The sequence below is a fragment of the Fringilla coelebs genome (genome assembly GCF_963513975.1).
Source record: "Fringilla coelebs genome assembly, chromosome: 7".
Lineage (NCBI taxonomy): Eukaryota > Metazoa > Chordata > Aves > Passeriformes > Fringillidae > Fringilla > Fringilla coelebs.
In genome coordinates, this window is record NC_140035.1 from 32822499 (window position 1) to 32943649 (window position 121151).

At 43.4% G+C, this 121151-nt stretch overlaps 1 protein-coding gene across 1 annotated transcript; it reads right to left on the reverse strand.

Annotated features, from left to right (window-relative positions):
• Positions 1-45251: 45251 nt before the first annotated feature.
• On the reverse strand, positions 45252-111430 carry ADARB1 (adenosine deaminase RNA specific B1). Its single transcript, XM_084209776.1, has 11 exons — positions 111319-111430; positions 92636-92672; positions 84191-84265; positions 77534-78465; positions 69974-70088; positions 68000-68168; positions 67343-67491; positions 66564-66732; positions 58206-58387; positions 52839-53017; positions 45252-51115 (listed from the first exon to the last, which is right to left on the reverse strand). Exons 3-11 carry the CDS (start codon positions 84216-84218, stop codon positions 50939-50941), a joined length of 2100 nt encoding a protein of 699 aa, XP_084065902.1. The 5' UTR covers positions 84219-84265; positions 92636-92672; positions 111319-111430; the 3' UTR covers positions 45252-50938.
• Between the last annotated feature and the right edge of the window lie 9721 nt (positions 111431-121151).

Genomic DNA, 121151 nt, shown 5'->3' on the forward strand with positions numbered 1-121151 from the left:
TTGTGGCATTGATGTGTTTGGCCATTTTCCCTTTGTGCTGGCCTTGCCTTTTCCATGTGTTAAATGACATGCAAAAAGCTGTTCAAGAGTTTCTTCAACTGTTCTGGCAAATGGAAAAGTTACATGTCAGGCTGATGTTCCCCTCCTAAGCTGAGCTGAGTCTGGTGCTTATAGAGGAAAAAGCATAAAAACAGCCTGGAAGTATTTCTTTTCTTTTTTGAAATTTTTCTTTGGGTCAAATTGAAGAAGTGGTCCTGAGAGAATTCAGTACATCTCCAGAATACTTTTTTCCAAATATCCCTCCAAAGAGCAAGTCACCACATACCTATAGGTGTCTGCACTTTCTACAGCAAGGACTGTGCTGAATGAACACAAACTTCTTATTTCTACAAAGCTGAAATTTGGTAGCATCAGCATTTTGAATTCCGTTCGTGAAAGGAAAATGATAATGACAAATTCTTTTTATGGAAGTATATAAAGAACGACTGGGAAGAAAAAAAAAACCCTGAAGCTACCTTTCTCTTTGGAAAGAGGCATTTCTAAATGCCATACATCTTTTCAGCAATTGAAAATATAATGATAGTAGAAAGCTTCCTTTACGAATTACCACAGTATTTTTTCCTTCTACTGGAACAATTTTATCAGCTAAAGCTGCAGAAAAACTTTATATTTAAACTAGTTGACAGATGTTTACCATCTTCCCAAAACAACCATACCTCCTAGCCTACCATAATGATCATATTTGGCCAAACACAGTGGAGAGACACATACATGTCAGGAGGACAAGGTGGTGGCATTTGGTGGCATTTCAGACACAGTTCCTGTGACAGGTGGGGTTTGTCTCTTTAGGTGAATTTTCACCAAGCACACACTTTCTAATACTGTCTGGAGCCTCTAATTTCTGTGAGAAATCTTAAGGCATGTACACTTCCTCTCAAAAAAATAAACTTAATAAAATTGCATATTATTGCTACAGTAGGCAGCTTCTGACAGCCCAAGGGAAACCTTATTGACCAGAATAGATTTATTCATAAAATCCAGGATAGCCTCACACAGCTGATGCTTATTCTACTACAGACCTAAGTCTTACATGGGACACCATGAACAGTTTGAGTTTGGAGGTAGAAGAGAGCTATAAATGAACATCAAAACTTATCTAAGATCAGGTTCTCTCATGTAAAATGGAGGCAACTTCCTGTGGACTTTCAAATCTGTTGCACAACATTATCACTTCTTAAGTAGTCTTAGAGTTCTTTGTTTCCACTTCACTTCAAAATATATCCCTGCTGGAGCATCTCCTCAGGTAAACATTACCCTGATTTCAACATGCCAGCCAAAAAATGCCTTTGAACTAATCTTTTCTATTGGCAGCTGAACAATTTCTGTTATGTTGGAAGGACAAACATTTTACCATGGCAGGTATTTTTAAAGCTGAGACCTGACCTTGGTATCCACAAACGTAATACATATTTGCAAACTAAATTTTGAAAGCAAAATTCACCATCTGCAGCTCCACGTGCTCAATTCACACTTTGATATTTAGAAACAAACTAAGATTTGTAAAGACAAGCACAAAAACGTGGGCAAAACACTTGCTCACATGAAGAAAGCAATTATTCTTCTGAATATCTACTCCTTACCTAACATGTCAGTCCAAGGATTTAATGCCCAAACAACGTGCCATCTTAGATATAATTCCTCACATTAACTCCTGTGTTAATGCCAAAGTACCTAATTTTGTGATAGATTTAAGGTCTTAATATATTCATCCCTCTTTGGGAGCTCACTAGGTTCTGACATTTGTTATTTTTGGCAAAACACAATGGTTTATAGATGTTTGTTATGTGCAGTGAGTTAAAATGCAAATCTCCCTATACAATGAAGGCATTTTGTACTCGGGGCTGAAAATTTACCCAAAGTACAAAAATAATTGAATAAATGGTTGCACTCCTAACTATTCACTGACTTCTGCTCTTCTAATTTATTTTCCTCATCCACACTATTGCTAGAGGAGTCGTTTAGTGAAAGCTCATTTCATTGTAAAGCCCAAAACTATTAAGAAAGGAAGCAATTCCTTCCACCACTTTGAAAGACAACAGCTTGACATGCTGTGTATACTACCTGAATTTAAAGCTATTTAGCTTTTCTTCCAAAGGAAGGTTGTGACAAAGCTGTCTCAACATAAGCCATCTTTTAATCACAAGTTATAATAATCATGAGATGGGAGATTCCTGGCCTGTTTCACCTGACTGTATTTAATAGAAAATGCATCGCTCAGCCATGTCGGAAAAATGAGACTCCAGCTCCTCTCTCCCTGCAATATCAAATTATCTGGTAATGCAGATAAAAACCCAGCACATCACAGCTTGCAGCTCCAGCTTTGGGTTGCAGAATAATGGTATGAAATAATAGCTGGCACATTTAAGTTTAGGATAGTTCCAGAAATAGCTAGTGCTGCATACTGTAAAGAAATATTAATAGAACAGGCCAGTTACAGATCAGAGACCCTGTGATTTTAGCACTGTGATTTGGCATTATATACTTGCATATCAATGAAATATGTCATCTAAGACATAGTTCTATTTTCTCACATGGAAAGAGCCTTTTTCAGTTAATTTAAACTCCAGTTCCACTCTGAATGGGGTCACAGTAAAAACTGCTTACCTTTCCACAGATTTATTTCTATGCCCATGTATAGCTGATATTTCACAGTGCTAAATCTCTCCTTTTTCCCTCTTCACCCATTTTTACTCTTTCAACAAGGACAGAACCAGTGGAGCAAGGAGCATTTGTGCAGGTTACTTGTCACCAGAGCCATCAAACCTGTTTACTATGATCAGAATAATTACATCGTTATCCGTGTTGGTTCATTAATGATGAATGATGCAAAAGGAGAAAAGAACTGAGCTGGACTCTCATCCCTCCATTTGAATTTCCATCAAGGAAGCAAACAGTTCCATGGCCAGTAAAACTCCCAAAACCCTGTTCCTGTGGATTTATGTCCTGTGCTTCAACTACCAGTTGCCCAAAAGTGCAAATTCTCATTCCTCAGCAATAAGAGACTATTTCTGTGGGGATAATCTGTTGTCTACATCATTTCCCACTAATTAATGATTAGACTGATGCAATAACTGACTTTTTAAAAGCAATTATGCTCAAGCTACAAGCATATGAAGCTTTTCTAATGAAATGTAAGAGATCATAACCAATTCTTTACCACAGAAAGGTGGAAAATATCTCTAAGACTAAATTGTTACAGAGATTAAAAAAAATCAGGTAGTTCAGGCCCTCATAGAAAGCTGAACATATATATAATTTCAGCAAAAAAATATTATATCAATCATTCAGACAAATAAATAGCATTTTTTTTATAATTTGAAATACAAAACAGCAAGGCAGACATCAAGATTTGGTGATGATGGTCTCCAATTTAATTTTGGAACATTTTAGATATTTTGGTGTGTAAGATCAGCACAAGAAGAAACATTCTCCAACAGCTACTCTGAAAAAAAAAAGTGTCAGTGGACTTATTCCTAAAAGGTGCTTTTGAGAGGGAGACTTACTCTTTCCTCCCTTGTGATAGGAGCTTTTGTTATTTTATTTCCAATCTGTTGCCGCCATTGGCAGAATGGAACCAATTTTCCACTGAAGTCATCTTTGATCCTCCTGTTGCCTTCCTTAAAAATGACTAGGTGAGATTTGTACTTGTATGTAGTAGCATTTCTCTCATTTATATTATTTTATAACAGCCTTAACTTAAAAATTCAAATAATACTAATATGTCAGGCTACGTATATACATATTTTTGCGTATAAAATTGACATGACTGACAATGACATTCATCCTCACACAAATATATTGACCCCAGACAAATAGGCAGAGTTTCCCTCCATAACCAGAACACTGAAATGCAATAAACCCATTTATAATCATCCTCCAAGCACATGAAAAGTTTCCCATAAATGTTGTCATTTGACCTTTTCAGAAAAGGTCACCAAAAGGCCATCGATCTCTCATTGGATTTCGATTACACACACTTTGAACCAAGGATCTTTACATTTACTGCTCTCATTTATCACAGAATGCTGATTACAGGAAACATCCAAATTCTGACATTTCAAAGGTCAGTTTGCAATTTTTAAAGATTCCCCTCCATTATTCATTTTATTGCCTGCTCTGCTCCACAAGTAATCCATTAGAAATACAAGTTTACTTCTTGATCTAAACAATTTGTATCAAAAGCTCAGATTTGAGTGGAATTAAAAACCACTAAAATGAAAGAGATATTATTATGCTGAGTATTCATCAGAGGAAAACATTTTGCTCAAGATAAACATCTTTACATTTATATCACTGTAGAGGTGGTTGGTTGGTTTTTTGGAAAGGAAGGGGTTGCTCTTGGTTTTCCTAATCATACTTTAGATAAAAGGTGAGGCACCAAACTGGAAAACAAGTGGTGTGTATAATTTTGGTTTCTGACACACCACACTGCCAGTTACAATGTCAGCAGCATCACAACTCTCCAAATCCCCCAAGTTCTTCAAGGTCATGCCTAGGCAACATGGCAGGCATCTCTAATCAGCTCCTACATGCTGATTCAACATTCCAGTGAAACACTTTCTCTTCCTGAATGCTCACAAAATAAATGTCTCCTCAAATACATTTTAGTCCAGGATTACTTGTCATTATATGTAAATAAATAATTTAGCAAAAAAACCTTAGTTTGGTGTTCTGTTGCAATAATAAAGGGAAATAAATGCTCATAGTTCTGAGCACTAACATGATGCTCAGCTTATTATCGAAGGGGAGCACTATCTGTGATTTTTTTTTTCCTCATGAGGTACTTGCACCTCTTACCAATTCTGCAGTCTTGGTAGAAAGATGATTCTAACTGAGCTTGACAACACCACAGATCAACACCTTTGAATAGGCACAGCTGCAGTGATAACCTGTAAAAGGATATTAGAACATGAGTGGCTTTTTCTGTTCTTATATTGACTCTTGGATATGTGCAAATACCATTAATTACATTTGCAAGATCACCCCCAGGTCTCCCTTCCCCTTCTCCCTGCTGTCCCACCCTCCCCAGGGTTTTGCCACAAAATCACGTAATAATTAATGAATATTTAATTAATTTTTGATATTTAGGAGGAGGACTGGTAAGCCCTGCAGTGCCATGCCCCTTGGTCTGTAACTGATTCCTGTGCAGCTGCTGGCCTTGCATAGGTTGAGTTGACCTGTGGTGTTACATCTTGATTTTGAGCACTCTACCCTGAGGTATATTTTGATATGAGATATGGGATACTGAGGCTTTGCAGAGAAATGATATGCTTATTCCAGAGGAGCTGAATAAATACCAAAACAAACAAAAATGTGACAACCAAAGTAAATCTTATACCTCTGCCATTGCCACAGGCCGGCAATAAGATCTGGCCTTTCCCTTGGGGATGTTTGGTCTGTACACTTGGAAATGCTCAATGTGGATGTTCTCAGGAGTGGTGTGATGCCTCTGTGGGGGAACAGATTTGCATCAGCATTTTGGACTGGCTGCCAGCTGAGGCCCAGCATCACTTAAACATCTGTTCTAAAGCCATAGGAGATGGCAAGCACCAGGAAGTGCCATGACCAAAATGTGTATAAACCATTCCTGCTGAACATACAGACTCACAGATTCAGCATCAGCCCCTTGATGTGCCCATATAACTCATCTCCTACAGAGCATGGAGGAAATCTCCCTGCATTAGTGAATTCCTACATGTTAAAAATCAAAACCAGATAAAAGGGAAAATGCACCCCTGCTTTTTATTCCCACAGCTCAGACTTTTTTGACTTGCATTTTCTGGAGAGCTACAGAATGTCAGATGGCTGCTCTTGTTTAAACCAAGAGCTGAATCCCTCAGGTCCTTCAGATTTGAAAAATGAAAGAAAACACTTCCAAATTACTTCCTTCTTCACCACTTCCATGCCCTGCTCTGATTATGGGTTTTCCTGTTTCTAATTCAAATGAAAGAAGAAAAAGTTCTAAGCCACAGCTGGCAGGATATCATACTCCATTTCATTAGTCTTTTTAATAGATATTAATAACATTCTCTCCTGTTTTAATGGGGTATCACACTTCCTTATGTACCATGAGAAGCACTTTTGATAGACTAAATTCCAACTGGTGCCATATGATCTTTTAGGAAGAGCTTTTAGCAGGTTTTCTATTTCTCTGCTGTGTATAAAAAAAAAAAAGGAAAGAAAAAAAAATAAAAGAAGCTACATTTTCCACTTGCAGATAAAATTTTATCCACACAGATTATCCAGAGTGTACTTTACAGATAATATTTTCTCAATCCTCATTTGGAAATATTTGGGATGCTTTTTTAGTGTTTGCAATGTTGCTTATATTGCTCTTAATCTCAACCACATAAAAAAAAGTCAGGCAAACACTAATGACTTCTACCTTCATTACAGTACACATTTGAGTAATGGATTTATTCAGAGCATTACAGCTCTTCATTATGCACTAGATTGAGCAGTTTTAATTTACTAGCAGCGCTTTGATATTCTATGAAAAGTTAACTTTAGAATTGAATGCCTTAACTTATTTACCATGTTAAATGGAACTGAGCAAAAAGAACATCTCACATTCTAAGGAAGATCACAAACAAAAACTATTTGAAAGGATTGTTCAAAACTCACTGCAGCAGCACAGCACATTTCTTTTTATGTTCCTGAGGTCAGCCCAGTTGATAAAATGCATTAATTTGTGCTGTAGATGCATCAACCACCTTGCATTGCATTCTGCATGAAAACTACTGTTGGCTGCGAGATTTTTTCTTTTATGTACTGAACTGAGGGGTTTTCATCAGCACATTTGATAGGTCCTGGCTTTGATCTCTAAATCAGGAGGAGCTCTTTGGCACACCTTCCTTCAGAAGATGTATTACAAACCAAAGCAGAACAGACACTTGAGTGTCAGCTCTGAAGGAGACAGACCAAGCAGTGCTAGAAAAGGATGAAGTGCTCCAAAATTGCTGTGCTTTCCCAGCCAGCTGATCTCCTTGCTGTGTTTCAGAGAGTTTCATTTCACCATTATTACAATTAATTGAGTTAGGGCAGTTTTAATGCCATGAGGAGCTTCCAAGGTACACAGCTGTAAGGTGGGGCAAAGATCCCAGTTTCCAAGTAGACACAGCAAAGGTCTGACCTGAAATATTCTTGTCATCTTATCATAAAACTTCTATACCTTCTCTGTGATTTCTCATGGGCAGCTCCTTGCAGCACTGACTCCTCCTCCTCCTTCACACAGCTAACAAACTCCAGCTCCCCTCTCAACCAGCTAACCCACTCTTTTATAGCACTCATCCTTCCTGGACACAGCTGTGGCCTGTCCCTAATCTTTGGTGATTAATACAGCTGCCACTCCTCAGGGGTGACATTGCCTTCTGCACCACCTCTAGCCTCTCACATTCTATCCCCCCACAGTGCACAAAGGACTGCTGGCTGTGTCAAGCCCAAATGTGAGTTCAACTGGATGGTGCAATGTCCAGAACTGGATCTAATTTTTGAAAGTCAAAATTATCTCTGTTTCTTCTACTACAGAATCAGGCAGGGAAACTTGCTACAGTGAACACTGATTATGAGAAAATACTTAAATTCTTATTCAGTGGGGTGTACCCCCGTTAATCCAGTCAGAACACAATTTCTGGTGACTTGTGAAAACTGTATTTTATGCAAGAAACTAAGGACCACTGAGATCATATCCTCAAAAAATAAGGAATGAGCTCGACCCTCAGGAACATAATTGAATTTTACTATTTTAAAAATCTTTACTGGTATAATAAAATGCCTGTGTTTTAGCATATATATAAATGTAGACATTTTAGCAAGGTTCTTTACAGTCCATGATGGACCAAGTCTCTCAGGAAACCTTCAGTCTGATAAAAGAACAGAATTTGGATTAGTTTTATCACAAAGAGGAATTCACCATGAACTACTAGGTGCTGTCAAAACTGCTGGCAGTTTATAACCAAATCCCATATAGTGTAATTTCAGGGTTGTTTTGTTTTGACCAAAGGTCCTTATAACCATTCCAATGATTACATTCCTTTCGCAGTGGCATTTATTTAAAATAGCACAACAAAATGTGCCCTGTTTGAGAAGAAAAAAGATTCTCACTCCTCTTTACCACAAGTCCTCATAAGAACTTTCTGATAAGGAATTATATATTTCAAATGCATTCTTTCCAGCCAGAAGTCAGGATAGAAAATCTAAATGCATTTAGGCACTGCTTCAGGACATAGAAAGTATTGAGGGGTTTTTGTTGGTTTTGGTGTGGTTTTTTTCTTTGTTTGGGGTTTTCTGGGTTGGGTTTTTTGTTTGTTTGTTTTTTGGTTTGGTTTGTGTTTTTTGTCAATTTGAGGATATAAACTTTTTGGATTGGTTCAATATTTCTTGTGTAACTAAACATTTTTGAGGCAGGTACAGCCCCCAGCCAACCTCCCCCACTGCTCTATGCACTGTAAAGAGCCCAGATGTGGAACAGGACTTGCCCACTCTCACTTTAACCAAGATATTCACCCTATTTGTACCAGTGTTCTCTCAGAGTCAGCATTAAATAAATTACTTGAGAGATGATTGTGGAGGAGAGACTTTCACAATGCCAAAAGTGGACAGATTAAAAGACAGAGCATGTCTTTCAAACTCAACTGCTCTGTGACTTAATCTTTACCCATTTTACACTCTCCTTATGCATTGTCTTTTACAGCTCCTTAGCAGATAGAAAAAACTTTGATGGAAATAAATATATATATATATATTCAAGTTGAGACCAAAGGTGGGTGAGATTTGAGAGATGAGAAGATTTGGTTCCAGCAGGGAAATTCCAAAACTGTCTTTAATGGATCTATTTGAGAATTAAAGTACCTAAGACATTGGAGATACCATGGACTTCATTTGAACTTCAGTGTGGGCTTTGAATCTGTGCTGAAACTCTTTTGATAACAGAACCTATCTTCCCTCTTACATCTTTTTAAATGAAAAAACTTTTAAGTTTTGCTTTATTTAGTGATCCCTAGGAAACTAGTCCTTCAATAAAATTTTAAGTTCTTAGGCACCTAGGTGTCCAAGGGTTGATTCAGTGACTATTGCTCACTGGGTGACCTGATTTCAGCATCTAACCAGGAGAATCACAATTGTTTTGTCACTGAGGCAGGGTTTATTTCTGAAAGGCCAGCAAGTGTTTCACACCCAGCATGCCCAATATTTCAGAAGACAGCAAAAAGAAAAATCAGATTGTGCAAGATGTTTAAGCTTTTTGTCTTTGTTAAGTGAGAGAACAAGTGAAAGGGACTCCAGCACAGAAAATTACATGATCATGCAACACCACCAGACTCACAGGTCACAGCAGGACCTGTGCTTCATATCTGCCCCTTGATACTGGTGTCAGTTTTTAACAAGAGCTGTGAGAGATGGCTTAGCTGCAGGTTAGTCTCATGAATTCTTATGTAGCCTGCTATTGTAAAGGAATAGCAGCAGGCCTGAAATCAGCAGGGTGAGTTAAATTACCTGCTTTTTGTTTGTATTTTTTTCTGCCTGGGGAGTATGGTATTTCTCGTGGTTCAGCCTGGTTACTGCCTTCACTGAATGCTAAATTCTAAATCCAGACACCCCACAAACAAGGCTCACTCTGCACTTCCTCCACAATGCCATCTCCCCTGCACAGTGCCTCTAGATCCTTTGGCTCTCAATTCTATTAAAGCTGGTAACAAACATCCCTGTCTTAGAGCCCCTCACAGCAGGAGGAAAGTGCCTGAGCTCAGCAGAGCAGTTTTCAGGAACTGGGTTGTGTCCTCCAGCCAGCAGTGCTGAGCACAGCAGCATCTCCTGCTCGTGCAGCTCTTGACCATCCCGAGGGTGCTCAGGGGCTGCAGCACCACTGTGCTCCATTTTCACTGAAGGAATTGACACAAGGACAGATTCATGTCGTGCCACCTGCTGTTCTCACAGCCTTTGTCTGAAAAACCAAGGCTTAAGGACTACTGTACTTGTACTGTATCTCATTTGCCAGGAAATTGGTAGAAAGGCACAAACTTTTCAGCTTTTCCCATGTTTTGCTGTTTGATTCTCATCAGTTTTAAAGGGTTGGGGTTCTTTTAAGGCTACAAGGAGAGGAGGAAAAGTAATCAGAAGGAAATAAAGATATCACAGCACCTTGCACAAGAAGGTATTACAGCCGTCAGGAGCACTAAGATTCCTCTGGTACACAGTGGGGGAGAATATAGAAATTCAAAACTGTATTGAATGGATCTGTTTCAAAATTTAACTACCTAAGATATTGGGGTTACCCATGGACTTCATTTGAACTTCAGTGTGGGGTCTGAATCTGAGCTGGAACTATTTTTGATAACAGAACCCATCTTCTTAAATGAAAAACGTTGTAAGTATTGCTTTATAAAAACTATTATATACATATAAAAACCATTGTTATCAAGGAATCTCACTCTAAAACCATAGTTGACATTCAGTGCTTAGCCTTTACATGCTGCCAAACCAAGACAGGAATGTAGTCCATTAGCTTTCTCAATCAGTAGTATAATAAGGACCAAGGTATAATTAGCTGACATTCAAAATCAATAGCTGGACTATGTTTGAGCAATTTATGCTCTACTAATTCAAGAAAAAAATAACTAAAATTTACTCAGATTTATGCTCTGAATGAACAAAACTGCTGAAGAGCAGTGGAGTGTGAGTTGTTCGTGGACCAAGACCAGACAGGCAAATTTTAACCAAAATAAATGAGAGGCATTCATTCATGCAGAAGCAGGATTTAGAATGGAAACAAGGACAAGGCCTTAGAGCATGGGCACTGTAACTAGTGGAGCTCAATATGGCACTGATGGGATCAAATTCTACCAGGGCACACCTCAGCATTAACCAAAATTAAAACCTCCACAGGATGGTCAGAGTAGCCACTGGCCTCACTTATGCACTTGCATTTTAATTCCATTGCAGGAATTGTTGCTGACTGGCACGAAGTGTTTGCTCCTGTGGATTGCCAGGGTGAAAGAGAAAGAAGCTGGCAACGATTCTGTTTCCCCATTTTATCCAAAAGACCCTTCAGGGTCTCTCAGACCCAAAGCTGCCATTTTACAGGGGCAGATGTAAAAACCCTACACCAGCTTACCTGGAATCCACACAACTGGCTGCACCTGCCTTCACCTTCCCTTACTCATTCCTCTTGCTTGCTTGTAGATATTTTTGTTTCTTTCTTCACTGGCTCTCAGAATAGTCAAGACTGCATGCCAGCCTCAAATATTTACTTTCAAAATAACCTTGAGGAGGAAAAAAAAAAAAACCCACAGACATTTTGTGGACAAAGAGACTTTTAAAACTTTTCACAATAGTTTGCATTGAGCTTACTGAATCCACTCTCTCTCATGTGATTGACTCATTATTTCCCATCAGTTCCATCAGTGAAAATGATTTCCAATATTTTTCAGGAAAAAAAACACAATGTCAGTAGGGCACAGTCAAACACAATGGCTGTGAGTAGCTCAATAGACTGAATTACTCTTGCACAATTCTCTTTGCCCTGCAAAGAGACATTTTGCAGCATCAATTAGGTTCAGCAAGCATTTCGTTTAAAGTCAAGAGCTGGAAGAATAATGAATTTCTTTGAAGTCTGATAACAGCCTAGGCAATAGCACAAGTAGAAAGAGAAACAATCTGGAAAACTCATTTACATAAGAAATTGTACCAGCTGACCTTTTATTAGATCTGATCTTGTGAAAGATATCACTATATGAATTTATCATTCTCACAAGCAATTTCTCATTTAATAAGGGCTATTTGCTGCAAATTATGGCACTGGGCTCAGTAACTCCCTAGTAAGGGTCAGTGAGAACAGAAATGATGAATGTAATGGACAAGTGCAGAGTGCTCAGGTCCAGTGAATTTCACACCTCATCTATATTTAGTCCTAATTTGCAAAAGGAAATGTCTGCTTGCTACCAGAAAATATCAGAATACCAACAGACCTGCCAAAATCTCTGTGTACCTTCAGTAGTTTTTTGGTTTTTCATTTTGCACAAAGCTACCCAAACAGTAGAAAATTGAAGATGTATATACATGTATAGTCGCATATTTCTGGTTCCCAGGGGTGCCACAGGACCCTCAAACAATTATTTTTATTAGGGTCATTGATGTACAGCTTTCCAAGAAAATTTAAGTAGGGAAGATGCCAGAGATGGTAACAAATATCAATGTAGAAAGTTTACATTGACACCCTTCAGCATTTGGAAGCGATAGCACCGGGATACAGGCAAAAGCAAAGGTGGGTAAACTGAGCAGCAAATTTAGGGGCAATCTGAAGAAAGAAGTCATGGGAGTGACAAAGAATAATTTGACTCAGTGGTACAAAACGATGTCATCCAGACCAGCAGCCAATTATTTGTCACAACCATCTTGGTTTTGAGACTAAACAAATGAGAAATAAAGTAGTGAAATGATAAGAGTAGTCAGAAATGCTACATCCCCTAAACCTGAGGTTCTGGGAAAACATCACAGAAAAAACTGTTTTGATAGAAAACTGAACACTCATCTGAAAGCTCAAAACTGCCAGAATGGTTTGTTTTCTTGAACAGCTACCACAAATGATTTTTAGGATTCCTAGGAAAGCTTGGGAAAGTTTGGGTTAATATTCAGATCTGCCTTCCAATAGAAGAGTTGATAAACTGGCAGCCTGGATACACATATGTATCAGTGTATTTGTACATTTATGTGCATCTTACACCAGGGAGATGAATCCTACAGTCACAGGGACCAGCACTGCCATTCCAGCCAGTGGAACCAGACATCAGACCACTCTTTGAGCACAGTTTCCACTCATAAAACTGCTCCTATTGCAGATGCCAGCACCAACAGTGTGTTCAGAGCTGTTAATAAATACACTGAATTAGAAAATGTCTCTATATGAACAATGCATCTGAGCTAGACAGATTAGAGGATTAAGTTTCCCATTGCAGCAGTTCATATTATGGTGACACAGAAATGTCAAGGATAACAGAAGTTACTACTGAAGCATTTGAAAAATCTAATATAAAAACCATGAGTTTAAAGCAAGAGGAAAAAAAAATATAATAGATTCACAAATCAAATTAAGCAAAACAGTGAAGAAGTAAATAAATTATGAGTAGAAATTATTCAACTCTATTGATAAAACTCATTAAAAGGTCAGGTCTGAAATAATTCTGCATGATACACCAAAACCAGGGGATTCCTTTCCTAACCTGCTGAAAGGGGCATATGGGATAAATTTAATCAATTTACCTCTTAGCAACTCAAAGCTTTCTGGGAGTCTGCTTGCATCTGGTATTCAAGCTGCAGAATGTCTCTGTGTGAAAAATCTAGTTATTCCTCTTGCTTCCAAAGGATTAGAGGTGGCATGGGGGGTGTCCATCAGAGAGATCTTCATGTAAAACAAACTAAATTGTCCAAACACAGAAACATTCTGTTTTTCAAACCTTATCTCAACTCCTAAAATTACTTTCTTGGGGTTTTTTCATTGTCTTTACTGTAAAACTAGTGTTTGCTCTGTCTTGCAATTATTTTTTTAGTAATAACTAACTATAAAATAAATTGCACATTAAATTACCCACATTGGAAGCAAGGAAGTCTCCTGTTTTCCCAGTATCACCCATGTAATGGGAAAGAAATTCCTGCATGGATTATTCTTCTTGTTGGTTATTGCACCTGTGGGGCTGGAGAAATACTTGTGACCTTCAGGACACTAAAGATACTTGATGTCAAACCCAGGGAAAAAGTAAATTCACTGCTGGTGTGGAAAAGGGGATGAAAAATTGTAGTTAATGGAGTCAGTTCCTTCTGAATTGGTCCCTTTGCACTTGCCAACGTTTTTCTGTCAGGTAAAAGAATGAACTTTAGTCTACAATAAATCATGAGATGCCTCTTACCTTCTTGAGGATCAAGTGTAGCTGTTTGTAGGGGCAAGTTGGAAAGAAGTGTTAATTTTAAATGCATCTTTAAATGCAGCCCCTCATGTGCACCACCAGCATGGGCTCAGTGTTCAACTTTCCTACCAAATTCAGAACCCAGCTCCAAAACTGAGGTTTTGCCACCAATGTTTCACATTTCTTTGGGGAATTACATCCCATAAGAAAATAAAATAAAAATGTAGCCTTCATAAGCTCCTGCAATAAAGGCAAATGATAAAAATACTTCCTTACCATCCTTTTCACACACATAAACAAACAGCTATTTCCAGCTCTCCCCTGACACAGGCAGTGCCTGAAACCCACCAGCTGTAATTCTGCCAGCTCTCTGAACTGTGCCCTCCTCTGGCTTGGTGAGTCAGCACCTGCTGTTGAAGGTAAAGAATTACACAAGAGGTTGTTTTCTTCAAAGTCTGAAAAGAAGATGGAGTGAGTGGGTGGCTGTGAATTTTGGGTTCACTTATGTTTTTTTAAAAAATTTTGCTTATGATTGATTTGGTTTGGTTTGGTTTGCTTGCTTTGCAGGGAGGTGTTGTTGGGTTTTTCCCCACATAATACAAAAATTAATGTTTTTCCCTTGAACTGATGTCTCTGGGCTCCCTGGTACTTTTGTTTATTTATCTTTAATTAAAGAGTATGTGCAGTATCAGATAAGAAATGGGAGAAGGGAATGGGAAAAGTGATATTTTTTCCAAAAAAGTCCAATAAGAAGGCATTTAGAATGCAGATGTTTCTGAGCTACCCTGTTGAGCACCATTAAATTCACCTTTATGCTGCAAATCCACCATACCAAACAAGCAGAGATGTGCCAGCAAACTGAACCACAAAGGAGTTGCTCATACCAAGCCTCTGAAACCTGGCCTAATGGCAGTTATTTATATTTTAAATTTTTGGAAGGCATAAACCAAACTTACTTGATGCTATATATGCAAATGTGCTTTCAAATACTGGTGCCTTTTAGATTACAAAGCACTTATTTTCCTGTGGTGTTTTCCACATAATCTAGCCTCAAATAAAGACATCAGTAATTTTGACTTGATTACACTATAATTATTTAAATATCTGTAATTTCATACACTGGACTAATTATTATATCTGTTGTTATCATTAGAAGAGATTGTTACAGATGATGTATTTCATATATTCCCCCTAATTGGAAAATGCAGTTCTTGAACAATAACAGTTGTGACAACAACAGCAATTCTGTTTAAAGGCTACCCTGGCAGTACAGCTGGAATTATTGCAAACAAACTACAGTGAGGCACCACAATTAACAGCAGAGCTGAGGGACAAGCTGCTGACAGCTGACTTGGTCCTTCTGCCAAATTTCTTTTTCTTCACAATGATCCAATAGACAACATTGGGATTTTGCCAGGGAGTTCCCAATGTTTATTATTTTAAAAAGTCTAAAATATCCAGGTTGTATCCCAAGTAAATTCCGTGTAGTCGTATTGTCCTGGAGACTCTCCAGATCCAGGCCCCCCAGAAATCGTGGACAGAGGGGCAGGATCACTTCCCTCGACCTGCTGGCAATGCAATCACCTTCTCTGTTAAAAGGTGTGCTTTCTCCACATGACTTTTTCCTGTTGGCAGATTCTTGCTGGATATGAGAAGTGAAGATGATGCCTCAGGTTTTAGTTTTCATATTTTTCAGATTCTGGGCTGCTTTAATGTGTAGGTCTGAGCTTCATATTAGGGGATGGTGAGCTCTCTGCACAGAGTAGGGAGACAAAACAATTCCTTCTCTAGCTGGGGACCAAGGACAAATGATCCAAATCTCAGGTCCAAGAACATAAACAACAGCAGAATGAAGAGAGAAAAACAAGAAGGATGGGACTTCATGGGCTAAAGCTATAATTGGACAATTAACTCCAATATGCAAATGGACCAGAACTATAAAAGTGAGAGACCCCATGACCAGGTGTCCATTTTGTGACCATTTTGGTTCATCTTGGGTGCAGCCCTGGCTGGGCTCTTGTGCTGCCCAAGGTGGATCCATTGAGGCCTCCTAATAAATCCCTGCTTTATTCTTTAACTCTGTCTGGCCTCTGTTCTAGGTCAGCCTTCACAAGACATCAAAGAGGGATAGAGCAATTTTCCAGAAAAAGAACAATTCACTCACCTGTGGACAGATGATGGCAGCAGTTGTTTGTTCACAGATCTCCCTAAGGGAGAACCAAGAGGGAAAATGTCAGACAAAAAAGCACCCATGGAAAATATGAGAGAATTGTGACAAAGGTTTAAAAATGGAGACTGAGACAATACAAGCTATTGCAGAAAATGAGTGAAGAAAATAAGAGAAGGGGAATGTTAACTGTGAGAAGAACAACCACTAAGGAGAGGAAACCCAAACAATAGGCAGACATAAAAGTGAAGATGCATGAATTTCAGATTTGCCAAACACCAACACAGCTCTGAGAAAGAAGTTCAGGTGCTATGTACCAGAATAAAAGAGGATGGAAATACCAGATGAAATGATGAACACTGTGAATATAAAGTGGCATTAAAAGTGAAAGCTCTTCAGGGGAGAGATTGCCTTTTTATTGTGTGCTTTAGCAGAAGTCAGGAGGATTTTTGGCATAACTCTTTTCTCCAAGTGCTACTTCAGTACAAATAATTAATAACAATAACAGTCAAAATAATTCATAAGACTAATGACTTTACAAATGATCTTTTGCAGTTCTCAAGGGTAAGCGCTCCCTTCCCTTAACTCACTCCCCAAAATTCACCAGTGAATGTAGCTGCTTCCCTTGACAGCTCATCTTATCTCTCTTTTCCTTATTTCAGCTTGAATTATGGACCAATTAATATACTTTCTACCTTATAAGTGGAGCCACAGTCAGCTCTGTGCTGAAGCTGACTGCATGCTGCATCGAATTTGTAATGAACACCCTTCTGGCTGGCACTCAGCACTGCTTTTTCAAAGCAAAGCATTTTGGATAGGTAAATAACAAATGCTGGGTTTGTCAAATCTCTGGAACCTTGTCATTCCACCACGGATATTGCAGTGTCTGATTACCACACTCCAGCGTTAATATCTCTTTTTAAGTGTATGCTCTCAAGAAAATGAGTTTCCCTAGGAGCACATTTGACCATTAACTTATACTTACAAGTATGGACCAGCTCCAGTCTACTCTTCCTCCACACTGGTGTTCTTTCCCAACACACATACTGGGCAGGAACAAAACCTTTTAGATTCCTGCTACCTTGGTTTCTCAGTGAAAACATTCTTAAGGTGCAATTTCTCAATAGAAAAAAAAAACCAAAAAACAAAACCACCAAACACCAGAGCATATCACCACCTTCCCTTGCAGCCCCTTTGAAGTGAAGTGGACCAGCAAGGATTTCTCTTTCTTTGCAGTATTGATGCCCCTGTGTGAATGAGTGTCTTCCCAAAAGCCACTTGTCAGAGAGCACTGTTGTATTTCACTTCTATAGATGAAATTATTGCAATTGAAACAGAATCCATGCAGATTAAAAGGCAGGCAGGCTGATCTTCTCCAAGATCCTTCTTCATAGTTCTCTGCATCCTCCACTCCTGTTATCTATTGACTAAGATGTAAGATTCAAGGGGGAAAAGGAAATTTGTATTTCCAGAAAATAAGGGTATTTCTTTGCTGCTGCATTTTCTAACATGGCAGCCTCTCAATACTTGAAAAACAGGTGGACCTGTTTTTCAAGAGAAGAGAACCAGGGAAGAGAAACTAATTCATGTCAGCTTGGTACTGGTCTACTGCTATTTCACCTTTCTGCTCACTGTGACACCAGCACAGAGATATTGAGAGGCTTTAGAGGTTTTTGGTAAAGCTAGAAAAGTGTCTGATACTTCACCAACTCTATTTATCAGCACAAGCAGAAACAATAGATGGGACATCCATCTGTAGACAGAGCTTCCTTAACAGAAGTGACTTGAAGAGATTTAAGGAACGTCACTGTGCTGAAATTCTGTTGCCACCTTTGCAGTTCTGGGGCCACTGCCACCACATTTGGAACTTAGTGTACACGCTTTTAAGTCACAGATTCATTATTTCAAAGGAAAACCTCACCACTATCTCTAATGAATGCATTTTTGTGCTAGCAGCAGCTTCGCTGCAATACTATTAACTTTCACTTGTGTGCAAACTGATCCTGTCTCAGCATATTTGAATGAGCAAGGCTACCCTGTAACTGCAGTTTTGTTATAAATCTAATAAATAATAATGCAAGGTGAAATTACATTTGCTCTTTATGCTGTCATATCACATCCATTCCACATGGAATTATTTGTCTGCTCTCAAACGAGAGCAGCACTCATTAAGCTGCTCTCCAGCTTTTCCCTTCTGTACTTCTAAGTAGTATTCCCTAATACTGTTGGGAGAGCTAAAAATGGGGTTGGGGGGGAAGCATGTTGCCTAGGAGGCAAAATATCTTCAATGTTCATTAAAAAAAATAAGTGAAAACAACAAATCTGCGTCAACTTCCCTAAAATAACAGCAGGGTGCCAAGGCAGGCAGCAGTGCTCAGAGACAGCTGGGCCTTGTTGGAAAGGGAGGGGAGAAAGACAAAAAACCAAAATCAGCATTCCTGTGCACCGAGAGGACTAATTCTGCACACTGTAAACATCCCTAAACAGGTCCTTCAGTGCATGACACTGTTTTAGACTGACCTATGATACAAAAACATTTCCTACACCAGGAGAAACACGACCTGGTAGCGTCTTCTAGCAGGTAACTACAGCAAAGCCAGGCTGACAAGTCAGGAGGGACCTTTCAGCAGCAGGGAGGAATGCTTCTATTTCGGGAATATTCTCAGCACTGGATCTGCTTCCTCACTTCCAAAACCACCGTCTGATGCAAGCCTCCAGTGCGTGATTGATTTGACACCAGGTCAAAGCCGTCCATGGCAGCCTCCCAGGTGCACTGGAGGCACTGAGCAGCCCCTGTCTACTTTTCATAGAGACCCAACAATTAACAATTGATCTGATAATGACACATTAACTCCTGTAACAAATAAAAGCAACCCCAGAAGCTGAAAAGGGAGGGACGAAAAAAACCAAAAACATAGAGCAGTGGCAACACAAGAAAAACAATCAAAAGGAGAGGGTTTCTTCAGAAAATGGCAGGTTGGTTATCCAGGGGTTATTAGAGGGATAAAGAGAAGGAGAGGCAGGACTCACAAGTGCCTGACTTGGAGGTGGTGGGAAGTTGGGTCTGGAAGCCATGACGCGCTGTGTGGAATTTCAGGGGGCAGCCGGCCTCTCCGGGCCTCAGGTCCCTGAACACCAACACCGGCCCTTTAACCTGGCAAACAAAACTCAGCATTCCAGGTTCCTGGGGTCAGTTTGCAGGAGGCACTGGGCACTGTAAAACCAGCCCAAGCTGGCAGTGGTGGCAGGCTGGGTGTGGGAGGCATCCTGAACAATGCGGAATTCCAGCAGGCAGCCGGCCATTTTGGGCCTCAGGCCCCTGAACAGCTGTCCAGGCCTTTCCCTTGAGAAACAAAACTCACCAGTTCAGGGTCCTGGTGTCAGTTTGCAGGAGGCACTGAGCACTGTAAAACCAGCCCAAGCTGGCAGTGGTGGCAGGCTGGGTGTGGGAGGTATCCTGAACAATACGGAATTCCAGCAGGCAGCCGGCCATTTTGGGCCTCAGGCTCTTTGAACCCCAACCCGAGGCATAACCCAAGCCCCAGGTGAGAGAATAAAAGGTCCAATGTGATAAAAGCTGGTGCCAAAGAGAAAAGTGGACAAGGAACCACGTTGTGGCAGTTTTGTGTTCCCCTTGGGATGCCTTTTGCAGCTGCAGCGTGCCTGGAGCTCTGGGCTTGGAGGTTTTCAGAACCCGAGCAGACGACTGGGCACTCAGGGCCACAGGCGACTGAACAACAACACCAGCGACTGCCATGTAAAACAAAACTCAGCATTCCAGGTTCCTGGGGTCAGTTTGCAGGAGGCACTGAGCACTCTCAAACCAGCCCGAGCTGGCAGTGGTGGCAGGTTGGGTGTGGGAGGCATCCTGAACAATGTGGAATTCCAGCAGGCAGCCATTTTGGGCCTCAGGCTCCTGAACAACTGTCCAGGCCTTTTTCCCAGGAAAAAAAACTCACCAATTCTAGGGTCCTGGTGTCAGTTTGCAGGAGGCACTGGGCACTGTAAAACCAGCCCAAGCTGGCAGTGGTGGCAGGCTGGGTCTGGGAGGCACCCGGAACAATGCGGAATTCCAGCAGGCAGCCATTTTGGGCCTCAGGCTCCTGAACAACTGTCCAGGCCTTTTCCCCGGGAAACAAAACTCACCAGTTCAGGTTCCTGGTGTCAGTTTGCAGGAGGTACTGGGCAGTGTCCCCTCATCAATTCTGGGGTGCACTGATGAAAGTGGTGTGACTTCCCTGGCAGTGTTCAAAAACACGTGGCTGTGGTACTTGCTGACGTGGTTTGTAGTGGCGGCCTTGCAGTGCTGGGTTCACTGTTGGCTTCAGTGACCTCAGAGGTCTTTTCCAGCATTATTTTTTCTGTGTCATCCTCTTCTGTGACCCTTAAGCATATATCACTAGAAGGGACTTAATGCCCCAGAGATGTTCATAAAGGCTTCACTGATCCCCTAGGTTTCTATTGCAATTGCGTTAACATTTTTCTTTCTGAATTTGGCTGTGGTTTTAATAAACTATTCCTCAGGCAGGATGTTTTTGGTACTTTCCTCTTCAGGCTGGAACAACCAGAGGCCTGAACTTGGAAAGAAGTGGTTGACTGTCTTCCAAACCAACAAACGCTGGGAACAATTGAGATCAACACCTCAGTTAACAGGAGACGCAAATACAGAGTGGTTATTTTTACATATAGGACCACTGCAGATAACTTCAAAATGCATCCCAGATGTCCAGTTTCCTCAGCCCGCAGCAGAACTCTGCAGGCAGGCATTCACATCTTTTTTTCATATCCTGAAATACTGGAAATTATCTATTCAGGCCAAACAGTGATCTGCAGTGCAGATAAGGGAGGTGAAAGGCACGTTTTGGAAGAAAAGGTTCTAGCTGGTTAGCTAAATTACCTGACTTAAATACTTGCCTCCAAAGATTCTATGCTTAATCCTGTTGATATTTGCATGGTGATAGCTGGGTTTTAAGATTTAATCTGTCTGAAATAAAGTGAATAAATTGGGTGATAAATCTTTAAAAATCAAGCTGCTACTTCTATCTCACTGATTTTATCCTTCCTTTGGGACTCAATGCTATTTGATTAAATACTTGCCCTTTCCTCTCTATTCCATATTATACTAAATTCATTATGATGATTGCTATAACCTGTGTAGCCCTAACTGTAAAAAAGCCTCCTCAATAAACATTCTCTGCTTTGTTTGTGCCAGGTTGGAGTGGCTTCAGGGCATGCAGGAGAGGAGACCACTGCCTATCCCATCCCTGTTCCAGTTCTGGGGGAGTCAAGGAGCCACCTGTGGTGAAGGCCATGCAAATGGCGGCAAGGAAAAGGCCCTGAGCCAAGAGAGCAACAACCACCTTGTGAAAAACCTGCAGAGATCATTAACAACTCACTGCTCTAAAATTTATGGTGAATGCCAGTGTCCTGCTGCCTGGGAAAGAAGGAAAAGGGAGGAGGACTTCTAGAATACAGTAGATATTTCAGTTGGAATGAATCAGGTGTATAAAAAAATACAGTTTCAGAAAGAGAACTCTTAGAAGATTTACCCTAAAAAATTAGTTCAGATTTATTTAAATAAAAGAGACAGAAGGGGTACTACTGAGTCCTGCAGTCATGCTGCCTAGCCAAAGCATTCAAAATTCAAATCAGACCATTAAAAGCAAAAGGATAAAGAATAATGCACAACGATGACTTTTGTTCACTGCTTCAGCTTTGCTCAACAGATTTTAAATATACTTAAAACCCTGGTATTCCATTATCTCCTAAGTTACTTCTTTCTTATAGTGAATATGCTTTCCTAACCATAACTGGGATGTGGTAGAAAGTTGAGCTTGAATGACAGTGACAGGCTTATAACTACAAACATAAGATGCTGTGTACACAACCAGTGCATGCATTTTACCAGGAAATAGTGGGCTGCATACACCTCTCCTTTTCTCAACAGATACATCAGCTGTGCTGCTCCTAAACAGGGAAATCAAATAAGTAAATAATCTGTTTAATTTAGTAATGCCTGAGGCTTTAATATGTGAGATTAAAAGACTTGATTTCTTACTATTAGGAGAGTATCAAATAAGTAGGACAACTCTGCAAGCCTCTGACTTGATTTTACTCTTCCTAACTTTAATCAATCTCTTCAGTCACTGATCCATGATTGCTGCACTGAGGGTGAAACAGCAAGTGCCTTTTGCCTTGCTCCAAGTGTGGGAAAAGATCCTGTGCACTAGAGGAGTCCATAAACATCCAGTGGGCTTGAAAAGCAGGAATGCTTGCTGCAATCTTGCTGGAGGAGTTGAAAAGCAGGGCTGTGCAAACTAATTGGTCTGTGCTGACTGCCCCGAGCACAGTGTGCTCCAATTCCAAGGAAGAGCATAGAGTAAAGCAATTAATTCCCTGGATCATCATTCCCGAAAGAGGAATCTGCAGCAACTGCATCCCAGAGTTGTGCTGGCCCAGGGACTGCCAACCAAGGGGCAAAATGGCAAGGAAAGACAGGACTTGGCTCCCAAGGATTAAGCAAGGAAGGAGGGCAGGCTCATCCAGACACCAGGCAGCCCAGTTTGGCACTGAATGCCAAGTGAGCCATCACCTTTATATTCCTTATTAACCTGTACAGGGCAAGAAGAAAATGGGAGTTTTTAAATATTTTCATAGCTTTGTAAAAATTCCAGCTTCATGGATTAATGCCTCTTGGCCTTCCCCAACTGTGGAACAGCTTAGCCTGAAAATCCACCAGAAATCCAACTTATCCATCCTAAAAGTCATTCAACTGTACACTGGTAGCACTCTGTCCCTCACCAAAGATGATTGGTTAAAACAAAGCCTTGTGCCAAAGCAACTACAAAGTTCCCAGTTTAGACCAGTTCTGTGCCTGAAGGTTTAAAATGCAAGCATAACAACCTGAAGAAATAGGTCTTTCAGGTCCTGCACATGTAAATTAGTCAAAAGTACAAAAAAAAAAAAAAAAAACACTCAGGGAGGACTAATTTTTCTTTGCCTTCACATATTTTATTAATCAGCACCAGTTTAGCAGAGAAGCACTTCCAGAAAGCACATCAGTCAGCAAATCTGACACTGCCTCTCAGTGAAAGGCCAGCTGATGTTATGCTGCAAATTAACCCCTTGTATGACAAGCAAGAGGTTGCCTCACCTGGAAGTGGTCAGGGAATTAAAGGCTGAAGAAGAGCACTCCAAAACCCAAACCCATCACACGTTGTGTAGCAGCCCATGGGATGGGGCACCGGGTCTGTGCCACAATGACACTTTCTCCAGGTGAGACACATCCCACTGTGGGACTTGTCACTCAACCAGGATTGCATCAGTGCTGGCTAAACTTGAAAACATCAGCAAAACAACAACTGCTCATCTTCCTCCTCCAAGAACAAGGCTCACGGCTTCTCCCACGCTTCCACCCCACAGCAGCTTCAAAGGAGTTAATGTTTGAACTCCAGATGTGAACCAGGCTCATATTGGCTGAAATCAACACCAAGTGGCCCATGGCTTATTTACCACCAAACTCCAGCAGCAGCAGGCACAGGAATGTGGGTAGCTGAGTATTAAATTGAATTTTATTGCATTTCCTTGGGTTTCCCAGAAGCATTTTGCTCACGTTTATGCTGCATTCAGGAGCATTTCTAACCCTCCCACAAAAGGGAGGGTTAGAAACACAATTTTAAGAGATTTTAAATATTTATAGACTGTGGTTTCATGATTACAATAAAACCTATTGCACTTTTGGGGCATCTCAACCACTGGTGAGGTCTTCAAGTTCTATGAGGACTTCTCCATTATTAACAGGAAGCTGGCAAGTAATTTAATGGGTTTTTTAAATACTATGAGCAAATGGTTGAAGCAAGCCCATACAACCCTGGAAGGAATTTGTGTGTGTTCCTCTAGATACTGTTTGAATCTTGTCTCCAAAGATGACATGATTTTCTCCTTTCTCACTGCTTCTGGCTCTAAAGCTAAATTTGTGTAGCTTACTCAGAAATGGAGTAAAAGGGAACATAGAAACAGCATCTGCTGCAAAGGATTCAAGTCTCCACAGGGCTACACAACTTCTCTCCATTCCTCAGCATGCATTTTTCAACATCACAGCCTCCCAGAAGTTTTGACAAATGGGCAGGCACATTTTAAGGGGATCAGGGAAGCAAAAATAATTTGTATCCCTTTTTGACTGCTTAGTGAGGTTTTTTGTCACTGTATTTTTTGCTAATTGTGACCCCAACACATAAACATATATACATATATATATACACACATATATATACATATATATACACACACACACTCGTATTTGTAGGGATTATTTGTTTGATTGGTTAGGGGTTTGCCTAAGAGTTGTGAAGGGGTTATAATCAACTTTCTCATACTCAGAAGGGGTATGTCAGCCTGCAGCATTTCAGCCTGAAATTTCCAGCACCAAATGAACCTTTTGATTTGGTATGAGATGAGCAGCCCCAAGAACAGACAGACTTGTGTACCTATCTGTCCAAAAAGCAGCTTCTAATTAATCCTAATTAATCATTATTAAGTGGAAATACAGAGATGTCTTGTCTGGCATTGATTATTAACATCAGGAAATTACTGTATGGGGTAGAAAGCATCTGGTTTTAAACTGCAGACACCTATTAAGAACTGACTTGCCTCCTGTAGACACAACTCCTGTTTCTCACAGGAGGCAAAGGTGCTGAGCCCCACTGTGCCAGATGCTTCGAGAGCCATGAGTGACAGTGACTGCACCTCCCCATGAACAGGAATTAAGCAAAGTCATGGCTTCCCTAAAAAACTGGTTCTGTTTGTAAGGACATGGGAGGTGTTTCAGCCATGTGTATCAAATCCAGCTGCTTTCTTCAGCAGAAATACACATTACCTCTACAATTATTGTAAAAACTCCATTTCTTAAAATGCTAGCTTCTGATCAGAGCGTATAAAATTACTTGATTTAATTTAAACCCCAAGGAAACCTCAAGATCTCAGCATTTCTGTAGCCAAAACCAACACCATGGCACCATCTTCTGGGCACTTTATAAAGCAAGTTCTGGAAAAGCCAACACTGCCCACAGGTACAGGCTGTTTGCTCCATCCCTGAGCTCATACAGAAGCACTGTGTCAAAAAAGGTTTTAAAATCTGAAATTCTTCATATCCAGCTCTTGGGGAAACTATTTTACAAGTTCCACAGCAGGCTTAGGAGAATTTATATATGTTTTTAGTACATTTGTATTACCAAAAAATAAAAAAAAAAAAATAAAAAGCACTCCTCAAGCCCTGCAGGTAACGTGAATCTCCACAAGATCCTCAAAGTGAATCCTAAATGAGACACATGGATATATATCCTGCCTTCAGGAGTAAAACCCCTACTGTCATGAAGGTTTGTTGTTTTAGCAGAAAAAAATAATCTGATTTCTAGCCCATATTTTGATGCTGGTTTTAACCACAAAACCATATCTGGCTTGAAACTCCAAGTCCTGACACAGTGACACACTACATCAATCTATCCAAAATGCCCCAAAATCTTATTTTTTGCCAGCAGAAGAAGGGGAATTTAACATTTAAGTTTGTCTGCTCTTCCATTTGGGTTAGCAGTTCTTTTCATATACAACTTTTCAGCTGACAGAAGGAACAGTTGCACTTGGAATTCCATAAAAAATTTCCTGTTACCTGCTTGTTCATTTTGTGTCTTTTCTATCCCTAAATGTTGTGCAGCAAGTCTGTAAAGACATGAAGAAAGTAATTCCTATATTCACAGATTTTACATTTCAGTTTGGACCTTTGAGGAGCAGGGTAGGAGTGCACACAATTACTGAGGATGAAGAGCAGAAAAATCAGTTTAAGACCTCCCAAAGACCACACCATGAAGACTGAATTTCCCTGTAAAAATTTAGGCACCACAGCAATTGAGGCTACAGATGAAGCAGTAATGGTTGGGATTTCATGCAAGTTCTTGTTTGTATTTGTCTGTCTTGTCCCTAAGCCAGAGGTTGGGGGCTCAGATAAAATCAGTTTTGCTTCAGCACCTTGGAATTCCCTGCTGGGCTCTGGGAAAGTCGCTCTTGGGTCAAAGCCACAGCTATCAAACTCACAAGCTCTGCAAAGTGCTGACCAGAGGAATGGTGAGAAGGTTTCTGAACAGGGAGAAAAGCATCCAGCCTGGCAATTCCAAGCTATTGTAGCAGATGTCACTGAAAATAATCTCCTGCAGCCCTGCATTCACCTGCAGCTCTCCTGACACTGCCCTGGATTCCTCCTCCTTGTTAGAGATTAAAATGGCTGAAGTCAAACTGAAATATCACCCTACTGCCAAAATCTGTTTGGGAATTCAAAACCCAGGGATGACTGTGTTCTGCAACAGCTCTGATGCCCTCCTGACACTTGAACATCCTTTCCTCCCTCCAATCTCAGCAGTAAAACCAGCTCTAGGACTTTTCTGTGTTTTTATTGTAGTTGACTGATTTCTGCTGAGCGTCTTTGCCCTCTCCTCCCCTCATCCTTCAGTTGCACCAAGCTCACAGGCAGAGAAAGAGATTTAAAACAAGGAGAAAACTGAAATCCTGGCTCACCCTGCCTCATGCAGGCAAGGCAGGCATGAAAATCACCCTGAAAATTCAAGTCTCCACAATCTTTCAAGTGCCTCCTTGAGAAACTCTCCAGTGATCAAACTGTTCCTAGACCTGCTGAAGCTTATTAAGAAAACACCTCTCTAAGCAGAAACAAGACTGCTCTGCCAACTGCTTTATCTCAGTGGAGAATTTGTTGGGTATGGATCCTAATTGGCTTCTCCATAATTCAGTCCTGACACTGGCAGCACACGTGGAGAGGTCTCCAGAGGCTGAGCCCCTGCTGCTGCTGAAAGCACAAAGAAGGGGCTTAAACATCCAACCAAGATTGTACTGAGTCAGCAGTCACCTAGTGCAGGACCTCTAAACCTTAAACTGGAGAGAAAACTGAGCCATTCCCATCTCAGGCATCTTCTGTCCTGCCATCCCTTCTGTGTATATCAGAATTCACAGGTACAGACCAAACACCAACGCGATGCACGTTGAAATCAGAGCCAGAAAGAATAAAAATGCAAATAATAAGGACAAATAATAACAACTTCTTATTTTAGAAGAATAAAATACAAAGTGGTTTTGGCTGCTCTGAGCTGACAAAGCATCAGTTTGGGTTTATTAAGTACTCAGCTGCCAGGCTGGAGAGCTGGGCTCACTGTTCCTGCCCCTGACATCATGCTCTAAAGCAAAACTATTAAGCATTATATTTCATTACAAGAGACATCATCATGGACATAGGTGTAAAAAACCCCCTGGACTCTCAGCATGCAGCACTGCTGCTGGGAGACAAATTTAGAGTTAAGGATAATGGGGAAACACATGGAATTACAGCTCCACTGCATGTAAGTGCATCCCTAAGTACCCAGGAGAGATACAGGTACCAAACACTGCCTGAGTTCACTGGGGGAAAAAAAAAAAAAAAAAAATCCTAATTTTCTCTCACATTTGCTCTGGCTGCTTGCCAAAGGGTTGGAAGCAATTCCTGCATGGATTTTCAGACTTTCTAGACTTTTAATGTTCATATATATGCACATAAAATCTCAGAGCACTCAGTAAGCTGCTTGGAGTGTGATCAGCACAGACTGGGAGGGAAGCCAGCTCCCAGAGGCCGCAGTTCATGCAAAGCAGACCCATTTAAACACAGATTTCATTCTTCATCTACTTAAGATAGGGCTCCATTTAGCTGTATTTCTCTATTGGACTTTTATATAGACATAATATACACAAATATGTACAATACATATATTAAACAGTTATGGTTTGAAACACAGAACTGGCTTTCTCAGCAGAAGAAAAAATACAGCTCATCAACTGAATTCTTCCAAAGAAAAATAAAATATACTCAAAGGCATGCAAAGGCCATTGAAATAATGACAGAAATCTCAAAGTGGTTACCAGAGGAGATGTACCAAGTGCTGGGTCCCTGTGAGTGAATACAGGTTTGGACCCTCTTTCATCACCAGGGCACGTGGGCATTGGCACACTCTTGGCAGGTTGAGTGGCACAGATGAAATTCCCAAGTTTCACCTCCTCTGCTCTCCTACTACACTTCAGAGTATGTTATATCCACACTACTACATTCTACTACTCTTTAACACGCACAAAACTGTCTTTCACAAAGTTATTCTGATCCTCTCATACCAAAGCAGAAAATTAACTCCTCTGAGGAGCTGCACTGCTCTGTGACTTTTTCAAGCCTACAGTATCTAGAAGTTTGTAAGAGCAAGATGCTTAGGAACTCCATAACCAGTTTATGACTGTTAATGCCAGAGAGAAGAGGGACTCCAACCCCAGCTTGAGGGAATAGTTCTGCAAGGTCACCCCCAGCAAATACACCCCAAACCAGAACAGAAGTACCCTGGTCTAGGAGACAGAATCATGAATTTACTCATCTCAGAATTCAGTTTCCTCCCACACTCTGCCAAAGGGTAGCAACACCTCAAACTGCTGCAGCTGCTCACTGTGTGAGCATGAGTCCTGAATCTTTCCACTGGATCTCCAGGATTAGTCCAGCTTTACCACTACATTGTCCAAGCCAGGTTAATTCACCCCTTTACATCTTTCCCCTCCATCCCATCCCCTCTGTACCTCTCATGCATTTTGATAACTAGAAATTTAGAGTTTAATACCTTCTTAGCCATTGCTCTATTACCCAACATGAATCATATCTGCTTGTTGTACTGAAGGGAGGAAATTTGGTCAAATAACCTCGGTATGAATTTCTGCTCTTTTATATGCAGCTGAGTCCCTGAGTGCAATAGAGAAACAGATAAGAGAGATACTCAACCACAAACCTATTATTTCATGGAGTTCTATACAGCCAATTCCTTTGCAGCTACAAAAGATTATATTTTATTTTAACTGCAAGGGCAACAAAATCCAGAGCTGCATCCTTAAAATACCACCATGAGGATTTGTTCTCTGAATCAGGAAGGGGAGGGGCAGTAGAGTGAGCTACTCCTTTTGATCCAGGCAACAGGCTGTGTTTCTTTTTCCTTAAACACCTAGAAAGAAAAATAAATGGCCCCAGTGGCCAGTAATTTTCCTCTTTTCCAAGGAACTCAGAGACTAATATGTCACTGTGAGACAAAAGAGACTTTGGCTGCGGGCTTGTTCAAACACAAAATTATTCTTATTTCTGGGACTCTGTTAAGAATGCAGCCTGCCTCTGTTCATTTCTCTCCTAATTTTGCTGTTTCCAAACACACAAACAAGCAAACAATTAGCTCAATGGGCTACTACTGATTGCAGTCTCTGTGGAAAGAGTGAAATGTGAGCTCTTCAGCTGGAAAGTGGCAGATCCAAAACCTCCAATAAATATCAAAAGGGACAGGGGAATCCTGTCTCGCCATCCCTCTCCAGATCCTTGTCAGCTCAGGTCTCCCTCTAAAGGCTGACAAACACCAAATCCTGGTGGCTGCTTTCACTGAAGTCTATTTCTAACCACAATGAAGCCAAACAGCAGAATGCCTTTTAGCCTGCACCATCATGCCCACCTCCCAGCACTTTGTGTGCAAGCAAAAACATTTTCACAGCTTATCTTTTAATTTTTGATTTTTTTTTTTAAGACTCCATCATTACTATTGGGAAATTTCCTCTTGCCAGGTCAGGGCTCTCCTTTCCTCTTTAAGGCTACAGGCTGGCAGGTTCTGCAGTGGTACCACAGATGTGGGCAGTGCCAGGCTCCCTCTGAAGGCTCTTTGGAAAAAAAGGGGCTCAGCACAGAGGTTTTATCCACTTTCCTTGAGTTCAGTGTTCAGCAGCAACCTACAGCCCCAGCGGTGAAGAGCATTTTCACAGGACAGCAGGGATGAACCATGGAGAAGAGAGATGAAATGGGTATAGATTCCTGACCCAGCTATCCATAAAAAAAATAAAAACACTGCAAGGTCTTCATGCTGCCCAAAAACAAGCAACTCCCAAGTTCTTATTTATTTAATAAGCCTAGAGAAAAACTGCCCAACTATAACTATTGGATTTGGGCTTTATGGTTCTTAAAAATTCAGAGATGAAGTTGTACTGTGAAGAAGATACTCTGACAACCCAAAGCTTAAAACTGAGGAAGGTTCCACCATCTTCAGGGTGAATTTACGCTAAAAATATATCATATTTCAAAACCACAACCTTAGGTTTTGCCACAGATTATCACAGTTCATTAAAATTTTATTACAATTATTAAATTAGCTATTCAATTTTTTAATTAGTATTATTAAAATAGTGAGGGAAAGGTGCCCAGCAACAGTGCTTTCACCTTTTTCACCAACTTCTATCCCTCCCTGTGCCCAATGCAGACTGCTGGGAGAGTGTGCAGGGAGGGAGCTCACTTGGCACCCCCAGAGTCCTCACTGGGCAAATTCCCACCTGGGACAATGTGGCCAATCCCACTGAGAGCTTCAGATGTGGGATTGTTTGTGTTATAAACTAGCTACTCCTAACCCAAGGAAAATAATGAAATCATCTGCTGTCAAGCTGTAATGAGAATGCCTTATAATAGTCATCGATTTAAAACTTTAATAAAGTTTAATTAAAATTGGTTTTCTGCAAAGCAAGCATCTGGATTTGTGTTCACACTCACAGAATGGGAAAATAAGCTTTGGAAAGAATAAGCTTTGGAAAGAATAAGCTTTGGCTATGGGATTGCATTTACCCAAGTGAATTCCAAGTTTGCAGGAGGTGGATTTGTTTTCCTCCAGATAAACTGGACAGAAACTACACAGCCTGAATTGCATCTCAGTTGTGAAAAATATCTGTACAGCCCTTGCTACCCCTTGGTATTCCCTGACAGAACACAGGCTGAACTGGCTGTTTATATTTACCATATTCTGTTTCTTCCTAATGATCCAAGAGAAAGTTAAAATGGATACACTGAGCACCTGCATTTTGTGGCTCGTATTGCAGCAAAATGAGAATTTTACTCTACAAGCAAAAGTCACACCAGTACAACTTTTTACTGCTCTCTGTTTAGAGCCTCATAATTCCTGGCATCCATCACTGCAAGATTTTGGTCCTCCCAGAAGCATCCTGAAGGTCACTATTCCCACATTTCTGAAGTTCAAGTATCCTGTCTTTGGCAAGCACAGCCACTCATCAGTAATCACAGCACAGTGCAACAGCCAGCAACATTCAGAAGAACCCAGCTAAATCTTTGATTCTTTCTCAAACAAAAGGAGGAAGGAGGCTGATGGGTTTAGGATCTGTAACACAAGCTGCAGGACTCTTTGCAAGCTGCCAAAAGGTGATACAGACGCAGACTTCATGCAGGGGCTGAGTTTTATCAGCGCTCCTAAAGCTGCTCTGAATTTTACAGCATCAGATCCTAACCCAAGGTCCTAAAGCAAATCTAAGGGACTTGTTCAAATTTATTCACTTGTCCAAATTTACTCCTTTGGGGATAAATCCATTTGTTCACTGGGCCCCTGCAGAGAGGCTGTAACCAGCTGCCTTTAGTGGGTATTTCTGGTTTCCACAGCTCTCCCTCACAGCTTTGCTGGCAAGTTGGTCACATTTTCAAGGAGTACCTCAAAGGGATATTTATTAAAAATTCCCATCATTTCATCCAGTGCTACAGATCTGCCTCGAGTAGCACAGATGAAATCCTCCAGTTTCATCCACTCTGCTTTCCTTTCATACTTTAGACTATGCTGTATTTATACTATCATATTAAAACATAGATAACTCAGCACAGATGTTTTTACAGTTCTGACAACAGCCTCTGCTCCCTCAGCTATATCACTCTCTAACCTGCTTGTTCTTTAATGTAATTTTTTATTAATTTTTTTCTTTTTTTTATGATATATTTTATTTTTTGTGTGCAACCAAACCCTTTTTACCCAAGCTGGCAAGAGAAGTGGAGCGGGAAGTAAATTCCTTTTCAAAGCAATTAGGACATTCCAAAAACAGTAAAGAAAAAAGGTGGCAAAGTGCAGCCCTGTAAGATTTTGCTTCACTAGAAAGAAAGAAAAACAGCAGCTGCTCATAAAAATGCCAAGTGAATTAATGTTTCATTAAAGAAAAAAAAAAAATTCCAATGGCACAAAAGACTAATTTAGGTCTTAACATGCCACACAGTCAGTGTTTACTATTCTCACAGATAAAGGGTAAAATACACTCATGGTCTGCTTGTCTGTGCCTGTATTTATTACACCTAAGGCAGCTGCTCTGGGACACTCAGTGCCCTTTAGGCAACAGCTCCAGCAAAAACAATTACCTTCTCTTAAAACAAAAACCAAGAAGCATCATAAATACTGATCTTCATCACCCATAGTCCTGACCTAAAGACAAGTCATGTTGGAAATGAAAAACATTCCTCTCTTGATTTTCCTGACTCAGAGATTTTGTTCATGACATATGGATTGTCAGTTTACCTAAAAGACATTTTTGTGTTGTTTGAAAGACCCTGGAAAGTGGGATAGCTCTTTCAGAAAAATAAAAAAAATCTAAGAAAGAACAAAAGGCGCAGGATGGGATGGGAGTTTATGTTACACTGCTCTTTTTCTGGGCTACAGATGAGCATCCAAAGTGCTGAAGGGCAGTATTTTAATGTGTTACAAGACAATAGCTGTAGCATTCCTTGATCTGTTTCCAGGCTGCTCAGCACAGTCCACTCCTTATTTATCAAGTAGGTCACCCTTTCCTCCAGTTTAACAAAGGCTTACAGGGCAATTTATGGACTTGCATGAGAGTTTGATATCAGTAGTGGTTCCAGTTGTGTCTAAATTTTCCAGGACAGCAACACCCTCACAGAGCCATGGAAAAATCTTTTGATCTCACAAATTTATGTATTTGGTTGGCAAACTGTTAAAACTAAGCTACAGTTGAGGCAATCTGCAGTTACATCACCAAGTTTTGAAAAATAAATCAGAGAAAAAGAAAACCAAGTAACCCCTGTGGTACTAGGAAGCCACAGGATATGAGAGGACGTACTGTACACACAGAACATTTCAAATTCTTTCCCCACACAGGTCACCACTCTAATTTTCAGGCTTTTTCTCTAAAGAGGTCTGGGTCAGGACTAACTTTTCCACAGAAGCAGGCTCACAAAATAGCAACAATGAATATGAAAAGGAAAAGCATGAAATTGAAATTTGCAGTCATCTCTCACATCAGTAGCTCACCTCTCAGCTTTCTCAGCCTTGCTTCCCCATTAAAGGAATTTTCCTCCCCTGTCTACACATAAATTATACACATATTATGCACATAATTATGTGCATAAATTATAATGATTTTAATTATCTATCTTCTTCAAAAAAGGCAGATACTCTATTTATACATGCTCTCTCTCCATGTAAGCAAAGTATTTCTCTGCTCTGGAATCAGTTACAAACAACTTGAAGTTGTACTGTCGAGTGAGAGAATGCTAAGTGTGAGAGAGCTTGAATAGCTTTGAGGCTGATTTCACCTGCACATAGCAAACAGGTTTACATTCAAGGAGATGGATAAATCTTTGTTCAAGGAATTCTTTACGCTGCTTCAACATTTAGCAAAGTTACCAAACTTTTTCCATTCCCACACGCTGTTTTAGCGAATGCTTTGCAATCTCAAATCCATCCTGGATTTCAATAGTTATTCACAAAGCTATTCAGGAAAAAAACAAGGTGAATTTTCACTTTCAGAGTTTGCAGATCTGATTTCCCCACAGAAATCAGTGTCTGAGGACTGCAGGGGTCAAGCCCCACTGGAGTCACTGCTTTACCCATGATTAGTTTCAGTGGAGGCTGAATTTTTTGCTCCGTTCAAAAAACACTGCGAGCGTTTGAGAAAAGAGTATTTCAGGAAATAAATATTGCTGCAACTGTTGGAAATTAAACTCTTTTTTCTTTTCTTCTCCTTCATTTTACATTAGACACATATTACTTTCTCTAATGTTACTCCCTTTATATCATGACTATTTTTGTCAAACAGCGTTGCTATAACCATAGCATTCATGTAGGGCCAGAACTTTGCTGGTAAGCACAAGAACAAGTTGGTCTTCCAAAAATAAGCTCTAAAAATCTTAACATTTTTTATTCTACACTGATCCATTATAGAGCAAAAATTATTCTTTGAACTTTGCTGGTATAGGATTCATGTAGGGCCAGAACTTTGCTGGTAAGCACAAGAACAAGTGGGTCTTCCAAAAATCTTAACATTTTTTATTCTACACTGATCTGTTACAGAGCACAAATTATTCTTTGAATTGTTTCCCACCTCACGAAATACATTCCAGAGATATCACCTTATATTTTAAGAAATACACAAGACTAGTTTAGAGATCATTTTGTTTCAACACCACGAATGAGGACTGCCACTCTTCTGGCTGGGCAGCTGTTGACAAGAGCCATTTAAGCTGTCAGGCACACACTAATGAACGAGCTGTGCACTCTGTGGGCTTTTGGAAAGGTAAAAAACCCACAGATTAAAATGCTTTTAAGCAGCAGAAGCTGGGCTGTGCAGGTGGGAGCAGCTTTTTGCCAGAGCAGGGCAGTGCTGGAGAGGAGTCCTGCCAGCCCACAGCCACCGTGGCACAACTGCACACTGGGGTGGCAGCAAGGGGCTCCAAGCTGGTGCCAAGCTCTCAAGGACATCTGGAACTCTGCTGATGCAACTTGCTTAGCTCTAAAGCACAGTCAGAAAAACTGACCTACAAGAGTCCTTGCTACTGGTGCTGGACATTTCTATCCACTTTTATTGGCTGCTGCTGCCAAGGAACTCATCAACTCCAAAGTGCCACATGTGTCCTTCAGCATAAAATCACTAATTGTCATTGGTAACAAATCCCTTCATTATTCACAGGAGTGTTAATCCTGATGCTTTTAAACCCAAGAGGGTAAACCTGATGAATACTCAGTTTCTTTTTATATAAATATTGATTCTCGAAGCTGGCAGTGTTTTCAGCTGATGAACGTACAGCCGCAGTTGTGGCTCTCAGGACCTGCTGCACCACTGGTGGAAATCCAAGCATTCAGTCAAGCTGCTTTCCCTGGCTCTGCACATGCCATGAGAATGATGTGTTCCCCACCCCTGCCAGCCTGCAGTCCTGAGGGGAGGATGTCAGAGTCAGCACTGCACCAGGAGAGACAGCCCTGCAGGAAATAACCTGGCCAGGACTGGCACTCTGATCCCAAAGGCTGGAACTAAGGGAACATAAAGGGCTAATGACAGGACAGAGATTGCTTCTGCAGTCTAACCTTGCTGGGTGCATTTTGAGAAGTGTTCCAAACACTTTAGGTGTAACAACCCTGCACTCAGATTGCAAACATGAAAAAAAATGAAACACGCTTGAATTTCAACATAAACCACTTTTTTGCTGATTTTCACTAAAGGCTGTGATAAAGTCTCTGCTTCATATGCATTACTTTGCATATTTGCAAACAAGCTTTCACATCTGAAAACTACAAAGGGACAGGTTAATTCTGCACATGAATGCATGCAAGCAGATGGAGGTTTTGTATTACCAGTACAGTTAGTACAATATGCACCAAAAAAATTCAAAACTTTATATCTATTTTACTGTTATCAAAAAATATATTCTAATATTCACTGGTGTTTTTTTCTATCCAGCAAGACCCTGATGTACAAAGTAAGCTCCAGGCCTCCTGTGAAGCCTACACTAAAATCCATATTATTTAAACCTGTCACCTCAAAGCAGCATATCCCTGAATAATTTGCTAAATGGAGACATCCTAAGAAATTACATCTTTCTTCCTGGAATTGGGACCTTCATCCTCAGACTGACCCAACATGAACCTGATCATTGCCAACAAAAAGAATTTTCTGGGACTGTTGTCAGTCTGCTCCACGGTACAAGCCCAAAGCAAAAATAAAGAAATACATAAGCTGTGCCAAAGAGTTCCTTTAAAATAGTACTAATGGATAAAATAACCTAAAGATTTAATTTGCTAATACAAGAATATGTAAAAAGAAAATTCTCAAAGAAATAACAGTGAGGCACTGGAATGAGCAATCCCTGGAGAACAAACCAGCCCAACGCAGCATTTGCAAACTGGAGAAGGCAGAAACAAGGTAACAGAACATAAAATCACATTTTGAATTTTAGGTTTTTCTATTCTCTTGAACACTGAAATGCTTTGGAGCTTAATAAGGGAACATTCTATTTTTAGAAATGTACTTTGCATTTCCATGAATAGAAGGATTCTCTCTGCAGCACCAGAAGGACAAGCAATTAAGGAATGAGCTGATCAACCCCATTATGTGACAAGGGACAACATGAGAGACTAATTAGGTCAGCCCCACTTCATCTGTCCCCAGTAAAACTGTGTCTGGTAAGCAAGGAGCTACAAGTTGTAATTAACATCAATTAAGAATTAACCCATTACCCAGCTTCTCATTTGGGCCAAATGTAGGTTTCCCATTTTAAAACAACATACTGAATTTTGTATTTTAACACTAGCAATACTGAGAAAGTTTCCTTGATTTTTCTAATATAAAAACCAGACAGTTTTTTTTTCATCATAAAATAAGAACAAAACACCTGTTCCTTGGTTTTTTTTTTAAGTTGCAGCCATTGCAGCTTGGCATCCATTTTGTAAACCAACTTGAGATACCCTGTTGCTCTGGTTTAGGGTTTCATTTGGTTTTGTAGAAGGAAATGCAGAAGGAAAAAAGAGCTTAAACTGCCAAAATCTGATGAAAGTTGCAGTGCTAAACCAGACTCTGATCCACACAGGTAACTCCAGATCTACCCTGTAAGTCTTGTGAAGGCTGACCTAGAACAGAGGCTAGATGGAGCTAAAGAATAAAGTAGGGATTTATTAGGAGGCCTCAGTGGATCCACCTTGGGCAGCACAAGAGCCCAGCCAGGGCTGCACCCAAGATGAACCAAAATGGTCACAAAATGGACAACTGGTCACAGGGTCTCTCACTTTTATAGTTCTGTTCCATTTGCATATTGGAGTTAATTGTCCAATTATAGCTTTAGCCCATGCAGTCCCATCCTTCTTGTTTTTCTCTCTTCAGCCCACGGTGTTTGTGCTCTTGGGACTGAAATTTGGATCATTTGTCCTTGGTCCCCAGCTAGAGAAGGAATTGTTTTGTCTCCCTACTCTGTGAAGAGAGCTCGCCATCCCCTCATATGCAGCTCAGACCTACACACTAAAGCAGCACAGAATCTGAAAAATAGAAAACCTAAAACCTGAGGCATTACCCTGGGTCCAGTCCCTTGACCTTTCAGCCCAATCATCTCCATGTCTATCAAAGGAAGGCCCCAGTCTCCATTTCCAGGATCCCAGCTCTGCAGGGCAGTACCTCCTCCCAGAGTGTCTGCAGTGCTGACCAAAGGCACTGTGACAAGAGTGGGAGCCCAAAAGCAGTGTGACAGCACAGTGCTGGAACCATCACTCTGTGCTCCACAAGCTCAAGTCCTCCACATAGGATTCGGAAGGTTTGAATTTTCAGATTTTGTCTTCAGGAGAAATATTCAATCTTCAGCAAATAAGAGGTCAGGATGCTGCTTCCTTTTATTTCCAGCAGTATGCCACAACAATTTGTACATTTTTTACTCCCCTTGTATTTCTGGACACAAAGTCTACACCATTAGGGACAATAGTGTTGGGATGCAGGGAAAAAAAACCAACCCCACAACATCAACAACCAAAAAAACCCCCAAAAATCAAAAAAACCAACAAAACCTGCACATCATCCCCCCAAAAAATTTGATGTGAATGCAAAGTTTGATCTGCATAAAACTTTACCCTGCTTTTACTGAAATTTCTTCCAAGGCCATCCTGCTGGGACTCAAGTGCCAGCAATTCCAGATGGGCAGGGCACAACAGCCACAAAAATCACTTCTGGCTGTTGGAAAGAACAACTTCACCCAGCAAATAAACACCTGGCTCAGAATGCCCAGCAAAACCAGGCTGGGCATTCCTTCCACTCAGCATTTACAGCACTGCTCTGCCAACCACACCCCATGAGCTTCCAGCTCAGGGCAAAGGTGGCAGCTCTTGCAGAAACAGAGAGGGCAATTTTCATCATGTTACTTTAATAGCACTGGGAGAATGGCTTTGGAAAAATGCTGAGAAAATGTTCTTGAGCCATTTCTCCCTCTTTCATATGCAGTGATAAGGCTGAAAGTGAATAAATTTATGCAACCTCATTTTTCCCAGGCAGGGTGTCGAGGTTCAGAGCTGAGTGCCCCCTTGTTATATGTCAAAGCTAAATTTAAGTCAGAATTTTAAACTGTTGTGGGGTGGGTCTCTCTCTCTCTCAGTGAATTTCTTCATCTTTCAGATGAAGCCATCGTGCTTTGGCAGGTGGGAAACTTCTGTTCCTGTGCTGTTGTTAGTTCTGTTCTCTGTTATATAAATACACACACAGAGATATCCTAAATAAAGGACTGCTGTTCCTTTTCCTTCATTTTTGCCATGATTTTCAGGCTTTAATAATTTGGAGGGAGAGGGTTTTCTTTTCCATTCCACCTTCCTCAGCAGACATTTTGTTCTTTAAACCAGGACATAAACTTTTCAAACACACCTCAGACAGCAGAAGATAAATCAGAACAAAAGCTTCCAACACTTGTTGGCATTTTACAGTAGTTTGGTGATGTTTGGGAAGTTTCCCAATCCCTTTTTCAGGCTATTCCTGGTGCCTCACAGATTCTACTCTTCATCTTGGATTAGTTCTACTTGACCTGGTCCTTGTCACACTGTGCATTGCACCAACGACTCCCTGACTCTCTCTCACACACAAAAACCATTTCTCGAGGTTCATTAAATGCCCATCCAGAGCCAGATGCCACAAAAGCCTCCTAGAAATAAGAGCATCCACAGAGCTGCTCCTGCATCACAATTGCATTTGCTCCTAAATGAACTTGGTTTCTTCTCCCAGGGGTCAGGATGCCAGCTGCCACCAGCACTTTACAACTAGTAGTAAGTTAAAACAGGTACCAGTGCCAGAGCTGTAGGGACAGGAGTTGGAAGCTATGATCCTTATGGGTCTCTTCCAGCTTGGGATAATTTATAATTCTCTACGTTTCAGGACCTTTCCCAGTGGCAGCTCTGCTTAGATCTGGGGGAAAACCCAAGTATTTCAAGGCTCAGCGAGGAAGATGTCCAGCAACATCTAAATTTGACCATCTCTAGCTGAAGGGACAGTGAAAACTGTCACCCACTGCACTAAAACACCCATTTTGCAGTTAATCACTGTGTGTCTGTTAGGCTAGCTGTCTCCATAACAGCATAATTCAAAGTACATTTTAAATTCCTCATTATGCTCATGTTCATGGACAAGATTAATTTTTAGAAAGATGCTCTTGCAAGGGCTGAGTTCTTTTGCAGTCTGGATTGAGAACCATTTTTGAGCAGGAGACAAAAATTACTCCAGTTGAATAAATAATATATGTTAATAATATATTAAAAGATCTAAACAGCTTTAAAAATTGATTTACAGTGGTTTTTTTGTCATTACAACTTTGTAACTCTAATTCTTTCAAGTCAACTATACAGAAGTTTTGGCAAAAGAACAACAACACTATTTAACTCAGCAGCACACAAAAATTAAGTGGCTGAGATACACAATACAAAAGAAAAAAAAATAGTTCTCAGTTTTTCATACCAAAACATTATTTCATCCTTGCAATGAATGATGTGTTCATAAACAGCTTTCTGCAGTAAACTATACCAAAACCTGATGCAATAAACAATTGAAACCACGAAACAAAGGCTGTTTAGAACAATTTCTCCTTTTCCTGCTGCTCCTGAGCAGAAGAGACACTCCAGCTTCAGGCAAAGAACTGGAAAGAACAAAACCCAGAGTTCATCTGCAGAGATCACAGAGATCAGAATTTTGGGGTCACTTTAACTGCATCTGAATGCATCAGCAAGAAATTTATTTATTAATTAATTTATTTCCACTTACAAAGCTGAAAAACTTGAGAAACCAAGAAATCTGCTGACATAGAGGACACCAGAATTTAGAGTTTCCTCAGCCTGATTTCAACATGAGTTTTACTTCTGGAAAAGTGGAAAACATCACTTTGTTGGTAGAAGCACAGCTCACACACATTACCCAACAACAAATCTGAATCACAGCATCCCTTAACAAAGGCAAAAAGCATTTTACAAAGCTTCTACTCTAAGATGTTTAATCCTGAGCCTTTTCACCTGCAGTCTGAAGCTCAATAAAGCAGCTCCTAAATTCAAATTGCTCCTGGACCAGCTGGTTTTGTTTTCCCTCCCTTAATGGCTGAGCAGCCTAGTGCTCCTAAATATAGTTAAGCAGCACATTTTGAAGGCTCATCTGTGAATTAAAGGAAAATGATGCAAGTTTTGTATTTTTACACATGCACACGGACTGCCAGAAAATATAAACATAATTATACAAAAAAAATTATATTATGTTATATTCTGCTGAAATATCATATGGTCAATGTACCCGTTTAAGAATTACCTCATTGAAGCAATATTTAGAAATCTGAAATACAGCTGAATTAACCTATTTAGTAAACTCGCCTTTGTCCTTTTTTTTTCTATTTCTGTGCAAAAGCGCTCCGGGTCAGTTCTGAAGAGCTGCCACACGGTGGAGGTAGAAGCCCATAATTTAAAAATGAGAGGCACACACGAGTGGCTGTAACATTCTGTCCCCCCTTTTATGTTAGTGAATTACCAAAATGAGTATCATTCGCTTTGAAAGTTACTAGAAAGCTGAACTGAGGAGGTGTGGAAGGGGACAAGAAGGAAAAATAAAAAACAAACCCCAAGATTTTATCCCAAAAATAGCTTAAATAGTAGGGAAATTGCCATTGAAACAATTGAACAAACTCTTTTTCAAAATAAAACCTTTGCAGATCTAGATACCAAAGAATGAGACACCTGAGGAACGTGCTTGTGAAACAGACAACAGAAAATAAATATTCCTAGGATTTCTTTTAAACTGAAGCCATAATACTGCAAAAAGTGTCATGGGCAGCCTTACAAGAAACCCCATGTAAGTAAAAAGAGATTTTTCACAGGTGTACTTGTCCACACATGAACCCTGTGCATTCAGGTAATTAATAACAATCCTCATGACATTAAAAAAAAAAAAAAAAAAAAAAAAAAGAGGCTTTTTTGGGAACCAAAGGGCCCAATCCAAACTCTGCTTTTAGGGAATTTTTCTGCCTCCTTGGGGCTCAGGATAAGACATTACCAGGAAACTTCCACAGCCTCACAGAGCCTTGGGATTATTATTATTGGCTGTCATTTTTCTATGTGTACCAACAAAGTGCCAAGGAGAAGCCCAAGGGTGTGGGGAGATTTTTAAAGGCTTTAGGAGGGGAGGTGCTGTTCTCTTCTGTCCTCCCAGCTGCAGAAAATGATACCAGCAGGAACAGTGGCAGCAGTTTGTCCAGGTCTGGCTCTGAGAATTTTGTGGGTTTGGAGCAGCCAGGGCTGCTTGTGCCCAGCAGGATTCACCTTTATCAGTGGAGAAAAAGAACTTTGGCCTCATAAGTTGGCAGGATCCATCAAAAGAGCACCACTGCATTATTATTCCATGGGTTATTAAGGAAAATCTCTGGATCCTTGGCTTTATAGGTAACTTCAGCTTCCAGCTGTTAGCTGGGACTGTCGTAAAGAGAGTCAAAGCAGCTCCAGGAGATTCAGGTAAAATTCAGCTGGCAGCCAATGCCTGGCTCTGCTGCCCAGGCTCAGAGTTAGCCCAGTGATAACAGACTAGAAGGAACAATTAATTCCCCTGGGGACAGAGAGAGAGATTCCAGAGAGATCCTAATGGATTGGTGCACTCCAGAAATCCCCAACCAAACGAAATCTAGCAAGGACAAATGCTGGATTCTGCTCTTAAAATGCTACAACTCTGGATGTACATCCAAACTGGGGGACAAGATCCTCACCAAGAGGAACTGGATCACACAAGCTGCACTGGGCTTGGCTGGAAGAGTTTATTTATTTTATTTATTTTTTCACAGTAGCTGGTAGAGTGCTGCTTTGCAGATTTGAGACCAAAGCAGTGTTGACAAGAGAGCAGCAATGTTTTGCTGTTGCTGAGCAGCACTTGCACAGCATCAGGGCCTTCTGTTTGTCACCCTGCACCTGCAAGGGAGTGGGTGGCTTTGTTTAGATGGTGAAGGAACAGAGGCTGATAAGATCATCATTATCTTTCCATCAGGTCCTGCTGTAAGAGGAATCAGGGAGGATTCTCTTTGATATTTCTCAGATGAAAACAAAGCACAAATGCAGCAGTATTATATCTGAGAACCTGAGAATTCTCTGTATCTGAGAATTTACCATTGAGAAATGTCTCTGCAGAAGAGGGAATAGGAAAGAGAGAAGGGAATATCGTGGAAGCTTTCTCTGCCCTGGCTGGCTGTCAGGTGAAACCTCCCTAGGACAGGGCTCCCCTCCACTTTCTGCCTCCTTAACACACAGCACACATCAGGGGGTGTACAGCCCCTCTAGTAATTTTCCATCCCATGTCACAAAATGGATTCATAACAAGTTGAGGCATGAATAAAAATTAAACTGGTCCCTGTCATCAGGGTCTGGTTTGTAATACAAACATTTGTCCTGCCACAGTCCTGGCTGAGTGATCCAAGGGCTCTCCCTCTCCCAGGGCTGTAGAAGCCAACCCCTGCTACCACACAGGGCTGCTGCTGAAAACTCTCCTTTTTGGATGGTTCATCTCTCGTTGTGTGGTGCAAACATCCAGAAGTGACAGCTGCCAGAGGATTCCCACTGCAATACTTGATGCAGCCACGGAAAAAAGCACATTTACCTTCAGAAGCACCCTGGCTGACTGCACAGCCATCCAAGGAGGAGAATGTCTCTTGAGGTTCACCACTCTGTGGCTCATGAGAGATTTGACTATTTCCAGTCCTGAGGCACTGAAGAGAGGGGGATGAATATCTTTTCTTTTCTGCAAAAAGAGGAATACAACCCAGCTGGGTCCTAGGAAGGCTCAGTGGTGTGGGGCCATGTGAGTAGAGGCCTCAGTGAATTGAGAGGTGCCTGTGCAGATCTCACCCTCTGCTCTCCTCTCAAAGAGGACACACTGTAGTTTGATCCCTGTAGGCACAGCCCCCCTAAAAGCATTTACCTCTGATGGGCATCCCTTGGGTGATTCCTTTTGGGGTCAGCTCACAGCTTCCCATCTCACTGGTGTGAGGTTTAACAAAACTGCTCCAAAGGCTGTTTGCCCCCATGGCAGAAGTCCCAGTGGCTGCAGCAGAAACGCTGCCAAGCTGTTTTCTTCAAATGTTGGCACACTTGCCAAGCTTGGGATGCTGCCCCTCATGGCTGGGACTGTACTGGTTTGTTTTCCAAGAGCACACAGTCATTGCTGTGTGCCACCTGAAACAGCTGCCTGTTTGCTGCTGTTACAGGTCTTTGTTTGAGCAACTCAGTGTGAGCATTGCCTGGGCACATGGCCACGTCCTCAGGAACTGCCTGACATCCCCATCTCCTGCTCTGCAGACCCCACTTCAGCACAGGCTCTGGGAGGGGGATAAGTGACATTTTCAGCAGCTGAAGTACTCGTGTCTGGGCTGATCTCTCAGTGAGAGGAGGCGGATCAGCAGCAGCACCAGCAGGTCCCAGCTCTGTGCAACCACTGTGGCAGGGCAAAGTGCAGTGATTCTGGCCTTTTGCAAAGCCTTGAACTGAAATTCAGAGCCCAACTTCTCCATGAGGGCTGTGATAGAGAGTGACAAAAAACCCATTAAAACTTACCTCGGTACCCACAGGCTAGTGCTTCCAATAATTCACCACTCAGCTCTCCCATGATCTTCCCATTTGCTACAAATTACAGATTTCCAAGCAAAACAGAATAAACACAACTGTACCTGCAGGGGAAGAGCTCCTGCACCTTCCCTTCCTGCCCCAGGCAGCACCACCCTCCCTATGCTGCCTCTGGAGATCACTGCCCTGATCTCCCAAGCACCAACAGCTGAGCCTGGTGCAGTTAATCCTGCTGGGGTTTGTCACAGGCTGGGGGAACATGCCTTAGCCAGGAGCTGCCCTTGGCACTGCTGCCTCTCCATGTGGTGCCCCTTCACCAGCATCCTCCAAATTGTGCTTGTGCAAGTGCTTGGTGACAGCACCACAGATGCAATCAGGCTGGAAAAGACCTCTGAAGTCATCAAGCCCAGCCTAAACCCACCAAGCCAGAAACCACTGTCACACTGAGAGAGCTTCCTTTAGAACATTCCTCGCTGTTGTTCCTAGGAAAGGTCACAGAACCACAGACCATTCCAGGCTGAAGGGACCCACAAGGATCATTGGAGTTTACAAGGGGTCTTTCCAAAACAGGGGCATCACCCATGCAGGGATCTCCCATCTTGCCCCTGCTCCCAGTCAGGAACTGATCTGATAAGATGATGGGGTCAGCAGATATCAGCCTGAAGGCCATTATCCATGACAGCCCCACAAGCAGCAGGCTGTGGAGCAGTTCTGGAGCAGAACTGTCTTGGATCTGACTTTTTTTAAGATGTATTCCTTCTATGCAAGGTAAGGTGCTGCTTCCAGGGAAGCAGATCCAGAGGGGCCATGTGTCCCTGGCTCCCTGCCCTTCCTCAGCCAGCGCTGCAGTCCTGGATCTGAGCTGGCATTTCTGACTGATAAGGGAGACCAGGATTCTCCAGAGGCATATCCTGAGCAGGATGCAAGGGTAGCACACTTGGAGCAGACCTTCCTGCTCTGCTGGGACAGGTTGAAGGTGACCATCAGGTGCTTGGGCTCCTGCTGTCCCAGCCCCGGAACGCTGGGTCCCCTCCTGGGGCAGTGGCACCCACAGGGATCACCAGCTCAGGGCTACCACCATGGGCAGGATCCAAACCCTGGTGACCACCTACAGGTTTTGGGGATGCCACATGGGAACTGAGCACAAAATGACAGTTCTAAAAGACACCAGAGGTGGCACAGCCCTCCTCAGACCCTGACACAGGCCATGTGTCTACACTGGAGTCCCAGACCTGTCACTTGCCCTCCCCTTGCCCATGTTCTTAGCAGCTCTTCAGGACATCACCAAAACCAGCACCTTAAGGACATGCCCAGTATCTTGTGACATTTCACTTATTGTTTTGCTGTCACTAGCAACACTGATATGAAAAAAAAATAATAATGAAACTTAGCAATTATATAGCTCTTTATATTTTGAAATCTCTGTACAAACATTACTTAAACAAAGCAAGGTAGTATGCAAAACAGTCATTGCTTAAAATAATCGACCAAGGGGTTGTGCTTCAGCAGTGACACTGGGAGAAGGACAAGAATGCTGGAAGGAAAGTGACAAACCAGAGGTATAACAAGGTCTCCTCTTCAAATTTGGGGTTATGAATGGAGAAAGTGTCGAGGACAGTATCTGATAGTGTTCTTTAATAACCTTACACCAGGTAGGTAAAGCTGACGTGTTTGCACTGTCACACAGGGAAGAGTAACTGCTTAATGCAAATAATATACAGCAATATTATACACAGGGATGTATAAATACATATTCACACACACACATTGGATCTTAAACTTGTTGAGGACATCTCAGCCAAACTGCAACAGAAATGATACTGGTATGATAGTGATGAAGATATTAAAAACATAAAAACAGGCAGTGACACCAACTGTGGAGCTTTCCCTCCAGAGAACAGGTATTACTTAAACTGTTCTGTCTGCTGAGGCTGGCTGCAAACACAGCTCTCAATTCCTCTCTTCTGGAATGACTGAAAAAAACAAAACACAGCTACCCACAAAACTCATTGCTGCAAACACAAACGCTGTTGGTGCAAATAATGTCACATTCATTACTGGGACAGGCCTTTGGCTGAAAGGTGCAGAAAAACGCTGACATGATCCAACAAGGAATGTGTGCCCTCCCTGGTCCCCACAGCCCTGCCAGCTTCAGGATTCCAGCCCCAGCTCAGCTCCTGCAGCCCCCTGATGGCTGGTTTGCACCATTCCCAGCTAGCCAGAAGCCATGGAAAAGCATTTTTACTGGAAGCACCGCATGGGCTCCAGCACACGATGCCAGTGGATGCATTGAGGGAAAACTGCCAGAGCTCAGCCCATTTTAGGAACAAACACCTGCCTAGGGATGAATCCCCCATTCCTGCAGCTCCACACACCAAGCCTGCCTGTCCAGAGTCCCACACAACTTCTCCCATGGGGAATCAACCCAAAATTGCTGCAAATACTCCAGCTGTTTGCACAAAGCAGAGCAGCAAGCCCAATGAGCCTCAAAAGCCTCAGATACACACACAAAAACTTCTGTGCCTCTGCTAGCTCTAGCCCCAGGATAAACATGACCTCCTCTCCCAACAGGAGCACACAAAGTCAAGGTGGAAACATTTAAGCACAACTGAAAACACTTTGTATTAGAAAACAAATAAATAAATGGATAAAGAAACCCAACAAAAACCAGGCAGCGATTCTGAGACAGAACAGTTATATTTTATACATCTTGTTTCTGTGGGGTTTTAGGTTTTAATAACATGAGAGATTTTGGTTCTGACTCTCGACCTGAATTGCAGCTCTCCTTCCTTTTCAGTAAACTTTGGGATAATTTTCACAGTGGACAATTAATGATGATGAAATTGGAAAGAATTCAAAGTGCAGCTTCTCTACGAGCATGAGCCTCCCAAACATTAATTTAAGGAATGGAAATAAAACTATTTTGAAAACCACTGATATCTAAAAAACCCAAAATTTTCATTATGTGGTGACCATGACTAAGCAGTTCTTAGAACACATTCTCAATTCCTAGCTGGTAATTTTTTGAAAACCACAGCTTGGTTTCCAAAGGCAGCACTAATCCATGACACAGGCACTGCCTCAGGCTCCCAAACACTCAGAACCAACAGCTTTAACTTGTGCACACTTGCACTGAGAGCACAGCGAGTTGTGGGGTTTTCCTTGGCTACTTCCACTCTTGGACATCACAAAATCATGGAATGGTTTGGAAGAACCTTAAAGCTCATCCAGTTCCAGCCCCCTGCCATGGATAGAGACATCTCTCACCATCCCAGGTTGCTCCAAGCCCCATCCAATCTGACCTTGGACACTTCCAAGGATGGGGCAGGCTCAGCTTCTCTGGGCACCCTGTGCCAGGGCCTCCCCACCCTCACAGGGAAAAAATTCTTCCCAATATCCAATCAAAACCTAAGCTCCATTGGTTTGTAGCCATGCCTCTTGGCCTGGCACTCCAGGTGCTCTCCAGCTCTCCTGGAGCCCCTCTAGGCACGGGAAGGGGCTCTAAGGCCTCCCCAGAGGTTCTCTTTTGGTGAACAGCCCCATCTCAGCACATGGCACAGCAATGTCACACTTGAGACAGCCACCACACACAGAGCATCACCTCACAATACCAGAAAGATTCAGAGTTAACACCTCACCTCTTCAGAAGGCTTCAGGCTCCTGCCCACACACAGTAACACCATAGCACTGCAGAAGACTGCAAGCATCTGCCCCTCTTGCTCTCCAGCCCACCTTTTATCCCCTCCTGTGGATGCAGTGCACCTGTGTGCCCTCTGTTCCCTTTGCTGGTTGGTCAGTGCCCCGTGTCTCGTTACCTTCAATGCTCCTCACCTGCTTCTCCCAGCTGGAGCTCATTAGGGATGAGGATCAGCCACAGCCCCACTGCCAATCACCCCAAACTGTGCCTGAAACACAGCCCCACTGCCAGTCACCCCAAGCTGTGCCTGCACAGACACTGCAGCTCTCCCAGCCTGTCTCCAGACCTGGACTGATGAAATGAAACCCCCATTCCCTGATCCTGAGCCTTTCAGCTGCTAGTTCTCTTAGATTTAGAGGAACTGCACACAAAAGCCTTCTACTCTGGGGCATCCTGTGCAGTAACCAGCCATGAAAAGATTCCTCCAAGACAAGGAGAAAATGAGAATTGCCAGCTGTACAGAAACCCCAGTGGTGTAAATCCCTAAGGCAGCAGAATCCCTGTTCCCATCACCAGCAGGACATCCCCACTGCTAACAAGCTCCAACACAACAACACTCACACAATCAGTAAATAATCTACACTTATTACCAGTCCTGAGTACAGCCATAAGCAAGATTTCAAGTGTTAACCTTTAGGCCCAGATTTTCTTAAAATGATCCTGCAGAACATATATATATATATATATTTTAAAACATCTCTATTTAAAATTATCTATTTACTTAACCTATGAAACTTTACTACAAGCCAGACTGCCATCTGGAGAAAAAAACACACCTTAAATTCAATTTCAAGTATTCATCAACATTAAAGTTGTTACTCTAAGTCCTTTGAAGATCCTGAGACAAATATTCAATTATAATTATGTAAATATTCAATCAAAATAATTATATAAATATTCAAACAACTATAAGGAGGAAAAAAAAAAAAAAAAGTAAAAGAATGGAAGCAGCTCCCAGAGCAGCAGTACAACCTCCCTACAAAACCTGGCAGCTGCCAGAGGCTGAGCTGTCTGATATTTTTTGCAGCCACTTGAGATTATATACATGGCTATTCCTCCTTGCTCAGTGACACTGATTTCCAGGGAGCTGTCCCTACTTCCTTCCACTGTGAGCTGCACAAAAAGGAACAAGGGGTTGAAAGAAGCCAAGCAGTTTTTATTGACTCCCAGAAGACAGACATGGATTGCAGACAACCCTGGAAAACTTCTTTTTAAAATCCCAGAATTACCAACAAGAGAACTCTTCCTCACAAATAACCTGACACAACTCCTTGATTGAAAGAGTCTGGCATGGAACCTATTTCCATTATAGTTTAATGCTAATAGTTCATTCCAACAGCTAAAAAACTATGTCTATAATACTATTTAAATATTTTGTTCATATTTTTGACTTAATTAAAAAAATTAGTTTAAGCACTACTTTCCTAGTCCTCAAAAAAAATTCAGAGAGATGCCAACTTTTGAATGAGTCCCTTAAAAATGTGTATTTCACCTGAGAGCAGTAATGACTCCAAGGAAACACACACAGCTTGACCACCTCTTCCTCAGAAAAAGGAACATGTTGACACACTCAGCAGAGCCCCAAACAGAACTTCTGCAGTGTGACCAAGTCAATCCCAAGACTGGTGTCCCAGAGCTTGCAGAATCTGACCACACACAACTGAAATCCTGTTTTGGAAGAGGTCAGTCTGCACCTTGGCTGGATGATGGCTCAAGAGCCTGGCTGGCCTGCAGAGGCCACGGGGGTGCTCTCAGCTCTAATGAGAAGCTGGCAGGGTGACTGCAGCCACCCCAAAGGTGAATTAACCCGGCCCTTCTATTGCAGCTTCCTCCCCCAGCACCTGGAAAAGGCAGTGACCTCTAGAAGCACCAATTCCCTGAGGGGACCCCTGGGTGACAGCCCCTCTTGTCTGCCCAGAGGAATGCTTGCTGCTGTCCACAGCACCACCCCATGCACTGTCTGCACCTCAGTGTCTCCCTCCCAGGACACGAACCCAGAGACTTCCAGCTAATGCACAAGTGATTTTCAGCTCTGAGCAGGTTTTGAAGCTGACAGCAGGCTCCTACTGGAGCAGAAATGCCTTAGCAGCATTCATGCTTGGCCAAAAGTGGGTTTACACCAAAGTGTTCAGCACCACAAGGACTCGCTGAGCCCAGGGCTGCTGGGGCTGAGGTGCTCCTTCCACACAGCAGCGTATCAAACCTCAGTACCTCGCTTCCATCTTACTTCTTCACATCAAGCACAAGTGTCCACACCTCCAGGAAAAACACTTTTCAAGGGAACAGTCAGAACAGATGGACACACATTTGAGAGCAACTTACCTAATGAGCTCCATGATGCCCATCACACATGTAAAGCCCAAAGGCAAAAGGGAATCTCGGACACAACCATTTGGCTGAAAGCAGATATAACTCACAGGAAATAAGGTTTAAGAATTGGTTTCTCTGTTACAAGAGTTTCTAGAGGAGAGCAATTAATACCCAACAAGTAGTCACTGGTTTTGGCAACTCAGGCTTGATGCCCTTAAAATGAGCAGATTTTTTTAAAGCTGTTACATTGCTGTTACAGTTAAGACTGTATTCAGATGAATTCCTGGGATACACAAAACTTCTAAACAGGCTTCTGCATGTGACAGATTAAACTTCTTAACTTACAAATAATTATTTTGCTGTTTCCAGTTTACAATGGTAAAAAAAAAATGAAGACTTCACAATGGGTATAAATGGGAGGTAAATGTATTTTTAAAAACAGAATAAAAAGCTGCATGTTAAAAACTGGCTCACAGACTAATAAATACATACATCAAAGACATGAAATTTTCAGCAGCTGGTTTTAAAGAGCAAGGAATTGGGAAAAAAACTAGCTGTCCAGACTCCATTCCGCCTCTGTGGTCTATGTACTAAAAATATCTGCAGTTGAAAAACAAGTTAACAGAGGAGTAGAATCAGCTTTGTCACCTATCTTCTTTTTTAAAAATTAAGCTACTTCCTAAAAGTGTGGTGTAAAACCTAGAGAAACTATTCATTTCTTCATGCACTTGATGACATTGAATTAAAAAAGAAATTATTTTAACCCAGAAAAAATGAGTCATTGTATACAGTAAGGACAGCCTTACTGCAAGTTTTCTACAGTAAAAGTATTTCTAGAAATACACCAGAAATTACTTTCCTATAACAAAATATACAATTATGTGTTGCATCATCATTGAGTTTCAATACTTAGGCAAAACAGAAACAGCTACTGTGAAGTTTCAAAAAAAAAAAAAACAACCCAAAGAAACCCAACTCCAAAGAGCAGAAAGATGTTTTTGACGCCTGTGGAGATGCCGGAAAGCAACGCTGGACACCAGGAATCTCCAGAACAACTCCCCTTCCCAGGTGATGTGCAGTTTGTGAATCAGACTGTGAGAGAAAACTGATCCTGTTCTATGGGCTTCTCCACCCAGGCTCCGAGTCCTGCCTTCAGGAATGCTTTAAACAAACACTCTTTAGCAGTTTGATACTCCGTGGCTCCTTGCTTGGTGTCGTGGTACAGGTTGGGCTTGAGGATCTTGGAGCGCAAGCTGGAGGAAAGCTGTGGGGTTCAGAGACAAGAGGAGGACAGAGACAAGACCCCATTAAGCCAAACAGCACCAGAGTGACTGAGTTATTTAAACAGCTAGGATTAAAACCAGGTAAGGATCTATCAAACAAAACCTTATGGCTAAAAAGCTACAGACATACCTCCTGGAAGCTTTCTTTCTGAGAGTAAAGAGTGAGACCTCAGCAGTGAAAATGGAATTATCCTTCCAAATAAATTAAAATGCAAAGGCAAGCTCAAAGGACACAGCATCCTTTGCCTACTCAGCTAGAAACCAAGGAATGTGCATTTTCGATCAGACAGCATCACATTAAAAAGTAAGTTAACAAACACATTGCTCTTCTCCATTACTGCATGGAGCAGCAGCTACCTGGCCTCAAGTTGCACAAGGGGAGGTTTAGATAAGATATTAGAGGGAAAAAAATTCACTGAAAGGGTTGCAAAGCATTGGAACAGGCTGCCCAGGGAAGCAGTGGGGTCACCATCCCTAGGGATGTTCAAACAATGCATGGATGTGGTGCTAGAGGGCATGGATTAATGTGAACACGGTGGTGCTGCAGTGATGGCTGGACTTGGCCATCTCAAGGGTCTTTTCCAGCCTTAATGGTTCTGTGGCTCAGCTTAAAACAAGCTGAGATATTAGGGAATTCATTAGATATTGGGGAATTAGATACTAGGGAATTCATTAGATATTGGGGAATTAGATACTAGGGAATTCACTAGATATCAGAGAATTAGATACGAGGGAACTCATAAGATATTGGGAAATTCATTAGATATTATGGAAAACACGAGGCTCAGCTTAAAACAAGCTGAGATACTAGGAAATTCATTAGATATTGGGGAATTAGATACTAGGGAATTCATTAGATATTAGAGAATTAGATACTAGGGAATTCATTAGATATTGGGGAATTAGATACTAGGGAATTCATTAGATATTGGGGAATTAGATACTAGGGAATTCATTAGATATTGGGGAATTAGATACTAGGGAATTCATTAGATATTAGAGAATTAGATATTGGGGAATTCATTAGATATTAGGGAAAACATGAGGCTCAGGTTAAAAGAGGCCGAGATTTTGGGGAATTCACTAGATATTAGAGAATTAGATATTAAGGATTAGATATCCTTAGATATTAAGGATTTCCTTAGACATTAGGGGAAAAACCTTCAGTGAAAGGGTTGTAAAGCACTGGGACAGGCTGCCCAGGGAAGCAGCAGGCTCACCCTCCCTGGGGATGTGGTGCTAGAGGGCATGGTTTAATGGGAACATGGTGGTGGAGCTGCATTGATGGCTGGACTGGACCATCTCAAGGGTCCTCTCCAGCCTCAGTGATTCTGTGGCTCTAACACGAGGCTCAGCTTAAAACAAGCTGAGATACTATGGAATTCATTAGATATTGGGAATTCATTAGATATTAATGGAAAAAACCTTCAGTGAAAGGGTTGTAAAGCATTGGGACAGGCTGCCCAGGGAAGCAGTGGGCTCACCCTCCCTGGGGATGCTAGAGGGCATGGTTTAACGGGAACATGGTGGTGGAGCTGCATTGATGGCTGGACTGGACCATCTCAAGGGTTCTCTCCAGCCTCAGTGATTCTGTGGCTCTAACACGAGGCTCAGTGCGGGGCAGGCTGAGGAAGCACAGCAGCAGAGCCCTTTGCTGAGCGCAGGAAGCAGCCCCAGGTGTCTCCCTAACGCCCCGGGCCGTACCTTGGCGTGGATGCGCATCCAGCGGCTGTAGAAGGCGTGCTTGCAGAGGCGCGAGGCGCGGCCCATCTCGTCCTTGCCGGTGGTGGCGTTAATGACCTCCAGGGCAGAGTCTCCCACGGTCCAGTTCACGCTGAAGTTTGGGGCTTTGCCTGGCTGACGGGCCTCTGCGTTGCTGATACCTGAAAGAAAAGGGATCTTTAATGATGATCATCAATACAAATGCTTGACTTTTGGTTTTGTGTTGGGGAGTGAGCAGTCTTAGAAGCAGATCTTTTATTTTGAGGGATTTCTCCCGCAGATTTCTCAGCCACTCACAGAGTGACATCTCGCTCTCATTCTGGCTAAAGGGCTCTCTAGTTCTGTCCCTCTCAGCAGGGCAAGTGTGCACGTCTGGAGAAAGCAGCCTCCTTGGCAGAGGAGGTCATGGAGAGCCCTGTGGCAGGAGTTCGTGGGGTTCACCTCACTTCCAAATAACTGTGAACCCTGGAAGTGTTCATGGCCAGGTTGGACAAGGCTTGGAGCAACCTGGGGTTCTGGAAGCTATCCCTGCCCATGGTAAGGGGTGGAATGAGATGGGCTTTACAGTCCCTTCCAACACAAACCACATCCTGTGATTCTACTGAAAGCAAGCCCCATGCTCAGCACCCTCCACAAAGCCAGGACTGGCAGACATTTGGGTCCTCCAGCACAAATCCACCGTGCTCCAGCTGCCTCCCCACTTCACAGGCCAGTGCTGCACACTGAGCCCAGAGACAGGGAACCACAGGATTCCAAACAGGACTCAAATCCCTCTGCTCAGGTGTTAAATTAGGTGACATCTTCCAGCTGGGGCTCTACCTGCAGGGATGGAGAAGCAAAGCCACCACAAGCCAGCCCAAGTGCAAATGGAGTCTGGCTGCCTGCCCAGGGCAGGATCTATTCCCCAGTGCTCCAAGATGGATCATACACAGTGAAGGTCACAGCAGCTGCTGCCATGCACGTGTGACTGACTCCTCAGACATTGCAGGGGGGGGCAAAACTCTATCGGAGATGGCTCAGTCACCTCACCAGGAGAGAACAAAGCACCAGGGCAATTTGCTCTTTCCAGTAAATATAAATCCCACTTTTACCTTAAAGCAGCTCCCACTCAGAACCTATTTCAAGTCTACTCCACTGTTAGGCCACGTCCTACACTTAATAAAACCTAAAGAATTTGTGGAAATTGAACATAAGCAAGACAGCAGGATGCATTTCTGGCTGATATCTGGAACAAAATCTAATAAAGCTGGGCACCTGGGATCAGAACTGGCTCACCTGGCTCAGTCTCATGGCACTTCTGGGCCCAGCACTGAGAGTGGGCAAGGTCAGAATGACCCAGCAAAATTCAGTTTGCTTCCTGTCATCAGTTCCTCATTTAATAAACAAAGAAACTCTTTGAAATATAAACCACTGAAGCTGTTGTATTTTTAGCCTTGGTTTGGATCAATCTTGTCACTATGACTGATAAGAAATAATTAACTGAATAATAACAGAAAATAACCTACTATTCCCCATTTTCTTAAAATACAAGCTGAAAAAATTGAGAAGTGGTACAAAAGTTGGTTTTACCAAAAGTACTGAGGCAAAAGTGGTAAGAAATTGATGCCACATGACAATTTTTTGTCTTTTTTTTCTTTAATGACATCTATACTACTACCTTTTCTTTCATTCCATACACTATTAAACAAATACAGGGATCAGACAGATGTCATCAAGTACTCCAAAACACCTGTGATATCACAACCAGTCCCACAAGCAAATCAAATAAAGATGACAAAGCTGAACAACCAGCATGCACTACATTTCCACTGCAATTATATGATTCTATTCCTGGTTTTTGATGAATTAATTTTTTTTTAACCCACCAAAACCAACCCAGATTTAGAATTTCAAATAGATTTAATTAATAACAACCCATTCAGCTGCTTATTTGTATGCAAGAACCCTGGAGAGATGTCAAAGGAGTCCCTGATGGTGGATCAGAAGTAGCAGGGACAGGGAATAAAGGTCATCTCAAAATCAAAGCATTTGATCAAACTTTAGGTGGGTCATATCTTCTCCCTCAAAATCTAGACATGAATATGAGACTGGTAACAGAAATGAAATTTAGGATAGAAAAATCAAATATTTTACTCTTCTTTGAAAACTGAATGAACTAAAGCTATTTAGAGAACATTGCTCAGAACTTATTGTTGAGTATTATTACAAAGGGATATAATAAACAAAAGCAAAGGTCACAGCTCTTTGTGCCACTGCTTGTATAAATAATAAGGTTTGACAGTTCTTTGAGGAGAGAGCTAAAACAAGCTTGATGAAAAAAAACATAGAAAGCTGAACAACACCAGTGTGAACAGGAGGATAAAGTACCAAGAGAACAGGCAAATAAAAAAATCACCAGAAGTTCTGCTGAAGGATTTATTTTTGTCTACCTCAAAAACAAATTCACTAACACTTGGATAAAGATGATCTCTTTGGGAAGAGTGAACTCAGCTGGAGAACCTCCAGCTCAGGGCAGACCTGGGATGTGGGAGGGGGAACTGAGGTAGGATCATTGATGATACTAAATTATTTTTAAACATCAATAAGAGGAGCAATAGCAAAAAGCAGCAGAAAAAACTTCCTATACTGGGTGTCTAGGCAATAAAAAGGCAGATGAAATTCCTCACAGATGAATATAAAGCAACACATATTGGAAAAAACCCAATGCAATCTTGCACGAGGAGTGCTGGACTTGCAGTTCAATATTAGCATTCAGGAGTGAGATTTTAGTGTCTACTGTTCAGTTCTACCAGAAGGTCAGGTCAGTCACCAGCAGCAATCAAAGTGAATGTCAGGAAGGATCAGGGAAGTGAACAGAACACATGCCACTACATGGACCAGCCCAGCATTGCTGCCTTACCCTGCACATCAGCTACTGCCCTGCTCTCACCAGCACAGAAATGGGGCTGCAAAATGATCCTTTGGTGAAAGGGTCTCTGTGCAAGGAACAACAAAGTAGACTGAGACACTTCAGCTTGCAAAAACCAGGATTTATGTAGGAAGGAAAATCTCAGAGGGATAGAAACCTGAGTGTCATGACCACTGCTTATGGCCTGGATCTCACAGAGCACTCAGAACATCCAACTGAGGAAATCAGCAGAAAGGAAGTTCCTCTGCACAAACCTTGGCACATTCCACAGTCCTCCTTTCTCAAGGAGGCTGTGGATGGCAAAAAGTTGAAAGCATTTCAAAAAATAAACCCAGGAATGAACAACTGAAAGATGTGTTAAGGATTTGTAAACACAAAGGTCTCAGTACCTGACTGGGGCTTCAGCCCAGGTGAGCTCCTGCATGCCCACAGTGGCTCCCCCTCAAAAAGAGTTTGTGCAGCTCACCCTGCAGGTGGGCAACTTGATATTGGCTGATTTATCCAAGCACCCTCACTCTGACTGAGAAATTAATTTTTTTTTCAGATTATTCTACAAATTTACAAGATTCAAACCTGTCTTCTCTTCAAGCCACCTCTCAGGAGCTGCCCTCAAAAGCTGGATCCTGCAACCAAGGCTTCCAAGAGTCAGCACAGGAGGGAGTTTTCTATGAACAAACAGATTTCCTGCATCCCTCAGCTGAAAACACCTGCTGTGGTATGTGTGTTCCCCACTGGAACTGAATATTTGGGGATGTGTTAGTGGTGGACAGGGCAGTGCTGGACTCATGGTTGGATTCAATGATCTTGGGGTCTTTTACAACCTTAATGATTTTATGATTCAATCTGCTGGCAAAAGGTGGAAGTAAAAACTCTTATAAACAAAGAAAGATGATGAAAGACAATTTTTAGCAGTACAAACAGTATCTCAAAATAATTTTGACTTAATGCAGGTGCCCCAGCAGACATAAAATTTGCTTGATTAAAGGAAGAAAACCTGTTTTTCCATTACTTTCTCAGCTAAACTGTGGGGCAAGACAGGTATTTCTGTTCTATTTCATCCTCCTGGTGGAAATAAATCTCAGAGGGGTGTGTGTGTGTGTGATACAAGACAGAACACAGAACTGGAGACAGGTATTTCTGCCATGCTTCTTCTAGGTAAGAGTACACTGAAAAATATGTGAATCCAAGAGCACATAGGCAGCTACACAAATGGCCCAGCTGAATCTAACATCAGAGGTCAGAAAATCAGCTTTCAAGACTGAATCAGTAACAGAAAATGCATCAACACAGTTCTCAGCCCAAGCTCCTAAAGAACCTTTCTGTACATTTTTGAGATGTGTATTTTTGTGAAAACTCCACAGCTGAGAACATTTCCAAACTCTCTCTGCTGCACAGCAAGTCCTGGCTCAACTGTTTAAACAGATGGTTCTCTTTCATGGGAAATAGATGATAGCACCATTGCAGAAAGATGATTTTCAAGAAGACAAGGTACTGTTACATGCTGTGAAAAGGATAACAAAAATGCTTCTCACCCTGCCACAAACCTGCTGTCTTGAAGGACTGATAAAAATTCCCCAAAATCAGGCAGAAGCAGTCCCTACATCAGCTACTATGCCCATAAAACTATCAGAAATTTGGTACAGAGTGTTGCAACTGTTACTTACTTGCTAATATAAGGATAAATACATTATTTAACATTTTTATACATCCTAGTTCAGGGAATCCTTACTACCTTTCATACCTAAAGAAATACTCATTGTTCACAATGCTCTTTTCCCAACTCCCTCCCTAAATATTTTTTAAAAATTCATGTCAAACTTTAAACATGCTTTAAAATTATGAGCTGCTTTTTCTTCCCTGGAAAACAAACACATGCCAAAAGGTAATCTCTACAGAACAAAGCAACAGACAAAGTGAGTGAGAGGGAGGATGAGATTTCAGTTTTAAAGCTTTCAGAGCATTACTGAAACAAGCCATTTTTGAATTTAAGACAGGTGAGGCGTTATCTCTGTCCATTCTGAGTTGATTATTGACCTAAAAATTGTAAATCCAGTTGGCACACTGAGAGATGAAGGGACCACTCAACAAAAAACTGCAGTGCAAGAGAAGTGACAGTGAGTGCTAACACACTATTCCACAGGTGGGAGGAGATTTCCCTAAGCCTTCAACTCTCCTCACATCTTCCTAGGACATGCTCCAGACAGGAATGGTGTCAAAACTCACCCCAAGTTTCATCCCCCACTTCTTTCCAACTTTTAAAGGTCCTTGCTATGGTATTTCTGACTGGGTGTCTGTATGATGTTTGAACCACAGCTTCTCTATTGCAAGCAGCAAGCAGTTTACTCACAGCACACAGTTTGCAAGGTTTTGAGAACTAGAAAATCACAATGCTACTGGAACAGACTTAGTTACCGGCACGGCCTTCTCCATTAGATACTTGCCACTAAGTAAAGGTCTGTTGAGTGTATAAAGAGGTGGTAGATCTTCTATCTCTGCTATCCTCTGGTAAACGGCTCTGGATAGATGATCCCCATGATATAAACTCCCCAAGATGATGCTAGAGAAGTAAATTGGCTCCACAAAGAGGCTAAGTAAGGCTCCTTGAATACCCAATACGTTCCACCTAAGAGGGAGGGAAAAACAAAACAAAACAAAAAACAAAAAAACACTTTCTTTTTAATGAAACAAGTAACATCTGCCAGACATAACAGCAGTTAATCACAATGGACCAGACTTTCAACCCTTCCTCCTGACTAGCACATGACCATGGTAGCATAAGCTGTGACACCTGCCAGAATTTCACAGATCAGCTTAGGGGATACTCAGTGTAATCCTGAGTAAAATCAGCTAAAATAGGAGCACTCTAACTTGTACCCCTGCTAACATGTCTGGTGATGCATTTTCCAGCATCTAATGCCAGAGATGGACAGGACCATCCAATGGGAGGCAGCCAAACTGAGAGATTCTCCACCAGAAACAGCAGCTGATACCTGCAGAAGGCACCTGGCAGGGAGAAGAGCATCCTCCCCAGAGCACAAGAAGGATTCTCAGCAAGACCTCCACACCTCACCACCACAAGGAAAGGCCTGTCCTTCAAACCCTGGCCCACTGACAGAAAGGGCATTGTGCACTGGCTTGCCATAGCCATGGGCAGGGACAAAACTGACTATGAAAAGTGAAAACACACAAAGAATGCATACAGCCCTTGCTCCCTTGAGCTGCTTCACAGATTCCAAACATAAATCCCTGTCTGAGCACTGAGATTTACACTGGATCAGGTCTGGTGGCAGGGATATAGAATGCCTAGGAGCAAAATCCTGATTGTGGTATGTGTTTTTTTTTAATTGTGCTTATTTGATAAAGTTTTGGCTCTCAATGTCTCTGTAACTGTCACACAAAATACTTTTGAAAACCTCAACATCTCCTGCAGAGTATTTTCACTGCCTTGCTCTGAGCAATACTGAGGCACTACAAAAATAGCACTTTTCAGTCTTGGAATCCTAGAATGGTTTGGCTTGGAAGGGACCTTAAACATCATCTAGTTTAAACCCTGCCATGGGCAGGGACACCTTCCACTACCCCAGGTTGCTCCAAGCCCTGTCCAGCCTGGAGTTGGAGTCCAATTACAAAGCCAGACACAATCAGCAGGAAAAGTTTCCTTTGGATAAAGGAAGTTTCCTTGGATAAAACAGAGGAGCACATCAGAAGCTCTCATGCTCCCACAGAATGCTTGTCCCTATTAAAAAGCCCATGCTATAGCAGGTTGCAAGGTTCTCCTGGGAAAACAGGGAATTCAGATGCTGCTACCAGTGTTTCCTGCAGCTTGTGCTGGGCAGGGTACACATCATTATCCTTTTAGGCTAGAAACTCCACACCACAACTCTTTCACTACTGCAATAACTGAATCACACAGGCTGGCTTCAGGACTTGCAACGTGTTTCTTTTTTTTAATATAAAAATGGTAAAACAAAGATTATCATCCAAAGAAACTATTTCTTTGCATATCTTTAGTGATGATGAAAATGGAGGCAATGTGCATTAATTTACTCACCCATCATTAAAAAACCTGGCCTTAATAGGTGAATAAAAATACTGTGCTAGTATATGAGGTGCATTTTACATGGAATAAAGGCATGTTTTTTAGAAGACTGAGAACACAATCAGCAGCCAAATGTCAGAGTAAAGATATCAAGTGAAAATTGTTGCTTCCCAGGACCAATATGCCTTTCTGACTGCTACAGACACAGGTAACACTATGGAAGAAACATCTGGAAAGAGAATTCAGGACTGAGCATTGCAAAGACAAGGCACATCCCATTTTACACTACATGATCAGTGCTCAAGTGATGACAGACATTTTAAAATAGGCCAAAGCACTCCTCTGGCAAGCCCTTACTTCCTAAATAAACCCTTAGCCAGACCTTTTTCCTTACTTCTGACTTCAGTATTTCCAGAGCTCGTGTTTTGCTGCTTCCTCCCACAGCTGGTGACCTTCTCTGGTGCAGAAAATGAAAGCTGACATTTGTCTTGTGAGGTTCTGATTAGAGGAGGACGAGGAGTGGGGAGAGCTGAGCAAGCCTCTGCAGAGAGGACTCTATGAACTGATATTCCCTGGCACAGGCCTGTTTGGCTGTTTTGCTGAATCCCTTCTGGCCCCCCAGCACATATTCCTGCTGGGCTCAGAGCAATGGGCCTGTGCAAGCACTGCAGAAACCACTCACACCACCAAAACTCTTCATATGCAGTAGGCAGGGTTGGGTGCTGGTTAGGTTTATAAAACTAGCTTTGAATTTCATGGTTATAATAAAAGAACATATACTTCTCTACAATAATACAGAAATGTATTATTGTATCAGAAACTGGTTATAGTGCAGTGACAAACATGAAACCCAAAAGAATCACATACTCACTGAGGCTGGAAAAGCCCTCTAAAATCATCAAGTGCAACCACTAACCCTGTCCAGCACCATCCTGCTCACCCCTGTTCCCAGGTGCCACATGCACACACCTTGGGGACACTGGCAGGGACACTCCACCCCTTCCCTGGGCAGCCTGTTCCAGTCAGTGCCTGGCCAAATTTGTCCCCGATATCCAACCTGAACCTCAGCTGGCATAGCTTGAGGCCATTTCCTCTGCTCCTGTCCCTTGAGAGCAGCCCTCAGCTAACTCTGCTCTCCCACCAGGGAGCTGTGGAGAGCAAGAAGGTCACCCCTGAGTCTCCTGTCCTTCAGGCTGAGCTCCCCCAGATCCCTCAGCCTCTCCCTGGCAGATTTATGGTTGTGTTCTGCAGATCATAGCAGAGGGAAAGAAAGTCTCCATGCAGTCCTTTCTCCTTGTTCCTTTTTTATCCTGTACTTCTGTCAAACAGTAATATCTCACTTCCATCAGCATGTACACTCGAAGAACTTTTATGAATATAAACTGAGAAGGAACCACCACCACACATCAGTTTTCAAAAGGCCACAGGCATCACCTCCAGAAGTGGTAAAACTGCCTCATCCTCCAGCTTACAAACACAGATTGTCAGAACTCACACCAACAACTGCTGCCAAAATAGCATTAACCTTTACTGAAAGCAAAATTGCTTTTGAAATTAAGGGGCCAAATGCTGTCTTTCACTACAAACCATGCAGTGCAGAGCAGAAAAAGCAAAATGCACTGCAGACAACTTCAAGTCAGTGTTGTCTTTCCAGTAAACAATGGATTTTTTTTCCTTCACGTTAAAAACAGCATCAGAAAAGAGTTAAGTGAAGTGACCTAAATGCAACTTACAAACCCAAACCTGGGTGCTAAAGAATGAGCATGAACAGAACACAGGAATGCTGCATCACACCAACAGACACTGACATGCCTAAAGTAAGGCATGTAAAGCAGAGAGTTACAGATGGGAAAGAACACCCAGGGAAACAGGCAGGGAAGCTCTCCCAGTGTAAACCTCCTCACTGGAAACACCTGCAATGCTTGTCTAAGGTAAGCAAAAACAATTGTCTTATGACAGTATTGAACATATTCTGAGCATTCTGGATTTAAATTACTACAAGAATTTTCACTGACAACCTTCAAAAACTTTACCTTAAAGTAATGACATTTAAAGTGCAAGCTCTTAGATTGGTATAAATAGCCACAAGATTTACATTCAAGCTGCTAACATTTAAACAGAGGTGCCCTGATCTGAGCTGGGCTCCAGCTAACTGAGATTCCTTCACTGCTGGAGTAGAAGGACAGTGCTGGGAAATGCTCCTTCAAACCAGTACATCCCAGCACCTTTGCAGATCAATGCACAGGGGCTGTGTTCAGCTCCTGTCCATTTACACAGAGGACACTCTCTGTGTACTGTGCTCACCTGATGCCTTATAGATGAGCACCTCAGCGGGAAAAATCTGAATTTTATCAATTTGTCACACTCACTGGTTTTCTTATTCTATAAGCACTGCTGTGTATCTTGTTCATAACAGTCTGGAGGATGGATGCACTTCCTCAACCTTTCTGCTGTTCTCAAGCTCACTGCAGTAAAGAAAGAGGGTGGAGAAAGCAGAGACTGACACCAAATCAAGAGGAGTCCTCTCCTCCTTGCTATGTTGCCACGTTTCTGCTTTGGACCACCATCTGCTCAAGGGTATCTAAAAGGTCTGTGGATTTCTTCATGAAATGCAGCTGATTTCACAGCTCTTGACACATGAGAAGGTAAGCAAAATTTAACTCTCAGCAGCACTTTCACAGCGTGCTGGTAGCACCTCTTGCCAAAAATAAAACCAGTTAAAAATACACGTGCCAGGTAAAAACTCTCCTCTGAACCTTCCAAATGCAAGAGGTACAGAAATTCTGTTATTCACATTTTATAGAAAATGCAGAATTGAAGGAGGCCTAGCAGCATAAGTCATACAAGTTGATGGTAATATCAAACATCTTAGTTACTAATTTTTATGCAGAGAGCAGGATAGGGCAGGGGAGTCACTATTTGTGACCCACAATAGTGTCCACATGGAACTGGTGCCAAAATTCATCTCAGGAAAATAAGAGTCTCCTGCAACTACTTAAACAAAGCAAAACCTGACAAGTGTTAACAGTTCAAAGAACTTCTAATATCAATATTATTTATAAACAACAATTACTATAAAGAAAGGAAAATCATTTAGTTGGCACTTCATTTATCACAAGTTTTTACTTGCAAGTGATGGCAAGTGAGAGTAGGTGTCACTGTGGAAGATGTAGCACTATCCCAGAAACCACTTCTCCTTCTGGTATGCAAAAGGCACAGCTTTAAACCTGGTTTCTCTTTGTCTCCTAAAGAGATTAATTCTCCATGACCACTCCTCTTCAGAAGCCAGTTGTAAACAGGCAGCAGTAGCATCTTTACAGTGAATGCCCATCCTCTGCTGTGCAGAGCTCACCTGTGGAGCCCTTCACCCCAGGAGAAGCTGCAGGACAGCTGAGGGGTGTCATAGCCCATCAAAGGCCCCCCAAAGGGGTCCCCAGACCCTGCACCAGAGCATTGCACGTGCTGCAACACATCCAGAGCCCTGCAAGGCACAGTGTCCAACTGGCCCCCTGCATTCCCACCTGCCCAAAACTTACTTTCATCCACTGCATTCGACACTTTTCATGGCTGCAGGGGACCCTCACCACCAAGACCAGATGGAGGGGAGCAATGAGGCATCACTGGGACCCTCAGAAGGGTGATACACTCGTGCCTAACCCCATCCCCCAACCCCCTATATACACTTCTTCCTCTATTTCTTTCTTTCCTCTTTCTTTCTGTTTGCCTCTTCTACTAGTAAATAAAATACATCAACTTTTTGGCACCAAGATCTAACCTCTTTTGGTTTTAATCATGTTTTTTGGGTATTTTTTGAACATTCAAAGTTCTGTCCCTTTTACACACAGAGACTTAGTTTTCTCTGTTCTTCTTGGTTTAAAGCAGATTGTGAGCTTAGCTGAGAGGTTCCATGATGGTACACCTTGGGTAGTCATTTCTCACCCCCTGCCCTCAGGTATTTCACAAAGACACCATGCATCCAAGTGGCCACTGCAATTCACATCAGCTACTGCCACTGGGTTAAGAACTGGTAAGGAGAAATGCTCATTTTTGGGGGCAAAAAGAGAAAGACTGTGTTACAAATGTCTGTTTGGATTTCCCACTCTGAATGAGCACAGAAGGCCAGTGGATGGGTGTGTGATGTTCTTTCAGACAAAAATTTATCAGAAGAATATTTTCTCTTCTTCAAAGTAGAAGAGAACAAATGACCTCCCTTTTAACAACTCAATTGATAAAAGTTTTTCTCAGCTCCTAGAGCTTTTCTAAGAAACTGTGTCATAAGGAAGTTTGTGCTTCTCAGCAGGACATTAGCCATTAACTGGAATGTTTCATGATAAGGTAAGCAATTATTTGAAGCCAAAAATATGGGCAGAAAAACACATCAAAAGAAAAATGACAAAAATCAACGTTGTCAAGTACCATGGCAGCAGGCCAGGACACATTTAAAACAAATGCATGTATATTAATGTTAACTCTGGTCAGAAACCACCCTAACACCCTACTGCAGAGCCACAAGCTCTAACACACCAGGGCAATCCTCTTTTAATGCTTGCAGTGCAAGTGGGATTACACTCGTGGCCCTCCCACATTTCTCACAACTGTTCCTGGATCTTCCTACCAGGTCTAGGAGGGTGCTGGGCAGCACACTGCAGCAAAGCACTCAAAGGCTGGCAAGAACAACTTGGATTATCCAGATAATCCACACAGATGAAGCACTTCAGATACAAGTGGTTTGATACAGTCAATCACCCCAAATTCATCCACATCTTTCCCAGGCTGTGACTTTTGAACCTTTGGGAAAGCACAGTGGAAATTCCTGGGTCTGAGGCATTCTGGAGGACTGATTGCTGGACACTATAGAGCAAGGCATTCTTTCAAATGTCAGTGGACAAAACATGTCAGGGCAATGTTTAAAAATAAAAAAAAAAAGAAAATTTGGGCCTCCTTACCCGTTTTTGTTCTGTGTCAAGGGGTTCTATCTGCTTCCTTCACTGGCACAAACAAAATTATTCCCATTAGCCCCAAGGAGAGGTGACAGCTAGCTATGGAAGCGAGAGATGGATTCTGTTCTGCATCACACAAAACCAACACAAGAGTCAAATGTGTTCTAACTCAACAACTGGCTTTTTAAAAATGTATTTGCAATGACAGTGTGATAGAAGAATGCAGCATGAATCCCAAGTCAGGTGGTTGGGAGAAGCCCCTGGCATGAAACTGGGGGATGTTTTTGGTGAATTTTACTAAAAATATTATAAAAGAAGCCAAAATGTCATTTTTGTAGAATTACCTTTCCCCAGCTGCCTGTCCTAGCTTCTGAAAGGCCCTATTCATTTATGTTAGGAGTATTTAAAGTAAAAAAAAATGCTTTCCTTCAGTAGAAATGCTGATTACTTGAGACAAGACTAAAGGAACAAAGCCATTATATAACCTTCCTCCTCTATTTTTCATTTGGCATATGCAGTTCACAAGAATAGTTCCAACTTAATATCTTGAATAAACTTTAAATCAGGCTAGCAGTGACTTGAGAAAACAGCAGAGCTCTTTTAATTAAAACATATATAGCATATATATCAGTGAAAATAACTAAAGTATCATTAGTTGAAAATTGGCATTTCTCATCTAATTTGCAAGAGCACAAAGGCTGCAAACATGCAGACTCATTAAAAAAAATTATGATGTTGCAACTCTCCCATCTTTCTAAAGCTTGTTAAAGATTACTACTGCTGAATGATTTTGAAACCAAATAACAAAAATATTTCAATCTTTGTCAAAAAGAACAACAAGAAAAGGAAACTGATGAAATATAAATTAAAATAATGTTCTGGAAACAAAATATTTAATTTCAATAAAATATTTAAAATATAGTTAAAACTCTAGAGTAAGAACTAGAAGTGCCCATCAGTTAGGATTTTTTAACAGGGACACTTTTCACCATAAAAAATAATAAAAATTTAAACTATGCACGGAAAACGTAGAAATCTTTAATATCATGGAATGGTTTGGGTTGGAAGAGACTTTAAAGCTTGTCCTGTCCCATCCCTGTGCCATGGGCAGGGACACTTTCAACTAGACCAGGATGCTCCACCCAACCTGACTTTGAACATTTGCAATGATGGGGCAAGGGCACATATCACCAGAGGAAGTTATTCAAATATAAGTGATGCAATAGACTTCTTGTGCTGTTTCCCTAATGCTATACTACTTCAGGGGGAAAAAAATCTGAAACATCTCTCTGCTATTTCCCAGTGATAGAAATACAAAACAAAGCTGTCATGACATGATGGGGCTGGAATGGTACAGAGTGACTACACCTTGTCTCTGCACCCAGCAAGAGGTGTGACACCAACTGCAGGTGAAGAATCAGAGCTTTATCACAGGGCTGGCAGCCACCCTCACACTATGTCCAAGAAGTGAGATAAGCCCATCAATTCCCTGCACATTCATTGTGGGTACCACATACCCCTCCTCTCTCGGAGGAACCGCAGGATGGTTTTGGATTGGAAGGACCTTAAAGATTTATCTTATTCCACCCCTCTGCCACAGGCAGGGACACCTTCCACTAGTACAGGTTGCTCCAAGCCTCATCCAGCCTTGGCCTTGAACACTTCCAGGGATGGGGCAGCCACAGCTTCTCTGGGCAACCCGTGCCAGTGCCTCAGCTCCCTCACAGGGAAGAATTTCTTTCCAATATCCCACCCAACCCAGCCCTGCTTCAGCTTAAGGCCACTCCCCCTCGTCCCATGCCCTCCACTCAGAGTCTCACCTGGCTATCTTGTCACTGCAGGACATGGTCAGCAGCCTCTCCCCTTGCAATACCCCATCCCAGGTCTGGATGGTGGTGGTGGAGCGCACAGGGATGGTTCCTTCCCCAGACTCGATTTTGGTCCGGAGCTGTCCTCTGGCCTTGCGGTTTGGATGTCTGTCCCCTTGGTCTGGAGGACAAAAAACACTGAGCATCAGCTGAGGAACCTTCTCAAAGAAGGTTTTCCATTAGAATCATAGTAAGGAGGACTGACTTGAGGTATCTGCCTGCAGTTACTGCTGGCTTGCATCACAGTTCCTGCCGCTCTTGGCAACTTAGCTACAGCATCAGACACCTCTCACAAAACTGCCGTCCAAAACACACTTGCAGTTAAACCAAGCTTTCACCAAAGGAGCAGGCTTTCACTCTGGAGCTCTGTTCTGTGTGTCATAGAGTTAAAATGAAGTTAATGGGCAGACTGTGGAAGGGGCAGGCAGAGAACTGCTGTTAAAGGATGGAAACAGGGAAAGGGGATGGTTAGTTCTGTAGGAATACTTGCTGACTCACTGGCTTATCTCAGTTAGCATCAGCCTCTTCAAGACCACAGGGCTCATCACTCTATACTGAACTTCTACCACAGAGGAAGAACAGCTCAGATTTTTTTTTTTGGAAGAGATCTTTGTCTAACACACTTCTATGCTAAAAGGAAAGAAGACACCTAAATTTTAACCGTGCCACTTGAACATGCCCCAAGAATAATTTAAGCTCCCTTGGGTGGAAGAGGAGGACTGCTGCCATACCCTCTTGTGCAGCTTCATGGGGTGAGAAAATCCGAGCATCACCACAAGGAGATGTGCTGATATAGAGATGGAACTGCACATTCTCCTTCAGCTTAAACCCGCCTTGCTCTGACCTGATGAAAATGGATTTTTGCTGATCTTCTTTATTGCTGGAACAGAGAACAAAGCTGGAGTCAAAACTGACATTAACACAGAAATAGGCATAAGCTGGGCAGACTTAACAGACATTAAAAACAAACACAGGATGGCTGAAATTTCTGCAGTATAAATCTAACAGTTGTGACAATTAACAAAACTAAAGGAACATTGAGACAGGAAACAAAGAGCCTGTGGCAATCCCAGATGTCAAGAGCTTTCAGGCACTTAAATGAAACATCAGCAACCTTTAGCCCACTTCATATTATTTTGATTTATACATTTACAGTTTACAAAATGATTGCCAATTATTTTCCCTGTCCTTCCCTCTCATGATTGACACCTCACTGAATAAATGTTTTGTTCTACTCAAACCTCAGGGCAAAGGGCACGAGTTCTAAATTCCACATCCTAATGCAACAGGACAAGTGCTTTACACTGAAATAATGAAGACAGATGTTTTCCACAGACACCTTTTCAGCTCTGTGGGATCAGTTCATCATCTTTTTCCCTCCAGCTTACCTTAGGTAAAGCTCAAGTTGTGTGTAGAGAAATTTCAGCAGACACCGTCGAGCTATGATTTCTGCATGGCAATCATTTAATGCAAGACCACGATCACTCATGTATTCACCATTGATGCATTTTGTTCCTGTAGAAACACTTATTACCAGGGCATCTTTCACATCTGTACCTGCAAAACAAAATTTCAGAAAGGAAATACAATTACCATCACAAATAAAGCACTGAGTGATCTTCTTGCAGAACCCAAACAATCCTCTTTTTTTTGGTTGTTTGCTTCTTTTAAAAAAATAAATGCTTTTTCTTCTGATACTTTATTTAAAACAAAAGCTTCACTCAGCCATACCTCCCTGCACCAGCACCATCAGTGGTTCTTATGAGAACTGCTCTTTTCATGTTGGAGCTCAGACAAGTTAAAAATTTAAAACCTGCAGGTAGAAAGTGCTGCTTCAAGAAGAAAAATTAAAACCTGAGATCCAAAGTGCTTTTTCTCCTGAGATTCAGGCAGCCAGCAACTTTCAGCTGTACCTTCTGGTCACCTATGCAGATATTCACAGCCCCTTGAGAAATCTGAAGGGCATTGGTTTATTAAAGCAGCAAAATGTTATGGAAGGGTTTTGAGCCAAAGACAGGAAAGGCAAGACTAGGGGAAGAAGAAATATAAATGCTTAAATCACTGTAAAGATTACCAGTATAAAGTGCAGTTCTTGGTATTAAACCATTCCAGTATGTTGGGTGGGTGTTTTCTAAGCAGAGAACTGCCTTTGTCACTCAAAAAACCCAGCTGAATGAAGGACTAAGAAAGATGGGTCAAAATGCCACTTAGCAAAACACTCAGGGTTAAAAAAAAAAAGCCCAAGGAGTTAAAATGAACCCGAGCCCAGCTGGGCCCTCCTGCCCACAGGGCCAGAGGAGAAGCACCAAGCTGTAACACAAAGCTGTGCCACGGGGTCATTTAATTCCAAGTGTTCCCCAAACAATATTCATGGCAAGATAGCTTTACACAGAATGACAAAGTATTTCTTCAGTTAATCAAAAGGCATCCACATGTTCAGTTAAGTCTTAATTCTTTGGCACATGACTTTTCTTAGAATTGCACATTCAGGGCTGTAAATAGCATAAAAACCTGTTAAATATCACAAACCACAAATAAATATCACAAACCAAACAAAACTACAGCATGTTCCTGGTGTATTTGGGGCTAAAACAGTGTTGTTAGCAGGTGGAGGTCTGGTTGTTGCTCAACAGAGCTTGAGGAGCATCAAGGCTTCCCAAAGCTCCCAACGGCCTCTGTGAGTGGGAGGGCAAGAGATCCGGGGGGGACACAGCTGGGACAGCCTCAAAATGAACATGCCACCAAGGGTTTACATGGACTGAAGATCAAGAGAAACCTTAGTGTGAGGAAAACTCAGCAGCAGCACGGTCATAGATTAGTTTAGGACAGAACTTCACTGTTTTGGGTGAAGCAGAGATCTCGTGTCAGCACCCAGGGAGCCACGACACCGCTGCTGACAAGTGCGCACCGCTGCCATCTGCCAAAACATAAACTGCTTTCTTCAGATATTTTTACTAAAATGACTAACATAGAGCACTAAGAATAAAATGCAGCAAGAATAACAAAGTGCAAAATCTTAAAACCTTGCAAAGAAGCATAATTCTCACATAATGTGCCCAAACCAGGAATATCGACGGGGAATTTTATTTATTTTCCTAAAGTTTCATGATTAACTTTAAAACCTGAATTTTGTGAGCTACTTAGATGTTTCAGGCAGAGAACAGGAACTCTGTGAAAAAAGAAGTATTTGCAGGACTAATTTTCCTGTAAGTACTTGAGATTTAATTACTATATTTAGTCCACCTTCAAGATTAAACAGTAAAAATACATTTCAATACTGCTTGACTGAAAAGAGATAGTTTACTAGATGCAAACAGAGCTCTCATATTTGAGCATTCAAGATACTACTTTTTTTAGTTTACCTGTTGTCATGACAATTCCAGCAAGGACTTTTCGACGTGCATGTGGAGATGAGAAATTTTCTGTCAAATCACTGAATTTATCTACAACCAAGCGTGCAACAGCATCAGCTAACACCTGTAGGATCATACAGAAATGCACATTAAAATAATTTAAAAATAATTTTTAAATTACAGGAGCATTAAGTTATAAAGATTCACACTTTTAAATGAGTGAACAAAACAAATGAAGTGAGTTTTTATTGTTCACTTTAAAAATTGACATTGAGGTGTCCCTCGCAAGTGGAAGCAGAGGTTTGAGTGCTCCATGTCTACCAAAACAAGATCAGACAGTGCTAAGCAAAGCACTGAAGCACCTAATGCCCATGATCCTGATGAACATTTGAGGCTTGGGAGAACAACTGGATAGACAGATAAGTCTATCCTCTCATGCTCAAACCTCAAAACACATCATTTCAGTACCCTCAACATTGAACCTGACAACAAGATTGAAGTAAAAATCCATGCCCCTCAAATGAACCTTTTATAACAATCTAATTCCTTATCTAACCATTATATAAATAAGGACAACTTTGTTTTCAACCCTAGTTTAATGCTTCCTATTTTTACAAGACCTATACAAAGTTAGGAATAGAAAATATCAGTGTATAACCCCAAATAATCTATCTCAAAATTAGCAAAGATTTCTGTCTTTCAGAAAAACTTGAACTTCAAGTCAGGCTGTAAGTGGGGCTCACTTCCAAAAGGAAGGCAAACTGAAATAGCACTCCTGCTCCTGTTGACAGACAATCCAGTCCAGCACTGCAGCTAATCTCACCTGCTGTTTTCAAGGCAACTGGAACTGCTAGAAAAAAAAAAATCAGTCAAGACCAAATTCTTGTATTTTCACCTGAAAAGAAGCTGAAACCAAGGCAACCATGTGTTGACAACCAGCAGCATCTGAGATGCTCTAGGTGTGCACACCTGGCCCACAGCTTCACAAAGAGCCACAAAGACACAGGTATTGTGTCACACCCACCAGTGCCATTCACATGCTGAGTGAGGCACTGCAACTGAGAAGCTGTGGCTGCCCCATTGCTGGGAGTGCTCCAGGCCAGGCTGGACAGGGCTTGGAGCAACCTGGTCTGGTGGAAAGTCTCCCTGCCCCTGGGACTGGATGAACTTGGAGGTCCCATCCAACCCAAACCATCCTATGATACAGATGTGTTAGATGCCCAAAGGGAAAAAGGGAAAAGAAAAAACAAAATAGAAAAAAAAAAAGAAGAAAAAAGGTTTGAAGACCACCAGCCCCATTTCCTCCACAAGGTTAATGAGAACCAAACAGCTAGAAATGCTGTGGACATGCTCTCAGTGTTAACTTTCTTTTGAAAAAGCTTTAGCAGCCAAGAAATAACTAAAGCTTGGGTGTCATGATTACAGAGCTCAGCAGCTCTCACCAGAGCCTGACAGAAAACAGTGACCAGCAGTCACGTCCCAACTGCACCAGCCTCATCCGTGTTTTGCAATCACTCAACTTGTGAAATCAGATGATTCTTGACATTGTAAACACTAATTTTCTTGAAACATTTGAATGGACTGCAAGTCAGAAACTCCACAGATGTTTTCAGGAACACAATTTGGCTCAGAGGTCATGAACATGTCTGGTCAGGCACTGATTTTCAAACACAGTCTTTTTGTTGCTGGACCCAAAATTGGGTTAGTCCATGTTCTGCCAGCACCACAACCACACAGCTAAAATCTGCATTTAATTGTCCTAGTACTTACCTAATGCAGAAAGCTGAACTTTAAGGTAAATACACAAAAGAAAAGGCAAATAATTGAGTGGTTTTTAATCACCCTGGTCTTAGAAATGGAAAATTAATACACAAAAGGCTTAAATTATTAAGCTCCCTGCAGCCATGAGGGCAGATCACTGTATAACCAAGGCACAGATGCCCCACTGCAGTGTTTTATCCCTAGCCTCACTGCAGAGTAATGGATACTTGCTTCCCAATTGCAAGTTTCATGCTCTCACTTCTGTAATCCATGTATTTTCTGCTCTACCCTACACTGTGATGTGCTGGACAGCACACAGTAAAATCATGCTGAATGACATTGTGATGGAAAATAGATACTACAGAGACAAACTATTCCAGACAGGAAATGTTTCAGGTCACTTCCAACCCAAACTATGCTACGATTCTATGCTTAATAGAGGCTTCAAACCTGCTAGAAAAGGTTTGGCATCCAGGGAATAAACCATGTGATCCACCTTTTCTAAAATACTGGTGCTGACTGGTACCTTGAAGAGCCATCCCCAGCTCTGGGAACTGAAACTGCCCTGTGTTTCTGTTAAGAAATCCAAGGCCACTTGGCCTGCTAGTGCCACTGACAACAGGCTCCCTGAAGAGCAGCTGGGGAGTGAGCCTGCATACAGGCTGCATCCATGAGCTTCTTCCAGAAGGAGCTTTTTTTCCTACATAACAAGCAAAGCAGAGGAAACCGTGGTGTTGGTACACAAAGGAGCATGCAGTGAGTTCCTCCAGGAAGATGGAAGTTGGCACAGCAGAACAGGATGGAGCTGCATCTCACAGAGCCTGGAGCTAAGCTGTTGGCAAGCAAAGCTAAAAGTGCTTGGATGAACTCAGAGCTGGACACTGGGGAGGATTCATAAGAAGGACTGAGCAGAACTCAAGCAGGACTAAATGAACCTTGGAGATGCAAACAACCCAGGATGAACTGGAGAGGAGGAAAAAAAACACTGCCAGAAAACAGGCAGATATATTAAAGATTTGGTATTTCTATTTGATACACAAATGGCATGACAACAGCTGGGCAGTGAGGAATAAACGCTGTTAAATGCCTGTAGATGTAGCCACTAAGATTTTGGTCTTTGGTAAGAATACTCCCCCAGGAAATTAGAAGAATTATCCCTCTCTCCCAGGCAGTCCATTACACTGACATAGTTAAGGGCATGGAAGAGAAGGGAATAAGGCAGCACCAGGAACAAGACTTACTGGCCAGAAATTATATCCTGCTGTCCCCATCTCTTCCACAGCAAGCCCAGGACAGTGATTGGCCTGAGTAGGGATCTTTCACATCACATTTTGCTCTACTGCCTTGGATATAAATAAATATTAACTGGAACAGAAATTGAACTCATGTCTCACCTTCCCTGTGAATGCCCTAACATCTGACACGCAGTTTCTCTACCCCCGCTTCTGCATTAAATCATTATTCCAAGTTGAGTAATTCAAAAAAGGAAAGACCCAAAATAGCTGACAGTTGGCTCAGTAAGGCATGTGAGCTCCAAATTATTTTAGGTGCACTGCTCCCTTCTCTGATGAATTTACAGTGAATCCCCTCCTTTTCTACACACACAGACTGGCTTTGGTTAAATACAGATGTTGCGGCAATGTTGTAGCAGAACCACCCTGATCCTTCACACTTGAAAAATATTCAGGAGCTGATGAAGCTCAGGTCAGTCTGGAGCTGAAGGAAGACCTTGGAAGGCCCTGGAGACCCCCCAAGATGAATGCTGGGGATCCCCTGAATGGTGGGAAAGGCAGCAGCAACAGCTCACAGCTCTCACAGGAACTGACCCAAGACATCTCAGTCCCTTGTGCTCTTCTTGGATCTCCAGAGACCCTTCTGTCTCAAGCAGAAATGTTCTCCCTTGGCTTTTGGTTTGTTTTGGTTTTTTTTTTCCTTATTTGCTCAGTTTATGGCTTATGTGAACTTCCCACTGCAGGTAAAATCAAGGTCCTCCCCTTTAACAGTGACCAGCACACACAGTTCAGAGAAGTTTGCTGTAATGATTTAAAGAAACTTCTGCCTGGTTGTAGAGTCTTTCACTGTTTATGCTGATGTATCTTGTATATTTCTTCCAATTCCACAGCAATTATTCCAACACATAATGCATGATATTCCCGTAACTATATTCAATAGTATCTTTTTCCCAGGTTTGAATCCATCTCATTCTTATTCTCCTGTATTCACTCAGCAATCCACTGCAATGAACTGCCTAGAACTCCTCAGTACCTCTCCAGAAGCAGCTTTCCCAGATCTCCAATCATGTTCATAACTATTTGTGTCTCTTTTATAAATTTGAGTATTTTTCTATACTTCCCCTCGCCCCAGGTGGAACCAGGACTAAAAAAGCACATCAAGTACAATCAGCCATTCAGAACTGGTTCTCACCCTATTTCTCCTGTTTCATGTTTTGTTTCAATGTCTGCCAACAACTACAGAAAGGATAAATTGAATTAGGGGAATGATTAAAAATAGTGATGCTTTTCAAACTGATCTCATTTGTAGCCACACTGCTCATTTGTGTAGCTCAACTTGCTTTCTCTCACCACACTCAAGCTTTCTAATTTAAATGACTGTATTTAAGCTTCAATGTGTACAATTTCAATTTCCAACTCTCTGCACGCCTTGATTCCTCAGTTATCTTTTAAAGTAAACAGTTTGAGGAAATAACATTATGAAAACCTCCATATCAGCTTTCTAACATAAGTGGCCTAAAGAGGTGATACCTCCACAGCAGGATCCCACTGTCTGATGGAAAACTGTTCCTTGAGTGACACCAGCAGCCTGGACTGCTGAAGGTTTGAAGAATATACTGGGAATTACTGCTACCAGTGTGTTCTTTTCTCAGATTTACTCCAAAGCATTTGGTACTGGCCTGAGAACTTCTTTTGGGGACTGCACCATGCCACCTTTGACAGAGGTGTGAGACCCCTCCAGAGAAGGCCACCAAGATGTTCCAAGAGCTGGAGCCCCTCTGCTCTGGAGACAGGCTGGGAGGGCTGGGCTGTTCACCTGGAGGAGAGAAGGATCAAGGGAGACCTTAGAGGCCCTTCCAGTGCCTGAAAGGGCTCCAGGAGAGCTGGAGAGGGACTTCAGGCAAGGGCCTGGAGTGAAGGAGAAGGGGGAATGGCTTCCCATTGACAAAGGGGAGCTTTAGATGGGATATTGGGAAGAAATTCTTCCCTGTGAGGGTGGTGAGGCCATGGCACTGAGAGGCTGTGGCTGCCCCATCCCTGGAAATGTTCAAGGGCAGGTTGGACAGGGCTTGGAGCATCCTGGGATAGCAGAAGGTGTCTGTGCCCACGGCAGGGGTTAGGAATAAGATAATCTTTAAGGTTTCTTACAACCCAAACCATTCTGTTATTCTATGATTTTTTTTGGATCAGTTCACAAAGCAGAGCTCACCATAAACATATTTTCTTTGTTTTGGCGAGTCCCTCTTATGCAAGTGTGACAATCTGTTCAATACCAACACACCCACTGCCAAGGTGCTAAATGCACAACTGCTGAGTTTCTCACTGGGACACTTCTACCCACTCTGAGGCACACATGAGTGGGTTCCTGGGTTTAACTCCCTTCCCAGCACAGAGATGTTCCTGACTGCAGGGAACCTTCCTTCATCCCTGTGAGCAAGCAGACAAGTTTGAACTGAACCACAGGACCAGCACCTCAATAACCACCTGTACAGACCATGAGATTATTCTCACATCCATTTCATAACAATCAATTTTTGATTACAGCAACCCTTCTGTACCATCTGATACTTTGCACCTGTGTTTTTGCATTTAACTCTCTTTGGGGCACCTGCAGCTCTGCTGGGGTCACAGACAGACATCCAGCCACACTCACAACCACCACCATCACAGGGAACATCTCTGCTCTCAACTTCATTCTTCTCACCACAAATGAGCTACAGACAGGTTTGGACCTGCCACCCAACAGTCAATTCCATCTTCACTGGCAAAACCACATTGTACTTCTTTTATTTCCCCTAAGAACTTGGTATTTGATTTTTTCCTCCCCTCACATATTTCTAGCTTGCTTTTTTCCCAACCTAATCAATATTTTATTTTTTCCACTGGTTGTATCAAATCCTATCCTCATTGCCACCATTCCTGCACTCTCCAGTTTTTGTGATTTCACCCACTTCAGGATGATCTAACACTTTTTTTTACACTGTAAACAATGTCTAAAATAATTAAACAACTCACAGACTTCTAAAAGCAGATAAATCAAGCAAGACCTGAAAACAGCACAAATGCTTAAATCATTAAATACATACCAGACCAAAATCACTAATATGCAAAAGACCTAATGTAATTCCAGTAACAGCTAATTATAATTCAAAGCAAAGCAACACAGTGAAGTGCTTGATGACATCCTGATGACAAGCTGATCAAAAGCCCCCGAATAAAAAAATTACTTGAAACAGGGTCTAAATGAGGCAGCACCCATGTACCATCTTTTTCCCAGCTCAGCTTGGGATTTTCACACTTTCCTCTTCCAGTTTCAGTTTTCACCATTTTACTGATGCAAGAACTAAAAACACATGAATTACTAGCGGTGAAATCTTTTTGGTGTCTGGGGTCAAATCTACTTTTAAAAGCAGAGAACACAGTCTAAAATCACTGAATCTACTGAGGAATTGTAACTACCCAAACCAGTGTGATCCTGGATTTGAAAATGAAGGAGACATTTATCAGTAACACAGTAATTGTGCAACATTAAAATGAAACCACAGAGGACATTCTAAAATATGCATAATGTCCATATATTTTGAGAAAACAATGTACTCAAAACATTTACTTATACTCTTTGAACCCACATTATCAAATCAGAACAGTATGTTAGAATTTTAATGAAATCTAGAACAATGGTTTTGAGATAGAAAAGGTCAAAGCCTTGAAATTCTCATAATAAAGTTGCAAAAGACTTTGCAGACAAATATTTTAATTCAGATGGGTATATAATATCATTAAAAAGACCCAAGAGATGCAGTAGAAAGACAGCAGTCAAACAATTATCAGTGTAGTTAGAGTGGGAAGCAACATAAACAAAAAAGAGGGGAGAATTTTTCTCCATTAAAAAAGCATCAAAATTACTCCATTCTAGTGATTTCAAATTTCTGATCTGTGTCCAGTATGTTGGATACCTTTCCCTAGTTCATGAACTATTTAATTTAAATTATTTCTCAGACAGACCTGCTTGCCTAAGTAACTTTCACATGCATATTAATTCATTTGCCTAGAGCACAATCCTTCAGATGAGAGCCATTTAACCACACATCCTGGATACATGCACATGGAAATCAGTGGCAGTTGCAACAGCCGCACTAAATCTGACCTTGACTTGCAACAATTTCTGTTGGCAGGAGAGAATGATTTTCTTCTCTGCTAAGGACTATTGTACCAAATACTAACTTCACTTAAAGCAGCGATTCTCACTTGAAACCCATCTATGTCTTGCTGCCTGAGACGAGCAAGATGTAATTCAATCTTTCCCCAGCACAAACCGTAATTCAAGCTGGCACTGGCGCTCTCTTACACAACAGAATCAGGGCTGAAAACATCAGAAACAAAGCCTCTTCTCTGTGCAAGAGAATATAAGTTGTCAGAAGCTGTAACTGTATAAATCACATCATGCAGATATACATACACATATATAGAGAGGTATTTGGAGAAGCAGAAATGCTGTTCAAACTGATTCAATGACCAAGAGGAGTCAAATTGTGTACTACCCACAGCCACCCACAACACCCAAAGCGTTTCTCACCTGTGGCAAGTGTAACTGGAGCCCCTCGCTGGGAATGGGCTGGCGGGATGGAGTCTGGTCCAGCTGCATGTTGAACAGGGACGCCAGGGCCGACTGAGCAGCCCGAGCCTTCGCCAGCTTTTTGTTCCTTCCCGACCCTTCGAAAGTCTGCCCGTCCACCGCCACGGCCATGACAAAGTTCTTGGCGTGGCTCTCCCCGCTCTCCGACAGGAACTCGTACTTGAGGCCGGGGCGCAGCTCGTTGAGGATCATGACGGGGTTCTTCCCGCTGGCCGTGGGGTAGGGCGAGGCGGGGGGCAGGGGGGACTGGGAAAGGCCGCCGGCCACGGCGCACGAGGGCAGCCCGTAGTCGCCGGCGGAGCCGAAGGAGCCGTCCCCGTTGGAGCCCAGGTAGAAGGGCGCGTCGGAGGGGACGGGCGTCTCGAAGCCGTTGAAGAGGGTGTCGGGGAAGTCGGCCTGGTCGGACGTGAAGTCCGTGTTGACCGACAGAGTCCTGCCCATGGCCAGGTGGGCCTCCGAGGCGTTGGGGAACTGCACGAAGGAGCGCAGGGCCTTTTCGGCAGCGTGCAGCTTGGCTTTCTTTTTCGTCGGGCCGGAGCCCTCGAACACCTGCCCGTTGACCTCCACGGCCATCACGAACATGGGGGCGTGGACCGGCCCCGTCTGGGAGAGCAGTTTGTATTGTAAACCGGGTTTGATCTCGTTAAGCTGCATCAGGGCGTTCTTTGGCAGAACGGGGCCGGGCGTTTTCTTCCTCTTCTTGGGGCGGAATTTGGAATGGCCGTTGTTGCCCTCCTCCAGAGGTCTCTTCCTGCTGCTGCCGCCGCCGCCGTTGGAGAGCGGGGTCCCCTCGCCGAGGCCCTGCCCGGCGCTGTCCTTGGGGGGAACGTTGTCCACATTGCGGTTTTCTTTAATGTCGGTGCTGCTGGAACCTGCGGTGCCCAGAAAGAGTAACTTACAATGCCTTCGGTGCAGGATCTTGTAAATGCAAAATTTATAGATTCCTTTATCTCTCTTTGTAACTGGTTAAGTGATGTGTGCTCACAGGTTAAATATTTTGGCAATGCAACAGGAGATGATGATAACGTAACGACCTCTCAATAATTCAAGAAATAACACACTCAGTCTTCAAACCACACGCTTGATACAACTGCACAGCAAAAAAATCGCTACAACTTTTTATTTTAATTATGCCAGAACAAAACTTTTACTTCTAAGTTATATTTAGTTTCAAAACTGCTTTAAATCAACAATATAAGCTATAGCAACATATGCCCACAAAGCAAACAACTACCATTAGTAAAGATGGATTCCTAAGACCACAACTGTGAGCTAGATATTCAATTCTATTCTATTCTCAGTTTAGTCATGTCACTTATTTCCACACAGTGATTTTAGTTACTTAAACTGAAAAATTACATACATAAAACCTTTGTTCAGAGCAATGAACAATTAGGCAACTCTTTGGTAGGCACCATGACTGAAGAGTGTTTGAATGCTTTTATTTCCCTTCAACTATTCCATATTTTTCAAATTCAGTGGGGTTTTTTAATGCCTTTTCTAAACATTCATTACACCTCATCCCAATTTTCTCAGGAACTACAGCTGCCCACTGTGGCAGCAGGAATACAAGACCATGTGTTTCCACACAGCCTTCTATTACAAAAATCTGTAACTTGTCATTTACAAGCATAATTCTTTGTCAAGGAAACTGCTGTCATGGAGTTACAAACCCAAAAATCACTAGAGTTCCTCTCTAAGGGCACATAGAACAGATGTGTGACAAAAGCACACTCACTGTGATAATATTTTAATGGGAAGGCAGGGAAGACAATATAATATTAATGTAATGATTTGTTTTCAAAAACATAAGTTGGGGTATTGATATGTCAGAGCTATATATAAGGAGCTGAATTTGCTGTAAGTCCAAAGACCTAATTTTCACCCTGATAAAGAAACTAAGGAAATTAACTATTTCTGCTTTCTACTGGCATTTATAAATGAAAAGGCAAATGTAATACATCAAGGATTTTTAACTCTCCTGTTCCAAAACTTCAATATATCTGTATTACATCTACACGGACTCAAGGTGGTAAATGGTCATTGAAATTAGAGCAAACCAGGTGGAAGCTCTCTTTCACAGTGACAAATTCCAGTCAGGCTTTCAGTCTTCCCTAAAAATCCCCTACCATGCACACATCACTTCACCCAAGTTACAAAGCTGATGGAATGGTTACTAAATTTTCATTTATAACATCCTCCAGCAAAAGCTCGATAGGTTACTCCTTTCGGTGCTCAAAGAGAAAAAAAGGAAGGGGAAAAAAAAAAAGATCAAAAGAAAAAGCCAAAGTAGGAACACATTTTGTTAAATCACAGCAGCACAACAAAGAATTGTACAGTACTGATCACGCAATTAAGGCAATCAAATTCTGTCACAAGCTGAAATCCTGAAGCATTTCATCGCTAGAAATCTGCTAGATATAATCAAGTATCTCTTGTTCAGCAACAAACATATTGCCTGGAGAATGAAGGCTACAGGGCCACAACTGTCAATACACAGTTTTCATGCATATATTCTTCATAAAAATATATATTTATGGTGGAGGACTCTAAGAACAAGGGAAGAAATTTTTAAATCTTTCCTTACAGTGAGTTTCTTACATCTCAACTAAAACACTGCCCTTACAGATGGCACCAGATATTTGTTATCAACCACCAAGACTTTCAGGTTAAACAGAAATCATTTAGCTAACACTAATTAATGGTTCCTGGTTTCTTTTTATATAAAAACCACTACCAGTGCCTGTAGGAGGAAGACAGGAGTTGAACAGACTTCAGCTGAACATTAAAAACTTTTCCATGTAAGCATGTCACCTGGAGGAACTCCTTCATCAGGCAGGGGAAACAACGTCCTGACAGAGAGGAGGGACTTGTAGGGAGCAGGAAATAAACTTGCAGGCTTACCTGGTCTTATTAAGAGAGAAAGGAAGAAAACTACTCCTTGCCTGAGAGCTACTAGGCTTTGTTAGCTTTGGAGAACCTGCAGTGTGGAAGAAACTTGGAGAGGAATACGACAGGGAGCTGATCCTGAGTCAAACCAAGAGACCAGGAAAGGAGGTAACTGTGGAGCTGATCCAAATGCAAGTTTGTGATGGCAAGTGAAAGACTTTCTGTGCAAACTAAAAGGACCTGTGCTTGTTTCAACCCACAGAGTCACTGCTCTGCAAGCAAAGGTCCCTCCCTCCCTCTCTCAAGGGTGAAGGTGTGCTTTGGGTCCTTTTGGTCCAGCCCAGCAGTGCTGAGGCCCTCTAACTACCTGAGGGCTTGGAAAGATTAGCCAAAATATAACCTGCTCAAGGCAGAGATGTCTCCTGTCATCCTGTCCATGTTCAGACACGGACTAACTCCTGCAGCCCAGCCTCCCCTGGATGCCTTTTCCAGACACACCACCCTTCCAGGGAAGTTAGGAACGGCCCTTCTGGCTCTTCCTCACCTTGCCCAGTTCCCCACAAGTGACAGGGCCACCAACAGACCCCAGGAGAAGGCATCACACCAGTGTAAGGACACATCAGGGTCCTCCCAGGGACAGCCTGGCAGCTCTGGGCTCTCCCAGAGATCATGGCAGGGAGCCACACATGCTTTTTCTCCCCAGAAATGTTTTTGTAATGGTTTTGAAAGAACTCGTAAACCCACAGCATCCACAATGTCCTGAGCAAGGTGCTTCACCACTTCATCACCAATGGCATGAAAACACACCCCATTTCTTCCTTTGATCCTCCTGCTAGTCTTACTGCATCTACTGGGGTTTATTTGCTATTTTTAAAAGTTTGATGCATCCCATGTTGTGCATGATTTTACAGAAATACCTAATATTTCCAATCTTTAAATTTAATTCTTCAAGGAATGAATGCTTTAGAGAGACCTTTGAAGTCCATCACATCTGCTGTGCATTTAAGGCTTTAAAGCAGCATTAGCACACACATAAACACTTGATGACTGAGATCCTGCTTTCTTAAACATTTATACCTAATTTTAAAACTGGGGATTTTTCATGAGATTGGTATATTTGCTAGTCTAAAAATATCTGACAGCTTCAACTAGATATTTGACTTATCTCTGTGGAGGCCACCTTAGTAAAAATCATAGCTGACACCAACAACTTCAGCAGTTCTGCCACCCAGATTTCAGCTGAGCACTACAAACCCAACAACACTCGAAGCAGGAAAAAAGCATGGGGAATTTTTCATGCAATAAAGAAATAAATCTTTTGTGGGGATGCTCTGGTTTATTTCTGGGTTTATTCCCTGTAATTAAAAAGTGTCTGCCATTAAGATGCTTTTTCCATTGAGGTTCTTCCATTACCTGCTTGCTGAGAGGCAACACTCCCCCTGCTCTATCTGATCTGGAACACAGCTAATTAAATTTAACTCTTAGCTGAACCAAAAGATGGTTCTAGACACCCCTTACACTGCTGCTCTCATTTAGTGGCTGGGGGAAATTCTAAATAAGTAATTTTTTTCATTCAAAAACAAGCAGAAAAAAACCCACATGCTCTCTTCAGAACATCTTCTGGAAAAAGGAGCAAATACATCAAATATAAAGGTCAGGAGAGTCACATGCTTGTGTTCCAAGTGTTCAGAGTGCTGCAGACACACCAGCCATGCAAAGCAACAAAAAACAAATAAAAACATTCTAAATAGCCATCTCTTTTCCCCAAATAGATTGTAGCTTCTCTATGACCAAAGGAGAAAGAAGGAAAACACTAAAAACTGAAGTCTGAAACACAGTTTTCTCAGGGATATTAATTTATTAATGTAAGACATCATCATCACTGTCTTATATTTCATCTGAACCCAAAAATTCATTTTAATTTTGGTTCCTGCAGAGGAATTCTTGTTATGCAAGCACAGGCTACAAAGACTGCATAGCCCACCTTCCTTTCCTTTAGGAACCTTTCTCCAAAAGCAGTTATGTAAAATAATAAAAAATTAAATAGGCAACTTCTAACATGCCACTTCACAATTTTAAGAGATATAAAAGCAAAGAGAGATAAAAAGTTTAAAAATATATCTCTGCACAAATCAAAGCAAAGAACTTAAGAATCTAAACTTTGATTTTTGAACTCCCCAATCAGATGATTTAACATTTCAAATTCATGATGTTTGTGTGGGCACACAAAGGAAGGTCATCTTGCACTTCGTATGAACTGGGCTCAGCCAAGGTTCTGACATCTCAAAACTGAAGTCATACAAATGCATCCCCTAAACAGTTCCATGAAGCCAAGCTCCTGACAAAATAAATTCCTTGAATGGCTTCCCATACTGATGCACTAACACACAAAAAAACCCACAAGCAGACAGAAAATTTTGTGTTTTTCTTAATGACACAAAATTAAAGAATGCCCCTATAATGAGATTATATTTCTCCAGCTCAGGAAGGCACCTTCTACTCATGCTCAGCTATACCACTATTGAGAAAAGGGATGTTTTATCAAAAAAAATTATGAGAACTATCCAATTACACTTTTTGAAGGCCTCTGTAGGAAAGCCACCTTTAGAAACAGTTAAAATATCCATGTGAAGTAATTTTTTACATATCAAGGAAAATAAAATTATATCAAGCATATTGCAGTTGAGTTCAATGTTTCACTAAAGAAAAAATATTAATTCTATTTCAGGTAATATTTTTCCCTTCGGTTTTGGGGTTTTTTGCGGGGGAGGATGCTTGTTTTGGGTTTGATTGGTTTATTTTAACATAATGATCTAACTTCCTCAACTCCTTCTAAAATTGTTCTGTAACTCCTCCAGACTGAGCTGCAACTCTTCTGCTCCAAAGCCAGTGCTGGGCTTTGTCACCTTTGCCAGATGCACTCTTTAGCCACTGTCATTTGGGGGAAAAAGAAGCACATTTGTTACAACATAATTGTACAATTATTTACAGTCAGGCACAGCACAGCAACAATTCTCTGAGTCACAGGAAAAAAAAGACAGCTGAAAAGCAAATATATTTTAGAATGGTTCAAGGAGAATACTTCTCTCATAAGTTACTGGATCTTAATTATACCCCAGAGTTAGCAGCCTCACACACTTGGCTGCATCACATACACACCAAGATGATCACTTTATTTGACTATTTTTGTGCTTTAAAATCACTTTAATAATTCAGTAGCTCAGGGTTGGGATAATCACCACCTAAAGAGAATCATCAGCCCACATGAGACCTGCACAGAGCTTTTCCAGCTCCTCCTTTGCTTTCTCCTTTCTCCTTTTCTGCTCTTCTTCCTTTATATTGTACTCTTCAACTCCATCTCCTTCATCTCACCCCTCCCTCCTTACCAGTACTTTACCCTTGGCATGGACACTACTGATATTATCCCTCCCTTCTTCACTGCTGGTTCAAGACAGGGAAATATTTTGATTAGTCAGCTGCTGTAGGAAAAATATAAGGTATAAACTATAATATAGAGGGTATAACTACATTAGCATATTAAAAACATTGTTAATGCAAAAGCTCCAATTCACTCTTCTTCACTGCATTTTAAAGTATCTTCATTTCTGCACCTGAAGTTTCTTTGCAGTTGCCCCTGTGTTTGGGAGAAAAAAATTACTCTCAGCAGCTATTAGAGAGTTTATTACTATGTAAATGAACACATCTTACTCATGTTTTCTTCATCGTCTACATCCATTGTGAAATATCTTTGCTGGTTTCTTGGCTGGCAGAGACGGCTTCTGTCTGGAAAACAAGGAGGGGAATATTTAGGCTTTAAGGTACCAACTTATTAGGTTTAAAACTTATTAACAATAAGTTTAAAGATCCTTTAAAAGCAGCAGTCCAGGCCCTGGCTTACCATTGTGCTGTTTGGGTAAATCCTGACCAAAACTGGATTTACCCAACTGATCTCTTCCAAAACTGAGATGTTCATCGGTGACTGACAGATGCAGCCCCAGTCTGCCAAAGGCCAGAGTGGGATGATGAAGACCACAATGAGGTCTCCCCACAGTCTCCTCCAGGCTCAAGCCAAGTGCTCTCAGCTGCTCCTCCTATGGCTTCCCTTCCAGGCTCTTCACTTTCTTCGTAGACTCCTTTGGAAAATCTCTAATAGCTTCATGTCTTTTTTACATTGTAGGGCTCAAACCTGTCCCTGGGACTCAAGGTGAGGCCATGCCAGCCCAGAGCAAAGTGGGACAATCTCCTCCCTTGCCCAGCTGGAGATGCTGTGCCTGATGTCCCTCCTGGCTGCCAGGGAACTGCTGACTCCAGCTCAACTTGCCATCAAACAGGACCCCACAGGTCCCTTTCCACAGCACTGCTCTCCAGCCTCTCATTCCTCTCATGTCCTGGTCTATACACACTCAGAATCCAGCCCCTGCCCTTGTTATTAAACTTCTTATGATTGGGGACTGCCCAGCCCTAAAATTCATCAAGGTCTCTCTATAGGGCCCCTATGCCCTCAAGGGAGACAACAGCTCCTTCCAATTTAGTATTGTCAACAAACTTATTTAGTATTCCTTTGATTCCTGCCTCCAGGCTGTTCATGAAGGTGTTGAAGAGCACAGGGACAAGGATAGAGCCCTGTGGAACCCCAGTAGTGACTGAACACACACCTGATCTACTTATAACCCCTTGTGCCCAGCTCCTGAGGCAGTTTGCATTACACAACATCAGCACACTCCACTGTAACAAGAGGAAATTAGCTAACTAATCAACAGGACTTGTAAATAACTATCACCTCAATTAGCACATCCAAACGGCTCCAGTTACTCCTGCAGCACCACTTTGTACTCAAGGACTTGGCAAATTCCTGGTTTAACTTCTCCCAAGGAGATCAGGGAGCTCTCCCTGAGCCAAGCTAGAAGTGAAAAAGGATGTAGAGCTTTCCCACACTTCCACACCATGCTTAAACCCTCCTGAGGAGCTGGGTTATCAGCCTGGGCTCAGCACCTCACCCCACAGCCTGAAGGAGAGAAAAGGCAAGCTCCTGTCTGCTAAAAGCAGAGGCAAACAGAAACTCTACTTGCATTTTTTTTTTAATCATTTCAGTAACTGTGCTGAAACAGATTCTGAAAGCATTGAGGAAGATAAACAGCCAAAGACAGATGACAGAAGAGCCCTAAGGCACTGAAGAGATGCAATCCTACAGTGTTACTGCAGCCAAATGACACTAAGCTCTCTGTCTTAAGCTTTAACCACATGTGTTTAAGAGTTAGACTACTCTTAGCATATAAAGAATTAGCACTTTTTTCCTAATATTTTCTTATAAAAAAAATGCACTGTGGTAACAGAGTCACAGAACCACTAACTTCAAGACCTTCAAGATCAAGTCCACCTTTTGACTGAATAAGAGCATGTGCACTGAACCAAAGCATGAAATGCCATATCTGTTTGTTTCCTGAGCAATTCCAGGGATGGTGATTCCACCACTTCCCAAAGCTAAGCCTCCCTCACTCTAAGCCCTGCAAGACTGTGTGTGATTTATCCAAGTAACTGATTTCCATTACAACTAATTTCTAACAACCACCCACTTCAAATCAAAAACACCTGGAAGAGAACTAATCAGATATTTAAAGAGTATTAAATGTTGTGGATGCCCCAACCCCAGCACTGCTCAAGGCCAGGCTGGATAAGGCCTTGAGCAACCTGGTGTGGTGGGAGGTGTCCCTGCCCACAGCTGGGACTGCATCATCTGGAAGGTCCATTCCAATCCCTTACCATAGTACAACTCTGTGAATAATGTATAGGGGACAGTACTGAGCTGAGCAGAGAGAATGAACTCAGTACTCTGTACACACATCTATCTTCCAAACTTCCTCCCACTGTAATCCACAGACTTTTTTTTTTTTCCCCATCTGTCTTTCACCATGTAAAATAGGATCTATGTATGCCCTCAGAAAGACAGGGGAGATGTTTTCACCAAATGGACCCTGAGCCCAGGCTGCTCACTACAAAAAAAGCCTTCTCTTGCCAGGGCATGCTTGATTACATCTGCAGTCATTAGCGATTCAGTTATCATTTCACTATGAAGAAAGAACAGCATTTCTGGCTTCTTTGACCTACCAAACTTTTATTCAAGCAGCAAAACTGCATAAATAAACACATGAACACATTCCCTGCCTGTCAATATCCTGTTTAGCAACTGGCATCCAGGAAGATCTCAGGTCCTACAGACACAGAGACACCACATGAGGTTGGGTAATGGTCAGTGGCATCTGAGCAAGGACACCTTCCAAAAGGACTTCACTGAAGCTTGGACACAAAGGTATCTATGATAAACTCCTGAGTTTCATTCCTAAAATCCTGCTATGGGATAAGGGACACAACTACAGTAACACGCTCAGCACTGGAAAAAACTTTTATTTGGGGAAAAAAATGAAAGAGTAAAGGATAAAGCTTAATTGCTGTTCAGAGATTACCAAAGCTTTCAAGAACAGCAATAAGGACTAAGTGCCATAAATACAAAGTGATTTGGATCAGTGTATTTACAGCAGGTTCTGTGTGGAATGGGGCTGTGGCAGAAGCCAGCTCCATGGCTACAGGGACTGTTCTGTCCCAGGAATACTGATGAAATAAATTGAGGGTTTGGCTGCACTATGCTGGTGTAGCAGAGTAGAATTCTGTACTCATAACACAGAGTAACAAACCTCCAGCCAACTCTCACCTAAATTCACTCACTGAAGCCAAGGGAATCTGCATAGCAGCACATCCTGAAATGTTCTGACTAAAAAACCTTTCTTTTCCTGGATGCATTAAAAGCCAGCCATATCAAACAGGAAAACAGTATCTACATGTATGCTAATTTAAGTGGAGCCAGGAAAAAGTACACTTTTAATCCTCTCCTGGTTTTAAAGTCTTTCATTCCTGTAGAGTATTTCCAAAGATAGAAAGAACATCAGAAGTACTTAGAAATGCAGCAGCAAACACAACAGAATTTGCCTTTATTTCCACAGGAGACTACTTGAGAGATTTTTAGGTAAATGTTAGCTATAGCAAGTACACAGCACATGAGAACTTAGAGATAATCTGCTTTTCTTCTGTCTGAATATCCTAGGTATTGACTGCATGCAAAAAAGAGTCTTGAAAGACCTTAAGAGTTATCTTGGCTTATTCTCATTACTGAGAAAAAACCTAAATATGTCTTGAAAGGGAAATTTAGCAATTAACAACACTTTACATCCAGCAAATGGCATATATGGAAAAAATCCCATTAACCTGATAGATGACATAAAACTGTTAGAAAACAGCCTAAGTCAGAAAGCTGCAGTTTTAGGAAGTTCCATATTTGTTAAGAAGTCCCCTCCTTCCAAACTTTGAAATTCAAATGAAATAAAACATTGGGAAATGGATCTTGCTCAAAATATTTCTGACAAACTGGATTTCTTGTGAATCCAAAGTTCAAACACTGAAGCACTTTGCACTCAGCAAAGAGGTTCAAACCTCACTTGAAAACTAGGTTTACACCACCACCACCACCCCTCCAGCAACTCCTTTGTCCAGCATTTAAAGGCAGCAATTAAAGCCCTACCTTTCCTCTGCGATCGCTTCATCCTCCTGCGCTTCCAGTGCACTGGGGCCACGCTGCAGAGGTTCCCCACACCCAGAGCCATGGCTTGATGTGATGCCATGCACCCCCTGGCACCTGTGCCACCCCTCACCCCCTCCCAAAGCACCAGCAACCTATCCCCAAAGGAGGGTTCCTGGGCTTCCTCTCGCAGCCCCTGGCAGCCTGGAGTGCACTGATGCACAGCCCAGTGAACAAAGATGAGCACGGGATGCAGCTCACCCTTACCCACTGCCAGAGGCACATGTGACAATTAACCCTTTGGCACACGAGGGGCAAGGAAGGACAGTTCTCTGAGAAGGACTAGATCAAAGGCATCCTTAGTCCTAGGTGTGAAAAGGCACAATTAATTTTAGTTTGTTATTAATAAAGGAGGGCAACTCTTCAGTCCTGTAGCTCAGAAACAAGGAGAGACATAAGCAAGGAAATATTTATACAGCTTAGTACATGAAACAAGGTGCTTTCAGCATCCATTACAACTGTTTCTCAGGTTCCCAGTTCATACACTGCCTCAAAAGGCACAGAATGTAGATGGAAATAGCAGGAATACATAAATATACCAATCTCAAAATATACTTTAGTCACAGATTTTCCATACAAGGGTTACTATCAGGCCTGACCAAGAGGCCTCCCACTGTCAACATCACCTGTTGTGATGTTGACAGCTTTTTCATAAATTAAAAAGTAACATGTTAGACATTATGGGATAACATGGTATCATCCTGTTTCCCCATCTGAGTGACCAACAAAGATATGCTGATCCTGTGGATCCTACAGATCATCAGCACAGGCTGAGGGTTGCAGCTATCCTTTAATCCTGCCCTCAGATTAAACCTCACAGGACAAAAAAGCACTTTCCAGCAGGGAATGCCTGCAGGGGCAAGCTCCACAGGTTTCTTCAGTCTGTTACTGCGGTGATGAGACTTCTCTCAGCCCTTTATTTCTCAGTACATCAGGAACACAGCACATGACTGAACCTAGATCATCTCTAGTACGTGACTTACATGCACCATCATATTTTGACAACTATCCAGGCTGGCATTCTTTGACAAACATTGCTACTGGCATCTTAAAGTAGGAGTACTTCACTAACCAAGCCCAACACGCTCCAGCTCACCACTGGAACTGGGTTGATGTGCTAACCTAGGGAGCTCTACCTGCTGGCACTCCTTCCCCAGATCACAGCTTTTACATCTCCACACTGTAATGGAAATAGACACTGAGGGACTGTCATTATTTCTGTCTGAAGCCTAAGCACTAAAAAGTTCCAACTTCCCCACTTCAAAGGAATAGAAGTTCTACTTCAGTATCCATGTTATTAGACACTACTTCTCTGAGAATGAAGAAAGAGCAACAGGATCATTTGAGCTCAGTTTACACTGAATTTAGAAGAAGAACTAACCATGGAGGAACAAGCCATCAATGCAATGGTCATGCCACAGCCACATGTTCACCACCAATAGGCTCAGGAGGAAATGAATCCCATCAAAGAGCAACTCCCCAAACTAGTGCTGTGCCTAATTTGGTGTGCTGTTCTGCATGTTAATTAACAGTTTCACATCTCAATACACAATAAGCTGTGTGACAGACCAAGGACATGGAGGCTGAGGTATCTACATCTGCACAGCTCTGAAGGAACAGCAACACTGACAAAGAGAGAAAGGGAAAAAACATGCCTCAGGGGAATGAGAATTCATTTCCATCTTTGAGAAAACAGTGCAATTTGTAAATTGCAAAGAGCAGCCTGTGCAACTACTGAGCCCTTTACCATAATTCCTTCAGCTGCTCCAACTTTTACCACCTTGTTCTCAGCACAGCCAAGATTGAGATACATAACAATGTGTATTTCTCTCCCCTTCTGGGGGAAGGGATCCTGAATTACCTATCTGAAGTCAAAAGTGATTTTGCTTTGAATAATTACTTTATCTGCCCTAACCTGTCAGAGATTTGATTTACACAATGTGGTGTGAAGACTGAAAAGAGCTTTCTTCAGGTCACCTTTGTAGCCCTCCTCCCAACTCTACCAACCCCTGCTCCTCAAGGCAGTGACTCTGGGGTATGACACTCAGGAAGGAGGCCTAAGACAAGGCCTTGAAGGATGACAGCTTTGAAGAGACAAAAAGGTCTCTAAAATTTGACTATTGTCTAAAGAACATATTCAGTGCACTTAGGAGAGAAACTTGGTGACCCAGTGCAGGTGTAACATTAGCAACAGTTTTAGGAAATAAAAAATATCATAGAACCAAATCACAGATCAGTGGTTTGAGTTGGAAAGGACCTTAAAGTTCACCTCTTTCCAGCTCTCCTGCCGTGGGCAGGGACACCTTCCACTATCCCAGCTTGCTCCAAGCCCTGTTCAACTTGCTCTTGAACAATTCCACTGATGGGGCAGCCACAGCTCCTCTGGGCCTCCCCATCCTCACAGAGAAAAAATTTCCTTTTAACTTCTAAATCTCTTCTTCTTTAGAACTATTTCCACATCTTTCATCACTATCTGTCCACATGAAAAGTAACTCTTCCTCTTTTTTATAAACCCACTTAAGTTACTGGAAGGTCACAGTGAGGTCTCCCAGAGTCTTCTCTTCTCCAGGCTGAACCAATCTGTAATACATGTGAACTTAAATACTCAATATCCTTAAATATCTTATCATGTCCACACAATTAGACACAAACAGGTTGAAAACCAAGTGCAAGGAAAGAACAAAACTATGGCATTCAGTGGTAATGTGTGTGCTGGAAGCAGTAAATCCCATAACATCGTGTATTTCACAGATCTGACACCCACTGAGGCATCAAGGAGAAAATGGGCTGCCTTCTCTCCAAAGCAAAAGCACTTCCCAAGTGGAATTTGGGACCTACCCATCTCCAATACTCCCATTTCACCTGCATCCCTGAACCAGGAATGCAGAGACACTGAATAATTCAAGCATATTCCACCCAAATCCCAAACATAAACTAACCCAGGCAAGATCAGAAGCAACACAGCAAGACTGATGGAAAACATCATCTCCTCAATTCTCCCCTCTGCCACCCAGCCCAGTGGAACAAAGCCTATTATTCCATGGATTTATGACTTGTGATGGATGGAGTTTTGTGATGCAGGATTTGTGAGCCCAGCTTCCTGACCCTGCAGCTGTGGCATCTCTAGTCCCTTCCCATCAGGTTCCCTGGCAGCAGGAGGCTCGAGGCCATGCTGCAGCCCCTATTTTACAGAGATACCAAGTATATTTATATACATCACCTACCATGTGATACATTTTTAAATAGCTATCACATGAAAATCTCATTTACTTATAGATTTGGCCCCCATTATCATTTTACTTTACATACTCTTGGAAGAAATACTCATACACTGTATTTTTAAAGTGCTTTTAAAGATTTTTTTTAAATTTTTTGCTCCCACAAGCAAGCTGGGTATTTTTCAAGCACAAGGACAATATTACAGGCCAACAGCAGTTTTCCTTTTAGTTTTGTGTAATTCAGCAAGAACAAATATAAATTAGCATCAACTGCTAGAATTAGTAGGAGCTAAACTACAGCCTGAGAAGCTGTTCTGCACAGCAAATTCCAGATCCAGAGCTGCTGGCTGCATACTGGGAACCCCAAGAGCTCTGACATAAACCTCATACTGGTTTACTGGTCAGCTTGGAGGTGATTAAATCCATTCCAACAGCACCATCTGCTGTTACAGAAATAATTGAGGTTGCATCTATTGATCCCTGGACCAAGGAAGCTTAGAGCTCTGCTCCCAGTTAGAAATAACTTAAGATGTTTGCAGATTTATTCCTTTGTCTCTCACCTTCTTATCAGGTTACTGTTAGGACTGAATGTCTCATTTTTAAATTTTTTTTTCTCCTCAAGTACCTGCAATTGTCAGAAATGTATTTCTGATGTGCTACCAAGGCAAAAGTGGTAACTATTCAGAGAGAAAAACTGAGCAGCCTAGACCTCCCAGTAAGTAATAATAATATTTTCAACATCATTTAAAAGATAATTGATACAGCTACCCAGAGCTAAGGAAAATAATAACAAATTGGAAGAAAAATTTAAAATAGTTTTAAAGGAGGTCAAAAGACACTCAGATATCTTGAAGCTGTTTCATAAAAAGAAAAAAAAAAAACAGCCATAGGGTTAGGCTGATGGTTGGGATTAGGAGATAGACTTAAAATTTGGGCTTATTTCCTCTTTTCCCATCAAAATCAGTTATTAAACTTTGCTGAAACACTCTGAAAACTCTCAAGTCCTACACGCCAGCTCTGCCTATTTACTTTATTAATAAGCATTGGATACAAATTTGCAGCCAGAAGGGTAACTAAATTTTTGTAATATCAACTCATAAACCAATATCCTGTCTATTTTCAAGCTGCTGATCCAATAATTGTGAAGGGACTTAGAGTCCAAACATAAATAAAAGTTATAGATAAGACAAGAAAGTACTAAATTAGTCTTCAAATACATTAAGTTTCTCCTCCACCAAGTTAAGAGCCAAATGCATCAATCAGAAAACAGAGAATCCTGCTGCATGTTTGCAAAGATAGTGTGCTTACCTTTTTAACTATTGGAGAGGCATGCTGATTCTGCAACCTGTAAAAAGAGGAAATCCAGTCAATTGCTTGGTTCTTTAACAATTTGTGCATCACAAATACCAACTCCTGACCTTAAAAAGGGACACACTTCTGACTCTCCAAAATTAAATAGTCCATACTACAGATACACACTCCCAGAGCCAAGTCTTCTCTAACCTTTGCAAAGACCATTCTGGACATTCCTGGTTGGAAAAAAAGAAAAATTTAAAAAAGAAATCAAGACTCAAGATGTCTAATTCTAGGGGTCAGAAAAAACATCCCTAAGATACAAGCAGTTATGTAGCAGAATCCAATCTGCATTATCTGCACCTTCTAGGAGAGAGGGTCAGCAAAAATGTAATAAATAATGCTGTAAAACCAAAATAAACATCTGTGCTGTCACAGCCAACTTATCCTGAAACCAAATCCAGAGTTCTCATCTTGTTAAGATTTTTTTAAAATTTATATCTTCAGTTCTTATTTTTAGGGAGTGATTTTAATCCATATAAAAGGCCTCTCATACAACAACCCCCTCTGCAAACACCACTTTCTTGATCCCACTGACATCAGACTGCATTCTCCTGCAAAAGTGAAAAATCCCTCAACCACCAGCAGTGGGGTGGAGAACAACTGGCAGATGTAGGGTAAAACACACACACCCCCCCCCATTCTTAAGGTCTCTTCCAACCCAAACCAATTTGTGATTCTGATTCTAAGGAGGATACAGGATAACAGGGATGCTCTGAGCAATTTTATTTCCACAAATAAGCACAGCTGCACAGCTGTTGGACCAGAACAGACAGCTTTAATTTAACAAATAACCTCCTAATTCTTCAAAAATACTGATGAGGCCATACCACAGTGAAGATAAGACTATTTTAAAACAATTCCAAAATCACAATCCCACAGCCCACGAGAGGGTGCTGGTACCCTGCAGAAACCTGCACTGAATTCAAGTCACACAGAGCTCAGCTAAACAACACAACCCAATGGCTGCACATCTCAAACTAGTTTGGTCAAAAAGGGATCTGACTTAATATTTGAAGTCCATAAACTAGCAAACTGAATCGATTTGATACCAGCTTTTTTTAAAGACATTTTCATTTCAACACTTCATGGTGGCATTTTCCAATAAAAATAAAAATATCTATGTAAATATCACATTGGTCTTAGCATAAAGCAGGAAAAATGCCCAGAATACTGAGTTCAGAGTCAAAGTCCCAACCTAGTGCTCCCATACCCACGATAAAAACTTCCAAACTCTTGGAATATGAGCTATATGTGATGTGAAGATGTATCTGGGGCAACAACCACCAAAAATGTGCTTTAAAAACAAGGTTTTGATAATTTTCTTCCTATGTGAGCATTGCCTAGTTACAATGAATTCTGAGAAAACACACTGCTAATAGTTTTTATATTAGTATCTCTCTGAGTTAGTTTAGATTTCACATTATCTTCTTTATACACAACATTACTGTAGTCAATAATTCCTTCAACTAAAAACAATCCATAAAAATTGAGACTTGAACGTTACCACTGAGTACCAAAAGTCCTTCCATACTGACAGCTGCAGTGAGTTTCACAGAGAAAGAACCAGCCAGGGTGAAGTACTAGGGAAAAAAGCTTATCTTAGTAATTCCTTTTGTTATCCTGTGAGCAGTAAAGACAGGTGGAGGAAAAACTGAGACTTGTAACTCCTTAAACCAGTAAAAACTCTAAATAGTAAAGAAGGGGAAATAGCAATATGTTACAAAAGCCAGGAACAAAGCTCTGATCTTCAGCATGTCCCTCCTGGCTCTGTCCAGGGTTAAATGGCTGTTTTGGGGTTGTTCAAGTCATGACATGCTTCCCCAACACCTTCTGCAGGGAAAGCCTGCCAGAAGGGGCTCCTCTAGGAGCTCAGCACTTCGCCACAGCATCTCCATATTGTCACCTTGCAAAAAAATTCAATAAAGCAATTCTTTGTCCCTTACTGGTGAGTTCATTTACCCTAAGAAGCTCAGAAATATGTCCATGATTTCTCCCAGAGCAGCAAAGGATACTTGAAAATCATCTGAAGAACACAACATGCTGGCCCATTTAAGAATATCTTCAAATACTAACTTTTTAAAGATCAGCTGGAAATATTTCAAGGCAATAAGAATCAAAACAGACATCTGAGGTACCAACCTGAAGACATAAACCTGCAAAAACCACCCAAACACAAGGCAACAACCTGGAGGCACTCATCACTCAGCCCTATGGTCAGGATAAAAAAAAACCCCACCACTTCCAATCTTTCTGTATTTACTTTCCTATTTATTTTACTTCTCACATGCTGAAAAAGAAAAGTAATCTCAACTGCTGATGCATGACAAAAACCAAAGGTACATTAAATCTGGTGTAGAACAGTTTGGGTTGGAAGGGCCATGCCATGGTAGGAACCCTTCCACTAGCCCAGGATACTTCAAGCATGTCCAACCTGGCCTTGGACACTTGCAGGGATGGGGCAGCCACAGCTCCTCTGTGCCAGGGCCTCCCCACCCTCACAAAGAAGAATTTCCCCCTAACACCTGACCTAAATCTGTTCTCTTAGTTTAAAACCATTCCCCTTTTCCCTATCACTACCTGCCTGTGTAAAAGTCACTCAGGGAATGTGAGAAGGAGATGCTTTCAAGCAAGACTTTGTTCCTGAGCCCAGAAAACAACATTGTGAGGCTCCAGTAACAGACATGAGGTTCAGAAGTGCTTGTACAGCGTTCTCAGGCACAGGGTGGGATTCTTGGGGTGTCCTGTGCAGGGCTAGGAGTCAGACTTCATGATCCTTGTGGGTCCCTTCCAAGTCAGCATATTCTGTGATTGTCACATGTTTTTTCATACACCAAGGCATGAGTCTCCACCATAAACTATAAATGCAGTTCAACAGCACAACTACAGAACTGGGTTTTCCTCTGAAAACATTTTCCATCTAAACACCAAGAAAAAATTTGACATCTGTGATGCACTTACTTCAGTTTATCAGTCTGAATTAAAGAAATTAATAGCCCAAATCCAGCCCATACTCCCTACAGCCCTTTGGAACTGCTCATTTAAAATTCTGAAGTAAATTAAGAAAGACTACAACCGAGCACCACAATGAAAAAAGAGTTTAGGAAAAAAAGGACATGTATGTTGCAACTGGAAAAAGAGGTACAGTTTATACACAATACAAGCTGTCAAATGCTTTTTCTTCCCTTGATACAAAACAAACTCTCTTGGAACTTAGGTACACAGGACACTGAAACAAAGTTCACTGACACTTCAAAAGCTAAGAAAATTCAACAGCTATTAAGCAACAGGAATCCATGGATAAAATAAAAAAGAGAATGCTACTCTATCAAGTATTATCCAAGTTTTTACTGCAGCAATCAAACAAAAGTGTATTCATAATTTATTCCAGAACACACAATTATTAAAAAATGTTAAGGAAGAAACATAATAAAGTATTTTTCAAACATTCTCTCACCAAAAATAATTTCACATATTTGCATAGTATCAGCAAGAACTCCCCACTTCTAACTTTTAATTTTGCCATCTCCTATGTTTGAAAAATCATAGTCACTGGTGTGCTGGTACATTTGGCATCCTAAAGCCACAATAATAAATTTTGATACTGAAACAACATTATCTCAAAATCAAAAGTTTTAATGCCACACCTCTTTTCACAGGATCATCCCATGGATAAGAGCAGTTACCTTAGAAGAGAAGGTGATTGAAGCCAAAGGAATCATTAACATGAGCAAAATTACCATAAATGTCTTCAGGGGAGCTTAGGCTTTAATCTTGTTGATGTTTTCACTATAGCTAGTGTTTAAATATTTACATTACTCATTTAGCTGCTTTAAACATTAGACAAACTGTAACTTTCCAACAGTGCAATCTCCAGACTAAGCAGCAGCTTTTAAAAGGCAACAGAATTTAGGAAGTCAGTTGTAATTTCTCTGTCTGGTATAAGAAGTTTTTAAACAACAGCTAAAAATGAAAAATAAGTTATTTTTTACTACAGACAAATTGTGGACAAGAATTTAGGCTACAGGGGCAGCAGAGACAGGACAACCCACCCACCCCACCACACTGACCAATTCTGACACTGGAAGATGCCCCACTTCAGAGCAGATGTTGCTGCACCAACTTGATAAAACTGCTGAAAGCTCCTCTCAATGCTACAGTGATCAACCAGGTTTTCAGCTTAATACATTAAAAAAAAAATACTTGTAAAACTTCCTTCAAGCTTGTTCTACATATGTGCAGCACCTACTAGAGGAATGCAAATCTTCCTTTGAACAGCAGCAATATTTTCCAGCCTTCACAACAAGGCAGATTTGATTGTTTTCAGTCCTACTCCCACCCTAGGGCAAAGATTAGATTCATGTGAACACTTTGTACTTAGCATTAGTCTTCAGAAAAATGCCTCAGAAATCAATGTTTAATAAAAGATGCCAAATAATTATCACTCAGTTTAACAGCGCTCAAACCCATGAGATGATGTTGTGCATTAAGGATGTGTGAGTATCTTCTCTGGCTGGTACCTGGGAAGTCACTCTCCACAGTCCTCAAACAAAGTTTATTGCTTCAGGAGTGCCAGAAGAAGGCACTTTAACCCCAGACCTCTGCTTTTAAAACAGGTTGGGATGGCTGTGCCACTGCCTCCAGCCTCCTGGTGTGACAAGAGATTGCTGACAAAGCTGGGAGACAGACTGGGAATTAGCAATGGTGGGATGAAGTGTGCAGGCTAAGCCATGCCTAAAGTGATACCCCCCTCACTGGGAGCTCCCACACCATGCCTACAGCCTCAAGAACCTATGGGATTTATTCCTGGACTTAGAAGCAGGACACCAAGAGAGGCCAAGTGTCACCTCTCAGCACCTGACAGAAGACAAGGGACGCAACAGAGATTTAAATCACCCCCCGGAAAAGATACAAGAGGCAAAGACATTCCACATTTAAAAAATCACTGCAGGAAAAAACATCTTAGGCAGCCCAGACGACAAATTTCTTCAATTTTGTTGAGCAGAGGCAACTTGACTGCAGTACTGCCCCAAGATAAAGATGGAACAGTAGAAGAGGGTGCTGCAACTTCAGTAAAAAGAGTTCACCAAGGTAAAATGCACAAGCTGGAAACAAAGCTTAACACAGACACTGATTGTGCACATTTCATACAGTCTCAGAACGGTTTGGGTTGGAAAGGACCTTAAAGACCATCTTGTTCCAGCCCCTGCCACCAGTGGGGGACATCTTCCAGGGCAGGGACACCTTCCACTATGCCAGGATACTCCAAGCCCTGTCCAACCTGCCCTTGAACATTTCCAGGGATGGGGCAGCCACAGCTTCTCTAGGCAACCTGTGCAGGGCCTTTCCACCCTCACAGGGAAGAATTTCTTCCCAATATCCCATCTAAAGCTTCCCTTTGTCAATGGGAAGCCGTTCCCCCTTCTCCTTCACTCCAGGCCCTTGCCTGAAGTCCCTCTCCAGCTCTCCTGGAGCCCTTTCAGGCACTGGAAGGGCCTCTAAGGTCCCCCCAGAGCCTTCTCTCCTCCAGGCTGAACACCCCAAGTTCTACCAGCCTGTCTGAAGAGCTGAGGGGCTCCAGCCCTCAGTGCACCTTCAAGACCCACGTCTTCCTTGTGCTGAGGAGCCCAAACCTGGACACAGTACTCCAGGTGGAGAGCCAAGAGGACAGAGGGGGAATTTTGGGCTCATCCTTTGAGTCCCAATGCCAACCATTCTCCAGCAGCCTGCAGCTCACCAATAGCTACCCCATGGGAGATACAGAACAAACTGCATCTGCTGTGCACAAAATGCCAGAAAGCACAAACTACACCAGGGGGGAAAAAATAATGGATTGCACAAGTGCACCCACCAACAGCCTTTTTACCAGGCTTAATATTATTTTTAAAATAAATGTTATGCAAGTAATGTAGAAGAGCTTTAGAGCTCTTTATTCCCTTAGTTTTAACTTGCACCTTAAAGGAACTCCATGTACAGGGAATTTAAAAGACTGTGAAAGAAACCTGAATCACGCTGTTTTCCCAACAAAGAAAACATATTTCCAGGTCAGTTGTTTTCTTGCTGCTTCTCTATGGACACTCATTTTGTGCTCTGGGCAGAGTTGGAGACCGCAGAGGAGCAATGCAGGGATGGGACCAGACCACAGCAAGGACTCTGGGCACGTGGTGCCTCTCACCCCACCACACTGGACAAGGAAAAGACCAAGTGTGCCAGTGCAGCAGGACGCCAAAAAAAAAACAGTGGCTGTGCCTTAAACTGAGTTTTCTTCTCCACAGAGGCCCCCTCTGAGGCTGTCCCAGAGATGGAGCTAGGCAGCAGCAAGCTAAACTAGAAGCATCCCATGTTTGTGACCCAAGTCTCACGGACAGCCTGCATCCCCAGTGGTGACTTTCAGGATTCTGACATCTGTCTCACCCCTGCAAGGTTTTAGGAAGAACAAGCTGCTGGACTTCTAAGAATACAAAGGTGTTACATTTCACTTTTACAGTCACCTTTCTGCTTTTCTCCTACTAAAATATGAGCAGATTTGAAGAACTTCAAGCTAAGTTTTGATGCACCTTGACTTCCCGCCAGCCTTCTGAGTTCCTGGAGGCTTTCCTCAGGATCTGGCCTGCAACTGGCTGTCAGGGATCTCTCTAACAAAAGACTGACTCAAACTGCCCCTGCTTGAGTAGTTCCTTGAGTTATTCAAGTTACTTTATGTTAAAGAAAGAAAAAAATTTTAAAAAAACACACCAAAACAAAAAAACCCGCCACCAACCACACTTCTGGTGTAAAATCTGAGTGCCATCACCGCTCGGGTGTGTAGGCAGAGTGTTTGCCATCACAGAATATTAGACATTTTTCAGCCACGTTGTGTAGAAATGGGACTTACCACCTTCATATTCAACAAACTGTAATAGATCCCAGAGTTAGACAGGACAAGCACGGAAAACACCCAGAAGATTTTGGATAGGGCAGGAGGAGAAAGGGGGAGAGGGAAGATGCTGGCATGACCAGCATGGTCAGGACCTGTGGCCTACGTTAGTCACACATGGAATCACAGAATCACTAAAGCTGGAAAACACCTCTAAGATCATCGAGCCCAGCTCTTAAGGCAGAACCTCCATGTTCACAACTGAGTCATATTCCCAGGTGCCACATCTACACACCACCTCAACACTTCCAGGGATGGTGACTGCACCACTGCCCTGGGCAGCCTGGGCCAGTGCCTGGCCACCCTTCCAGTGAAGAAATTTTTCCTACTAAATCTAAACATGCTCTGGCACAACTTGAGGCCATTTCCTCTGGTCCTGTCACCTGCTGTCTGAGAGAAGAGATCTATCCCTACCTGGCTACAACGTACTGTGAGGGAATTGCAGGGAGCAATAAGGTCCCCCTTCAACAAAAAACACATCAGAGGGCAACTGGATCAAAACTTGGGGTGTATCAAGACTCCAGACTACATCAGACAGTTTTGATGCATTCCACCCAAGTGCTGAGATGTTGGGAGGTAACTCACACATTAATTTTCATTAGCCTTTTTGAGTTCAGATAAAAACTGATAAATAACAAATGATGTTAGGTTACCTGAAAAGCTGAGTATTAAAGTTGTTCCTGATAGCCAAAGGAAACAAGACAAATGGGAGTTGAAATATTTACATCTATTTTATCTACTAAGTTATTTACACAAAATAACCCCAAAGAATCTCCCAGCAAGTTAAACCTGAAAATACTTAGAGAGGAAGAATTAATGAATAAGTGATGAACGTTCCAGACCATAGAATCCCAGACTGCTTTGGGTTGGAAGGGACCTTAAAGCTCATCTCATTCCAAATCCTGCCATGGGCAGGAACACCTTCAACTATCCCAGGTTGCTCCAAGCCCTGTTCAACCTTGCCTTGAACACATCCAGGGATGTGGCAGCCACAGCTCCTCTGGGCATCCTGTGCATACCTGACCCTGCCCAACTTTGCTACCTCTTGCAAATCAGCATCACATCAAAGCAGACAGAGATGGACTAGAGGGTGATACATGGCACAGGGAGCTTGAGAGAAGTACCCTAAAGAGCTGCTCAGTCAAGAAGAACAAATCAGAGTCTGACTGCACAAATACAGGAGAAAAGGGAAACAATTATCAATCCTGAAAGGGAGCACTCACTGTACAGAATCAAAGGCAAGAAACAGTCTATGCTTTTCAGGCAGAATTGATACATGCTGCAAATGTTGGCAGAGCAAGGACACTGGATTAGCCCCAAGCACATCTATGCTTTTACAGCCCTCAGAAAGCACATCTGGGTGGCCCCAGGAGAAAGGCAGAGCTGCCAGCCTCCCACATGTGCCACAGGCAGGCAGTACCCGCCACCAAGCAGGCAGGAGCTGTGGAGGAAGGATGACAAATCCCAGAGACACCAGCCTTCACCTGGGACACGGGTGAAGGACTGAAGAAATGACTTGCCTGTGATTTTGCTGGACACCAGAGAGTTGTGTCTTCACTGCTCAGCTGTATTTCCACTCCAGGCAAAAGTGGAGCCATCCAAGATGCCTGCTGTCGTCCCCCCCATCTCACAGGGCACACACACATACCTGGACCAGCACCACATCCTTCCTGTGTCTCTGCTGCTCCCAACACCTACAGCAGCACAGGCATAAGGTCCAAGCATGACACCACCAGAGGTCCCCGAGATTTTAAAACAGCAGCAGATTACCAAGGAGACCAGCACTGCTTCTGCACAGCCTGTGATGCACCTGCTCCAGGTAAGAGGATGGAAAATCCTCATTCCCCTGGCACACCAACCCAGGGGAGCAAATAACTCAAGACATAACATTTCCTTCAGGTTCAGGACAACAAAACCACAGAGAGAAAGAGCCATTTAATGCCATCAAGAACACTTAAGAAATCTCAGCTACAGAAGCAAAGAGTCTATCAGTTCACATGCCAAAAAAACTCCATGTTGAGTGGAATTTGGATTATGAATCTACTTTAGTGACCTTTTATTGTAGTTATTTTTAGACTGAAGATTATATTCTGGACAAAGTACTGAAGATAAAAGATTATACATATGCATGTATTTTTAATATATGCACATACTGCATGCATTTTCTGTGAAGTAAAGAAGCAGCTACTGATTCAAAAATGCAGGGAGTTGGCTGTTCTCTCAAGGATAACCTATGCACTGTGAACAGGCACTTTACAAGAAACCAAGTCTTAGCTCTAGGAGGTGAAATCCTCCGATAAGAACATCAGCAGCCTCCTAAGATAGATCCAAAAGTCATTTATTCAAAACTACCCCACTGCACACATATTAAAGTAGTATTCACTAGCAATGCTGCCAGGACAACTGCTGGAGCAAGAGGTGTTTGCATGCATTTTAAGTATCACTGGATGTAAAAATACCCATTAATACAATTTTTGTATTATTTTGTATTTTTACAATTTATGTCCAATTTGGACTACAGCAACACACCAAACCTAAGCAAGAAAACATCAGAAGACAGCAAGGAAGGTCTGTGACTTAGGGAGATGCAAAAACACCCAAGCCAAAGCCATAAATAATGCTGAGGAGCTCTGCTGCACTGAAAGCTACCAGCAGAAAAATTCCTTTCTCTACTTTCTACCACAGCATTCTAAAAGCCATGACCTTGAAATATATTGGCTATTTCTCTTCAGCTTTAAAAGCAGCCTGCTTCAGCTAAGCTGTCCTACAGATCAGGTGATACTCTGGCAAGAGAGCAACAGTCAATAGCCACATTCCTCAACAGAGCTTTTATTACAATAATCAAATGTACTTCTAGTTCCTTCCATATTCACTGAAAGCCATCAAGAGCAGTTACTTAGAAAATGTTCTCACAGCCATTGGGGATCCTCGCTTAAGTCTGGAATGCAAACTTTAAAAGAAAGCAAATCTACTGAACAGAGGACTGATGAAAGAAGATATTGAAAGGAGAACAAGCCACAGCTCTTCTTGGGGTTGTCCTGTGCAGGACCGGGAGCTGGACTCAATAATCCTTGTGGGTCTCTTCCAACACTGGCTATTCTATGAACCCTGAACTTGAAAAAGGCTGAAAGCCAGCAAGGGCATCACAGATGCTGAAAGAAGCTGGGGGTGTTCATAGCCAGGCTGGGCAACTGGTCCCAAAAGAGTCATGGCCCACCTTCAGCTGGGCTGCTAACTGAAACCTGATAGAGCTTCTGTCTGAGAAAAAGCATACAAGGAGGCCAAAGGAGATGTAAAATAAGCACAGGGGCTGAGAATACTACCCAGTAGCTCTGGGTGTTATCTGGGCTGCAAAAAAAAGCCAGCTAGCCACTGTGATTTGAAACATAGTGATGAAAGAAAATTACAGAGCTACAGGAACACTAGCTATATTTACTGAAGATGTTTATCTATACCTATCATACATAGTAATATTGAAAAAAATGATGAAATATAATTTGTATAGTGTCTCATGTAACTTGGCTGTGCCAGGAGCAGGAGGGCAGGACGAGCCTCCCTCCCTCCCTCCCGGCGGCAGCAAGCACCCGCAGCCCGGCGGCCCCGGCCCCGCTCGGTACCACGGAGAGCTCCCTCCCTCCTTCCTAAAGTGGAAAACCAAAGGTTTGCCACCAAACAATCGCTCTCCCTTCCAAGCAGGGGAAAAAAACCAACCAAAACCATCTCTCAGACTGTATCTGAGGAATTTTTATGCAGAAAAAGTTCTCTTGACAGCACAGAAGTTATGTGCATAAAGAACGATGCTGCTGTCCAAATATATGAATAAATTACCATCTTGGCAATAAACACAAGCCAAAGCTCAAAAGAAGTATTTCATTTCCAGACAAGTTCATTCATAGATCTTACTAATAGTGAACCTGATTCCTTTAGGAACTCAGGAGCAGCAGAAGGAAAAGCATGTAAGAAGATTAGGTTAATACTATATTTAAACATATGTAAGGACAGTGAATGAAATAGTGATTATTCACTCATTTAATTCAAGAAAAACAACCACTTACTAAGAATAGCTTTCAGGGGATAAAAGAAGATAAACTAGGCTGCACCAGGGAAAAAAAAATGATAGAGCTAGAGTAGTACTCACTATCCCTCGTTATCCATATTTGTCAGCACTGAGGTCTGGGGAAATCAACTTGGATACAAAAGCTTCAAACAGGGACAAACGACCCAAAGGTTTCCAGACTAATGCACCCTTTCCCCCAGCTGGGAAGCATTCCCAACTCATTATCATCCTCATGGAAAACAGCAGAGTTGCATTTAACATAACAGATTTTTGCAAGAGTTTCAAAGACACAAGAAAAACGAGATTTTGTGGATTTGATGGAAGGACCCGACAGTCCTCGTGAAATAGAGGGGGGAGCTACTGGGCTTGAGCTCCCACCAATTCCAGCATGTATGGTAGATTACGGAGTGAAGACAATTTTCACAAGAGCTTTTTCTGGGAGAATGCACTCCTTTGGCAGTACTTTGCCAAAAGCACAGGCCCTCCCGAGCAGACCTTGCTGCTTTGGCTTGCATCAGCTGTGCTTTTCTGTCTCCTGCTCTTGAGAGCTGCTAATTCAGTGTAAGGTCCCCATTTAGCTTCTTATTAATCAATCTCTGAACAGTCATTAGCGACAGAAGCACAATCCAATCACAAACTCAGAGCAGTGGACATGCCCCCAGAGCTCATCTCTGCACACACCCTCCTCCAAAGGGAGCCTGTGCAAGCTGTCCCACCTGAAGCACATGCAGGATTGTCACAGAATCATCAAGTCTGGAAAACACCTCAAAGACCATTGAGCCTAACCAGGTCCACCTCTAAGCTATGCCCCTGTGTGCCACATCTACATGTTTTTGTAGACTCAGAGGCATGATCCCAGCTCCAATTAAAACACTGGCACACACACCCAAGCCACAACTGCCAGGATCACTGGTTTGAGTTAAGCATTAATTTCCAGCTCCTCTTTGTTATCAAAACAGAGTATCACATGACACCAAACTGCAGAACACCACTTGGCACTGGTGAGCGGCGGGAGACAAAAAGCATCTGTAAAAATATCACTACAAGAAGCTCTATATAATACACAGTAAATCCCAGGAAAGCCTATCTGCTGCCACTACTGGAAGGATGGTTTTGCTGGCTGTAAAAGTGCTTCTAAACCAAGAGAGGGGCCGCAGTCCCAGAGAAGACATCAAAGCCACCACGGCTGAGAAAATACAACTATCGTGCCACACAGCTGCTCTGAAAAGCTTACAGGTAAAAAAAAAAACAGGAACATGATCTAGTCCAGCTGGAAAAGATGACTCTGGTTTAACAGGGAATAATGATTCTGCAGTTGCCTGGGACTCCACACCTGTGAACAACACCCAGACTTTGTGGAGACTCCACGGGCAACAGGTCGAAGGGGCTGCAAACCTGCACAGAGTCAGCATCCGAAAGGTGCTGCTCCATCAGCTCACAAGTTTTAGCTACCAAAACTTAAGGGAGAAAACCACTATTTGTCTTCCAGATTCAGAAGCTATGGCAAAGGAGATCTCTCCCTACTTAATACACCTTGGTAATTTCCACAGTGGGAAACACCCATACTATAAAGTGCCTTCCAGGCGTAAACTTGACCAAAGGCTATCACAGTTATAAAAGTGAGTAAGCACCCAACAAAAGAAGTTATCTCCTCCTCCTTTGATCTCCCAGAACGATCTGCTCGTGCATATCAAGAGCAAGCTTTAAAACCTGGGCAGTGGAGGAGGGCTAGAAGCCTGGTTCTCTCACAGAGCCAGCTTTATTACAAGTTCCTCCCAAACAAAGCACAGTTCAGCCATCGGCTTATATTAATTCTTCTCATTTTTCAGATATTTAAATATACCAGCACTGGTCCTTCAGCTGTGAAAAACATGGCAACTCTAAGGCCAAAAGCAGCATTCAAATGCATTATCTTAGTCCAGTTTTGATCAGAATGTTTTAATTAGAGATCCTACTATGTTCTTACTGGGAGCCATCTAAACAGTTTTAGAGTTGTTTTATTAAGTACTCGGTATCTGTGCTCAGCGTTTGAGGTGAAAAATTAAATCACATTTTGATACAGAATGGCCTCTGTAAACAAGGTTTTATAAAATCTGCATCTAAAGAAACTCAAAGGTATTTTTCCCCATCTAATAGTTTTCCAGTAGATCATGCACAAATACTAGAGCATAACTGAGCAAGGAAAAAGGCAGTGAAACCTTAAACTTAAGGCTCATTTGCTAATAAAGTTGAAGAGCTGAGTAAATCAACCTAAATCAAAATTAACTTTATTTTAGACACATTGAACAGTTTGAGGAGAAGCCTTCAGAATGGCAGAGATAAGTATTAACTATCTCTGCAAATCTCAAAACCTACACAGACTAAATGAGAACAAAATACTCCTGGCTGAGGCTGCCTCACAATTCCTATGTAAAAACTTCTTATTCACATTACATGTGACAAATGAAACAAACTAGGGTTTAGCATACATGCTTGTTCTCTTTTTGATCAAATTTTAAACAGTTCATCTCTTTTCAGAGTTGGTATGACAAAACTAATAACAGAAAGAAGGAGCCACTGGTAAATTGAGTTTTGGAACAAAGACAAATTGACATTGGTATAGTGCTCACACATTATTTTACCCAAGGCCCATCATAAAATTGTTTATGCAACTTAAAAGTACCATAATAACAAAAGCACCAGGCAGCAAATTAATCAGGAAGTACCTTCTGCCATGCAGCACCAAACTGACCCCCAACTGAGGAATATTTCTACTTTAAATTCAAAATATGGTATATTCCTCATGTTTTTTTTCCAAATGAGGATACTCAGGATACTCTTCACCTTACCCAGGTCCAAGAACTCCACTCTGTTAAAATCTCTTTAAAATTAACTAAACCCAAAAATGCCTCTGCAATCTGCTGAGCAGCCCTTCCTTTTGCATCTCTGCCAAAAGCATTCTGCATGGAAAAATCCTGACCCCGGTGCTTTCCTACACCTATAAAAGGACAACTGCAAGAGCCTTTACAGGCAAGTTTAAAAATCTTTGCTGTCTCCCCAGTGCCTCATCCCCCAGGGGCAGGGTGAGGGACTGTACCCAAACCTTTTGTTTTCTTCCATCACCTGTGATGATGCAAGATTGCTCCTTAGATCACTCCTCTCCAGTTTCACAAAGGAAAACAGGGGATACTTAGGAAAATAAGGACCTACCTTTTACTGGAACTACTTATGAAACCTGATTTCCTGTTTGTCTCACTACCACAGAGCTCCTCTGATGTCCAATAATATTTGCACTCCAGCAACAGCTTTTCTTTCAGCAGAGCACTCATCTGAGATTTGCCTTCTCACAGATTCTTGTGCTCACACAACTCAGTACTTACCTGTCACAAATCCACTGTCTTGACAAATCTCATGGACTTTTCAAGGTGTTGACCAATTTCATTCAAGGGCACTAACAGTGTGATGCCAGGCAATGGGAAATTGAGCTTAGAAGCACAGGAAGATAGCCAGAGTTCCCAATAAAGATTTTTTTAATGAAGCAATCCTGAGTTAGAAGCACAGACAGCTCTCAACCACAGACCTAACCCTGGAGCATTAGGGACAACATTTCTCCAAAAGAAAAACGAAATACCCTTCCTCTTCAAGCACATAAAGCTTAAAAAATAATTTTAAGAGTAACTAAGTTAAAGTGTAAAGAAGGAACACAACCCACAAAGATGAAACAATAATACTGCACACAGGACAAGCTTCTCGTCTCAGAGCTCCCTGGCACTTCCACAGATGCTCTGGATTACACAGAAAAAAAGCTTGGTAACAATCAACTTCCACCAGCACACACAACTCAGGAAAGCAGTCCAACATTCCCAAACCCCTGTAACCAGGTGATACTCACAGAGGACAGCTCTGGAATGAGGTTACAGGCAGAGCCTGGCTGTGCTGGCAGCAGGCTGGCTATGCATTCGAGGGGACAGCACTGAGTCACAGCCCTGGGCAGGCAGCACTGACTCAGCCCTGCTCTCCTGCTGGGAACAGAAGCTCAAGGTAACCCCGGCAGCTTTTGTGGAGGAGATGGATTCCCTTGGCTTGGGGACAGACACACACCACAGCTGACCCGGAGCGAGAGAACAGGAAAAGATCCTGAATCCCTCTGCAACCAGACATTCTTAAGAGGATGACTGTACTGAGCATCCTCTGAGCTCCCACAGTAATAGCAGTTACATGAATTTCTTTGGGTTTTTTTACCTTAATTATTACTTAAATGCACTCATGTGCTGCTGCTTTGGTCAGCTCCAGCCCCAAACACTCATATCTGGCTCCTGCTAGCTCCCACAGCCTGCTGATGACCTCTTTAAGGATTTAAATTGCAAAAACAACTATTTCTCATACCTACCATACAAAAAACATTCGCTAAAAGGATTTAAAAAATGTTAAACAGCAGGAAAGGGAAAAAAAACCCAGCCACGCTGTCTCCAAACAGGAAAGAAACTTTTGCTTTAGAATGCCATTTCACTTGCTTACATAATCATTTCACCAAGGGTTTTTCTGGGCTTTTTTTTGGTCAGGCAGCATCTCTACTATAGAGGTATTTCCTTTAAAGCCAAAACACATAAATAACAGCATCCACTGATAAATACAGCCCAAACATACAGTTTCAGTCTTCAGTACTTAAACATAAGCTGAAAGCCACACTGCAGCAGCTGGATGGCCTGAGTTGCAAACCTGCCAAGCACCTACCAGCTTCAGAAGCTGCAGGAACAGCAAGAGCTCTGGTCTCTCTTCATCAGACCAGACATCCTCAGGCAAGCAAGCAAAGACCCTCAGGCTCCTGCACCACCAGGATTTCAAATGCAAGAGCCTAACAAGGCACTCACTGCAAGCACCTGGGGACAAGCCATTTCAGCCTCACCTGAAAGCACCCTGGCACCAACACCCAGCCCAGCCCTGCTGCCAGGGAAACACTCCCCACCTGAAGCACAGCCACCACTGCCATCCCCAAAACCTCCTCAAGGCACAGGTGACACTGACAACACTGACTGCTGAGAGGGCATGTCACACTCATGGTCTGTCCCAGGGCTCTCTCACAGCAGTGCTGGCCATCACCCAGGCAGAATGTCTGACTGGGTGACTGGGGACAACTACAGGCAGCAGTCTGGGGTTTGCCAAGGGTAGGCATCAGTTTACTAGAGAGTAGCAGAGCCTCACCTGGTCCCAGTCCCAAACTGTCTGAACTAGTGAGCACAGCCATTTGGGCTTTACTCATTTAAACCAAAACATGGGTGGCTTTTACAACAGAAAAAAGACACATTTAGTTATAATAAAAGTTCTCCAAAAGACCTTTGTCCTCAAAGCAAGCAGAGGCCTGCCACTGAGGGCTTATGGAACTGCATTTCCATTCCCCAAACGCATACAGCCTACAAAAGGGAGCTCAATTTCCCACTGAGCAGATAAATCTAGATAACTGGGGGCAGCATCAAAGTGGGTTGGGGTCTGTGAGCAGTGTGATCAAAGCTATGAGACACTCCTGTTTCCAACACTGAGCACAATGGTACCTTCTCAGAAAACAAGTGCTCACAGAGCAAGCACTCCTCCTGCTGAAAAAGTTGGCTATTTTTTCCTCTCTCGAGCTGAGGAGCCAGTGCTCTTCAACGTCAGCAACACAGAGAAGCCTCAGCCAGCATGCTGGCTGCTGAAAACAAACCCCAAAAAGCACATGCACGTGAGAGGCTGGGCTCTGATAAAGCACCCAGCAAAACGTGAGAACACTGCTCGTGCCATCCTCACTCCTGAAAGCAAGAATGGTGTGCTCACAGAGCTGCACCCTGGGACACTTGGAAGGCATCCCAGGAAGGAACAGCACAACCAGGATCACACCCGAGCTGCTCTGCCCCTGTCTCACAGAAAACCGTGGAGTTCAGAGCACAGATGAACTGGGCTCTGTGCTGAATTCACGGGGGGCAGTGCCTCAGAGCAGGGCTGATGCAGTCACCTGGCAGAGCCCACTGCTAGCCATCTCCACCTGGGCGAGGATTTCATGGGAAAACCAGGACTGCTCAACCTTGGGAAGTTTTCTGTGCAGCTGTGCCAGCCCTGAACAGCCCTCAGCCTTGCCTCCGGTCAGTGCATACAACTGCATGGGGTAAGGGCCAAGAAACATAGCTCACTGCAGAGGGAAAAAAAAAGTTAGACAGAAGATTTGGCAAAACCCCCAAAGGCATCTATCTCGGACATCCCAAAAGTAACAACAGTCATTCAAGATATGACTTGTTTATAATATGAGGCTCATTACACAGAGGCCTGCCTATTTTTAGAGGTAGATATTGCTACAACTGAGTGCTAGATAAACCCAAACAATTATTTTAAAGGGATATTCCATCACTAATTATTCTAAACATCTTGTGAGTCCAGGAAGGCTGGCCTGCTGCCACTCTCCAGCATAAAACAGCTCCAAGAACAATGCTACAACTTCACTCTCAGGAGCGACAGAGTAACTCACAGAGCACACAGGGTGCCTGGGAGATCCTAAGAGCAACAGTAAGCTCACCACTACTTGGATAAAATAAAAAACAGTGAGAAATGAGACCCTAACATTGTTTATGCTAAAAAATTACATGAAGTTGGTCTTTTTCCTTTATATATCACCAAAAAATGTAAATTAAAATTTTAAAATGAAAAAGAAAACATTCAAGCCCAGGCCAAGGACCAGCATGGCTGAAGGTGGCTCATCCATCGACTGTGTGGATTCACCAGCCTGAGTGCAGAGTCCTGAATGCACTGCAGACCCACTCTGGCAGGACCAGTGCTTCCCCCACCTGAGTCCTGAGAGGTACAAGGTGAAGATGGGCAGAGAGCAGGAGCAGCGCAAGCCAGCGGTGCCCCTCGGGCACCAGACAGGCGCCCTTCGGAAGCCTTTTATCTCTGTTTTTTTAAGCAAACCGGACTTTGAAAAGCACAATCACAGATCTCACGACTGCAGTTTTGCTCCAAGCACAGCACAAACCCAACCAAATCCCAAAGGAACAAGGAAACCCACCGGGGGCCGCGGCAGCAGATGGAGCAGGGCTCCGCCGGGGTTATCCAGCCGGGAAGGAAAGGCGCTGGGATGTGCAGCCGCGTTTCACGCCCGAGCTGCTCTCCAAGGACGCGCCGCCTCCCCACTGCAGAGGGCGGGCGGCGGTGCCGGGGGCGGCCGGACCCGGCGACGCCGGAGGAGCACGGCGGCGGCCCGGGGGTACCGGCAGAAGGGCAGGGCGGCCAAGCCGCCCCCCGCGGTAGCGCCTGCCCCGCACAGAGGCTCTCCGCTTCCCGCGGCCCCGGGCGGCCGGGGCGGGCGCCCTGACGGGCGGCCGGTGCCGCTGGGGAGATGCCCCAGGCTCGGGCGGCCGGGGCCAAACTTCCCGCGGTTCCGCCACCCCCCGGAACGGCCCCAACGCCGCCGCCGCCGCGGCCCCTGCCCGGGGGAGCCCGCCCGGGCGCCCGTCCCCGCCGGGAACGGCCGGGCCCCGCTCCGCGCCGCACTGCGCCCCCGCACCGGCACCTCCACCGCAGCCCGGCCCGGCCCGCCCAGCCTTCGCCGTCCTCAACAGGTGCGGGGCGGCCGGGCCGGCCGCCACCGGCACCTGCCACCGCGTCAGGACCTGGACAGGTCCCGCGGGGCGCTCCCGCCCCGCCGCCGCAGCCGGGGCTCACCTCTGTCCGCGCCGCTGCCCGGGCCGCGCCGCCGCCGCCGCTCCGCCATGCGCGGTCCCGGCCGAGCCCCGCGGCGGCCCCGCTGCGCCGCCGCCGCCGCGGCTCCGTGCGCGCGCCGCCGCCGACGTGCAGGCCGCGCCGGGCCCGCCAGCGGCGCGAGCCCCGCGCGCGCGGGGGCGGGGCCGCGGGCGCCTCCGTCATTCCCATTGGCGGGGCCGAGCGCGAGCGGGGGCGGAGCCGAGGGCCCTCGCGCGCTCGCGCGCGGCGGAGATGGCAACGGGGAGGCGGGGGGCGGGGCCGGGCGCTGGGAGGAGCGGCGCTGATTGGGCGAGCGGGGGGCGGGGCCGACCCGGGGGCGGGGCCGCGCGGTGCACCGTTCGCACCCCCCTTCCCGCGCCCGGCCGGGCCCCCCCGCACCCGCGCACCGCACAGCCGCGACCCCGCACCCGGAGAGGTCCCGCACCCGGAGGGGTCCCCCACCAGCCTCCACTGCCGGGACACCCGGCACCTCCCACGGGGCCAAGGAATGAGCCTCTGCCATTCCAGCGTCATCCTGGATGCGGTGTCCGTGTCCGAGCGCACCCCAGCACGCCAAGACGAGAAGGCCAGTGTTTTTCAGAAGCGGTGGGAGATCGCCACCCAAACACCGTCAGTAAAGTTCATCGGTGCTTCCACCGCGTGTATGGCTCCTGATGTGTGTTAGGGCTTCAGCCTCTTGCGGAGCGGGGGATCCGAAAAGGATTAAATAACTGCTTTGCACCTTGGCAGGCTTAGAAGGCATGTGGTCACCTAGGGAGCAGGTTTCTGACTTGCATTTTGCTCTTGACATAGAGTCCCAGAATGGATTAGGTTGGAAGGGACCTTAAAGCTCATCCCCTTCCACCCTCTGCCATGGGCAGGGGCACCTTCCACTATTTGCATCAAGCCCTGTCCAAACTGCCTGGAACACTTCAGGGATGGGGCAGACACAGCTTCAATGGGCAGCCTGTGCCAGGGCCTCAGTACCCCCACAGCCACGAATTTTGTCCCAATATCCAATCTAAACCTACTCTCTGTCAGTCTAAAACCACTGCAGGTCACTACAGTTTATGATGCCTGAGCCCAGCTCAGCCTGTGGGATGCTGCAGGACACAGAAGAATGCAGTGCTGGCCTTGCTCTCCCCAGTTGTTGTGACTCAGGATCTTTACCCAACCAGGAACTGGGATTCAGGCTTGCACAAGCCAATTGAGGCTTACAGCCTGATATCACTCCTCATCTGTGCCCTTCAGAGCATTTTCATCATGTCCCAAAGTCTCATTCCCGGCCACAGCTGACTACAGACATCAACTGGTCAGAGAAATCTTAACTTTCCCAGCTTTCTGTCCCTTTGAGGCTACCTGGCCACCTTTTCAGTGAAGGAATTTTTCCTAATATCCAATCTAAACTTCCCCTGGTACAGCTTGAGGCCCTGTCCTATGGTCCTGGATATGTGCTGACACGTGTTGCTGCATCAACCACCTTGGCATTGCTAAAACTTGGTGCTGAGAACCCTGTGTGCTTTCTCACCTTTTTCTCCAGAGTGTTTAGGTGGTGACACTCACATTACCATGTCCCTTCAGTGCCCAGCATGGGCTCCAGGTGCAGCACTGAGAGGCTCAGGCCTTCTTCCTTCTCTCCCAGTTCCCGGTGAGGTTAAGATCCATGCAGGGAGAGGGTAAAGAGGATCAACACAAAAGCCAGTGCTGGGAACAACAACCTATTTTTATACTTCCTTCTCTCAAGGCACCGCCCTTTGCCTCTGCCCTGCTCAGGAGCAGCAGGAAAAACGGGCAGGCAGCTTTTGGCTGCTGATGCCTTCACCTCTGGGAATGCCTTGGGAATGCCTGCCTGTGTTTTCTGACCCCATTTTACACTCAGGAAATGTAACACTAACTACTGCATTTTTCCCCTGCCTTAGGATCAGCAGTGAAGCCACGAAACAAAACAACGTTCCTCAGTTCCACCTCTGTGTCACCAAAGCGGTTGTGTTGGGAAAATCACTGCCAGACACAATCCTGTGCCGTGTGCTCTGGGATGATCCTGCCTGAGCTGGGAGGTTGGACGAGGTGACCCAGTGTGGTCCCTTCCAACCTGACCCCAAAATGTGGCAGGGACAAGGCTGGGGTGGGAGGCAGAGCGTGTTCCCAGGCTCCGTGTCCCACTCAGTGGCAGATCCAACTCCACCATGGATTAGCTGGCCCCCTGCCACTGTGGAATGAAAGGGGCTCCCTCCCCAGACAGCACAGGCCTTGCTGAGCTGAGCCACTGTGACTCAGCTGCTGGTGCTTATGAAACATCACAGTTTTCCAAGTAATTCAAACCTTGGTGTGGGTTTTTGGGTTTTTTTTATTGGTCGGGTTTTTTTGGCTTGGTTTGTTTTCTGTAAACCCACTTTAATAAATGAATGGCTCTTTAACAATGGCTTTTTCATCAAAGTCTGGGAAATTGGAAATACTAAGCAGGCACTCACAGAAGTGAGCACGGCGCATTTCAAACTCCACAAGTCAAAAGCAGCTTCACGGTTTCCACACTGACAGTGATTTTCCACCTCAGGGAAACCTGATTTGCAAACTGGTCTTGCTCCTTGGGGTCCCCACATGTGCTGAATATATCCCTGTGTGCTGGTCCTGGTGCACAGTTCTGCATGGATTTGGATGGATTCTCCATCCCATATCCGCCGTACTGGAGACACACCTTGATCCAGCATGCCAGTTCATACAGACCTACTTCTGGAGTCCTTAACCTCACCTGAGGATGTGGTGGATGTATTGCCAGACCCAGCACCTCCTCCACCATTCTGTGCCACCAACCCAACAGAAGCTGCATCCCTGAAAAGCCCTGGCAGCAGATCCAAGCTTAGGAGTTTCTCCCTGCTGTCGCCATATGATCCTCAGCGGGGCAGCTGCCAAGCCTGGGGAACCTGTTTCCAAATCCATGCCGCAAAAAGAAGGAGGGAGGATGTTTAACCCCTTCCTTGCCGAGTGGCAGGCTGGCAGTGCTGTGGAAGGACAATGGCATGGTCACCGGGGTGGTGGCTGCTGCTGCAGGACAACTGGGGAGCGTAGCTGCCTAATCAAAGATTCAGCTGCTTCATGGGCGGTGTGTAACAGGAATTCCTAAGGCAGCACATGCTTCAAGGCAGTTTGGCAGCTCCTCTTGCAGTAACCTGCTTGTGTAGACCCCTGAACAATGCTGAGGGGTGTCCTCGTGCCCACACGCTGTCCTGGGACTACAGGCAGGAAGGTGGTGCCAGCCTGCCTGTGAGCAAACAGATCGGGTGACAGCCAAGCAGAGCGCCCTGCCTGATGGCATCCAAGGGAAGAGCTTGATCAGGGCAGTCTCAAGACAGAGAGGCCCCACACTGGGCAGGGAACACATCCTAAAGACAGGGATCTCCATCCACAGGGAACTCCATCCTTGGGGCTGGAGGAAGAGTGATATCCAATGCAATGTCACACGAGCACCAATGGTCCTGGTATTTTCACCCCACCTGCGGGGACCCCACTGCAGTACAGGGCAGAGGAAGGACTGTGGATCCCCTCATCCTCTCACACCCACAGGCATGGGGCTGTGTGGTGCCACACATGGCAAAATGTGCCCTTGGGTCACAGTGAGCAGGAATGACCAGACACCAAAATGCAGAACTGCCTTGGGGACAGTCTGAGCACTGCCCAGCAACAGGTCATGAGCCAATCTGCTCAGTGATCAATACAGGGCCAGTTTTTAAACCCTGAGCATCCAGGGAGGTTCTGGTCATGGCAGATGAGCTCCAGTGTAGGCCAGCTGTTACTGCTCAGCTGCAAGGCCCTGGCACCATGACAGATTGAGCTGACCTTTTGTGGAATTGTGACAAGGAGTGGTCAAAAAAATAAAAAAGTAAAATTAACACTAGGAATTAGGAGGAGGAAAAACTGGAAGCAAGATCCAGCAAGTTTTATTCAAGTACCAGAACATTTCTGGCTCAAAAACCCCAAGACACGTGAGAAGTTGGAAAAGGATTGCTTGAATTGGTTCACCACTTCTGTTTACACTGCTCACCAGCAGCAGCAGCATCCAAAGCTCACCCCAGGTGCCTGCAGCATCTACTGCTTGTCTGATGCAAGTGCATTGCACACTGAGCAATGATGAGCAGGTCAGTGTTCTCTTGGAGCCCACCACCACCATCAGGCATGGTGGGCACAGCACCCCTGAAAGCAGCACAGGCTCTGCCTTTACACAGAGGGCCAAAAGGTGGGTGGAGGAACATCAACAGAGTTGATGTGTCTTCCCACAGTAGAGTAGGAAGAGTTAAGTGTCTTCCCACAGTAACACCTCCTGCTCCCAAAGCAAAGGGATTCATGAGGCAGGCAGGGGCTGTTCTGCCAGTGAAGTGGAAGGTGTTTAGATGAACCATCACATTGGTGAGCAGTGATTACATGTACCCAGGACAGCTGTTAAGTGTATCCAAACCAGCTGTAAACACAGCCAGGTCCCCTCTGCCTGCAGCACCAACACTGCTTCCAGCCTGGAGCCACCAACACAGCTCCAGGCCGTGGCACCAGGGACGTGGATGTGCTCATAAACCCATCAGGCTGTCTGGGCTCACAGCCCTCGCAGCTGGGGACACTAATGCCCCCCTGGCCCTGTCCCACAGCAGGGCTCTGAGCTCCCCCTTCCTCCCTGCCAAGCCTGTGGACAGCGGGGGACCAGGAGCAGCAGCATCCCCCAGGGAAGCAACTCTTCTTGCCTCTCCCCTTCCGTGGGTTGGCTTCTGTCCATCAACCCCTCAAACAGTTCCTGCTGAAGCCAGACAAACCACACTTTAAATACAGATCAAGTGCTCAGCTGAGAACGTCTGTCCATCCCCCCACCCCCAGGGCTGGCTGAGCTGGAACAAAGAGGTGCCTGCCCTGGGTTGATTATCTCTTCCTTCATCTCCTTCACTCGGGAGGATATCCTGGTATCATCTGCTTTTACCTGCTTGGGGCCTGACCTTTGTTCCCTTTCTAGCACCTTCCTGTTTGGGACATTTCTTTGTCTAAGCTTCCTCTCCTATTGAGTTGCTGAAACCAAGTCCAGGGAGCATCAGGCAAACAATGTGTTGTACACCACTGTCAACATCCTCCACAGCAAACTGCATCCCATCCACTCCTTGAGCAGACAGACCAGCAGCAATCCCCCTGGTCGTGGCTTACTCAAAGAGAACCTGCACTGCATTAAACCACAGAAATTCTCAATTTAGGAACACTGAGCATGGATCCAGACCCTACTCCTCATTGCCTACCATCAGGGACGACTGTGGCTCCAAAGATATTTGGGGATGATCAGCCACAAGGAGCAGATACAGGCAGACCTGTATGGTTCATGTACAAATCACACTGAGTTCAAACAAGGTCACCAACACACCCCAGCTGGCACAGAACACCAATTGTTAAAGCAGAGAGAAACCCTTAGATAATATTTTATGCATCCTACTTGTAATCAAGAAGTCTGGAAAATCTCAGAGAATCCAGATGCAAAAGTCTAAATCTTAAAAACGCTGCTAGCAAGGCACTGTGTTTTGTTTGCACTATTTAAATATGTTTGCACATATTTAACTTATTTCGTAAGGAAAACTGAATTGGTTAAGGGAAGAAAAATCCACCACAAAAATCCTTGTCCCCCTGTCAGCAAAACCACTCCTGATGCCCATCCCAGTTTGGGTTGCCAGAGCACCCAGTGAGGCATCAGGACCAGACAGAGAGAAACCACAGAGCCACACACCAGCTGCCTCTCCCAGAAAAAAAAAGTCTGACCAGCATTCAATTGCTCATCAAACTAAAAACACAAAGCCAGGTTTAACACCTCACATAAAGCAATCATGGTTCACAGCACAATCAGCAGATCCCAGATAATTATCTCATTGGGAAGAGTCAGCATGCAGGACATGGCTTTCCCTTGCAAGGAAATGGTGAGCATGGAGATAAGGGTGATCCAATTAACTGGACTTTATGGGGATTTCAAAATGGTATGTGGCAATGCTCTTAAGCACTTAAAGAATACCCAAAAGCTCTTAAAGAAACTCAGCTGCCATGGGATAAAAGGTAGAGCCCTCCTGGGATTAGTAACTGGTGAAAGGTCAGGAAGCAAAGAGCAGGAACACGACTGCACCTCTCAAGGGAAGGTCTGCTGCATCCTACCTGAGTGCTCTGGGAAGGCCAGGACACAGCACTGACAGCACATCCAGGGCAGTGCTGCCAACACACAAAGGCAGAAAAGTTGAAACCTGTTCCTCTGGGCAGGGACAAGTGGGGCTGAGCTCTGGAGCAAAAGCTGGATCAGGTGATTCACCTCTGCCCCTCTCTTATGCAACACCTCAATGAAAGGAGCTACTGCTGCCAATCTCATCTGCTTCCAAAACCATCTCACAGCTCAAATTTGGATGCAGTTGTATTTCCTTGGGTTCCCTGAGGCTGCTCCTGCATGCACTCACCTGGGTTGGTTTTAGAGGTGAATAAAAGGCAAAAGAAACAGATACAAGTGTGGGAAATGTAAGGACCAGCCAGGGAAGCGGGCATCTGGGAAAGGAAATAACCCCACATGGGGAAAGCGCTCACTGCACATGCTGGAGCATGCAAGAGTGGCAGGAGGTCAGAAGTGCCAAGTCTCTGCTCTGCCAGCCACTTTCTGGGCCAGAAGGAGCAGGAGACACTGGAGTTTCAATTGTCTGGAGCTCCCTGAGTGCTGGTCAGCAACACTGCCCACAGTGGGACTGTTGAGGGCCATCACCATGGCTGGAGGGGTCTGTTGGCACCTGCAGCCACACCCCTGGCAAGGTGCCCCAGGCAGACTCTCCTGTGGGCTGGGGTGTGACTGGTGACACGCCAGGTTCAGGAAGGGTAAGGAGTGCAGCTCTTTTTTGTGAGCTGGGAGAACACTCCTCACCCCCAGACAGCAAACCTGCAGATACACCCCCAAATGACCCATGGAGGCTCAAAGCTCAGACTGAGCAGTGCCTGTGGTGAGGAAATGCATGGAAAGGCAGTCCTGCTGTGCCCTAGCCAGGGAGCAGAAGACAGCAACCATACTGCAGCAAAGACCCAGTGCTCCCAATATTCCCACTGCTCCTCACCAGCTGCCACTGGCACCCTAAGTACAGGGCAAGAAGTGTAGCTGAGGGCTGCAGTTGCATGGCTCAGGGCCTGCTTTCAGCTGGACAACCTGGGAGTCACCTCAAGGAGCCCATGGCAGCCCCCCACCCCCACTGCTCCCAGCCAGCGCTTGGGACAAGCCATCTGGAGCCCAGGTTTTTGTGGCAGCCTGGGAGGCAGCCAGCTCCACCCCAATATCCACAGCACCAGCACGTGCCTCAGTGCCAGGGCTGGCAAAAGGGGATCAAAGAAAGCCATGGACACATAAGGCAGCTCGTGGCTTCAAACAGAGTGTAAACAAAAGTGCTCTCAACCCAGCAAAAGCCACATTTTCCACAGGCAAAGGGGACTTGGATGAGGTCTGTAAGGAAAACTTTCCAGGGCAGACAAGGCAGCAAGGGGAAGGAAGAAGGACGTAGGCTATGTGCTCACAACCCAAGGGATTTCCTAGGGTTGGACTGTGTCTGTGTGACTCACTGCACCTTTCCAGGCTGTGCTGCTGCCCTGATGCAAGCCCTGCTCCAGCAGGAACCAGCCAATGGGCCATCACAGGTACCATGGAGAAAAGTGGGAGTAGGAAGAGCAGGGATATTAAAAAATATCCCTGCACGCCAACAACACTACCCAGGAGCTGATGGGAAGGGAGAATCCCCTTCCACCCACTGCTTTGTGTGTAGCTGAAAATATCCACTGGCACCACCAGATGGACAGGATACCCTGGCTCCCACTTGCACACACAGCTCTGTGAACAGCCTTCAAAGGCAAAATCCCCAACAAGAAAGAGAACAGCTCAAAAAAGTAGCCCCAAATTTCTCCAGAGCCGAGCTGAGATGCATTCACTGCTTACTCACTTCTTGCCAAGTCTGGAGCTGCCGGGTTGGGCCCCCACCCACCCCTCTGGCACAACTACTCCTTACAGCTTGGAAGCTATTTTTTTCCCACCCTGCTATCTAAAAAAGAAAAAAAAAGGCGTGAAAGCTTTTATCATCCTGAACACATGCCAAGTGCGAAGGCGACTCTGTGTCTCAGACGCCTGTTTCCTGGCAGATTTTAAGTCCTTTGCTCAACTGCTCGGATGGCGGGGGCAGGAGATGCCTGCAGCAGCAGGCTGCGAACTGGAGCTCTAAACACTCACATGTTTAACTGCTGCTAAATTCCTGGGGGACCAACAATTCCAAACAGAGGGCTCAGAGTTACACACACAGCCAAGTGGGTGCCAGCCCATCCAAGGGCCACCAGCCTGGCTACAGGAGGCACTGAGGGGGGGTCACTGGTCCAACACCTCCACGTGGGGACAGCTACCAGGCACTAAAAAGGTTGGGGGTCACCTTGCTCAGCACCTCTACCACATCAGTAACCCTTCGCTTCCCACATCATGAGGCTTCAGCTCTGTTGGCTCCCAGAGGTTTGAAGGGAAAGAATGGGACCCAGCAAGCAGGCTGAGCAAGGAAAAAGTGCTGGACAACTCCACTGCTGGTGTCCAAATTTCCAGTGGCCAGCTCTGGCTGTAGCCACCTAAAGGTGCTGGGAAATCCACCAGCAGCCTGAGGGGTAGGGACCCTATGTTGCTGCCACCCCAGAGAGACCTACACACACAGAGCCCTTCATGACTTTGGAGCTTTTGAGGGCTCCAAAGTGCTTGGATCTGGTTTTGCAGAGGTATAGCCAAGTTTTAACTAGTACCCAGGGATTTTTCCATACCACCTCACATCATTACCAGCATAAGGGGTAGGGAGTTTCTGGCTTGCAATTGAAGAAAAACATAGCAGCATTGTCTCAGAGTCTGGGTGAGCATTGTTGCACATCAATCACCCCCTCTTTTGTACTCTTTTGTTATTAACATTGTTGCTGTTACCGTTTTTTTTTCTTATCTCATTGCTGTTTCCAGTTTTCCATCCTCCTCTGTACTTAGAATCACAGAATGAGAGAATTATACAATGGTTGGGGGTTGAAAAGAGCCCTAAAGTTCATCCAGTTCCAACGCCCTGCCATGGGCAGGAACACTTTCCACTAGACCAGGCTGCTCCAAGGCCCGTCCAAACTGACCTTAAACAGTTCCAGAGATGGGGCAGCCACAGCTTCTCTGGGAAACCTATGCCAGGGCCTCAGCAGCCTCACAGGGAACAATTTCTTCCCAATATCCCAATATCCAGCCCTCTGGCACGGTGAAGCCATTCTCCCTTGTCCTGGTCCTCCAGGTGTTTGTCCACAGCCCCTCTCTTGCTCTCCTTGAAGCTCCTATAGGCACTGGGGGGAGGCTGGGTGGGCTCAGTCTCCCCCAAGCTTTGTCTTGTCCAGGCTGAACAATCTCAATTCTTGGATGTCTTTGCCTTCTTCATCTCCCTTTCTGCACAAGAATGGCTGCACCTGGGGCTGGCCAGCCTGAGAGCAACAGAATGGAGGATGGGACAGAGTCAGCATCTCTCTCTGTGGCCTCTGCCAGCAGGAAGCTCCTGCCAGGCCCTGTGGGAAGAGGAGTGGCATTGCTCTAACAGGCAGAGTCAGCGACAGCGTCTGCACTGCCAGAGCCAAGAGGCACCAGACAAAGCCTTTGTTCACCAGTGCCAGCCTAGAGACAGAACAGCAGCAGCATTACTATTGAGGCAAGACAAGTATGGCCAAGGTGCCAGCCACCTCCACTGAAGCTGGTTTCAGGCACGAACTTGGGTCAGAGCCAACTGCAGCAGGCTGCTTTCCCAAGGTTA

What these genes read in the sequence shown, in the direction of transcription:
- ADARB1 (XM_084209776.1), bottom strand. Translation starts at nt 84,218, where the DNA reads ATGGATGTAGACGATGAAGAAAACATGA. An exon ending in TCCAGTTACACTTGCCACAG is followed by an intron (nt 70,089 to 77,533) that starts GTGAGAAACGCT and finishes ATGATCCTACAG; the next exon opens with GTGTTAGCTGATGCTGTTGC. An exon ending in TGCAGTGACAAGATAGCCAG is followed by an intron (nt 58,388 to 66,563) that starts GTGAGACTCTGA and finishes CCTCCCTCTTAG; the next exon opens with GTGGAACGTATTGGGTATTC.